Raw genomic sequence first — 131033 nt, 5'->3', positions numbered from 1 at the left:
TGTAATTAAGATTATGCGTCGGTACGCTATTTTTGGTAATATTTTACATGTATGACGCACGAGGAAGTGAAGTTTATTTTTCTTCAGTGAACAGAAATGATCGAAATTTTTAGATCACAACAATTTTAATTGCTGCACATGGCATAGCTGGCTTGGGTGAATATAGCAGTTTCAGTTTCTGCACATCGAATCCTCTTCACTGTGAGAAAATATCGTTGTTTTATTTCTATCATACACTCCTTTAATTGACATTAAAACCCAACTAACTGCACATGCATCAACAAAAGGAATTTTGAAATGGTTTAGAAATTTCCACATGTTCGTTGCACAATTAAAAATCACTTTGTGTTTATGACGGTTTTACAGTGTATTTTCCACCGTCAACTGATTGTCAACCTGGACGGTCAGAACCTGTAATATTCAAGCCACACAACGGAACATAGCAATAATGGTAGCGACAAATGCAATACGTAATACAGCCGAAAAAATACAACATGCAAAAACTCCAAATTTTATTCAAACTTTGTTAGTAACTATATATAACCTACAAAACAGCTTTTTTAAAAGCTTGAAAAAAATTAACTTATCCAACAAAAAAAGTACTAAATTAAATGACGACTGTCAGCAATAATTTTTGCTGACGTCAGGATGTTTAGTTAAAATTTGATTGTTTGATAATCTAGTATTTGACATAAATGTTTGGCGATATTTACTTAAAAATATCTAAACCAAGTATTATTTTGTACTTTGGATTTCATTTTTACTATTTCGCCATTGTCCATTAACTTATTGAGGCACCAATCGCACAAAAATACTGGGAAAGATTGATACGCTTATTTCAGTCAGTTGTATGTAGCTTCTTTTTTTAATCATTTCTTTGTTGGAAAGATACTTTTTTACAGTTTTGTATCAGCATGAATAATTTCACAGGTTCCCAACCCACAAACTCTTCAAAAAACGAAGGAAAAATTGAAAAATTCTTAGGGCTTAAGTGGGCGTAACTTCACCAAAACATTAGGGCTTGGGGAAAATATGGGTGTTTTCAGCAAGAGAAGTGAATTGTTTGAACAATTTACAACATACAAACCTTAAATATAGAACTTTAATAAAGGAAATAACAAATTGAATTATTTAGAGCTTTAAAAAATTTTGCATAGCATATCATTAGCTTGAAATTTTTCTAAACTTTTTTTGGTCTTTATGAATTTAAGATGATAAAAAATGAGCACCCAAAAGTTTCAGAGTCATTGTGTTAACCGTTCTAACCTTTAGGGAAAGTATGCCTCACGCATTTTCCCTCTCCACCCCGGAATGGTCAACAAAACCCGTTTTTTACACAAGACAGTCAAAATGCTGTTGGTTTTTACACAATTATTAGGAAACCTTTTGGGAAATAGTTTTCAGTTAACCAATACTTTATCTCTTACCACAATTGTTACCCTCGGTTATGCCTCTTTTGACCTCGGTAAAATGTCCCAGTAGAAATAGACAAAACAGTTTATATTACATATTATACATAATTGTAAAAATTGACTTTAGGATCATTAAAAACAATATTTCTTGATACCTTTTTGCAGCTGTTGCAAACATGTTGCTTTTTTTTCTAGGTAAAACAAAGCTATGCAAAGTTTGTATATAAGTTGTCTATGTCTGCAAAGGTAGTCAGCGCTAAAAAAATTTTTAATTACTGCACCGATCAAAGACAACACCCCATTTTCGAAATTCCACAGGCAGCTTTAGAAATTCTTCCCAAGAACAGTGATATCCCACATATGCAATAAAACCCAATTGGGTTTTTAGGAGGATTGACTTATATTAGAAAAGTAAATTTTTAGGAGTAGTTCAATATATTGAACCAGCTTCTGTTGCATCTCTTACTTATATCAACACTTTCTTATTTGACAAAAGAACGATATGGGTCAAATACACAAAACCTATGATCACACGCAACTTTGTTCAGTCAGGATTGAAATTAGGATTATGGCGGCAAATTTAGTCACGTGAGTATCGCCTGTTTAGGACAATTGATGCCTTATTTTGCAATTATCCTGACCTAACTGCTTCTAGTCGAACCTTTCTTTTCTAGTGTTAAGACTACAAGTTGTACGTCTAAATTCTTTGTATCAGCTAATTAAGCTGAAAATTAAACCTATGTGCAGCCATGTTAAAAATATCTCACGGTATATTTAGACCTTTTCCGTATGTCTGTAACTGTGGAATTCATTCTTTATAAGAGTGGTGTTATTTCGTTCCAGCATGAATATTCTTAACATTTGGGCAAAAATCATCCTGATGTCTTCATAGTATATTCGTAGCACAGTTATGATTAAAAGATTTGAGAAATGCAAAACACCCTAGGTCCTCTTGTTTAAGCAGTTTCATTTAACCGGCACAACTAGATTTTGCGGGAAAAATACTAAAACTGAAACTTGAAAAAGACATATTGCATCAATGAAAGAAAACAAGCTCATTTGAGTTAACAAAGGATAGGATGCTAGCTAAATTGAATGAGCATATTGAAAAAGTTGGTTGTTTAAGACGGTTTTATGACGTCAGCATTGCAAATCCAAAAAAAAATTGGGAAATTTAGTTTATTCGTTGCCTGTAATGTGTAGAGGTTGAAACGCTGATCAAAATAATGTATAGGATCATACTTTTCTACAAACGACTAAGGACATATAAGGGTTTAAAAATTTTGCTGACGTCAATGGCCCGTTAAAACGCGAAATAAAAATTCAGAAATTTATATCCCTGTTACCTTCATTGCATAGACCTTGAAACAATGATCAAGAAAATGTATAGGATCATGTATCCTTTACAAGGGGTTGCAGAGATAATACTGTTTGAAGATTTTTTGATGACGTTATCAACCCGTTCATTCCGAAACGAATTTAGGGACCCAGGTTTAGGAAACTTACCCAAATTGGTCTCAGGTGGTCCCTAGTTACCCACGCGGTGAAAAATGATTGACGTCACTACCTCGTTTCCAAGGTATTTAGCCTCAAAATTTTAGGTGCGCTGTAATGGCTTCAGTAATTTAATATGGGATATTGACGTTAAAGTAGTGTTATTAAAGTCGCGCCGAACGTCAGAAAACTTAACATATTAGACATGCATTTTCGGCAACATCAAAGGAAAATAAACACATTCACATTGACTGTTACAAACAGACACAGTCTCTGTATTACTATAAGAGATATATGAATCTACCTATTTTGGAAACATTTTGCGTTTCGAAAATAATTTAGATGGAATCAAAAGAGCACAGGGTTTTTTTGGAAGTAAATGAACATTCTATTTGCCTAAGCTTGTCCTTCCATATTATACAGGCATTTTGGGCCAACCAGAATCCTTGTAGTGGCAACGAGCAAAAATCATTTGCTATTTTTCAATAAAAATTTGTCATATTATTGTGACTAGCTATATTATATCACTCGCTATTCTAGAAAGAAAAATGAAATAGAACATGCACACTCGTTTAATTTTCGATGTTTGTTGGAATTGTTGTTGGTTGTGCACCAAAGTATGTAGCTATTTTCAAAGCTTTGAGGGCACATAAAATAAATTTGCATTTCCAGCTCTCAAAGAAGGACTAGACGCTTCAACCCCGTACTAAACTTGGTGATTGTTTGCAAAACAATTTTAAAAATTAAGGCCAGTGTGAAATAATGAAGTTGATATAGCGGGGGTACTAGACCTTTATTAAACTAACCATAAGTCTTGAATATGCTGGTTTTAAAACTGAGTTTTTCAGGAGACCTACAGGATAAAATTTAGAGGTAGAAAGAATCAAATAATATTATTAAGTGGAAATAGAATAGAAGAGCAATTATTTGGCAACCGTACGAGCAGAAACTTATGTCCGAAATTTATTATATGTTCGAACGCTTGTCGCTGTTGCGTAACAAAGATGAACATTAAGCACAAAAAACGAATGTTCTAATTTTCACCACAACTTTGAATGATTTAATTAAACAAATTTTTTTCAATGAATTATAGGTAATTAATTTTTAAGAATGTGAAAAAATGTTCCTCTCTCTAATATTTTAATTGGGAAGTAGAAAAGTTTAATTATTTTTGTGGTAACATTTCTAGTATAAATAGATACCTTTTTTATTCTATTTCTACTGTAACTTCAAATACAACATGGACGTCACAAAATTCCTTTCCGTGGTTTTCCTTTTTGCTGCTACCGTAAATTCTAGAGAATATTTCGAAGATGACGATACTTACGACAGCTACAACGACGAAAACTATCCTGAAGATTTTGGTGACAATATAGATTTAGATGCTGCTGCTCCTCCTCCAGATAACTTTGGCATGTGCAATAGAGTAAATCTTCCATGTGATCACTGCAGTTCCTGTCGTACAGGTGGATGGTGCATCAAAAATCCAGGAAACAAACCAAAATGTCTATGTAACTATGGTTGGACTGGACCAAAAGCTGAATGGGTACCAAACACTAACGATCCGGCCTGGGGAATCAATCGTATCAGAGCTGAGAATTGTTTGAAACCATGTCACTACACACATCATGTCAGGTAAGGTTAAGTGTTCTTAGATTTTGTTTAAATAAGACACAACATCAGTAAGTAAGACACAATGAAATAATTTTTTTGTTGCTTATTAGGTTAACAATCATATTTTCCTATCTTTTAGAAATAAAACTTGTGTTGCAAGAACAGGAAACATAGGCACCCAATGCCACCCGCACTGTGGTAAATACCAAGGGAAGTGCAATACAGCAACAGGTCGGTGTGAGTGCTGTCGTGGATGGACTGGACCTCATGGTGTTTACGATTACACACAGGGAAGATATCTTGCTGATTTCTGCAATAAGGAGTGTCCTTTCTTAGGAGTTAGAATTCCGTAAGTTCTATTCATTTTGGAAATTCAGGTTATTTTTAATTAAGCTTACTTTGAAGTTCAGACGAAATGCTATTTTCTTCACAGAAATCCAACTTGCAAGAAAAATCCTAATGATAATGTACCGGCATGCAATCCCAAATGCGTTAAAACTGATGGCAAATGTTTGAAAAACGGTCGATGTCTGTGTTGCCTGGGATGGACTGGTCCCCATGCGCAGTTTATTCACTCAGGACACTATAAAGGAAAGATTGTTGCAGATTATTGTAATGTGTATTGTCCATACACTTTGCACAGACAGTAAGTTGTTTCACCTTCATTCAAAAAAATGAAACTGCTTTGTTACAGAGCGTGCATTCAAGCGTGTATCAATAGTTAACAAGTTCTTTTATTCCACCATTTGTTCTTGTAAACACTGAATCAATACCGTTATGTTGTTTCTGTTTTAGTAACAGCTTGTGCGTTGTACCCGATTACATCCACAGAAAAACAACTGGAAGTGGTGTTAAAATAACAAAGTAACGAGAAAAAAAGAAAAGAATGTATTTTAAATATTTTAATATTGTATTAAAGACAGTTTTAGTGATAAATATCTATCTATCGATATTATTCTGTTGTTTGTACTTTTCTTTCACGTGTCCATTTTTTTAAATTGTGGTTAATGTCTTTTACAATCAGTTTTGTAGTGTATAAATGAACCGACGACATTTGAAACAGTTTAATATTTTTTCTAGCGTGCCTTGCTAATATCATTTTAGACATGCTAACTGTCCACATTATTTTCACTGCTATATAACGTCGTAACATTCATTACTGACTTGCAAGGTACAAAATCTTGAGACAATGCTAATTTCTCAACTATTTTAAAAAGTCAGCAGGAAGCATCAGCGAATTCTCAACAGCCAGTAGGCTGTGAAAGTACTGTTTTCTTAGATGCGTAGGTTAGGTAAGCAGCGTTTAAACTTCGTTAGTTGCATTTCTATCAAGCCTCCTTTAAAAAAATATTCTACGCACGCCAAGACTATTCCAAGGGTTGGTTTTAACCAAAAAAACTAATATTTTACGGAGATTACAGCGTAATACTTCACATTTGATATTGACGTTAACAAGCACGTGATCTATCATTACTTTCCGAGTGTCAGCAAAAACGTCAGCGAAAGTACATAACAAATAACAACAATTTATTATATAATTAACATCATTTAAAAATTGTTACTAATGGAATTTAAATTATGTTCTGTGAAAAGGAAAAAAACTATGTCGCTACTAATTGATATAACAGAATTTTATGTATGTTGTGAAACGAAAATGCTGCTCTGTTTTATCCTAGTTATTCGGATATTAATCTTGACTTTAAACTGCGAAGTACATTTTACTCAACATGTATACAATGTTTATGAAAGCTTGTTTTATTATTTTATATTACACTCGCTGTCTGTCTGTGAACCAAACATGCTACAATCCTGGTCAAAATACATTGGCAGTAAGCTACAAAAAGTGCAGTATAATCCTTTCCTACCCCCTCTCCCCCATTATCAATGTTTGGAAACGTGTTAGCACAGTTTTTGAACATTGATACTGGGGGAAATGGGGCTTTGTACTTATCTTGCTCTTGCTACACTTGTAAAAAGCGTTTACTGCCATTATTTTTGACCGGGATTGTAGATGCAAGTAACGTCGAACCAATTCCCGTGTGTTTTTTCACAGACTCGCGATACGTCTCTACATAAACTTTACATTTGATATTACCACAATATTTAGAAAACGTTCATACTTAGTATTTAAAAAATCAAACCCCAAGTCAACGACACAATACAATTCAACATTTGCTAACATCGGCAAATGCCCCATTGTGGAAAAAACGATTGACAAATTAAAGAACAAAGAATTGTTGCCTTCATTGAAGTAAAAGTTTAAATTTCAAGCGGCACAAAAAGAATCATGGATCCAACTGGCTAGCCTAAAATAGTCTGCACTCATTCAGCGCCTAAGTGTCATTATTAGGGTTACCATATCTTTCGATTTTTCTTGGAACTTCAACTAGTCCATACTTACAGCAGTGTTGCAGAAAAGTATGCTGATACAACAAACGTCTATTCAACAACGCTCTGCACTAAAATTAAACCGCTCGATCAAAACAACATACAAAAGTGTCTGTCTCCTTGCTCATCCGTGGTTTGTATTATCAAAATTGTCCTTGCTCATTATTTTTTTGTTTGCTCATAAATGTAATTTAGGCTTAAAAATAGTCCCTGTGTGTTTTCGGCTTAAAAAACAGCAAATTGAGATTAAAGCATATAAAAAGTATAATATGTTTCTCAACCTAAGAATTAGTTAGCTAAATACAAGTATTATGCGAGACACACAAAATGCGGTATATAAAGAACGGAGCGGATCCGTAGATTTGTCCGCGAGCGAATCCGAACATTTTTCCGCGGGCCAACGACTAGTGCATATAAAATATCCATATTGTCAGAATAACAATAAACATGATTTTCAAAAAAATAAGATTAATATCACAGGTACTTATAACTGCTAACTTTAATAATGTAAAATTAAAAATTGAATTAATAAATTGGCAGAGCTCCTATTATATAGAGTTTTAAATGTGTAAAACAGGGTTCTGAGTCTGTAAATTTTCAAGGTGCTCTTTTTAAAAAAATGTGTAATGTGGCGAATATAAAACAAGAAAACTCACACGTCCAATTATACGAAGGTAAACAGGAAGTTTTTTTTCAAAGTTCATTTTTCTATATACAAAGGTTAATTTAAACTGTACCACAGAGATAATTAATGATTCTTTTTCAATTATTTTATCATTAGTATATCCGATAGGAAATTATGATGTCAAAAAGTGGAAAAATCACACTCACCTGAATCTTAACATATCGCTGGCTAGTCCGTATTTATGACGTCAAAGAATGTTCGGGAATAGTTATAGTCACTTAAAATCTTTATATCAATTTTGCAGATTGACAATATACTTAAAAATAAAAATTCTCAAAAAAAATGGACAAGGAAGTTTGCAGACGATATTTCTTTGGGAATTTATGAAAAGCATTATTTAGTGCGACATATTTATTGTCATTAAGACTCTCGAGTCGTAACTTAAACCACAAACTTCAAACTAAACAGCCATTAATTAACTTATAGCAGTTTCTGTCGAAATGCTAACGACTTTTGCTTACTTGTTGTAAAAAATGTTCCTCTTTATAAAATTATTCGGGTGAAAGAGCACGAAAAAGTAATTACTGTGGTGACAACTTTTTGCATAAATAGAGGTTTCAACAAACTAAAGCTACATAATTTCTGAAGCACAATGGAAGTCACTAAAGTCTTTTTTATGCTCTGTTTTCTCGCTCTTGCAGTAAATTGTAGAGAATTCTTCGAGGATGACGACTACAAAGAAGAAGAATACGACAACGACAAAAATCCGGATTTTAGTGACGAAGATTTTACTGAAGATTTAGATGAAGATGACGAGGATGCTGCTGCTCCTCCTCCAGATAACTTTGGCATGTGCAATAGAGTAAATCTTCCATGTGATCACTGTAGTTCTTGTCGTACAGGTGGATGGTGCATCAAAAATCCAGGAAACAAACCAAAATGTCTATGTAACTATGGTTGGACTGGACCAAAAGCTGAATGGGTACCAAACACTAACGATCCAGCCTGGGGAATCAATCGAATCAGAGCTGAGAATTGTTTGAAACCATGTCACTACACACATCATGTCAGGTAAGATTAAGCGTTCTTAAGACAAGACACAACACGAAATAATTTCTTTGTTGCCTATTAGGTTAATATTCAGATTTTCCTATCTTTTAGAAATAAAACTTGCGTTGCAAAAACAGGAAACTTAGACATCCAATGCCACCCGGACTGTGGTAAATACCAAGGGAAGTGCAATAAAGCAACAGGTCGGTGTGAGTGCTGTCGTGGATGGACTGGACCTCATGGTGTTTATGATCACACACATGGAAGATATGTTGCTGATTTCTGCAATAAAGAATGTCCTTTCTTAGGAGTTGGAATTCCGTAAGTTGTTATGTTGTGAATCTTTGAAATATAATGACAAAAAGGAATCTTTCGTGGATTGCTAAACTTACTTTCGGTAGAACTGATGTTTCATGACTTTATTTATAGAAATCCAACTTGCAAAAAAAATCATAATGATCATGTGCCTACATGCAATCCAAAATGCGTTAAAAGCGACGGAAAATGTTTAAAAGATGGTCGATGTTTATGTTGCCTGGGATGGACTGGTCCCCATGCCCAATTCGTCCATTCTGGACATAGTAAAGGAAAGATCGTTGCAGATTATTGTGATGTATACTGTCCGTATACCCTGCACAGACAGTAAGTATAAATAAAACACCATTTAATTAAATTTTCTCCTGTTAAATCCTTCTGAGACAACATATATTTTTAATATATTTTTTTCTTTGTTTCAGTAACAAGTTGTGCGTAGTACCTGATTACATCACCAGACGAAGAGCTGCTGGTCATATGATCTACGTGTAAACAACCAAATCCAAAAACGAAAAAAATAAAGAAGTGGAATTAGCAAAAGGAGACAATAAAATTTGACAACATGTCAATGGAGCTGGTTAGCTTCGTGCAATAAGTTTTTAAATCATATTTTAAATATATCATAGAATCTAAAGACATTTTTAGTACTTTTTTATGCAAATAATTTGATGTATGATACATATCGTTGGTTAAAAAATGTCAATCTTAAACTAAAGTTGTTGTATTTCGTACCACTGTATGTCACACTCAACCCTAACGTTCTGACAATACTTCATAAATAAATAAATCCTCCGGGTATATCTTCGGGCCATATCAATACCTGCTTGCAAAAACCAATATACATACACTGATACAGTGCTATATAACTAATAACGATTTATCGAAAAAATTAGTTTTTTTTGGTACAGAATTGATTTTTTAATACATTTCATTATTTTTCTCCGTTCTCCTGCGGGATTCAGTGCAAGAATTTTTATTTTGATAAAACTGTCTTAAAATGGTATAGCTTTTGTTTATGAAACATGTGTAAAAAAATATCTCCGGATTACAGGACTTTGGGATTTTTATCGTTTTTAAGTTATCAAGACAGCGGTGCGAATCGTCGCACAAGACAGTGGAAAATTTCTACTTCAAAAACAGAGCAATCCTTCGGAAATAATTGTCAATTGTTAATCGCAAATTGCATTCTGCGCAACGTAATTATTACCACTAATTGGTTAGTTAATTAAAGTTAATTTAAAATTGACTTTTAATCCAAAATGATTTCTATTTTAAACACGAAACTTAATTTTAAGAAATATACGGTTTACTTTTTGAAATGTTAACACACAAAAACATAGAATAATTTTAAGACAATAAATGTTGAAGATGTATAATATGCATCAGACGCTCTAAGGTATTAGATACACGCCATTAGGAACAGTAAGATCAATTCCGCTGTTTCGCTGGGAGTACTTAGATCATCAATAACGCCTTTAATAGGAGTAGACTATCTGTGCTCAAAATATGTTATAAATCACTATCCAATATTTGAATTGTATAATGAATACATTTCAAATGGCTTGATATTATGTTAGAACCTGAATCAAAACTATGCAAAAGCTAATCAAGAAATATGACAGAAATTTTGCAATTTGATGATTATTATGCTACAAATGAATTTCCCGATTGAAATATTCACTAAAAGAGTCGTTTGCCTGTGCAAAAATCGTGTATATTCCTCGTGCTGCTGTTTCGTACATCCTTGTTCGACTGTTCACGTGAAGTGATTAAATAACTCTGCAGGAGTTTCGAAGTAAAGCTTCCTCTGCTTAATGTATTACTCTTCAGAGCCCAGAATAAAACTGAGTTGAAATAAAATGGTTAATTTGTAAATTTAAAGTTTGATGAATTTTAATGTTTTCATCTTTTCATTAAATTTCTCTTTTAAACGTGTTCTGACCACAAAATTAAATGTTACACATTTTCACAGAAAGAAAGACAATAGACGCTTTGGAAGTTAAATTCGTTTGAAGTTAATTAGTCACACCTTCAATGTCAAAATACGGATACAAATGCAATAACAAATAATAAGACAAAAACATTTAGCCTAATCTAGGTTTCAAGGAAGTTCAATTTCCCAAATTTACGAAAATAAAACTCAAAACTTCCATTTCTATCTGCGAACATTACATAGTTCGCTCATTTGAACCAACAATCCACAAGAGTTAACTTGTGCTATACCTCACCATCGTTAACAAACCACAAAAAAAATTTCACTTAGTTTTCAAAATATTTTTTTGGTTTAGTTGACTGCTAATCTTTGAGGCTGGCCTATTCTAAATGTTTGACCATTTTGAATGTTATAAACTTAGTTCTTATAAAAAGTTATTTTTACAGATTACCTTTATAACTTACGTGACTAATTTTTTTTACATGACTGAAAAGATATTGAATTACAATATTGATGAGTGACTTTCACTTGATTAACGCTGATGAATCTTTTATTAAAATAGGCTCTAGTATGCACTGAAGGTCTCGTAGTGTTTTGAGAAAATTCACTTCCCATCCGATTTGAGTGGACAAACTTTTCAATGATTAATTTTTAGTTTACCTGAACGAAACATTTGCGTCGATAAAAAGCGTACGAAATTTGTTAAAATTATCGAGACAGGTGTCGCTCTGATAAAACAAACAAACAAAAATACCATTGGGAGAAGATTGTAGTAAAAAAATAAAGGCAAAAAAGTTATATTAATGAATTCAAAATTCCAAAAGAGGACTAGTTTTGATGAGCAAGCATTTTTATTAATGGCAAACTTGAGTAATCAACCACTCAACAATTAATAAAATTCGCCGACATAGCACAATATATTATGCAATCAACTTTAAATCTGCTTTTGAAAAAGCAGTGCGAAACTAAGTTATGAAACTCGAATATTTGAGATTCTCTACATTCATGCGTAACATATAGTAATGCAGACAAAAAACGGATAAAGAAAAGTTTTATTTAGCTCTTAAAGCATCTATTATGGCCGCCGTATCACACAATTTGTCACGACATGATAACAACGAACGGACATTGAAAATTAACACTTGAAATTGATGTCAAACAAATTGAACAGTTCAAAGAAAAAGTTGTTAGACAAATTTGCAAAACAAATACCCAGAGTCGTATCATGTTTTCTGACAAGGAAAGTACTACAAGGCCAGTAAATTAACCGAAACTAGAAAACAATGTGTTTAAAAAATACTAGTGAAGCATCTTCAGAAACGCATGACTTATAAATGTCATCTCAAGCCAGTTAGGACACATAAATGCGTATTATTTGCAACGTGTTGTGCCAATTTTCTAATACAATTACCTTCACTTTCAGTGAGTTGTAGAACAATTAAGATTGTAGAAGAGGTCCTTTTATTGTAAACTTTATAACAATTAGCAATAATTTGTTTTCTATATCCATTAAGTATGCCGAAACAAGAAAAAAGTCCTATTGGAAAACGGAAATGTGTACATGCAGTTTCCTGTCAAGCTTCACATTAGGGCCTAAAAGAACATGTTAATATAGCAAAATAACCATTTTTTCAATTACTATGCCTGTCGGCGTGGAATATTAATCCATGAGGTTGGTGACACCGTTCACATATCGATAGACCACATGGCGAAATTCTAGGTCAAACTATTAAAGGTGATGGATATTGGAATAATTTTTCCTTTTCATATACTTTTGTAATAACAATATTAAACGTCATGGCCTTTTGAACCTACAGTATTGAACGTTTTTATTTCATAATACATGGAATGATATTTCGACTAATAGACAATTATTAATTGCTTTCTAAACTTGTTTATAACATAGGAAGTGTTACGCAAAAAAATAAAATGAATGAAAAATATGTGTCCTTTTTCGTAATGAGATCCCTTTTTTAATTGACTTATTGACAAATGGGCTATTATCAAATTCCTGTTCAAATGCATAAATAACGCGCACTGATCAGAGTTCATACATCATTCATTTCACGACATTATGGATATCACAAAAGTGCTTACTTTGGTTTTCGTGCTAGCAGTTGTAGTGAACTGTAGACGACACTTCAGAGAGAATTATGAAAGAGAAGATGAAATGCAAGATTTTGATGAAGAGGACGAACTTCCTGAAGACTACGAAGAAGATGAACTAGAAAATGAAGTTGAGGATCCATCGCATCAAGCAGGAAGTTCGAACCCGAACCTGGAAATGTGTGACAATGTAAACTTACCATGTCAGCATTGTGATTCCTGTTTTCCTGGTGGATGGTGCATCAAACATCCGGGTAACCAACCTAAATGTTTGTGTAACTATGGTTGGACAGGACCAAGAGCCAAGTGGGTTCCCAACACGAATGATCCAGCTTGGGGAAGAAATCGAATCAGAGCTGAGAATTGTTTGAAACCATGTCACTACACACATCATGTCAGGTAAGAAAGTTAGAATCATTCTTTTGATCCTCTTGATCTTGAAATATCAAAATCAAACAGTACTACTAATTGCAGTAATTCTTACTGACGACCTGAAATAACCAAAATGTACTTTTTTTAGAAATAAGACATGTGTTGCTCCTACCGGAGATAACCAAGGTGGTTGCGACCCTAAATGTGGTAAATATCAAGGACAGTGTGTCAATGGTAAATGTCAATGTTGTCGAGGTTGGTCAGGACCTAACGGAGTTTATGACACTGCTACAGGCAAATATAGTGCAGATTATTGCAACAAAGAATGTCCATTTTTAGGTGCTGGAATACCGTAAGTTATCAGTCTCATACAAACTTCTATGCTTTACCATTCATGCCAAGTATATACTCCCTCCTAATATTTTAGTAACCCAACATGCAAGAAAGCGAATGATGATGTACCTGCATGCAATCCAAAATGCGTTAAAAGTGACGGTAAATGTTTGACAAACGGTCGGTGTCTATGTTGTTTGGGTTGGACTGGACCTCACGCTGAATATGTACTTTCTGGACACTATAAAGGAAAGATTGTTGCAGATTATTGCGATGTATACTGTCCATACACTTCACATACCCAGTAAGTTTGCTTGATTATACGGCACATATTTATTTATTTAGCGTCCCTTCTCTCACTACACAATTTTTGTCTTAAGAACTCAGTTCATAGAAACGTCTATGCTCACAATTGGTGAATTTTTTTGCACATTCTTATAGAATAGTTAGAAAAGCAAATAAAGCATTAAGTATTCAAATTAAGACAAAATAGATAAAACTGACTGTGTTTTGTCCTGTAAATTCTACATCTTTGATTAAAATAATTGAAATATTGCTTTTATATAAAAAAAAACGTCAATAAATGTGTAATTGTAAACATTTTGTACTTCTTTCAGCCACAAATTATGTGTCAATCCAGACTACGTTGTCAGAAGAAGAGAAGCTGGTCACAGAATCTACGTTTAAAGAAGATGACGACCTCGAAGATAATTATTGATATTTCAAGTTGTAATTTTGTGTATTTGCATTGAATCAATGTATGCTGACATATTAAAATTATTAAATGTCTGTTATTTTTTTGCGTTTTTCTTCTTCTTTTTTTTCGTGCTGTGTTACACGTTTTTGCTTCTTGTTTTTTTCATATTTTTTTTATTTTGTCTTGTCTTAATTGTGCTTCTATACAATACACTATTCTTATAAAACAGCGTGTACTTCATCCTAGATGGACTTTTTCTTTGAGTAGCATAAAATGACATAGCTGGTAAAACATAAAATTTTAAATAAATATTACTTTCAAGTCGATTTTAGAATTAACCCCGAAATTCAGGACTTTAAAGGGGCATTGTGACACTCGTCTTAGAAGTCTTTGGTATAAGTATGTCTAAATTTCACTGGATGTGATTTGTTGCTGTCTTTAATGTTTTTAATTTCGTTCTTCCGAAAAGTCAGGAAAGCTGATGAAGATTTAATGATATGTTATGAGGTGTGTTAAAATTCTGTTCAAAAATAGTCTGAACTAACGTTTTGTTTTCTAATTCATACATGAGGCTTCTGGCTATTGGGTTATGATGATTTACTCCTAATGAAAAACTTATCAGCTGGTCTTTAGCTCATCGTCATCTTATCGTCAGCTCTTCGCCAGCTCATCTTCGGCTCATTGACAGCTCAACGTTAGCCTGAAAATCGCTAGCCTGAAAATGAAATTCAAAAATTCAGAAAATACCAAAAAATGCCTAATGAAACGCACTTAGTGAGAAAAAAACACCCATAGTAAAAGATGGACTAACATATTTAGCTAATAGACCGAACAGACTTAAAGGAACTTTAGTATATACATTCTTAATGTGTTCTCAAAGTTTTTGGAATTAGGTTTTTATAAAAAAATGTGTAATAAAAGTGAAATGGCAATGCATAAGTAAAGCAGGAAAACACAACGTGTTTTGGCTTGATCTTCTATAGGAAATTGAATTTCTAGAAAGACAAAAAACAAAATCTAAACTGCCTTATTTTATGTAACTTTGAAGAAGGCCAGTTTATTCTCATTCTTTTTTAATGAGAAACGTTATACTCAACTCAGCATCCAACATCATTTTAATGAGATTTAGAAATCTAACCACTTTAAATCCTCCAAAATTTCTTAATAACAAACCTCAATTGTGGAAAACATGCCGCTTATGATAAACAGGCGCGTATTTTGAATTTTTCTGGTAAAAATGGGCGCTTATTCGGACAAGGCGCTAATAAAAACATCGAGCTCGGTTATTTACGGTTACTATTACACAAAGGATGTGTGAATAAAAATAGAAATCCCAATTCATACATAATTAGATTCGGAGATCGAGTTTAAAGTTTTCCTTTTTGCAACAATTTTGTATTTCTAAATCAGGATGCACTGTAGACAGTCATTAAAGTACTCAAATAATGTAAATTTCCATTTCTCTTTCCGAAGGATAGTTTCTCATTCTCAAATGTGTTTCTAGATTCTATATTTGACACAGGACTATCCTGTCTAAATTTTTAAGCTCGAGTTAGACAATTGCTTATATTTGGAGATATCATTGTTGCTTGGAAAGGAATAGGGAACAATCGTAAAATATGAAACAAACGTTGTCACATTAGTAGCTAGATCTTAAAATAGCAGCTACTTAGCAGCAAAAAAATGGAGAAAAGAATGACTTTCAAATCTCTTTTATTGAGTTCGCTACATCATACACCTAACGGCTAGATTTCGGGAAGTCAAAGTTTTCTTCTTCAGTTTAAATAATCTTAATACTTTTTCGATTCACTTTTAAGCAAAAATTGTACCAGAATACAAGAAATCTATAAAATACAAGAATATAAGGTTGTAATGCAGTGACATACTATTTAACAAATGTCTACAAACAGTTACCATTTGTCATTTGTTGTCCATGTTATCATCTGTCTGTTACCATTATATACCTGATAAACCTACAGTTTAGTCATCCAGAAAGTCAAATTTGACGACAAAGTTTTGATAGATACATCTGGTATCATCACCCAGTTTAAATAACCTGACATTTATCTGCCCGCAACTTATTCTGTAATTTACCAGAAGGAAAATGCATTACAGTTCCCGTGATGTCTGCATGATAGAACTAATAACTTATAAACAAAGAGTTTTGAGAACATTCAAAGAAGAGAATAAAAATGATCGATTAACTAATATGTCACTGCAACTATATATTGGGAAGCAACAACAAAGCTTTATTGGATTTATCTGTAAAACATTGCAATGAAGGTCCATCATATGAATAACGCACCAAAAATCAAACGAAAGCGACGATGTAATAAAAAGCAAAACAAATATGGATACTGTTGAAACCAAAAAAGAAAAAAACTGTTAACAAGCCTTGAGCACACAACAAACTTGTGTGTGGTTTTTCTGTGTGCATTTTCACTTTATTGGGCACGGAAGCATACACTATTGGTCATAAATCTAGTACTCACTTGCAAAATTAACTTCGAAGAAGCAAAACATCTTGCTTTATTGTGTAAGTTAACTTAAAACAAATGCTATTTTTTGTTTTCGTCATCCTTTTATTTAACTTTTTCTACAATATCTATAAATCACAAATATCATCAGAATTTGAAAATATTACTCTACTTATTTTTAACTAGCGCTAAATATATAGAAAAGTTCTGATATCCAGCGCTAGTTTCAACTAGGTCTAACCAGCGTTAAAGCAAGAGGAGAAGAAATGTCCACACTAGACAAAAAAAAACGTTATTTTGCGCCTAGTGTGAACCATGGTTCTATTTGAGTCGAAAAAAAAACAGTAATTTTACTTCTAGAGGAAATTTACCCTGTTCTGCGCATGCGCATTAAATGAATTGTTTTATCGTCGTAGCTACTACATACATGTACTACATGTTATGTAGTAGCAAGTATAACATGTATTTTTTAACATCAGATTTCACTACTTTGGTAATTTTCGTACAGCAATGTGTTGTGAAATAAGATAACAAGACCAAAATAATTTCCATACCAAGGAACTTTCGCCGTTGAAAAGATGAAGTTTATGAGGGCAGTTACGAAAACGTTCGGAAAATAAATATTTGAACGTCTCGCTGAGGATGTTTTAAATGGCAAATAACAACAATCCATGCTTTTAATTTATATTACCTTCCAGTAAAAGCATGTGCTAATTTTTTGATACAAATGACGATGCTTCTTAATTTTCGTATAACAACCTCATTTGCTTTAAGTAAGCGAGTAAGTAACGGGACGCTTTAACGTCCTTATGGATTCCATCCTAACAGTTGGCACTTCCTCCCCTTCGACGTAACTTTGTTAGCATTGTTAGTATAGTAATGCCCTCACTTTCCTTCCTGCCACACAACCCGAATTAGCTGCCACCGCTACACTTAAAGTGCGCCGGAGTGAGGTCTCGAACCTGAAACATGATTACAAGCCGAATGCGCTACCACTACACCTTCTCCGTCTTCTCATTCTATTGCTGTAAAGTAAAGCTTTCTTGTAGCATACATCATTTTAGAGAGAAAAGACTCTATAACGGAAACTTTTCTTAAGAACGGATGAAATGACAGTCAAACTCTTATAGCAAAACCTTTAAGAAGCGGACAGTTTATAGCAAACTCCTCCCTTTAGCAGGCGTAGTTTCGACACCAAAGAAAGAGTCGTATATATTATTCGTGTGTAAGAAGTTTGTCTATATTGTACATGACAATGTTTCACATTTTCATTTAATTTTTCTTTGGTTCTTTAAGTTTATCTTAGCTTATCTTAGTTTATCTTTATGAAACCCAGAGTGCTTTGTTGAGTCTGCATTTTGAATGAATTATTTACAATATTATACGACTTCAGGCTCTTTCGCCTTCTAAACCTAGATTCTTGACACTCTTTGCTGACAATTTTACTATACATTAAAAAACCCCAGAAGCAATATAAGGAAATTTAAAAAGAACTTCTGTATATCGGCTGCATTTCTGAAAGAACACTGTTTTGTAGCCCTGTTGTTTAATACTTCCATCCTATGAACGAACCTATTGTATAAATCTTTGCTTATATTTGCACAAATACCACACTAAATTTTTGCATGCCAAAAAATTTTACCAAGTTTTACTTAATCCAATGTTTGGCTAGATGCTTGAAACAAAATATATTGTTTTAAAAAAGTTGTTTTAAAGCTCTTAGCTTTTGTAACGGTTGAAACATTTCAGCTAATGAAGTGCGCGATGTTGTTTCACCTATCAAAGGTGCCATACAACAAGCCTGTCAGCTTGGTGAAGTTGGGTAAACAACCAAATGTCACCACCGGTGTTTCCTGTTACAAACTGTCTTATAACCAGCTGTCATTGTTTCACGGTTCATTGGAGCGAACGAATGTTTTGTTGTATCGTTTGAAAGTCCTCCAACAATACCTTCAACGCACATGAAAAATGTAAGTATACTGACGAAGCCAAAAATTTTCTTTTTAGTATAATTCCTATAAATTTTAATTATTTAGGTATCTGAATCAGCGTAAACAGACCAACAAGCGAGTTTTATGTTATTGCATGGTCCATCATACTTCAATTATATGTTTATGTTGCACTAGAGTTATGTTAATTTTCTTTTTAGTGCGTGTGGGAAACATGCGTGCGTGTGTACTATTTATTTTTGTGCTATCATTCCAACAAATTGTTGCTCGTCATAAGAAGCATCACAAAGCACATCATGAAGTAGGCGAGAAAAAAGAAAACGTTCCAACATTTCAGACATGTCGAGATGCAGGCTTTGAGTGTGTCGCATGCACTGACTGTTTTCCTGGAGGCTGGTGCGTAAAAGATCCTGGAGATGAGCCTAAATGCATGTGTAATTATGGATGGACTGGTGCACGTGGTAAATATATACCAAACACCAAGAATAAAAGATGGGGAAAAAATAGAATCAGAGCAGATGATTGCAACAGACCGTGTGCATATACACACCAGAGCAGGTGATTTTTTCTTTGCTTTTTTCCTTTGCTGATAGAAAGAAAAGAAGTGTAGATTTTAGGAATTTAAGTCTTCGACACTTTAATACTCTGGTAATATTTGAGTAATATGGTAGCTTTTCAAAAATGGTTTGCAATAAAGGTTGCCTGCAATGTCAATAACATTACTTTGTCAATAACATTATGCTTATGCTAGTCAAGGCAACAAGCTTTAATATTTTAATAATTTTCAACTCAGCTGAACTTAGTATAACATATATGCACCCTTGCATTGCATTTTCTTTTTGTCTTTAAAGGTCAGATGAATGTATTGATAAAACAGCACTGACGACAACAACAGAAACTCCGACGACGACGACGACGACGACGACGACAACAACGTCGACAACAAAATCAACAAAGAAGTCGACAAAAAAACCAGCAACAAAATCAACAACGACACGAAAAACAACATCGGCAACAACTCGAAGCACAACAACCACGACAACACCGTTGCCAAAGACGACAACACCAACTGCTACAACACAAGCCACAACAACAATGTCACGGTCCTCGCCGGTAACGCCAACGCCAGTAGGTTGTGATTCAAGATGTGATAATACAACGGGTGTGTGCGTAAACGGTACTTGTAAGTGCTGTCGCGGGTGGTCTGGACCTAACGCCGAGTATCATGAGGCTTGTGACACTTATTACGCTGATTATTGTGATCAAGAATGTCCTTACTTGGGAAAAGGAATCGAGTAAGTAATAAAAATATTTCAGTATGCTCTTGACAGCTTCTAAAAACTAGTCCGATTTATTCTGACTTTTAATAACTCGAATTTTCTTATACTACTTATAATTCAAATTTTCTGACAAGGAGAATGCTTTTTACCTGTTTTTTTGTTGTTTTTTTGCGTTCTTTTTATTACGTTCGATATATTGTGGTATTTTGCGCCAGGGAATCCACTAAATAATTTAAATTTCACAAGAAAACGTGTTCTTACAATCTTTCATCCTAGGAATCCTGACTGCGCTAGAAATGCAACAGAAATACCAAAATGCAATCCTCTGTGCATGGAGAATGATGGAAAATGCATCGAAGAGACTGGCAGATGTCTTTGTTGTGAAGGATGGACAGGTCCTCATGCAATGTATGGAGATGGAGAGTATGAAGGACGAATACTTGCAGATTATTGTAATGTGTATTGTCAGTACACAAAATCAAGAAGGTAAGACTTCGTAATACAGTAATGTGTTGAAACTGTACACATGTAACTATTATTCCCCCTATGGCAACCAGTAATGCAATTGTGTTTGTTTTTTCTCTGGAAGAAATTTAAACCTACTCACATTGTATGCAGCAAAAATTTTCTTTTTAGAAATCAAAGATGCATTCGAGCAGACTATATCGAAAGGCTGCAAATCGCAGGCCACATTGCAGGAAGAAACAGTACACAATAAGTTCTACGTATTGTATTTATTAACGATGTCTTAAATTTTTGGTTAGAATATATATATATATATACATATAAACTTAACTGTTATCCTTCATATTTCGTCTTATTGGTTTGAAGACCTATTTCCTGCTTACTGATATTCTGAAAAAAATCAGATTTTATAATAGAATATCATAATTAATTTTTTTACTTAGATTGATGCAGTAAGCAACTTTAAGGAAATGGTTTGTTACAAAATAGGGAAAAAAAGCATTGCTGAAAACTTGAAATAAAGAGTTGATAAATGCGTTTATATATACATGCGTTAATAATATATTTTTATTACGGGCTGAGTGCTCCAATAGCAAGAACTTGTTTTAGTAATATCGAACTGTTTCTTAGTAGATCAGATGAATTATGTGTTGACCTGGCGAAAAATTAGGAGGGCGAGGGAGTTAGGAGAATTAGTGGAAAAATTAGTGGTTAATTTTTAAACGTTCAGAAAAAACAAACAAAAAAAACAAGATCAAGTTTGGTTTGGCTTTTTTTCTTCTTGTTTCCAAGGAAGCATAACACAAAGATTTGTTTTGTCATTGTTTATCAAAGGTTCTTCAGCTTCATAAAAGATGTATTACTACTTCGAGTGGGATTCGAACCCACGCATAGACTTGTTAACTGTCCTGCTCTACCATCTGAGCTATCGATGAAGAAATACGTCATAAGGCATCAACTGAAGTGTATCGAATTTGAAATATTAATTCTAACTGCAAATCGATAACAGATTGAAATCGAACTCAACCACAAATTTAACAGTTTTCATTGTATTCCATCTTCGAGAAAATTTCGAATAAACAAACCAAACTTTTCTAGGTATGTTTTTCTTCCGTCCAAGTTTCCACCAGATGTTCTGTCTACTATCACCAATCATGAACCAATCAAATGTATGAGTTTGTGTATGCAGTGTACCCGGGGTTGAAAAATAAATAAATAAATATACGATTTTGTTTTTTATGTGATGAATTCGATGAGTTGCATTCAGCTAAAATAAAAAACAATTTAAACTTTAAAAAGCAACTCCAAGAAATGAAATAAATCAATAAAATAAAAGTCTGTTACCCACCAGCTCATCAAATTCAGCCCTCCATCCACCAATCTTTCAATTTGAAGCTTATTCATGTCACATGCAAAGATCTTTTCTAACTCCTCGTCAACTTCATCATCAAACGAAACAACATCATCATCTTTGTAATAACCTTGAAGCTCATTTGCAAGTTTAGGCTGCAATCCAAAGACAACACTGTCGTCTCTCCACCACGGTGTGCATGAAACAGACACGAACGGAATATCAGCTTTGCCAATAGTCAGTGGAATTTCATTGCACCAGCGTAGAAAGTCCAAACATTCTCCAGGATCTTCATCTTCATCGTCACTCAGCTCGAAATCGGGCTCCTTCGCAATTTTTTGCATGGTAACTTCAAGGCTCTCCTTCTCTGTGCTTCCGCGTTGTTTAACTTCCTCTGAGTCAACAAATTCCTCCACCACAGAGGGAAATCCATCGTCAGAAAGCAACACATCCTGTTGATCTTCTCCGATTTCTCCATCAACTTCGTATCCAGTCTCGCGAGTTCTTTTCTTCAATCGCATGAAGACACCAAAAATCTTGAAGCAGCCTTTCTTTTTTTGGTTAAGTGTGATGTAATTCCCATGGCTTCTTTCAGCTTGAATAACGGGCGAAAATTCTTCAGCCTTCTTTCTTTTCTTTGATGTTCGGCGAAAGAACTTCAAGATGGATGAAAATTTTCTCTTTTCTTTCAGTTTAACTGGGGTCTCAACATCGTTGTCAACAATTTTCTTTCTTAATCTCAAAGATTTAAAGATGCTTCTTTTTGCCAATGCACACTTTTCAGAGGAAACTAAAAATTGAAACCAAAGTGTCAAAAAGATTGTCTTCAGATGTTTTAAAGTCGCACAAACAAGAAAGTTAGTCACGTACCATTTTTGTTGGTGAAAAACTCATTATTCAGAATTACACAATAAAAGATAGTATTTAATTATTACCATTTGTCAGATACTGTTGACTGCGTTGACACAAACCAACACTTTCGTTCTCAATTTCCATCTTCTCCTTTAGTTCAGTAAAATGCAACATGACTTCTGTTTGCAGAAAGCAAAATGAAACATTTCACTTAAGTAATATGACGTCAAATTACCTTTTGCTCTCATGACGTCACTTAATTAATTGAATTTATTTTCGTATGTATGGCCAAGGCCGGTCACGTGGTTTTTAAGTGTTTAAAGGGCGTACAAGGGATGGAAGAGCTCACATGTCAATTAGTTCTTGAACCGTACACGTTAAAACTGTTTGATTACCTATAAGATTTATTTTTATTATCAGTTTTATTTTGAATAGTTTATAATGTTGTTGTTAATAACAGTGTAATTTTTTAATGATACCCTTAACCTTGGAGGGTTAGTGGTTGTAGCACTGGGGTCTAAGGATATGTTTCCCCATAGAATGGGGTTTTTCGCGTCCGGTTTAGCAACGATTTCGGAAACGTTTCGAATGTAAATTAGTGGTTGTAATTTAGTTCGTAGGAGGTATAGATGTATTATATTGTGTTATGACTACCGATAGCACACGGTTCCTAACTAAGATGACACTACACATAACTACTACTACTAGTCGAAGTTCTTTGAGTCTTCCCTGTCACAAAAATAAGAAAATAAATAAGGTTATTTTCGGTTGAGCGCAGCGAATTAGAAAATAATAGCATTTCATGGTAATCTTTTAAAACCCGTTGGAGTTACTTTTATTCTCTTTTTAGAAGAACTAATAATTCTAGCATACCCTCTTGATAATCATTTGACATTTTAAATCTTTTTGTAAAATATTTTCGAAATTTAACACAGCGTCTGCGGTTATGCACTTTGCTATTTTTACAGTCGCTTTCTTGTAACCATGCTATGCCGTTTTTGAGGGATGAGGGGAGAGTTGATTATCTCCATATTAATGATAGCCGTATTCTTTTTGTCTGTCTACAGGGTAAAACGTTGTAATACGGAAGCACGAAATGCGACATATGAAGGACGACGACCCTGTAGATTTTCCACGGGTAGTTATTGTAAGAACCCTCGCTGAAAAATTATAAGTTAGCCTTATATAATAAGGCTAGTTTTATTTTTCAAAAAGTAAAAAATGCGTTAGGGTTTTAGGGAGGGTGGGTGTCTATTCAGATAAGGTCTAATGGGAGTTTTGTTAAAAAGTGTTTAACATGTGCCTAGTGTGTTAAAATGATATGGGAAAATAAAATTTTTGTTGCTTGATTTTTACGAATATCCCTTGTTTGTCCTTACGAATTTACTTTTACATAAACTGTTCATAATGGCGTTGATAATTCATAGTTATACTGTACTTATATTTTTCTCTTGCTGCTGTTTTGTGCGATAATGATTAAAGCAGTGAAAATATAAGCCGTTACCTTTACTTTCAATCTTTAAGCGGGCACAGCGATTCTTTATTTGCGATAAAAATATTGACAAAGATTACGACATGCCTCTTTATAGCTGCAGGTAATCCTTGCGCTGAACTATAGTGTGAGGGAGTTCAAGAAAATAGTTAGCACTCTGCCTCCATTGCTCAATAATAAAACTTTTTTCCGACGATCTAAGCAATATGAAGTGGACATATCGTTATTGAACACAATACCATATATTTGGTTGTCGTAACAAAAATCAAGTAGTAAAAATCATCTAAGATCACCAAAGAAAAAACTTCTAATAAAATAGAAAGAAGGAATATTTTGCACAGATCTGCGATCAGGGACACTAAACACTAGCCTGGGTGACTAAGCCTTCTTTGAGGATATCAAATTCAGTTTCTCTCAAACGAAAGCTTAGACGCAAATAAATGTAAGAGTATCCCTGAAATTATAATCCACGTCATAGCAAATCCCTAATGACAATAAACCAATGAGCACAAGTGCGGCATGGTCACATCTTACCCTTTTGAATAATAAAAAAATCAATTGTATTTATTCGGGTGAGTGAGCCCATTCGCCCTCAAAACAAAGGATCCCCAATATTGACCACGTTAGCAAAGAACAATATAGAATGAACCAATCAAGGCTATGTGTCTTATCGTTGACCAGGCAACTTTAATTCTTATTGGAACTTCTTTGACTGCTCCCAACCCTTAGTGAGTTGTTCCAGAGATATTCAACCTTTTACAAGATGACAATCTATCTGTACAGAACCTCTTAAATAAACACAGTAAAGAAATACTCTTTTAATGGATAAGGAGAAACTTAGAACTTTGAAACGAAAGTATATGTTGATGATCACTTTAATCACACTGGTGACAATGCAAAAAAAAATATTAAACAGCTTAATGAAAGTGACTTTATTAAATTTTGCACCAAAACAGGATAAAACCTACGTGTTTGTTTGATGCCACAGCAATATCCATTCTTACAGAACATACATCTTCTTCGTCATTGCTGTCTTAAGAAACTAGTAGAAAACTTTTAATACAGAAATAATTTTATCCTTTTTTTTAGGGGTCCTTTACATGAAGTCTGGGTGTATTCTCATGCTGGTATGACTGTAGTACTGCCTACATGTGTTTATACCGACGGTTGAGTTCATCTGCTTCATTAATACGGAAAGTTTGTTTGGGACTGAGAAAAGCGAACCAGGCCGAAATTCGCCGTTCCAAAGAAGATTTTTATCGGCTATTTAAACATTTCGTAATTGCGCTATTAAGACAAATAGATGGATGTGCATATTTTACTTGGCTAGCCTCACAAATATCGAGGGATATAACCTTTTTATTATTTCCAGGAGGGGCCATGGCTCAGATGGGGATTCCTAGAGTACGCAGACCCAATTAGGGTCCGCGCTCTACCAGACAACTCCCTGCAACATCCAACGGTTTACACAGTATGCCATCTCCCCAATTTCCCCTCACATGGCTTCGGTTAACCCGGGGATATAATAACATTTACTCGCCCAAATTAAATCGCCGGCAAAGGGGATTCGAATCCCGATCTTCTGCACAAAATAACCACTAAACTACGTCGTGTGACGTCAATTTTATTAAAGTTAGTGAAGCCATTACAGTGCACTTTATCCTCAGATTCGTAAAAAATGTTGATTTATAATATTTGAAAAGAATATTATCACACAGTGATGTGTTCGTATGCCATTCGTTAAGTTTTGATGAGAAGAGTATTATTAAGTTTCCCAACACATTTTGTTGCTAAAGAAGAAATTCATAGCACTTTTTCATATAAATTCTGAGTATAAGATATATTCAAGAATCAAATCACGTCAACTCGCTTGTTTTATTTTGTTTAATTTTGTTTTGGATTTTGAAGCTGAACATGAAAAAGAGATTAAAACAAGATAGTAGGCTGTTAAATGAGAAAGCTATTTCATTTGATTCTAGAGTCTTTAAGTCAGAGACTCGAAAGTCAGATACAAAACAAGGATCAATCTCAGAAACTCATTTAATTGCCACTAATTGTAGGAGTAAGAAAGTACTCCTGTTTGTGAGACACTCTTAGCTACTGAGGCTTCTGAAACCCTACAATTAAGTACTTTTAATAAGGAATAGGTGTCTTAATTACAATAATTTAATGGTTGTTTTTCTCGCACAAAATACTTTCTTCCATTTCCGCACTTTCCGTGAAGTTGACTATTCGTTTTTACGTTGTGTTTCCGCCAATACTATAAAATAGATATTTATGTTTATATAAAGATATTAAAAAAGCACGGCGATAGATCAAAAAAAATCTTTTACGCGCTTCAGTGAGAGCTTGGAATTGTTTGGACGCCATTTAGTCATAAAGTTGTTTGGTATTATACTCATTTATTAGAACATATTTTTGACAACCAACTGTAGTTTGATTCAGTGAAGCGTGTAGCAGATAGTTTCGAATGATTGCCAACAATCGCATTTTAGCTTAACAGTCAAAGTTCGACATAAAGGCAAGGAAGGTAGGTTTGCAGTCGCTGTATGATAAATTTTCAAGAAAGAAATATTCTAGACTATGATTAAATTTACAGCTTAATATACTTTGCAGTGGTAGACAGGGAATGATAATACTGCGATTTGATTGGTCATTCTACTACCCTTTTGTTCAAATAAAAACATTTTCTGTTCGTAGGGAAAGTTCAAATGTTTTTAAAATTTACTTGTTGTTCCATCAACTTTCACAAATTAATCCTTTCCATCAATCTGTATATAGTTAGACTTAGATGGTAGTTATGTGAACTTGTTTTACTATTTTTCTTATTACTTTCAACGAAAGGAGTTCTTCGAATTTACATATTTTCAAAAATATCGTTTTTGAATTTCTACTTATTTTAGTTTCATTGAGTTGCGAATAAAGATGCAGATATTTTTGTTGTGTGGCGTACTATTGATTCAATATGCAGCAGGCAAACATTACCATAAAGACTTCCACAAACAATCAAAGCTAAGAAGAAATGGAGTAAAAAAGGATGAAGTTGGGCCGCTTTATTCCACAATGAACATGTGCAAGAATGCTGGTTTGGAATGCTATAGCTGTAAAGAATGTTTTTCCGGTGGCTTTTGCATCAAGAACGCCGGTGATGCACCTAAATGTATGTGTATGTATGGATACACCGGAGATAATGGGATATACATTCAAGATACGAATGATGAAATGGGCAAGAACAGAATTCGAGCAGATATTTGTAATAAGAGATGTCACTACACCAGTAAAGTCAGGTCAGTTGGTTAAAGTATATACCAAAATATTTCTTTGTAGAGCATGGACTTTTAAGAATTGTGTTTAAAAGTTGGGAGAATATTGACTACGTTTTTAAAATAACTTTTTAAGTCGCGATAGTGAACTAGTCATGCGTTTAAGTAATGTAATTGAGTGCATGGTAATCCATTTTGTAGACTGTTACTAACTACCCATTAAATCAATCCTTACCTTCTGCTAAATCCGTACATGTTTTTCTCCATAGAAATTTGACCTGTGCAAGAGAGTTGACTCCGGATGACGTCACAAACATGTTGGCAGAAACACCAACAACAACAACAACAACAACAACAACAGCCACCTGCGATCCAAAATGCGACAACTCAACAGGAGTGTGTGTGAACGGTACTTGTAAGTGTTGTCGCGGGTGGTCAGGACCTAACGCTATATATCATCAATCATGCGACACCTTTTATGCTGATTATTGTGATCAAGAATGTCCTTACTTAGGAAAAGGAGTTGAGTAAGTTTGTTTTGGAAGATATTGAAACTAGTTTGAACAAGTTTGTTATATGATATAATATACTGTCTTTTATGGAACACAGCGCTTGCTAAAAGGTGGTAGAAAGATAAAATGAAAAGGTTCTTGCAAATACACAGAAGAAGAGTGTTTAGGAGGCTTCAATAAGTTGCTTGGATGTAAAAGTGCATGTTTATAGTGAAACCGATTTAGTAGTAAAAGCCCCTCCTCCCAATTTTTAGTAATAACTTCTAAAACATACCGTTATGGAGGTTTAAATTTGGCGAATTTTCTTTATTCCTTATTAGCTTCAGGATAGTCAAAAACATTGTTTGGTATAACGCCAATTCTGTTGCTATAATGACTCATCAACAGATGGTCAGGAAAATTCTGCGCATCTATTTCTATCCACTACTGCTTCAAAAGCCTTGTAAATTGGCTCTAAAATATTTTTCCTCCAAACCCAAAAAAAAAAACAATTTTGAAACAAAAACTATTTACTATAAACAACTATAAACCAAAATTATTTCTAATCTTTCCTTGGTACCGCCGTTAATTATTTTTTTGCCTTCTCTTGAAGAGTTTAAAGTGTGTACAATGGTGCAATTAGTTCAGTTGTTACATAGTTCTGTAGCCGCTCGGCTTTTTTGTTATAATAAAGAAAATGTAAAATAATTGACTTGTGTGCAATTTATTTCACCATTTTTTAGTGTGTTTATCCCCCGTGTTGAGAAGTACTTTCTTTTGACCTCTACTTCCTCAAAGTGAGAGGTATCAATTTTTACGCCCTCGTAATAAACGAAATCTTTTTCAGAAATGTTGACTGTAAACAGAATGTGACGGAAATTCCAAACTGCAATCCACTGTGTCTGCAAAATGATGGCACTTGCATCGAAGAGACTGGACGATGTTTATGTTGCGAAGGGTGGACTGGACCTCGTGCTGAATATGGAGAAGGGAAACATGAAGGAAGAATACTTGCAGATTTTTGCAATGTTTATTGTCCGTACACAAAAACCAGGCGGTAAGATCTCCCTAGTCAAAACAAGTACATTAGTTTAAACTATAGCATTTACTCTACACAGGAGTTTCCTACCATGGTTGCTGTATAGCTGCAAGCTTGGACTTGGACTTGCAAAATAAATATAGACATATATATTCTTCATGTCTATGCCTAAAATAAATTTTTGCATTTGGAGATCAAATTGAGTTTATTCCAAATTTAACAGATTGTGATTGTTGTACCTAAATAGGTAAACACAACTTTTCATTTTTCTTACCTCCTGCTGTTTCAATACTGTATACGTTATTCAAAATTAAGAGAGAGATTCAAGTTAAGATCTACCACATAATCACCCACATACAGACCAAACATCAACAGAATCGCTTGTGATTAATTACTTAAAAAAAACTTCTTTTTAGTGAAAAAGAGCCTTAAACATTTTATCTAAAACACACATGCTTTTTAATAGAAATGAATGGTGCGTAAAACCTGATTACGTCGAACGTTTGCAGTTGGCCGACCATGTTGTTGGTGGCACACAAGAATAAATGCACAGCATCTAGAGACCATTTCTGCAGCAAAAAAAATTCACTGTTGCTTCAGCACCAAAAGAATAAAGACACGACTATTGTAAATGAATTAAGAAATATATATCTCGTTAAAACCAAACAACATTGATTTTTCCTTATAATCACCAATAAACAAAGCCACAGTGACCGTCTAATGTTGTCAGTATCTCAATATAATATGTCCTCCTCGTGGAAAGCTTTTTCGAAGTCATACCTTAATTTTGTCCGTATGATTCCACACTTAAGAATTTATTCCACATTTTTCAAGTTTGATCAGAGCGTACTGTAAATGTTTAATTGCATTAACTCAAATCGTATAATTTCTGGCCAATTTTTAAACGATAAAAAATTAATTTATTAAAATAAAAATCAGAAATAAATAGTAGATATCTAAATAAAACTATAATATGTGGCAAGCGCTATTATCAAAAAAGTGTGACATACTTTTGAAACTGCTGTAGCTAACGCTAAACTCCCTGACTATAATATTTCAAAAATAGGAATGAATTTAACTCTGGGATTTTATTCGTAATACTGTAATAATAGTATTGGTAATAATGTCAGGCCTTGTAAGAAAAAAATGGTCAATCTAAGCTGGGAAAAATATATCCAAGACAGCAGTAACTAATTTTATCGCCTTACAAAACAGTAAAAGCCTATAAGTGCAAATATGTTCTGGATGTTCATGTCATAGTTTCTCATGGTTACTTAAAAATAGTCAAGGAGATAACGTCCTCAGGATTTTGGGAAGAACTTGCAGGTTTTGCTGGGGTTTTTAGTCTCTTACTCATGTGAAAACAATAACAAGAATCTATAGTTGATATAACGCTGAAATCCTTTGCACAAACACTTCTCCTTTTCTTCACACGTTTATGTAGATATGATGTGCAGTTTGCTCTAATTAATACACCACGAGTTTAGTAAGCCTGTCGTTAAAATGCGCATTATGAAATATGAGGTTTACCTAGAAATCTTTTCACGTGACTAAACAACCAAACATTCTAAAGTGTGGATAGAGTGACGTATATCACGAATAATGACTTTGGCACACTCTCCTGTTATTGTCCTATACCTTAATCACCAAACTCGGGCCCAGGATCTTTTAGATTAGACTGCACTGTGATGATTGCAACTTTGTCTCATAAAGGCTTCGGTACAAGATTATGATTCGACTGATTGATTTTAAAACGCAGTACCACAAACATGGTAGGCGTGGTTTTTTCAAACAATTATGTTAAAGCATATCCATGGTAAAATTCGTTGTCGACCTAAAAACGAAATTGTTACTTTTGAAAGTTTATTTGACTACCTCCGTTAGTATACAGAAAATGGTAAATATTATTCAAAGAAAATACGAAATGCAATAGAATTATTAAAATCACTGCTTAACATATTCTCACTGTTGCAATTTATCGTTAGTAATGTAGAGATATTAAAATTTTTTAAAATCAAAGACAAAGTGGATCAATTCATATTCGTGCTCTTGTTAGGAAACGTTTGCGAAGGATATTTCCGTTTCCTTTCATTGCGTAACAAAACAGTTATAACGCAGAGAATAGATTAATTAATTAATCCGGTGGTAATCTGTTTCTAATTCGGAAAATAACTTGACCGTATGCCTTCCTGGTGGAAATCGTGACGGTATGAAGAGCTGGAAAATGGAGCAAGATATGTATGGTAAAAGGGAATCAAGTGAGTTGATACTATGATCTAAGACACAATGCCTATTTTTCTGTTTTATCTTCATAAACAGATAATTGAATAACTTGAAAATGGTGTCGAAATATTGCTTTTATTTTCGCGCCCCCACAGCAAACTCAATGCGTTATACATCTTCCTTAGACACAAAAAAACAACATCCCTTAGGGATGTCCTCTGTGAAGTGGTTAATAAGATTATTTATGTACACGTAACGTTTGAGTGGAGTAAAAGGTATTCCGATCAAGTACTGAGAGCGTAAGTAGCAGGATTTTATTCTTCTTTTACAATACTTGTTTGATACAGAATAGTATACCTTAAATACAGGTAAAATGTACTCAGATAGTCAGTTGAATTTTAACTTAAATTTGTTAATGAGGGATCTTGACGTACTGTATAATACCTCAAGAACTCTCGACATATGTCGTTTAAGTTTGAAGAGTTGAGATAAATAATTCTCCTAATAAAACAATTAAATTTTGAGTAATATATTGCTGGATTATGTTAATGAATAACAGACCGTAAAATCAGGAACAATTTCCCACAGTTTTCTTTACAGTGTTTTTGGCAAATACTTTTCGGATTACAATGAAATTGACAGAATAGCAAAGTATGAACATCTGGAGTAGGTTTCTGTCACATCATGATAGCATCCTCCTTCGTTAGTAACTGAGGCTGTTTTATAATGGCGCCCTTAGCAACGAGGAGACACAGGATTGTTATATATACTTAAATGCTAACCTCAAGCTCCAACCATATCCAATGTTTAAATAAAAACAAACAATTAAATATGTGGGAGAGTGTAACTAAATTTGTTCTACTGCCATGGTGTTCACACTTTCTCATGCTTAGCACTAATTGTTTTGCAATTAAAATGAAACAAAAGGCAATCTAAGACACCCAACATATTTTTGTTCAATGATATAAAGAAAATTCTGGCCTCAGTGCTAGGCTAAGATGATGGCTTAATCATAAGGAGAATAAACGGTCCGGTTTTTTTGTGGAACACTCGGGCGGGATTTCACTTTCTTTAAAAGTTTTTTTTTGTAACTTAGTATCCTGCATGTAGATATATACCGTCTGTATAATATCATTGGTTCATTTTCAGATCCACGCCGTCGGGTTTTAAAAAAAATGATTTACACAGTCCTATGCAACTGGTAACTTCTTTTACATGCTCTTTCTTCGTATGTTTCTTTTGTTCCATTTTGTTGCAGACGTGAAACTTTTGTTATAATCAAGTTTGCATGAAGACTTTTAGTATGGGAAAACATTTCTGATTTTATAATTATTGTTGATTGTCTAGGTTGTGTTGTTACTCACCCAATTTAGACTGTTACTTACAAACTGATTTGTTTTGTAAAGGATGTGAGCCTTGTGTTGACTTTTAAAAAAGTGTACATGGTAAGCAGGCAAGCTGACATAAAATCTTATTTAGTTTTAGCAGGGATATTTCTTGTGCGTGCCTAAATCTTTCAATCTGCTACATGGGGATTTTAATGGATTTAAAAAAAATAGGTTTTTAGAGAAATCGATTTTTTGCTTGCCACCAAAAACATACCAAAAAAAGCGTTGCAGCTGAAAATACTAAATATTAAAATATTTTAAACCAACTTTACCTGCTACATGCAATAGAACGACAAAGAAAAAGGAAGCTCTAAAAACTTGGCAGTACAGTACATCTTGTCACAAATGTGTGACACGAAAGTGGTGTATTATGTTGCTACCTCAGAAAATAAATTTTTGCTGGAAATGAAAATCACTCAAATATTTTTCCTTTATTGCAAAAACCTGCAAAAATTTCTCCCGTTTAAACTAGCGAAGCAACAGACCACTGCAATTCAGTTATTAATAAAATTCAGTAAGAAAAGAAAGTTTCGCTGAAAGTGTGACTGGCAGTAGTAGAAGAGATGAGCAGGGTTGGATATAATTAATTCCTCTTACGTTAATTCGGATACCGGAAATTAATAGAGCAAAAATAGCAAGCAAGGAAAACTTTGAAAGGATTTTCATAAGAAAATCTTAATATTCGCCAATGCTGGATCAAGCTCGTTTCCATCACCTTTTGAGACAATAGGCACTAGAGATGAGGTTAAGGCTGAATGTACTTCTTACTCTAGAGAAATTACGCATGCCAAAAAAAGTTTTTACCATTTTGTCACGGTTATTAACTTTTATTTATTTAATTACGGACAATCAACATTACCTTTTATATTTCTTTGCTAATCGCGTCTGTTTAAAGACGTTTAAAAACATTTTTTTTGATGGGAAGAAAAATAAATTTTAAGGAGTTTCTGTTAAGACAACTTTTCATTTACGGGGCAACAAAACAGTTGTTGATTTTTTTCACTTTAGTGGCTTACCCAAACGTCAGGCTACTGGCAGTGAAATTTTAAGGCGATTGTACATGCACTAAGTAGGGGAAAAGCATGCAAAGTGAGGCAACGTAACAATTATTAATTATTCTTCTGCTATTCTCAAACGGCAAAAGGTACTGTCACCCGTCGCGACGCCGGACTTACTTTCACCAATGGCTATAAAAGATGTTAGGAAGAAGTAAAAATTTTGGACGTGACTTGATTTTTCTTTATAGTTTCTCGATTTTTAAAAAATACTTTCATATGTCCGATAAAACATTAATTTATTCAATCTTCGTACGATAAATTTTATTACCACATCACTGTCCATCATTAAGCATGAAAGGGGTGAAATAACGAGCCGCATGGCGTATTTTAATAACAAATCACTCAAGCAATTAACACGTGTTGTTGTTAAACGCTTTCATGCCACTGTATTTTCCATTTCTTATCTAATTAATCGTCGCTAGCTTTTTATTTGTATTGTTCATTTCCGGAACACGACAGAATACCGTACATTAAAAGCCAATCAAATCTTTTTGTTTATAAACATTCAACTAATCAGACCTTTTTCTCGGTTTTGTTGCGCGCGAAACAGTTAGAAAGGTTAACTCCACTGTGAAACAGTGACAAAGGTTTTGATCACATGATATGGCGTTGTATCAGCCTGTATGAACAAGAAAAAATGCAAATGCAAATCATAAGTATTCTAACTTTGATCCTTCATCCAGAAATTTTCTTAGTCCTTTAAAAAACTAAATTAGGCAAACTTCATAGCTACAACCTTCCACAAAATTGCGTGAGAAAAGTAGATTTTCAATGCGAATATGTTCTCAGTACGGAAGTCTTTTTTCCCCTTCTTTACCTTTTTTCTGTTCCAGATAGTAGAGGAGTTGAATATATATACTACTGAGAATGCATAGTCCTATTTAGTGTATGGTGTGGCCAGCATGGCTTTTCATGCTGTAACTAGAAAGTATTATGTCTTCCACAAGAACTCTTAAACATTCAAAATTAAGAGGGTTTTTTTTAAAAAAACCCTAGCAAATTGATTTTCCATCGTGTTGATTACCGTGGCTTAATTAACTACTTCAGTTTTCTTTTTATTTGGCAATTTTTTTTACACTAAAGGCGTACCTAAATTTTCCGAAATATATGTGCGGATTGCCTCCCCAAATATTTAGTCCTGTTTATAATTTCTCCCCCTTTTAAAGTTACATTTCTTCCTTCGAGCTTGTGTCTAAAGAAAATGTTTCTTGACGAGTGCACCAATGAGTGCAGAGTATAAAAGCTACATTTGTATTACATTAAAACATATTTGTCAGGCTTTAACTATGCGGAGAATTTGTTTTTGTGACAACACGATAAGCCCAGAATGAATTACTGCACATCTGAAAAGATTAAAACTTAGATTAATTGTTAGGTCGCCAGTCATTAATATATATCCTTTGTGAACCCAATAAAATTTTGATCAAATTTAACGAACATAATTGTTCTTTATATGCATGCTTAATTGCCGTGTTTTGTTGTTCAAAAGATCGTTACCTAGATTGCTAATTGTGGAATACAGGGTATAAATATATCCCGATCAATTCAAATCTATTCATTCGTGACAATGCAAACAGCTTAGAGATATCGATGTTACATAATTCTTTGTCATACATAGAAAACAATATTACAAGGAAGTTAGTAAGATATTCACTACAATACCGACATTTTAAAATCATTTGATACAAAAGATGAAATAAATAGAGATCGTTCATTGCCACAACACTCTTACGCACGTGTATTTTCATTTTAGATCCAGTCGATATGAAGAGCCTTCTCATCGCAGTTTGTTTGCTATTTCTCAACCTTAACGTGGTGGTTGATGCTCAAAAGGTTGTGGTACTCGCAATATGTAAAGAATTAAACTTAAGTTGTTATCCTTGCCCAGACTGCTACCCAGGAGGTTGGTGTATAAAAGAACCAAAACTTGAACCCAAATGCTTCTGCGATTATGGATGGACGGGACCAAAAGCTGCTTACATTCCAAGTAACAGCAATTCAGTGACAGCACAGAACAGAATACGAGCAGATAATTGTCGGCAACCGTGCCATTATACGCATAGTTATAGGTGAGTATGTAAATCTTTTCCCGTGAAAATCCTGCTGTTTTGGCAAAAAAATAAAAAAAAAAAATAAAAAAAAAATAGTTACTTATTGTTATTAAGTACTTTATTTTACTTTAAACCTAGGAACGGATCATGCGTAGAAGAAAAGATTCAGCATGCAAACCAATGTGACATCCGTTGTAATCGCAAAACAGGCGTCTGTATCAACAAAAGATGTCGTTGCACTCGTGGTTGGATTGGACCAAACGCTGTGTATAATCGATCACTAGATACTTATGTGGCAGATTACTGTGATCAAGAATGTCCGTACATTGGATTTGGCAGAGAGTAAGTCAGTTTTTACGTCTAATCAAGCGAGGTAAATTTTACGTCTGAGCTAATGAGGCAAAATTTGTGCATTAAACTCGCGAGAGCAGGTTGCAATAACACGCTCTCAATACTTTTCCATTGTTTTATCTTCATTATGCATGTTTAGTGGCTAGCCGACAGATATTAATAAGCAATTTTCCGGCTAAAAGCCTATAAAAAATATCAGCACAATGGAGACAGTGAATGACATTGTTAATAAACCACAAAAATTTATTAACCACTAAATTTCTTGCTGACAACCACAAAATCTTTCTAGCAGTACAGAATGGCTGTAGGAAAAAACTTACAATTTTAACGTTACAATTTTAGAAATCCGGGCTGCACCAAAAAATTACGAGAAATACCAACATGCAGTTTACTGTGCGGTAGAAACGATGGAATATGTTTACAAAAAACCGGCCAGTGTTTATGTCCGTTGGCATGGACCGGACCAAGAGCAGAGTACGGAACCGGTGCTTATGAAGGAAGAATACTTGCTGATCATTGCAATGTATATTGTCCTTACACTGACACAAGGAGGTAATGAAGTTTGACTTTATTCATAATGTTTAGAGATGACAGGGTTCATATCGCAAAAGTCCATGATTGCCCCCATTTTCTTAAAAAAACAACAACAACACGATAAAAAGATATTATTATTTCGATTTTGGCAAAAGATAAGTGTTACATTAAGACAAAACTTGCATTCTCTAATTATCCAGGCGCTGCAGATTAATTTTTGTTCACAAAGTAGGAAACAGCGGTTGATTAAATTTATAATTTTGGAAAATTCAGGAACGACTTCTGCGTAAAACACGATTACATCGAAAGGTTGCAGTATGCAGGACATATAGCTGGCTAAACTGGTTGAACTATAAAGCGAATTACAACCATTACTCAAATATAACAAACTTATTATGCTGCTGACAAAACAGAATTGAGCTGGTATACAAAAAAACTCCGCTACTTATTACGCTGGACGTGGTAACACAAATCTCCAATAACAAAAAATTGACTCGAAAGACTTGGCTTGGATGGGAAATATATATATTTTAGCTTGTAAATATAATATAATCGAACTTGTTAAAAAGAAAACACGTATACTCTACACTCAATCTTTTAATTTCCCAAATATGACGCAATGAACTAAAAATAAACGATGATGTAATTGCATCAAATTAGCCCACTACGGAACTTATTATACCGTCAGTTCGTATTGAGATGATAATTCAACTCGCGCTTCCGTTTCAATCACTTTAAAATTCATCCAAATATCCTGTCATTAATTTTAATTGTCCTTGGAGATGTTGGTAGCCATAGAAACCGAGTTTTTCATTCATCATCTTGGTCTGTTTTCTGTCTCTTTTGATTATCGCGGTCTTCTGACTTTTTGCCTCCTCTAAATCTTTTCATTTTACGCGTCTGTGAAGTATCTAAATCTTGTTTTTGCATATGAAAACGACCAGTCTTGGTGCCAAAAATATTACGTTTCGCATTCTTAACCTTTCTCGGCTATAAACATGCAATATAATTGTAAAAAATTGATGGAGTATTATATATTTCAAGTTTTGAGAGCAGAAGAGAAATATCCGCTGCAGTGATATTGCATAGATATTTTCGATTTTATGCATACATATGCAGAGAGCGCAAACTGAAATGCGGATCATCTGTTATAATATAGAGAAAGACCGGTAGAGAAATTTTATTATGATTGACATAGTGTTCATAGATTAAATAACAGAAGAAACGCTGCGTACGAAGAAGGATGTCAAGTTGACACAGAATTGGAACACAGAGAACGCTCTTTACTCAACGAGTACAAAAAAAAGTTTGATGATATTTTATTGCCTGATCCAATGACAGTGAAAGATGGATGGGTTGTTGAAAAAGAGGGCATATGTACTTGGCCAAAATTGTATATAATGGACATATCTGTTAATTAATGGACATATGTGTTAATTATACATGTGTTAAAAGAATGTTTAGTGTGTATAATTGTACATAAAAGAAGACACAGTTTCTTATAAAGAAGCAATTTAAATGAGGTAATTTGAAAAAAGGCAAAAACTTAGTTCTTATCTGTATATACAAAACCTAAACAACCAGACCACAAATTTATCTGAAGGAATGAAATGACATATAAAATATTCCATGCTATAAAATGTTTAAATTTTCATAATAGGGTTTTTCAAGTTAGCCAATGCAGCACATATTATCAAAATATCGTGAAAGTGAGGCAACAATGTTAATGGTAATTCATTTGCTATTATTCGAAACGTCTTCACCCGCCTAATAACTTGTTCCACAAGGATTCAAACCTTAGCTACTTGACTTGTTTTCTTTATTTCTTGTGCGTTATCTGAGAAGTTTCACGTTTACCAGGTGGCACTGTTAAATAAATTGGATTAGAAGCACACTCTTTTGAAAGTCTTTATCAGTCATAATTCTTGATGGCTTTGTCTGATATTCTTCCTGTGTATGGCTCCGACATAAAAGTAATAAATGAATTTGGTGTAACTGAGATTAGGAATTTTACTGTGTTATGGTGTTTGTACTCTGACCATGTGGCTGATTGTAATTCCAGATCTTTTGGCGTTTCTAAGAAAATCTCAGAGCAATCAATTATGCCAACAACACCACGAAACTCATTAAATTTATCAGGAAGATTTTCTGTGATTCTTTCTTGTTCAGTCATAAAAACTATGGACTTTAAACACTGGGACATAGCCTTGATCCATGATCCAAATATTTTTGAACATAAACCAACTGACACACCAAACCTATCTGCCAAATCATTATATAGTAGTCCTAATCTAAGTCTTCTGACTTTTCTACAGGGTCCACGTTTTTTTTGGAGTTTAGCGTTTTTGTTGTTTTCCATTGGAATTCTTACGTATTGGGGTAGATATGGTTTTCTTTTTTTCCAAATGTGAAAACGGTAATGAACATATGGTTTTATTATATCATGCAGTTCATGAAATAATTGTAAAGAATTAATGTTAGCATTAGCATCAACACCACAATAGGAAAGGTCTTTCTCACAGTTATTAGTGACTGGATTAATACTGTGATTGCTTACATAAATATCCATTTCTTCGACTTCATGATTTTTAGAAGAACATGAAGGATTACGCATTTTTTATACTGAAGATCTTGGTGTTAACATTGATGATAAGGAACTCAACTTCCTTGTGGCACCATAACCAAGGTTTTGAGTAGGATAAGGGTCAGCTTTAGTTAGTTTTAAATCTTAAGTGTGCTGAACATATTCTTGAATTTTTTCCAGGTTCAAATAACTTAGTTTTTGAGCCTGGTTTTAAACGATTCACAAGGTTGATCCAGATCTTTCTGGAAGCTGGATCTTTCCTGATCGTTGGAAACGGCATCAATGAAAATAAGTTACACGAACATTCTTTTTTGTTGTCTGATGCACTTCACAAAAACTATCCTTTAACTTTTTTAACTTGTAGCTACCATTAGAGCAATTTCTCACTGCACAATGTAACCCCACTTTACCATTAACAGTGAAAACATACGCGAATGCCCTACTGTTTTGAAAATTTTGGTCGAAATTTTCGTGTTTTGTAAACATGAAAACACTAATGCGGGAGAGCGTATAATGGTGTATTGTCGATCATCCAAATTTCCCCAGAAAAAAAGGTACAAACGCAACAAGTTACTATGCAACGGTTTACTATTTTAGACAAAATGCTTATGAAAACATTTCCAATGCTACCCGCAATTGTAAGATTGTTCAGTTTGAAGAAAATGTTGATTTAATAAGTTTTTAATGAGGTATTATAGCACCCCCAAAACAAAGCCTTAAGTGTAAATATGCAAAAAAAGGATCGTTGTTGACATCATCGACACAAATAGAGATTGCATATTACACAGGCAAATTATACACTCAATGGTACATTGTCAAACAGAAATAACATATCCTCTTGTTACTTCCCATTGCCCATTTATACAACCAAGGGATGTGTTATTGTAAGACGAAATATATATGTCATGTCCTACTTATTTCCGCTCTTTTGTATGCCTTGGGTTGTCTTAGAGATTGTTTCTAGAGCAATTCAGTAGCAAGGCGTGTTCTTCAAAGAGTGAAGTTAAATGACGGTCCAATTTATTTTACTTCTACTCGTTGAATTATATTTAATCAAGAGACAGTCTGGATAAAGGTAGTGTTTAAAAACATAAAAACTTTCAAAACTGCACGAATATAAAAAAACTACGTTCATTATTTGTTTACTACTTGTTAGCCCGTGGAAGAATCGATGTAAATTAGCACACTGCGAAAAGCAGTTATAATCTTTGGCTCACAGACACAAGGTTGGTTATTATAATATAGATGTTGTTAACAACAAAATATTGTAACGTTATTAAGATCCCATATTTGTTTATATTCGTGGGCGGTTAAGTTGTCATTTGTATATCTTGAAATACAAAGTAAATATACCTTTAACGCCATACCGTGAAAGATCTAATAAACGCCCAGTCTCTATTGAAAGACCTCGGATAAGAAACACCCTTAAAAGTTATTGCACAACTTAATAAACGCCTGATATCAACCAAACGCCCTTCGCTAATAAACGCCCCTTGAAGATCTCTAAAATTAAACAAACATCCGGGACGTTAATTAGACCATTTATGGTAACTTTTTGCTCTGTACACATTTTCACTAAACTAAAGTTTCGGGCAATGACCTCTCATCATTTTTTATTGCGATAGAATTTTAAAAAATATCGTTGATAGTAAAAAGACACCTATTACGTAATTGTACAAGAACTGCGTTTGGGCAACAGAGAGAATCACTTAGGTATCAAATTACATTTTTTTTAATATAACTGTCTTATTTTTATTGAGAATATTAATTTGAAAATGTTTCAGATTTTCCAAAATGTCTCCTAAATGATTTGATCATCTGCTTCCTTTGTTTTCTCCGTTAAATGCGAAACAAGACACAACATATCGAAAGGCGATCTTTCCTGCCGAACGTGACCTCTCACTTCGCGTTTTCTTGCTACTAAAGAGTACTCACAAGAATCTTCACATCTTTATTTGAAATTGGAAAAAAGACGGTTTCTAAAATACTCTCCGAGACATACTATGCGATATATCAGGTTCTTTGTGACACGTACCATCTGCAACTGACTGTAGTAGCATTGCAAGTGATCTTAAAGAACTATGGTACTTATCGCATATCATTGATGCAATAGATGGAAAACACATTTGCATTGAATACCCAAGTAACCCTGGTACCATAACTACAAATGATTTGACGCTGTGCATACAACATGAACATTATAGTCACATAAACATACCTTCAGTAAAACCATAGTTTCTGTTTCTTATGACTATGGTAAACCCCATTACAAGTCAATAGTTTTCGAAGCATTTTTTAACTTTTTCCATAAAACCAATATCGGCTTTGTCATCGCTCTGGTGGAAACTAAGCTGAAATACATATTGCCTAGCTGATTCCCTCCCTGGCTAATAGTGCATCGTATTAATATGTAACCCAAACTATGAACTGTGTACCTTGCAGCATTTTCTGCACAAAAAACAAGAAAAATTAACTCCATTTCTTTTACAAAATTGAAACTTTCTCGGGACTTAACTAAGAAGATAAAATAGTTACTTTTGTGTAGCTATATAGCAGTACAATAATTGAAGGCTCTTGTTTTAGGATGCACATAAAATTTAACATTTCTTTCTATCGCACGTAGAAAAAAATCATGTGTAGAAAAATAAATTAGAATTCAAACCAATGTGACATCGGCTGTAATCGAAAAACAGGCGTCATTGCAGCTGGTTAAGCTATAAAGCCAATCAGAACCGTTACTCAAAGATAACGTTAAAGAAAAACTTGAGTTTGTGCTAAAAAATCGTGACAGAAGCTCTAAGACATGCAAAAAATTGGTTGGATAGACTTTTGGATAGGAAATTTATATATTTTAGCTTGAAAATACAATATAATCAAACTTGGTAAAAAGAAAACACGTATACTCTACACTCAATCTTTCAATTTCCCAAAAATGACGCAATGAAATAAAAACAGCCGATGATGTAATTACATCAAATTGACTCATCAAGAAAGATATATTTTATTGTCGGTTTGTTATTAAGATGGTTATTCCAATCGCGCTTCCGATTTAATCACTTAAGCGATCGTTTGATTATCCTGTAACTAGTTCTTAGTGTTCTTGGAGACGTTTGTAACCATAGAAACCGAGTTTTTCATTCAGCATCTTGGTCTGTTTTCTGTTTCTTTTGATTATCGCCTTCTTCTGACTTTTTACCTCTTTTAAGTCCTTTCATTTTTCGCGTCTGTAAAGTCTCTAAATCTTGTTTTTGCATGTGGATACGACCAGTCTTGGTGCCAAACACATCATGTTCCACATTTTTAACCTTTCTTGGCTATGAAAATGAATAACAACACGTTAGAATGTCATATACCACATGACAGATTAAAACAATCACAATGAGCACAGCAGTAAATTTTACAGATAATTTTAAATCTACATATATCCCATTTTACAGAACTAAAATACGAATAATCCTAGCAATATTCAAGAACACAATAAAAACTGATTGACGTGGTGTATTTTGAAACAAATCAATACCAAAAATTTTGACATTGGAAAGCAACAAGAGCATTTTTATTTTCAGAATGTATATAAAGGCACATGAAACCTGCATGTTTGAACAGCTATTGTTTTTGTTAAAAAATGCAGCCTAAATTGCAAGGATTGTTTGATAATTCTATTATAGGAAAAAAAGAAACATGAACTAATGTTCAAAATTTCGACTGTCTACGTAATAATAACCGTATTTCGTTTGTTCGAGCGAAGAGTAGTGCTACCGAACGCACGAAATATGTTAAAGATGCACGATATACACTCGGGATGTATGTACAAAAGAACAATTCTCATGGATTTTCCCAGACCAACAACAAGCAATTCTCAGTGCTTTAAATAAGGAAAAGCTCCTATGCAACAAGTGTAGAATTGGTTAATGAACGGAATAAACTAACTTGTTTTGCAGATTTTACAGGCGGAAATTAGTACGTGTTTTTATTTTTTTGAACAGTTCTGGTTAGTTGTTGACAGTTTGTTATCGAATTTTTAGATTTTTGTTATTTTCAGTTCACTCGATTTATATACCGCAGATAATAAAAGAAAATGAATGAAAATACAGAAGAAAAGAGATGATGCGTGAAAACATACGGTGAACACAACAGGAAGCGAACGAAATAATGTTAAGAGAAAAATATAAAAAATAGTTTCAGCTATCGAATTCACATTGTCGATGCAGATTGCAGTGTAATATACTATGAGTGATTTGAACTCGCGTGTATGGTTTGAAGAGACAACTACGAATTAATGAATTCTAAATGAGGAATTGCATACTATGAGTGAGTTGAACTCGCGTGTATGGTTTGAAGAGATAATTTCGAATTAATAAATTCTAAATGAGGCATTGCAGGAAATCAAAAATAATGCCTTGCTTTAAGTGATCATCCAAAAAAATTCGCTTGTTAACATCATTGACACAAATAGAGATTGCATATTACACAGGCCATTTACACACTCAATGGTATATTGTCCAGTAGAAACAACATATCCTCTTGTTACTTCCCATTACTCCTTAACATGTTTTTTTAAAAAAAGAGAAACAAATAAAAAATTGGTCCTGTTTTTAGCTTAAAAAGAACAGCAACAAAACTGAAGGTACAATTACACAAGGCCAAGTTCAGGTAGTTTAATGATGTTACTTTACTCTCATTGCGTTTAAGGAAAAATAAAAGACTTTCTTTTAATACCACACTAAAATGATTCAGCATGGCTGGGTGACATAGTACGCATATGCCTAACATTTCCCTATCTAAGCCTCAATATCCTTAAAAGCGTCACGCTTATAGAAAGAAAACATGCATATTACGTCGAACAATCACACAGCCAAGGTGTATTGTTGAATTATTACAAAGAAAAAACTAAATAACCCTTTGTCACGTCCTATTGATTTTCCCTCTTTGGTATGACATAAAATACTAACTGCCCACCTTTTGCTGGCGCTGAGCCTAATGAAATATCAATCATTCTTTCGAGGATTAACAAGCTATTAGGACGGAAAAAATAACAAACAAAAATCTAACCTTGAGGGCCTTGGGTTGTCTTAGAGATTGTTTGTAGAGCGATTCAGTAGCAAGGCGTGTTCTTCGCAGAGCGAAGTTAAATGACGGTCCAATTTCTTCCACTTCCACTCGCGGTGTTTTCAAGCCAGACTTTTTTAATAACACTCTGTGGAAAAAGAAAAATACGGTAGCATATGGGACCTTGCATCATTGTCCAAAACTGGCATTGTTATTATGTCTATTTTTAAAGCAACAAGATACCAAGCGGGAAGACATTGTCGCACTATTAAATTTCACAGACGAAAAATATGACGGAAATTTTCATGGAAGAAAAATGTTCAAATACAAGCCTTTTTTACTCAACCATAAAATATAAACCGTATGTTTGCCAAAAAAAACCCACAAAAACACGATGGGTAAAATTAAATCTCTTTATCTGCTTGGAAGTAAATATTGGAAAACTGTCACTTAGCTATCTTTGCGCGCGAATGTCGTTACAAATGAAGTACCAGCATCCTGTACAAAGCTCACCTGTAACTGCGCAGATAGATTTTATCCTCACATGCTGTGAATTGTAAAATGTGTTCAAGACCTTGTAAACGGATATTTTCAACTTTTTCACCGCGCCAAAAATCTAAGAGAAATTGACATCAAATAATTAGACCACATGAAAAATACATAACCTTCCAAGTAGCTAAAAACGGAGACATTTTTTGAAGAATTTGAAATTTGAATATTTATTAGTATACGAACTTCAGTAGTTTATACTGAGAAGTTCATAGTAGGAAGATAAATAAGAGCACGCTGTAGGTAATTGCTCGCTGCTACAGAAGCATTATTGAATTTTATTACATATATTAACTACATTAAAAAAATGTTAATGTGAATATTTAAAGTCAGCACAAAGACACCGACACTGTAGAATGTTTCACATTTGTAAACAAATGCTCTTCAGCTGTTCTGCAGACTTTCTCATTCACGTTGCCATTACTGCCGATGCGAATGCCGACGTGTGAACAAAAATTCTGAATATAAGTCAACCAATTTTTGTTGACGTGGCTTTTCTTTAAATTGAATGTAACCCAAAGATGCAAAAGTTTTGCCCTCAATTTCTCTTCTTACTATATGTGCTTCGTGTATGGGTGCAGTGTGTGATCACAAAACAAACTCTAAATTATCAAAGTGCGCAAAGGTTTTCCGACGTGAAGCAAGCAAATGACATGTCAAGTCGGCATTTTTTTCCCGACTTGAAATAAATTATATTAAAAATTCAAATGATAAAAATTGTTCTAGCACTATGGCGAAAATCTTTTTTTTGGAAATAATAAAGTTGGTCAAAAAAAACAAAAACAAAAAACAAAAACAACAACAACGAGACGTGAGGTTCATATTACATACTAGATAATTTAAATATATCATAATTTATTCAGAAGGATCATTAAAGGGGAACAGGGATGGGAATTTTGTTGTTGTTTTTTGGTTGAAATGAAAGAGTATGATGCGACGATAACAGAAAATGTATTTTTTATTTTCTCATTTTACTCCAAAGGCTGATTTTCATACAGCAGCATTTTTCGCCCAGTCGTAAAAAGCGGCGTGACTTTTGATCTACGCATGCGCATTGTCGGATTAATTCCGCTGACCTCGCGCTTTTATATGCGTTGGTGCGATTGGAAAAACAGTTGAACAAACTCTACTTTTTGCGAGCGACATTTTGCATGCTACATTTTGCGCTTCACCTTAACAGCCACTTATATTATGTAAGAACATTTTAAAAAAGATTTTTATTTAAAAATGGCTAGCAACAACAGGTACGGTCTCCTTTTGTTTTGAAATTCTAACCAAAATCGAATAAAAACAATATGTCAAATAAACAAAAATACGTATTAAAATAAGCCATTAATAAGTCGCATATACATTGTTACTTCTGGACGGAAAAAAATCTGTAAGTGATCTGAGTAAAAACGAAAACATACACGAACCAGAGGAAATGCAAACACATAAGAAAACATAACACCATTACAATAAAAACAATGTTCCCACAAATACCATAGAGTGTCCGAAAAATGCCTTGCCCTAAAAAATTAGTTTTGTTTTTTATTTTTAATTTTAAGCGAATAATTTTCGTCTTAACTTTTAGGAATTAAAACCCCTACCTACCTATGAACAAGGACTTGAGTCTTCTATATTCTATCTTATTCTCAAACTCTTCACCAGAAAACAGTAGGCATGGTTTGGTGCCAACGGTAACTTTATGAGCCTGTGTGAAATAAAGTATCGTAAAAATATACATATACCTAAAATCTGCACTGCATGTTGCGACCAGTCTGCTGAACTGATAAATAAATTTAAAATACCTTAAACTCAGATATCGGTTGGTATCTCTCTATACCAAGTTCAAACATATCCAGCATGTGGAAATCATAAAAACAACCTTCAAAAAAATAAAATAAAAACAACTTACATCTCTATAATAATTGCTGTCAATTTAAAATGGTTGTACCACAGCTTTATTTCGGACCCGATGCATAGAATACTCATTACTTCTTGCAAACAACCAAAAAAAAGATGCGCGAAATAACGATGCGGGAAAAGGTACGACAGACAAATCCTTATGGATGTTTCCACAGGATGGCGTCTTGTTGTTAGGAAACGTGCACATAATTTGGCTTAATCTGCTCAACTGTTCTTGAGGGTGATAATGAATGGCTAAGTTCCTCAGTAGGAATAATATACCGTCTCATCAATGCTAGTCCCCTAAAGGGGCTGCGAAACAGCTTTTGGTTTTCAACTTCAGTGACCTACACGAAAGTCGAGCTATTGGCGGTGGAAAAGTTTATGATCACCGAGAACAAAAACAACTTAAATTATTATAAATATCATATTGGGCATCCAAATAAAACTAAAAATGACAGAAAAGTTCCCTACATATCTTGGATATCCATCATTTTTTTCAATATAAGTATAGTTACTGTGCTTTCAACTCAAACTTTCAAATAAAATAAACTCCAAACCTTTTGAACTAGCTAGCTGTATCCTTAAAATTTTTGCATAGAAACACAGACGTTTATTGAACAGAAAGCCAGTCTAAGCAACAACAATGATTTTAAATTTTTTTTAGAGGTATTTATTACCTTCATGAAGCTACTAACATAGCATTTTTTAACAAATACAAAAAAGTTGTGTTGTTGTGTTGTCTTTGCTTTCTTGTCAAAATAAACTTTTGATTTACTGATTTTTAATATATTTTACAGACCAAACCTTATAAGTTAAAATATTCATTTTTTTAGGAAAATAAAAATAAACAAATTCATCATAAAAAAATATTATTCATAAACAAGTTGTCTAGATGTCTATGGTTCTAAACTGTGTATAATTTTTTGCACCATGATCTTTTTAGTGGTCCGTTTATTACACGCTATTCTTCGGAAATTGCAGGGATTGAGCTTATTAAATCCTTTGGTGGCCCCTGTAAGGGAGTATCGAAATTTCTGATCTTTATGAGTAAAATTTAGTGGCCCAAGCTTTTTAGGACACAACGAAGGGATACTTTTCCATGCAGGTTTTTTTCAACTTAGTTCTTTCTTACCAAACACTAGGTTATGTGGTCTCTTCTTGGAATGTGAACCAAATACCATGAGGGATGCATCGCTTCGCTGGGAGAAAAATTCCTAAAAATCACCAATTATATCTTTATTTTTTATAACAATGAACGGAGAAGAAAACAATAACTTCAAAAAACTTACCAAAGAACTCTGATCCTCAAATGGTCTTAAAATATTTTTTCTAAAACAAAACAGGAAAGTCATGTCCGAAGTAAATAAATAGACATTCTGTTAATAATATGCTTTACCTGTGAAACATTGTTGCATTTGGTTTTTTTAAGGCATGCTAAAATGAAAATAAAGTTGGTTGCATAAAACAATGAGTTTATACTCTTATATCACTAATTTATATCAATATTATTTACTGAAACTGATGGTCGGTTTTTTCAGTAATCACAGAAATTGAATGATAGTCCTGTCAAAAAAACATACTATATCTCTCATTGCTTGAGTCACCATTTCACTTGTTTTGCCACCCCGAATAAGCATCACTGTTTTGGTATTTTCTTCAAGTTTTGCATCTCTGTTTAATAAAAAACGCTTGCCTCTCTGTGTTTTTGGTTTTCTGAAATAAAACAACAGGCCGTTTTCACTCACATCAACAAAAAACATCCATATAGAAATTCTGTTAAATTCCGTTATACATTTTGGAAATTTAACTTCAGTAAAAAATCATCTCTTATAATTTCTAGGTACACTTAAAAAGCACAACAACAATTTTATACTTACGAAACTTGTGAAGCCATTTTATGCTTTACTTTATCTTTTATTGTTTAAAATAATCTATAGATGAATGCATTAACATAAAATCAAAGCAGGGAGAGTACCTAAAATACTCTAAGGTGACGAAAAAATAAAAAAACGGAGAAAAAGAACAAGATTTGTTTTTGGGTGTCAGTGAGTCAAGCAGCAATCAAATAATAACTCCACTTGCTAACTGCTGCACAAAAAAATTTTATTAGAAATTCGCAAACAGGAAATTTTTTGACACAAGATTTATATAACAAACAAGTGTGGCAGTGCCTCTAAAAAGAGTATTTTGAGAAACTAGTCGGTGGCCATTGCGTGTCTCACTACTTGCAGTATCATTTTGCATGACAACATATTATACAGGTATTATGATATATATAGACAGTTGGAAGTGGGTATGATTTAAAACATAGAAATTAGGACATAATTAGCAGTGTGTTCTATTTCAGAATGCTTCATTACAATCAAGAATGCTGATCAAAATTCTGGCCCCCCTTTCCCCCTCTTGGTTTTGCGTTTAGTAACTCTTTTTGAGGTTGCAAATACCTTCTTATACTCTCTGACTTTAAGTTAAATCCTATTAGACACCCTTGGCCAAATTTGAAGTTCCCATCTTGTTCAGAAAACAAAATATTGACCATTTCTTAAAACTAACCATCGAATTTATAGAGAAATCCTTTTAAAATGAGATTTATAATTGAATGAAGATATGAACTTGAAATTTGGAACACGTCTTAGTTTTATTTAATGGATTACTTCTACAAAGTTTCAACTCTCGATTTCCCCAATTTTGACCTATTTTTCCGATTTTGTCCTAGAAATAACTTAATGCCAACTTCGCGGGTAATTTTCAGTATCTAGCAGCTGAAGTATTTAAGAAACTGGAAGATAGGTTGGAGACATTATAGCATTTACTTTTTAAAAAAATAAATACAGAACGTTCAAAACGGCTATGATGATCCTATAAATGGGACGCATAATAGTTCACAATTAAGTTCATCATCATCATCATCATCATCATTCTCGGCTTAACGTCCGTTTTCCATGCTAGCAAGGGTTGGACGGGGTATATTAATGACACGCTTCCAATCTGATCTAGACTGTGTTAGATCTAAACTTAACTTACTCTGTATCAAGTCTGTCCTTATAACCTCCTGCCAAGTCTTTCTCAGTCTGCCTCTGGGCTTTGCCCCAGAAACTATCAAGTCTCTACACTTTCTTACCCAATTATCCCCCTCCATTCTTTTTCAAGTACCCCAGCCAATTCAATCTTCTTATCTAGATAACATCTTTAATTCTACGGATACTTAACCTGCTTCTTAGCTCACCTGAACTCTTTCTGTCTCTCAGACTGACATTACACATCCACCCAACCATTCTCATATCATTCCTTTCTAAACGGTCAAGATCTTCCTGCTTCACTGGCCATGTCTCACTACCATGACCCCTGAAAAACATTATACCTCCTGTTTACAGACAAGTTGGGTAAGTAATTTAAGCATTGTCTGAATGGTTAACAAACAAATGTTTGTAGGGATCTGGCTGGTTTAACAGTTAAGGGTATTTGGAACATGTTATAACTGTGGGCTGATCACTCCACCCCCTTCCATCCACAACATTTAATAGGCTTTTCCAAACGTAATCAAACTTGGCTAACCAGTCGTAAATGGAAGAAAATGACAACAATAAGAAATTGTCCTATCAGCACTTTTTCTGCAACGCCAGATTGAAATGTGCCCAAGATACTTAAAATATTTCCAATTTCTACAAAATTAGCATTACAAAATGCTATAAATAAGAAAATTTCATTTTTCTCGATTTTTGGGCAAATCTGAAGCAATCGCGAAATTGGATTAACCATGTGTCCAAACTTTACAGAATGATTTCTCTTGATGAAATAAAGTTGTGTTGTTAGTTTCGAGTTCTACGCATAATCCTAACGAAAGTTTTTTTATTCCCCGATTATCAGGGAACTAAACAATCAAGATAAGGTAGAAATATGGAAACAGTTTCCGTGTTGAGAAACAGTTTCCATATTAAGAAACTCTTTTTGTGTAAAAGCTTAAAATGTTTAGTTTTTGAAAATAGAAAATAAATTCGCCTTTCACACTTTGAATTGTTGACCAATAAACTGTCCAACTGATAAACTTAAAAACATTATATAAACTAGGGTGCATTTTTAGGCAGTTGGTAAGTATTACAGGTCGAGTAAAATTACCCGACCGAGTTATAATCTGAAATTATCTAATTAAGAAGACATGCCTTAATCAGGTGAGTACTTTTTCTGCTTTGCTTGTGGGAAAACCTTTGCCGATTAGCCGCAAATGCCTGCATATATAAGGGCGAGTTCGGGCAACTTTTCAAATTAAATTTGCGGTTGTCTTTCGAAACCCCCCACATTTTCTTGATCACGCCCGAAACATTCCCGAAATGAATTCTTTGTAACATACCATGCAGACAACAGTTGGAAGGCGTTTGAAGATAAAGGAGTTAATAAAGTTTATATATATAAGTTATTTATCAAGTAAATTTTGTTAAAACCATCAAAAACAGTTCTTTTAAGAACTTCGCTACCACATAGTAAATTTATTTTAATTGTTATAGTTTTTTGAATTATTTGTGGTGAGTTTTTGAGTGCTTTTGTTTGGGTCATGCAGGTTTTTTCGGGCGCCCACACTTTTTACAGTGTATGCAGCTTATCCGCGCCTTGGTGTTTAATCTTCATGCTTTCTCTTTTCACACTGCTCTCCTTCTGCAAACATGGGTGCATGTTTTTGCATATGAACTGAATTTCCAACTGGATAATGTCATTTATAATGTAGTAAGTTTAAGTAAGACTGAAGTAACATGTGCCATGACTTACCTGATAGGTAATCTTACCAAATCACACTTGCCTGTGATTTAGTTTAAGTGCCAGACTGTTAGGGGTTCTCTCACTATTGGCTTGTTATTGAATTTATCCCTGTTAAAGTTATTTTACTTGTACAAAACTACTTCTTTTTTTACCAGTTTTTGAAGTTGGAAACAATCTGATTATACAAAAAAGATTTCTGAATTCTGAGAGCTTTTTCATATGTACGTGGTGGGAACTGTTTCCATATCCTTCTTATTCGTTTAGTATTTACTTATTCAACTTTTAAAATCAATAGATAGCTAGCTGTACATTAACATGTATATTTTCGATCAGTTTAAGTTAACGTTTATGAAACACAGAAGATTAAAAAGGTTTAGGAAAAACAAATCACACAACCGCCACTCCACCAGCACATGGCTTGGTTGTGTTGTTCCGTGCAGGGCTGGTCAATTTCATGATTGAACGAAGTTGGACAACTTTGTACAAAATTGATCACATAAGCAAACGGGAAATAGAAAAAGACAGAGCAACCTTGTTCCCAGCGCTTGGCGGAAGGCGAGTCATAAAACATCCTCCAAAACGACCACCGACCTGATTTAACGCCGATCAAAATGATTGCCAGAATGTGGCACCCGATCCCCCCTGATACTTTATAGAAGGCAGTATCCAAAAACGACGGTGCTTCTTAGAATTATACATTTGAACATTTCTTTTGCCGTTCGTGTAGAATGCAGCGCCCAGAGTTACTTAGGACGACGCTTTCTACAAAGCGCGTTCTACAATGCGTCGGCGCACATAAATGATGTTTGTATCTTAAATTAGAGATGTTGATTTTGTTTCTAAATAGAATTTATAAAAATATTTTACACAAGCTTAACAAAAGACCAGGAACTGTTCTAAATACAGTGGAATCTCTCTATCTCGACTGCTCTGTGTGGTCCGCGAGGTATTTTCCTTTCTTTATCTCGAACAAATTTTTTGGTCCCTTGCGAGTTCGAGATAGAGAGATTCCACTGTATGCTTTAAACACATTAAAAAATTGATGCGAAACTTTCTACCATTAGGCAATTAGAAAAAAATTAAGAAAGAATTTCCGTTGTTTCTTGACCCAACAGGAAGGGTCCATGCCCAGAAATCGTATGGACGTTTACCACTAGATTCAAAAAAATCATCGAAATCTTCACAAAAGTCCATGTTAACATGTGCACGCAGTCGCACTACAGAACATAAAGCTCATCTAGCAACACTAAAAACGAAACATGGATAAATCAGAGCGAAAAAGAGGATCGTAGTGATTTTAGCTATCCCTCACAACATATGTCATATTCATCGGTGGCCGGTATATACTGTATATTATGGAGATTTATAGTCATAAAAAATAGTAACAAGATAAATAAATTACACATCTGGACATCCAAAAGAACTAAGTTTTATAATTTTTTTTAGTTGCGTATATCCAGGAATTGCTGCAAAAGAACAAAACAACTGCTGCATAAAAAAAGATGTTGTGATCAGTTCAGGATTGGCAATGCCTACAGAAAAGAACAAAGGCTAAATTTGAGAGCATGAGATGTTGAGGCATTTCGAAAATTTTGCACCTTTCTAATTAAGTGTCATGGTGGTTTAAACATGCACATCAAGAGTGAATTGAATTCATCTAAAGAGTTGAGACAATTGCAGTTAAAGATACAACAGCCACTGCAACACAGATACAACCGTCAAGTTCTAAACGTCAAATGAAAGGACTTTCATAAACAGAATTTTAAGTGATATTGTTAAACTACATTCTCACAAAGAATGAAAGTATCGGGGATGTTGTCAAGAATTTTGGTGAAAACAATAGCCGCTGAAAGTCGCCAGAACTCTCAATTGATATCTAGTTTTACTGTGAAATCACTAACAAAGAAATACAATATGAAATTGCCATGCTGCTACAGGATGATCAAGGGAAGTAGCAAAACATGCCAAAAGCGCTTTATTTTCGTGAAAACATTATGAGATACAACCTATATCTTTCAAAAAAACGCTCGCACAAATACACTTTAATGTTGTCAGTTAAAAAATATACTGCTGCAAATGCACCAGTGCACCACCTCTGAATTCGTCCCTGTGGTATCAGAAATATAATCAACTGTATTTAGCGACTGAAAAGTGAAAATCTTGCAATTTGCTTATGGAGGTACCCAAGTTTATCGAGCAAAAATTCAAGATTGAACTGCTGAACATCAAGCTGGTAAAATATTAAATAACTGAATTCTGAAGTTGTTTAATAATAAGAAAATCAGAGTCCTATAAAAAAATCTTTTATCTTTTGAAACTTGGTTTTAAATACGGTTAACTCCCGGTAAGTCGAACAAACTTTTAACTCAAACTTTTTTTACCTCGAACCATTTTCTAGGGTCCTTTGGCTTCTCCGTAATACTTTTTCCTAAAAATGTTCGGTTAACTCAAACCTCGGATAACTCGAACCCTTTCTCTCTCCCTAAGGCAAATTTCTTTGGATAACTTCAGCTTTCAGAAAAACAGAAAACAAAAAAGACTTGATTTGAAGATAAAAACAGTTTAAATTAATATATTTTGGTCCTTCGAACATATATTAAGCGCTAAACACTTCTTTAAAAGTTTCCTATATTTTTTTGTTTCAGTTTTTTGCAATGCAATGACTTCTTTTGAAAAACACGTGAAGTCTACCAAAAATGGCGAAGTATTTAACAAAGAAGAGTTGTCTACAAGATGAACTTCTAATAATTTTGATCACGACTTTGGAACTCATGACTTTGAAACTCAAAGACATATGGTAGCAAAAGAAAGAAGCAGTTGGACGTTTTCATGGAGCTTACAAATCCTAACGGTAAGTTTGTCGTATGTGTTAAAGGTATCGGAAAAGTTATTGGAGATTTGAAAAAAGATATTATTATTATTATTATTATTATTATTATTATTATTATCATTATCATTATCATTATCATTATCATTATCATTATCATTATCATTATCATTATCATTATCATTATCATTATCATTATCATTATCATTATCATTATCATTATCATTATCATTATCATTATCATTATCATTATCATTATCATTATCATTATCATTATCATTATCATTATCATTATCATTATCATTATCATTATCATTATCATTATCATTATCATTATCATTATCATTATCATTATCATTACCATTATCATTATCATTATCATTATCATTATCATTATCATTATCATTATCATTATCATTATCATTATCATTATCATTATCATTATCATTATCATTATCATTATCATTATCATTATCATTATTATTATTATTATTATTATTATTATTATTATAATAATAATCTCAAGAGGAAGCAATAAAGGCCCGCTTCTGTCGGTAAAATCATGTTTGGCTTCTGAGTACATCGCCGAGACCAGTAATAGCCAGTAATGGGTTCTACGCCTGTGTATGCCTGATCAGGTGTACCCGGCGGGTACACCTGATGTGTTGCGTCACTCCAAAAATTTTCCAGGTCCTAGGATGCTCCAGCCTAACGTACAAGCAAGCGTGCTTGGATTTGCTAAACTGAGCTTTGATCCCCTCCCAGTAACTAATAAGATTCGTCTCTTCGTTAATCAAATTCATGTCGCTGCGTTTGTGCGGGTACCAAACAAAAATTTGTTTTTTCTGCCGACGGAGGTTCTTCGGTAACGCTGTATACGATTGAGTCAGTAACTACACCAAATGTCTTCGGTGTCTCCCTGAAATTCCAAGAGAGGCTGACGACGTTTATCGAGGCTTTCGTCCGCGATCATATTGTCGACAATGAAGAGTGTCTCCTCCCCTGCCAGCAAGCCTGACAATTTTCTACCCAATCCAGGAGTAAATCTCCAGGATTTATGAGGAACACATAGTCATCGGTCCACAGCTAGGCTCTTTCGAGATAAGTCTTGTTCCAGCGGATGGTGGGGCAGAATATGATAATGTTGCAGAAATGGTGTTTATATTCATTCTCGGGCAAGTCTAAGACTCGTTGAGTTTTCCCACATGAGGTAGGTCATGTGAAGATTGCTGTATGTGGTTCTAGCACCACATCGATAGTCATGTTTGTTGTATGCAAACATGATCCTTTAACCAGGCATGGCATGCCGGGTGGTTTTGCTAGGACTATCTATTTCGGCTTAGGTACGATAGATGCAGGAATCCAGCCATTGCTCACAGCCATCTTACGGCTTCCCCGTCCTGCTATGAAGTAGGCCACCATCTTTATCACGTCGCCGGTATCCAGCTTCGTGGAAGGGCTCATTATACCGAGGAACCTCTTGCCAACCATGGCGTAAGCGAATGTAAAGCCTAGGTCCACGACACTCTCGTACACCATGTCTATAATCTCCTTCTGAGGGGTCACATTAGAAATCATGTTCATTATTAGGGTTTATCACATGTGAAGAAAGTCAATTTAAGGCTGGGCTGTGGGTTTTTGCTGCTGCTCCTGCGGAGCCGTTGGTGCACGTAGGATGCTTACGTAAAATATAGAACCCAACTCCCACGCAAGCAAGTATGACAAGGCCTCCAGCAATGTATACACTGCCTGACTGTATAGAAGTGCCTCCAGAAGAGGTTTTGACTGTAGATTCTACAGCACCCTCTTGTTGCTTTAGATCTTCCTTCCTCTTCTTCATCAGTGCCGCCAACCTGTGACCCTGTGCGACTCTTCCTGGATGTTTTGCTGGCTTTGTTATGACTCTTTCTTCTTGTGTCTGTTGTTCACTCATTCCTTTAAGTCGCGAGACTTGAAGAAATCACTTCACATTAACTGACTCTTAGGGACATCTACCTGTATATACGTTCGTGTTCCTATATTACCCATTTTTTTCTTCCTGTTCATCATCTTTCTCCGAACCCTCCTTGGACACCTTGAGCTGTGTGTGATTAATGGTATGCGCAGCAATCAGCAGAGGTGTCAGTAGCTTGCCAAACGCCGAGTACACAAGGTTGCAAAGTTCCGCCATCGACTCTCAGATGATTGGGTCACCTTCGATATCTTGTCTCAGACCCTTGGCACTATCCAACTGAACCATACCCCCCACGTCCTTGGTATGCAGACTTATAGCCTGCGATGATAGAGCCTTAGCGGTCTTCTCACCCTTCTCCTTGAGCTCACGTTGAACGTACTCAACATGTATCTTGTCGATTACCTCGTCTGAGGCCTTGTCAAGGAAGACTTCTGTACACTTCTTCGGCAGCAAGTGCTGTTTACCCTTACGTGCATCTTTCAAAACCTGGCGCTTGTCGATAGGTTTTTCATGTTGCTCAAATGCTTCTGCTGGTGTATCAACTTCATCGAATATCTCTGCAATATCTCGAACCATGTTTATTACACGTCGGTAGCGAAATAAGCAAGCAAGGATCAAGACGTACGGTAGTAGCACGGTGATTAGTAACACAACATCCATTTGTCTTGTGTACTCCATCAAACACACAAAACTGCATTCTAACTAGGCTTTATATCGATTGCCCTTCTTTTGGTTGTCTTCGATCCACATCGGCTGTATGTTTTTGTAGTGGAGCCTCGCGAGTTGCAATTCTTCGCTGGGGTATTCTCCGTTCTCTCTATACTTGTGTGGTACATTGTCATCAAATTGCCACTGCCCCCTGTTGTTCCATCTCATCCCGTCTCTGAATGATCTTAGATGTGACCAATAAATTGTGCAGATACCGCACCCTCTGTATCATAGTTTAAAGCATCGCGAAGTCTGGCTAGAAAGAGGTGATGCATATAAGCGGGAATTCACATTCTTTGCAATGCCGTCTCCGCCTTTTATGGAGGCATTTTATACTTTCCTGTGTCGCCTTCTGACCATCTAAGCATTTAATGCACCATTTTGTCAGTTGTCCGTTTTTGTCGATCTGAAATTGTCTAGTGGTAAAAAGTGATTACATTTGAACAGCTCTTGGCCTCCTCCATTTTTGTTGTTTTGTAAAATTACCTTTACAAAACTTTGGGACAGTTTTTGGAAGTCTCAAGGGGGTTGGTGAACAAAACCTCTAGCAAACGTCTTAATCCCATCTTCCGCGATGATCCGCTTGTCGTCGTCTCTGTTCAGTGCTATTTTGCTTTTGTTGACCGTATAGATCTCGTGCTTCTTATGTTCAAATAGGACCTGCTCTCTATACATCGTTTTGCCACCAAACAAGCACTCCTTGTAGTCCTCGAAGCTAAGAGGTGCGTGGTGTCAGAGGGTATAACCCTCTGACACCACGCACCTCTTTATGCCTTTGCAGCGCTTGCCTTCACTCTCATCCAATATACGATAGGCATACATTTTAGCGCGTAGGGCGACAAACTCCGTCATAATCTTCCCACTCAGCTCGTCTTTCATTAAACAAATCACCTTCTTATTCTTGCACAGAGGTAGGGGTCTGTTGTCATCTTTAGAGTATCCACTGGTGTCGAATCTGGCTTCCACGTCTCCCGCGATATCCTTATAGAAGTCTTGGGTCTCAAGCTCATACACGAAGGAGTCAGTATCCGTATACCACAGCTGGGCTCTCTCTCCTTACTTCGACTTCATGTAGTCGTGGTGGAACTCATATATCACGAGCTTGCTCATGTCTATTATGGCTTGCCCAAGATACACAGGCTTGTTCATGGTGATCTTGAGTTTCCCAATCTCCACGCCGATCAAGTTCTCGCTGAACCGTACACTATCTTTGAAATTGAGTTTTTGGACATACTTCTTGTACTGCTGCTCATCGGTAATCAGCTTTATGTCTCGGTGATTCCGTAAATTCTCCATGGTTTTACAGAACACACTGTTGTTCATCAACTTGAAAAAGTCCTGCTCGGATTTAATCTTCGCTTTGGTACGGAGCTGGGTATTCTTGTCTATATACGGCTTCAACCACGCCTCTTGTTCAAACTTGATCGCGCGGTGTACTTTCGTCAACACCAAACCATGCTTCAGCGCCTGGTTCCAGGTTCTGATGTGCATCACATACCTTTGCTTGTTATATAGGTTAGGTACTAACTTCCGCACCTTCCCAATCGTCATAGTCTCTGGTAGGAAGGGCAAGTCGTTATGGGTCTTGTGCAAAGTCTGCGGATACTCAACGTCAACTTCGAGGATGTACCCCTTGTTGTCTTTCTCCACCAATTTCTCGATGAACTCGGGTGTAAACTTCTCGGGGTCCTTGATCCATCTAAAGCCGTTTGTTGGAAGCTTTTGAACCATCGCCCATCCGTAAAAGTTGTTCGCATCTAGATACTGAATGAAAGTGCTGGCTTCGTCAGGCTTATAGTCCGGCATGTATGAGTTGTTGGCTTTGGCGTAGCGCTTTACCGCTTGTATGATCCCCCCTCGTAGGCCCTTTTCGAACATCAAGAGCATGTTGATGTCTGTGAGGAGCTCTAGCGCAACTTTGGTTTCTTTGAGGGCAGCCCTCCAGGCTAAACCGGGGGTGGTGTAGAAGTGCGGAAGATCTATTCCATAGTGCTCTTGGCAGGTATGGCGGAAAGTCTCGAACACATCAGGTAGCAGCAGGACATCGGTGTTCAAGTACACGTCGTGGTAATTACCAAGAGCCACACCTCCAATTGCATTCCATACCTTTTGTGCATGCTCATAATCCTCATCGCTAATGCCCTTCATATTCAACTTACTGTAGAAAGCCTCCTTGGGTGGTAACTCCCACTCCTGAATCTTTCCCAGCTATCAACGTACTCATACGGGTACACACCCTTCCGCCTCATAAGCTTGAATAACTCATCATTGTCTTCAACCCTGCGTCTGAGATGTTTGCATTGCTTATCTGTTAAACTACATGCTAAGGCATCCAGGCTATATCCCATGAAGCGGTAGCTGTCGATAAAACGGAGATTCACCATTTTCTCCACAGTCTTTCCATTCTTATCAGTCAGACCTGCCAGCATGACCGGGATTGATACACTGAGAGAGATGTACTTCTCTTTGTTCTCAGCAATAACCCTGATATTATCCTTGTTGAATTTACGCCCGAGTTCTCTGATGAACAAGTGCGCGTTGTATCCGCTTAAATTGTGAAAGGCTATCGGCACAAAGCTTGGGCTCCTGTACTTCAAGTTGCAGAGATCGTGTGCAGCACCTCGATACAATCCCGTATAGTGGCAGTGGTCCCTGACTTTGCGGTTCTCGGGGTCACCAAATGGTTTCAAGCATATGTGACAGCTTTCTGCCGCTTTATGCTCTCTCTTCAACACATCCGTCAACTCTCTCATGAGCTGCTGTGGATAGAGCGAGTACAGCCGCTTTACCTCCTTCTCCAATGTGTCCACAAACTCCCCACACAGTCCTTCCCGCGGTAAAGCCTCAGTGGATCGGGTACATCCTCGTATGCAAGCGTACTATATAAGCACAAGCCACGTGGTACGTGATGTGCAAGCTTCTCTGTGTGGACCCCCACCCTTCCTATCAATCTTCAGCCGGTTCATTTTGTCTTTGTACCGTTGATCCACGGGCTTCAAGATACTCTCAAAATCTGCATACAGCATAAAGGGTACCTTGAACTGGCACTGACCGTCCTGGAATTTTAACCATTTTTCCTTCTCGGTAGGCATCTTGATGTTGACCTGGCCGTGGCTTGAACAGTATTCGACTTTTTAAACCAGACTCTGTGCGAAAACCATTCAAGCAATTCACGCGGAAGTGGTAGCTCCCATTATGTTTCGTATTCAACCACCCTAGCAGTCTGGATAGGGATTTCACCGCTGTGTAGTGCCTGCTCTCACCATCGGTAATCATCAGCAAGTTAGCCTGCTTATCACGCTTGGTATTATGCTCGGACCTGCGACCGATATAGATAGTCTTCTCCGAAACGAAGAGCACGTTAACCGCAACCCCGGGGTTCTGCTCTTAGAGTTTACCGATCTTGTTGAGGGCCACTGGAAACTCGAGTCCCTCCCAGTTATACTAGTCCACAAAGGGTCGCAGCTTGCTGATGCGTTGCGGATTATTTGCAATCTCCTCGAGATGCATCGCTGCGATCAGGGCCCACTTGAAACACTCTTCGTCCTCATTCCTGGGGTTAATCACAGCCTTTTTCTGTAAACTCCAGGCAGGTAAGTCTATGTACGAAGAACCGCGCGTCAGCTGGAGCTTGTGAAAGTCGATGTCAAGGTGCATGATAGGATCGATGCTAAAGCCAGACTTAGGTGGCGATGTGTGCAAAGATAGCCTGTAGCAGTTCTTCGATGTCGCTGCCTTGAAACACTTCTACCATTTTGCTGTTGAATGCTTTCTCCACCATTACAACATGAGTAGCTCTGGTATCATCCCCGCCGTCTAACGCTAAAACCACCTCTTCTTGCTTCTTCCACATTACCCATAGATGCAGCTGAATTTTAGCGGCATTTAACGTACCTACCTGCTCTTCAAAAAGCTTCTCTACTTGTGCTCTCACAAGCTCGATGTAACTGTCAATATCCGTCTTGCCACGCCCGTCCAATTGAAAGATTGGACGGGCGTGGCAACGTATAAGCTCCATTCATTGCCTCGTTGTGTTCAACGGGCTCAGTGCTTTCGGTAGACTCCTCACTGCCATGCCCTTCCTGGGCCTCTTGTTCAACCTCACCCGTCAGGGTCCTTCTAACACCATTATATAGCGAGAGGATGCGATTCTTCGCTGATGAATATATACTTTGCACGGGCTTTTTAATGCTCTCTGGTACATCGTCCACAAGCCAATTAGACCACTCTCTTCACTTACCCTTCACTACTGAACGACTCCTCGCCATCTCTTGACGTTCAAATACATTCATAGCTTCGGGTGTGGGGGGTCGAGGCTCGATCTTTCTACTAATAGGACGAGTCTTTACCATCTCCTGACGCTCAAATATATCCAAGGCATCTGGTGTAAATTCTTCAGGGCCTGGAGCAGGAACGGGTGTTGGTTGTATATAATAAAGCAATAAGGTCTACCTTTCTAAGTCTTGAGTACCCACGAAGGCCACGTTGTTTAGCAATAGCTTTCAATTCAGGAACAGTATGATTATTCAACTTTTATTATATATTTTTTGAGCTCAATCGGCGTTCTAGCACGGTCGTAGTTTGAGTAGGGACTTTCCCCTACTCAATTGCGCATGCTCGAAATGTCAGTATTATTTCCGGTAGTCGCTATTGCGCATGCGTAGGATTTATCGGTATTTCCGGAATTATCGGATTTGTCGGAAGGGGTGATTTTGGGATTTTGGGAATTTCCCTTTTTGCAATGATGTCGTGTGCGTGTGCTTAAACGCACCATTTATATCTCTCTAAACGTCAGGTTAAGCCACAAGTTACTGTGTTACCTGGCGTTGAATGCTCAGTGGAACGCCTAATAACAGCCACAAACTGTGTCACACATTAAGATGGAGCGCTTTTGTACAGGTATGCAGGATTTCATATATCAAGTGAAGCGCACACGCCAATATAATGTAGCGGGTGTAATATGTTTTTCATAAAATAACTTTCCCTCCACGATAGCTAAAATAAAAACAGAGGGCACAAACCGTTGTTACCCTGTTAAGCAAAAACAATCGGTCAATAATATTTTATTATGCGGAATAAGTTTCCGTGAAAGTTCTAAATTGGTCGTGACACGGGGCTGAGCGATTAGTACAGGTAAATCATTTTGCGCATGTGTATATGCGTAATATATAGCTACCCTTTTTAAAAAGACTGGATCAGGACTTAGCCCATCGTTAACGCCAGGTATATACAGAACAGGTATATACACCATGTCGCACATCCGTATAGGAGTAATACCCTTTTTAAAAAGCAGTCCGTTTTTAACAACGGGCTAAGCGCTTAGTACAGTTAAACATAGTTGAACAGACGTATAGGCGTAACTTTGTCGCAACTTCGGTTTAAATAAAAACGGCCCATCGTTTCCCCGTCCAGTTAAAAATATCACTAAACCATATTTATTTTGCCGAGTAGTTTTCCATAACAGTAATAAAAGGTGTAGCTAACTAACTGCACTTAGCATAAGAATTAATGATTAAGAATTTTGTTGCAGTCAAACTGCATTTGGCCTACTTTCACTTCATTGCCAGAACTAAACATTTATCTTCTTTAAAGAGCTAGCTAGATAGTCACAACCCAGTATTAAAAAAAATACTGTTGGCTATGATAAAACTGTCTTATACTAAAGTGAATAGAAACTTTAAAATAATAGGGATAAGTCAGGCTAGCTATAGCTAGCTAGCTTTTTAGGTTGCTCGCTCGAAATCTACGTTCAGAGCCAAAATCCAAAAATCGCTGAGTTCAAGATTTGTCTGTGAACAAAAAGCGTTACAATTTATTTATCTTAACATGTAAAACCATATAAAAAACAAAAATAAAAAGCTTTTAGAAGACAAAACAGACTTACCAACGCCAATGCCAAAGCTTTCAAAATGGCCGTAGCTCGGATTGTTTCATATTCCTTCGTCCGTAAAAATCGGATTTTGTTGGGTTTTACCGCGCACAACCATTTTAAACACACAGAACGCCGGGTTAAGCCACAAGAAACTGTGTGACCCGGATTTGAAGCTAAATAAAGCCATAAACTGTGCCTCATATCCAGGTGGAGCGCTTTATTTCACCTACATTAGTAACGAAAATTTTCGGAAAAACTTGCGGATTTTTTTTTTAAGGGTAAATAATTTCGAAACAGTTGTTAATAGCTGACGTCATCTCCTGGGGTAATTAGGGACAACCTGGGACCAAAAAGCGATCCACTTTCCAAAGCTGGGTCAATCCACCCGTTTCGGAATTAAAAAGACCTTTAAATCCCAATATTTCTTCAACAGTTCATCAAAAGCACATGATACTATATTTTTTCTTAATCTGCGTTCAAGCTCCACAAAAAAAGCAACGGGTAAACACGTTTCTTAAAAGAAAAATTTGTTTATGTGCCGCTAATGTTATCAAAATTATGTCCTTCTGTTTTTCATTGTATTATTACCTATATATTAATGATGTTCTAAATCAGAGTATAAGGAACTTGCTTCCTACAAAATTTCATAGGATTTGAACCCTTTTTGAAACACTTATGGAGAATTAATGGTACTAGGCCCATCAAAAATTTGATTATTTTTACGAAACAGAAGAAACTAGGTTGGTCAACTAAAAGTGTCATAACCTTTTTTGCCAAAATGCGATTTTGGTGGAGTTACAGTTTGTGAAAGTAGACAAAAATGTGCTTCTAATGGTACTAAATTTATCTTTACCCAAGTTTCGTCCAGATCGAAACCTATATTGATAAATATAAGCAGTATGCCACGCTAAAAAGTTGGAAAGTTTAACAGTAATATTTTTGTAACCAAATACATCGGACAGAAACCTCTTAAGGTGTATCGTGATTTAGTAACTGGAGCTCAACCGGAAACATCAATACGCTTATCTTCGTTTAAATTAATAAATCCTAAAAAGATCACATCCTCGCTTCCAGGGATTTTTAGCCTTTGTGTTATGATAGTCCCTGGAAATGTCAGTGAGAAAATCATCAACCTTTAAAATACTTAACAAGCTTCATTTTAAACTTGAGTGATATTTTTTTCAGCTGATGTTAACTCCTTTAAAAAAGAACAGAATAACTGAGACAAGCATAGCGTATGATCCGCCAACTCCGTGAAAAAAACACATTTAAAGGGGAAGTTCGTTCAAAAATTATATTTTCATAATCAATAGTCATAAAAGAAAAAAAAAGAATACGATAATTCTTTTTAAATGAAACCCTTATTTTTTTGAAATAAACTGTGTTAACCACGCGTAAAAACACCTCCGTAGACTGACCCCTTTACGTTTTTACGAAGGCTGGGTCGAGTTTGAATTATGACGTTTTATAGTTCAAAAAGCGAAGTTCGGTGTTGGGGATTAGGTGTAATCACACGAAGAAGCGTTTTGTTTATGCATTTTATTATTTCAATATGCCAAACTGTGCTGCCATCGGCTGTACAAATCGAAGTAGCAATAATAAAAAGACAGAAAAGGGTAAGGGAAGCGAGGAAAATAAGGACGTAGATAACGAAAAGCTTACGACAAAAGACGAAGATAACAACGAAAGAAAAATCCGGGTAGTATTTTATCACATTCCTAGTGCGAAAAAAGATAAAGAGCTTCGGAATAAATGGCTACACAATATAAAAAGAAGTTGGTACCTTGCCGAAAGACTCTGGGTTTTATATTTGTTCTCATCATTTTGAACCAGAGTGCTTCGAAAGAGATTTACAAGTAAGTCTTTTCGTTACCTATGTTTCACCAAACAGCCAAACATTTGTCTTTCTCGTATTTAGAAAAATTCAACACAGTTTCATTTATTACGGCCATTTCCAAAACAAAACCATGTCAAAAAAAATCATTACATTTTCTTTCCCCCAGTGCTGAATGTTTTTTTAACATCGAAAAATCCTTCAAGAACATGTGCTTTCGTAAGACGGGGGTAATGGAAATCTATTATTTTTAAATTTCTAGGCTGAACTAATGGGTTCTCCACCGCGGAAGAAATTAAAAGGTGGTGCTGTTCCGACCTTGTTTAATTTTACAAAACAGCCTGAGAAACGTAAAAGAACAGAAAAAGGAATCGAAGACCGTCAGAAACGACAGGTAAAATAAGTGTCTATATGTTTTTGCAATACAGAGGGTTTGTTTTAAAATGAAATTTTGTTTGGTTATCTTCTAGCTAATTGATTCTATGCTGGAAACAGAAGCAGGTGATACTACACAACCTGAAAATAAACAAGAAATGGGAACCCAGACTGAAACAAATGGCGTTGATAAAGATGTCAATGCTGTCAAGTGCACTAAGACACGCGGCGTTCAATGTCAATCATCACTGTATGTGAGTCATGAAAAGGTTGGAATCCAAGTTGCTCCAATAAAAGTGAAGATTCCAAAACCAAAAAAAAAGAAGGAAAAATGTTGTAATACCGATTTTTCTTTCTCGCCCGATGTAGAAGTATCGATGTCTGTCATAGAAGAATTTTCACAATACGAGGAAGAAGCAATTAGTAATAATGAGAAAAGTCAAGACGAATCATTCAATTTGGAAAATCTGTCAGATAGTGAGAATGATAACGACTCCGATGCGGACATCCCCGACCTAAACGGCACGTGTTTTATCGTTTTTTGGTCTTGTCTTCTACCTCTGCTACGATTTTGTTTCACCTGTTTTAAGCCAGCTGAAGTGAATAAAATTGCAGTTAAAGGGACTCAACTAATCGTACATTTGTTGTGCAGTGACCTCATGCTCACCAATGGTCATCGCAACCACTGGTGAGTAAGCGACCGTGGGGAAATTTATTGCTTTCCTCAGCCATTTTAATTTTCGGTAACACATACCAACGCGTTAAAGAAATGATGCAAATCGCAAAAATACATTTTTTGTCCAAAACCACTTTTTACGAAATACAAAAAAAGTACATATTCCAAGCGATTCACAAAATATATTCCACTCATCGAGAATTGTGTGATTCACCAGGTTACAGTGCAAAGTACGGAACTTACACGTTACTTAATTCAAAATCAAATGAAATAGTTGACTTTCATGTAGTTCATGTCGGCCAAGTTGGGAATTCGTCGCGTATGGAAAAACAAGGATTGATTGTTGTTCTTAATCGTTTGTTAGAAAATCAACTGTCAATTGAAGGCATTGCAACTGACAGGCACGTTCAAATCCGGATGTACATGCGAGAAGAACGGAAGGATATTAAGCACCATTTTGACGTATGGCATATGGGGAAAAACATTAAAAGAAAGTTGGTCAAATGTGCCAAGAAAACAACTGCAAAAGATTTACTTCCTTGGGTAAAAGCTGTCATAAATCATTTCTGGTGGTGTTGCGCCTCTTGTAATGGTAACGTGGTAGAGTTACGAGAGAAATGACTGAGTATGTTGTGTCATGTAAAGAACAAACACAAATGGGAAAGCAACAAAATATATCACAAATGTGAACACTCTAAACTCTCTAAATTAGAACAGCGATCAAAAAAATGGTTGATGGAAGGAACGCCTGCTTACAAAGCCCTTGAATCTGTAGTTCGGGCTAAGTCTTTGTTGCGTGATTTGAAGTACTTCGTCGAGTTCAAACACACAGGAAATTTGGAAGTTTACCACTCACTCTACAACAAATATTGCCCAAAGAGGTTACACTTTAGCTTTGCAGGAATGATTGCTAGGTCACAACTCGCCGTTCTTGACTTTAATGCTGGAGCTGGCTCCTCCCACGCACAAACATCGTCTTGGAGAGCATCGCTATAAGCAACAATACTCGAGGATTACAGACTCCTGGGTTGTCAAAAAAGTTTACACGGAAAAGCAAAGGTCGTACGTAGAGGATATTGTAAGTGAAGTGAAGTATTTGGTTACAACTAAAGAAGGGTACGCAGCTCCCAAAGTCGCCGATGTTCCAAATTATATAGCGCCAAGAGAGAAACCAGATAAAAAAGAAGCCATTGAAAAAATGAAAACAAGGTTTACATTGTAATAATTTTTTTTTATTAGTATTCAATCCCCTCTTTAGCTCTAAGGTTGAAGTTGGTTCTTTTCTTCAGAATCGGAATCCGTGTTTTCATACAGTCGTTTGTCGTCGGATTTGCTCTCCGTGAATGGGATATAAATACCATTTTCAGATGGATATTTATTACGAATTGCCCATAAAGCACACGACGGTATAATTTTTCGCACACCTTTTCCCAATCTGTTATGTATCCACCACGTGTACTGTTTATAACCGGCAAAACGTAGTGAACTAAAAAGAAATTGTGATATAACACAAGTTTGTTCCCAAGTCCTTTCTTGCCCTTAACCCTTAAAATAAGATGCAATAAAAAACGTACCAATTATCCGTGTGCATTGCATCGCCCCTTAAATTATTTAGAGCAGACAGTGCAGTGGTTAGTACTGGTTTGCATAGACAAACCATCCCAAAAGTTTCGGCTTCAGTTATACATTGTTTTCCTAAAAAGAAAATCTTAAAAAATGACCCCCGTCTCAAGTTTTGATTTTTGAGCGCACGTTCTCATTTGATTTGTAAAGCTGAATAAAATAAAACAACCAACGTTGTATTTTTTTTGTGAGATTGTTTTGGCAGTAGCGAATGATAACGAATAAAATATATGCGAAGGAGAGTTAAATGTTTTTTATCAACGCGAAGACCAATATTTAAAGGGAATATGTAGAGTTTTGTTATGGTTTTAAACACGAAAAAGAAAATTATGCTTGGCTAAATTTTTTGTTTATTTTACCTTCAAAATGATTGTCAGGAATTTCATTTGTATCCCTGCAACACAAGCTTTCACTGTACGACTCCATCGCTCTACAGTGACCACCGCATTGGCACCAGTTATTATTGCCGATCCTTGAAACTTCATCTTCTTCCTCATCACTCTCGGAACTACACGTTCCTAATTTATTCAGTTCTTCCAAAGAAAATTCTGGTTCAAAATTGAAGGGTCTGAGAGTGGATAAATCAGGTATGTCATCGTTTTCATCTTCGTTAGAATTTGAATCGCTTCGAATTTGATCCATTGCTTACAAAACTAACACTGTATTTTCAAAGAAGTAATTTGTTACAGATTTGAAAAGAAATATAGCAGGAAAGAAGTAGATTCTTCTAGCAAATTGTGTAGCCTGTGTTGTGACTCTTTCACGCGATGCAATGTTTTGAACTATAAAACGTCATACTTGAGTTAGAACCCAGCTTTTTTTTCTGACGCGCTTTTTCAAAAACGGAGCATTTTCAAGAAGTTTGTGTCAACATTAGAGACATTTCCGAAACTCCAAGTTTAATGAAGTAAAGTTTTTTTGTTTTTATAAGTATAAATACATGGAATTATAAAATAAAATAAATTTATTTTTTTTGACCGAACTTCCCCTTTAACGTTTTTATATCCACATCGTCACCATATCGGTTATTTCAAACTTGAGGATTACGTAAGGGCGCGTAGCGTCCGCAAGGTAAGTCCGATTTCTTGAATGAAATCGAAGCACGAGCTAATACTGGATATCCCCCATCTCGCAAAAAATCTAGAGGTCATAGCCGAAACACATCCGCTTTAACATGTTCCCGCGAAGGCGTTCCGAATGATTTTAAAATATAACGTTTCGTAGCATAACCGTGAACATGTTGACAAATCCTGGGGAAAATGCTAACACACGGGACGCCTTGGTAGGGAAAATATAATGACAAAAGACATGTAGAGCCAAAAGTTTTATTTTAAAAGAATACATATTAGTGGCCACGATAGCCGTAATTGCCACGATATCCTCCTCGACTGTATCCTAAACGAAAGAAAAATATGTGAAAATACGGGATGGGAGGGAGAGCAGTATTAGCTCGTGCTTCGATTTCATTCATGAAATCGGGATTACCTTGCGGGCGCTACGCGCCCTTACGTAATCCTCAATTTCATTTCATGAAATCTCCGCCGAGCTAATACTGGATATCCCCCATCTCGCAATAAATCTAGAGGTCATAGCCTCAACCACCTCTCTTCAAAGCCCACCAGAGAGCAGTGCTTTCTGAAACGTAAGACTCGGGTCCTCTACCTGCTTATGATAGAACCTTTGGAATGTGGATTCGCAAGACCAATGTGCCTGCTTGAGAATATCGGATAGAGAGATGCCGATTGCTTTTGCTTTTGAAGTCGCTGCGAATCTTGTGGAATGAGCCTTAAATTTGTCCACATCAATGTTCCCGAGCTAAAGCATTTGTCTTAGCCATCCGGAGACTGTTGAAGTGGAGACCCGTTTATGTGGCTTTATATAGCTTACAAGAAGTTGAGAATCGGTGACTTTCCACTTTTCTCTTCTACTTAAGTAGTCCTCCAGGGTGACACATACACACAGTTTTTCATCGTTCCTAAACCTGTAGAATTTCAGTGGCGGCCTTTTCTTCCCTGGGTGGCAAACCTTAGTTAGTTGCTTGAATTGGAACATATAAAAGTCTTCATATTTTATGAGAGTATCAGTGCTCAAAAAAGTTATTTTAGAAACCCTACTAGCAGCTGTTAAAGACAGTAGCATTGCCACTTTTAAACTTAACTGCTTGTCTGATAAACAGACGTTGTCTGGCATATTCCTTAAATATTTAGGAATCTGTTCAATATCCCAAATGAAAACAGATTTTGGGTGCGGAGGTCTTTTATTAAAGACACCTGCCATGAGAGATGACACTCTAGGGTGTTCACCGATGGGTTTCCCATCAATAGGTTCATGAAAGGCTGATATTGCAGACCTATGTGACCCTATGGTGCTATACTGTAACCCTTCCTCAAAAAGATGTGCCAAAAAATCCAATATATATTCTATAGGACATCTAGTGGGACAAACTTGTTTTTCACCACACCAGCTATGCCATTTTCGCCAAGACGAGTTGTAATGGCTGACAGTTCCTGGCCTTCTGGCAGCCGTGATAAGAGTAGCAGCCCTTCCTGATATTTTTTCTGCCTCCAAACTTTTCCTGAAATGTTCCATGCCAGCAATTTGAGGTTGTTGTTTACTAATAGTGGATGGCACTCTCCCCTCGGGTTCTTTAACAGATCTATTCTCCCTGGAAGGATCAGAGAGTGCCTTACTGACATTTCTAGGACTGTTGGAAACCATGCTTGTGTTTGCCAAGCTGGAGTTATTAGGATCATGTCTACCTGTTCTACTTGAACTTTTTTGAGAACCCTGCCTATCAGAGCAAAAGGGGGGGGAAAGCGTATGCGTAATGGTGTTTCCACTTGATCTGAAAAGCATCCCTCCCCTTGCTGAATGGGTCTAGTTTCCAGGACATGTAGCTCTGAAGTTGATGCGACACCCTTGAGGCGAATAAATCTATGTCCGGTGTTCCCCATATCTGGCATACCTTTTGGAATACTGTTGGTAGCCGTTTCCCTGGCAAAATGCTCCCCACCCCATCTTGGAGGCATCTGAGCTTATTTTCTGAATTACTAGTGGGGTTGGTGTTAATAGGGATTTGCCATTGTACAATTCTAGATTGTTCAGCCACCAATGAAGCTCCCCCTTGGCTAGATCTGACAAAGTTATCTGAGCATCGAAGTTGTGTTTTGTTATCAACCCTTTTATCTGTTGTTGTTGAAGGAACCTGTATTGTAAGGGGGCTGGAAATACTGCTACTGCTGATGAGGAAAGTTTTCCTATGAGTTTGGACAGTTCTCTTATTGTGACCCACTCCTGCTTTAACAATTTCTGCCATTGTACTTTCAATGTTGTAACTTTTGCCATTGGCAGTTTTACTGTCATTGTCAGAGAATTTATTGTCACCCCCAAAAAATCGAGGCATTGGGTTGGTTCGAAAACTGACTTGTTGCTGTTGATTAGAAACCCTAAATTCTGAAAGAGAAATATCAGAGTATCCCTGGCCATCAACAACTCTTCCTTTGCACTGGCCATAATAATCATATCGTCCAAATAAACTATTTTTTTTACTCTCAGTTTTCTTAGGAGGGAGATTGGGATCTTTAGGAGTTTTGTGAAAATCCATGGGGCTTTTGAGAGCCCAAAACATAGGCACAGAAACTCGTAGAGCTGTCCTTCCCAAAGAAACCGAACAAACTTCCTCGAATTTTTTGACAATGGGACTGCAAAATAAGCGTCTTTTAAGTCCAGTTTGCACATAAAATCCACTGGACATAGCATTTCTTTAAGAGATGTAATCCCTCCATTTTGAAATGAACATAAGGAATGTTTTGGTTCAGTTTCTTTAAGTTTATTACTGGCCGATGACCACCGTCTTTTTTGTCCACAAGAAAAATTGTACTGATAAATCCCCCCGTACATGAGTTGCCCTTTTGATGGCACCTTTTCTCAGCATACTTTGGACCTCCTTGTCCACCAGGGATTTCTCCTCTTGACTGATATGAATAGGGGGTGGAACAATTCTCTGTTTTGGTGGGGAAAGAAAGGGTATCTCGTATCCCTGTACGATCTTTAACATTGTCTGATCGTTTGTCAGCTTTTTCCAATTCTCCACAAAGTATTGAGTCCTTCCTGCAGGAGGCAGGTGGGGAATAGGTATTGGAAATAACCTTTTTATCAAAGGATGTACATTTGGGAAGTCCCTTATGTCCAAAGTCTCTGATAAGCTGAGAAAAGGCACCTCTAATATTGAATTGAAACATACCTCTGCTTCCTCTGTTGCCTCCCCGGTTAGATCCACGGTTGTTGTAGTTTTTACCAGCTGCGGTGAAGAAACCTTGCCCCCTACCTCTGGTCTGAAATAGAGGGCCTCTTGAAAAGGGTCGGCTGGCAGAATGTGATCCTCAGTTCAGTTTTCTCAGAGGGCACAAAACTTGATGACATTTCCTTTAACATACTCTCTACTTTCTTTTTATCTGGTATGAAAGACATCAGCACATTGAACCTTCTCAAATAGGAGCAAGAATTGTATGCCTGTCCTAGAAGTAGGATAGTTTGATCAAATAATTGAGACATCATGTTAATACTTTCAAGTTGATTTTGGTCGACGTCTGGCGAGCTTGATAAGGAAGTCTTCTCTCCCTCCATGAGTGACCAAAGGCGACACAGTGGCCCCATAGTAAAGCTTATTCGCTGTTGAATGTTTGTGACCAAGCGTTATCTTCTTATCTTGCTCGAGAAGAAGTTCTTTTAAGTGCACATCAAGCAACTTTTCGTTCTGAACATTTCCCGGTACTGAGTTGTCAAATAAAATCCCTTCCTCGAGGGCTACATTTGGTTGAAAAATATTCATGTATTTATTTGCATAGTCAGCTAAGTCTTGCTGAATTTGCCAACTATTTTGTGGCACAACATCTAACTCAAATCTTGCCTTTTTGGAGGGTGGCTCACAGTTCTCCTCTGTGTCTGTTCACAGTTCGTTTACTGTCTCCTCTTGTGGGAGCTCGTTTGTAGGCACACTCTGTTGGGTGGCTTGTGTATTGACCGTATCGACTTGTGCATGCGATTCAGTCTCCGCCATTCTATGAGAAAGACGAGAAAACATGGCTTATTTAGTGTCTGCTCTTGTGGGAGCTCGTTTGATACACACTGTTTAGTGGTTTGTTTGTCTTGGTAGTATCACCAACTTTAGAAAGAAATTCATAAACACAAAAATAAACTCTTATCAAAACACTATCACACTGAAGGAGAAACACTTATTAACATTGTTTGTACTATTGTTTTAATAAATCGTTGGGTTATAAACCCAGATTCTTATTTTTAAAATACTCACTTGTTTGTTTGCACGTCTTGACCTTTTTAGCGAGATCGGAATAAGAGGTGGTTAAGGCTATGACCTCTAGATTTATTGCGAGATGGGGGATATCCAGTATTAGCTCGGCGGAGATTTCATGAAATGAAATTTTATTATCGTAGCGCTATTTGTCGCGGACCGTTCGGGGGTATGACAAGAAAAAAAATTCATTTATTTGTGGACAAATAAGCCGGATCCGACATGTACTATCATCCGATAATGCCGTGATGGATCCTTCAACTCCGTGAAATTTGAAAAACACGTTTGCTTTCTGATGACTAGCAAAAATATTTTAAAAATTAAAATATTCATTAGAAAACATTCTCAAATCATTGGACCCTCAGAAAAGTTATATATAACATGACCATAATTATAATCAATTAACTGAGATAACAATATATATCAAAAATGACGACCGTCGCGCTTGACTTGAAAGTCACAAAAAGGTGTAGCCAGCTGAACTTACCGCCAAATTTTTGTCATGCGGGAATTCCGACACCCCTAAAATGATTAAGTGGTAGTATCAAACCCCCTGAATCGAATTCATTCATTAAAAATGGTAGACAGAGCTGTGGTAAGTTGTTGTAGGCTTCGAAAGCAGTTTCACGGAGTTATCGGATTCACGGAGTTGGCGGATCATACGCTAGAGCTATTAGGCACCTTAAGAAATAAGGACGGGAAGTTTTGAGGACGGGACAAAATGAAGAAAGACTGGATCGAGTACACTACGATGGCCCTGAAGGGTCATACACTTCTCACCAAATTTTTTTACTTCCCGATTTTTTTTTTACTTCCCGCTACTTTTTTTTTACTTCCCGCTACTTTTTTTTCACTTCCCGCTTTTTTTTTCACTTCCCGCTTTTTTTTCACTTCCCGCTTTTTTTTCACTTCCCGCTTTTTTTTTTCACTTCCCGCTTTTTTTTTTCACTTCCCGCTTTTTTTTTCACTTCTTGCTTTTTTTTACTTACATAAAAATTCACTCCAAGCACTTTTTTTATTGTCTCATGACAACATTCAAACATGGCGACGGTTCCAGATGAGATAAAAACAGTAGTGGTAAAGTATTTCAACGAAGGGCTGACATACACTGAAATTATTGAATTTCTCAGGATACAACATAACTATGAAGTAAGCTTGTCGACTGTTAAAAGATGGTTACGTTATTTTGGATTACGCAAAAGACCTCTATCAAATAACAGAAGTCCTCGTATGACGGTTAGGGAAGCTGTTAGAGATGAACTGAGCGGAAGTGGTGCAGGAGTGGGGTATCGTAGAATTCATAGAATTTTGATTTCAAAAGGCATTGCATGTAGAAGGGAAGATGTGAGAAAGTTTATGAAGCTACTCGACCCAACAGGTGTTGACTTACGACGACGAAAAAGACTTCACCGCCGCAAATACAGATCTCCCGGTCCAAATTTTGCGTGGCACATTGACGGTCATGATAAGCTTAAACCCTATGGATTCAGTATTCATGGATGCATAGACGGCTTTTCTAGGAAGCTTATTTGGCTGGAAGTTGGAGCAAGCAATAAACTTCCAGAGGTGGTTGCAGGATTTTATCTCGAAGCTGTCTCTAAATTAAAGGGAGTGCCACTGACGATAAAAGCAGATGACGGTACCGAGCACTCACTAATCGAGCCTATGCATGCAAAAATGAATTTGAAACTTCCTTCCAAAAAGTTGAATACACATCGCGTGCTACTCCTGATCCGATACCCGCTTCTTTGTTCCCACGTGAGTCAATCCACACATAACTGATTCTTCTACTGGGCTAAAAAGAAATTGTCACATTATTATACCACAAAAGGGAAAATTTTTGTGCAAATAAAATTTTGTAGATTGCACACATTTCATACACACTCAACAAAAACACCCAACTTGCCCAACCAAGAGAATATTTCTTGTTAAGGGATATACACTTATTCATTTTATTAAAACACAGTCTTCATATGACTGTTCATGACTATATACTTCTTATTTGTCATCACTGCAATATAGAACAAAAAAAGGATGAGATATATAATTTAAAATAATTACTTGAGCTTCCATGAAGAGCTTCATCATATCATCTCTCAAGTTCATACGATGAACTTCTGCATGGGCACATAACAAAAGGGATTGTTGATTGGCTGACTGTTGCATAAAATGATCAAGGCGTTGCTGCCGTAATTCTTCAACAGTTGGATTTACAATTGAAATGTCATTTGGTGAAGTTGATTCAGATTCACTAACATGATTTGCAGAAAATTCTGGAATAGGAGTGAGAGTTGATATGTCATTCGATTCATCAACACCACTTGTCCCAGGCATCATTAGACTGAAAGTATCCACTTCAGTTTCCTTGTCTGCATTCAAACTTTCAAAGAACTCTGTATTTTGCAGACAAATAAGACATTCCTGTCCCACATATGTGCAATGACAAATGTGACAAATTTTTCTTCTAATCGATGGTCTCAAACTGGATAATAAATTATCGACATTAGCATCATCAATTGGAGTGGCAGATGAAGTATCCACAGGTGTTAGAAGTACTGCTGGAAGGTCGTCTTCATCTTCATCACCTAGTCCTTCATTATATTTAGACCTAAGCATAAATATTGTTTTTGATAAACAAACACCTTTTCTTTGTATGTAGTCCCACAAATTTTCGGTTTCTTCAACACTTCGACCACTAATTGTAGATAGCTCAACATCACAATTAATGAAATGTTCAAAAAAAAAATTGCAGTGATTATTGTCAAAATACAAAGATGTGGCTTGACGTCTTATCTCCCTGAAAGTGATCGGGGTGGGATGCTCCACATCTATAAACCGTGGTCCACCACCATCCTTCATCTTAACCAGTTTGTAGTCGCACGATTCAAAATCATATCTTTCATACTTTAGCTGCAATTTTTTTACTTTCTTTGACTGGGGTTTTGATTTTTTTGGTGTGGATCTTATTTTTGACAACAAATTACTCAACCTGTGCTCTACTTTCTTTTTTTTCTTTTTTTTTTCATCGCCAACAGGATGGTTGCTATCATCTGTTGAGGAACTTCCCTGGTTGTTGCTGGTCTCATTCAAAACAGCTTTTACTTCAGTTCAAATGGTTTTACGCAAAACGTTATCCATCGATAAAATATTATCTATTCAATATTAGCTAAAATATAAAAGCAAAGCATAAGCTAGCTAGCCACAGTGCTCATGGCCATGCATTGATCATAGCAGAACAGGAAGAGAGTAAAGATAGCTATAATATTAAATGAATCTCTCCCCCCCCCTACCCAGTGTGTCAGCTTTTATCCCTAGAATAAACAACACAATTTAGAGCTCGTATTTAACTAGATCAAGAATAAACTAAACTACGACGCCAAACTTAAATTATAACATTATCTAGATCTAGGATAAACCAAACTTAAATGATAATACTGAAATAAAACCATCTAAGATCTGCCAAATTTAGTTGGCCACCACCTAGTTGTTGATAATATGGAGCGCGAAAGAGTAGAAAAAGATGCGAGAATGATCAAAGCGTGCGGAAGTAAAAAAAAGCGGGAAGTGAAAAAAAAAGCGGGAAGTGAAAAAAAAAGCGGGAAGTAAAAAAAAAAGTAGCGGGAAGTGAAAAAAAAAAGTAGCGGGAAGTAAAAAAAAAGTAGCGGGAAGTAAAAAAAAAAGCGGGAAGTGAAAAAAAAGCGGGAAGTGAAAAAAAGAAGCGGGAAGTGAAAAAAAAAGTAGCGGGAAGTAAAAAAAAAAAGTAGCGGGAAGTAAAAAAAAAGCGGGAAGTAAAAAAAAAGCGGGAAGTGAAAAAAAAGTAGCGGGAAGTAAAAAAAAAAGTAGCGGGAAGTAAAAAAAAAGCGGGAAGTGAAAAAAAAAGCGGGAAGTGAAAAAAAAGTAGCGGGAAGTAAAAAAATTTGGTGAGAAGTGTATGACCCTTCAGGGCCATCGTAGTCCACTAATCTAGTACGTGAATAATCACCTTAAGAAAAACAATGTCAGACGGGGTGAAACAAGACAGCAAACATGGTGTATTTCCGAGACGTTCGAGAAAGTTTGCTTTTCGCTTATGACGAAAACCTCATAAACGACGAAGAATTTCTGTTGTTGTTTGATTTGAATAGTAGTAAGAATTTGGATTATCCTTACTGGAAGTATCAGCCTTTTGATTTGAATTTATTGAGTAACGACGAGTGTCGAACATATTTCCGATTTTACAGAAACGATGTCTATTTATTGAACGAAAATTTACATATACCTGAAGAAATAACGTGTTACAATGGGTCAGTGTTCAGTGTTTTAGAAGCATTTTGTGCGCTTCTCAAACGATTTGCTTACCCATGTAGGTATGCAGATATGGTTCCCATCTTTGGTCGACCTGTACCAGAGCTATCACTCATGAGTAATTATATGGTGGATTTTTTATACAACACATATGGAACGCTTCTACATACATTTAATCAACCCTGGTTGGCACCACAGCAACTGGAAATTTTTGCAGCTGCTATTTCGAATAAAGGAGCACCATTGGATCACTGTTTGGGATTCATCGACGGAACCGTCAGACCTGTGTGTCGCCCAGGTAGAAATCAACGTGTTTTGTATAATGGCCACAAAAGAGTACATGCTATCAAGTTTCAGTCCATAGTTGCACCGATGGGATGATAGCAAACTTATATGGTCCAGTTGAAGGAAGAAGGCATGAAAGTGGAATGCTAGCAATGTCTGGACTCCTGCAACAACTTCAGTTACACTCACGATCGCCCAATGGTAATTCACTTTGTGTATATGGGGATCCTGCATATCCATTGCGAGTACAGCTGCAAGGTCCATTTAAAGGTAACTTGAACCAACACCAAAAAGATTACAACAAAGCAATGAGCCAAGTTCGCACCTCCGTTGAATGGGTATTTGGAGATATTTCAAAATATTTTGCTTTTATTGACTTCAAAAAAAATTTGAAGATACAACTCAGCGCTGTTGGGAAAATGTATATCTCTTGTGCATTGCTAGCAAATGCTCACACCTGCTTGTATAAATCTATGACCTCAACGTATTTTGGAATAGAGCCACCACATTTGGAGGATTATTTTTTGTGAACAACAGTTGTTTTGAATAAATACAGTTGTCTGGACATTTTTGTGATATCTTTGTAAAAACATACTCAACAAAATATATATACATAAACAAAATAAATTCTGAGAAAATTATTTCCATCAATGTTGTTTCTTGGATTTCTATTGAAAATAATAAAAAAAAACAGTTTTTCTTAGAAATATATGCTGAATATTCTCTGCTGAGTTTAAAAAGGTTTGTTAGGAGCAATCAAATCAATAAAACTTTAAGTGTTAAACAAAACTTAAGAACCAATATCAACAATCCCCTGCTTCAAAAATCACTACTTTCTTTGCATTATATTCGCCATAAACATTAACATCTGCTGTGTCTGTTGTCGCTGTGACTCCATCTGTTCTCTAATAACTTGGATCATCTCCCGTTGTTGATTTTCAGATGTTTGCTGTGCTGCTTGCATTTCATATTTTTGTTTTTTCAATTCCAACTCATCTTTTCTCAAACTCTGTTCTCTCCTTTTTCCCTCAAGTATTGTATGGTATCAGTTCCAGAACTTCTAGTTTTTTTTGCTTTTTTCTCAGTATCTTCACCTCCAGCCTCTGTGGTTAGGTCCTTTCTTTTTTTACTTTCACTGAACGTTTCTAAAGCTTTCATTCTCATGTCGGATGCTGCATTAGCTTCTTTTTCATTTTTCTCTGATTGCTGGCTATCTTGTTCAGCATGTACCTTTTCATACTCCTTAATTTTCTCTGAAATATCTTCCATCGCATCCATAATTTCATCAAACTCAGGAGCAATACCACTAGCTTTCAATTCTTCTCGAGTTTTATTTTCGTAACGTGTTTTTAAAATTCCACATCTTTCACGAACAGATCTTTGATCCGCTTTAAATTGTTCCGAATCCAGCTGATTTAAGTTTTCAGCAATAACTTTCCAAGCATTCCCTCTCTCTTTTGTTCGTGCTTTATATTTGTAGGGTTCAAAAAGAAGCACTTCTCTTAATAACAGTTCGTCTTTACGATCGTTCCAAACCATATGTGACCTTGAAAATTTTAAAAAAATAGTAGAAAAAGTAGCTTTCACTTTCATACACACAATTTTGTTTTTTCACAGATTAGCTATACACTTATATTGCATTTATGTAACAAATTTGGAGAAAAGTATATCCATAATGATGATTTTTACCTTTTTTTGACACTCTTTGCAATTTCTTTATCCATTTTTATCAAGTAAAGCGAAAAAGAAAAACTTTGTTGTCACCTTTATTTCACGACGTGAAACCATGTGTCTTCACGTTGTGAACTTTCGCTAGACGGCTGAATAGGTGGAATCACCTTTGTTCTAAACATGCGCAGTGTTTAAAAATTACGTAATTTTAGGAAATTCCCGTCCTTAAAACTTCCCGTCCTTATTTCTTAAGGTCACTATTATATCCTGGGTAATAGATTGTAGTTTGTTAATTGTAATAAGAGACCCGAAAAGCTTGTTGTAACGCGTTCACAAGATTATGGGAAGAGTTTGGAAGTTTGAAAAAAAATTGCTTGTGCATCATGACAAGAACTAGAATCGGTAAGAAAATTATAATTTTTTGAGAAAAGTTTTAAATCTCTCCTAAATTATTTCCACGCTGCTTATAAAAAGCCTTTTTTTTGCCTTGTTTAATCTATCCATTGTTGTACCAGATTTTTTAAATTTCGATTCAAAATCCTATTTTGTGAACAAATACCGTAATTTTGTAATTTAGTGCGGCCTCTAACTAGCGCGGAGAGCTGTTTTATGCGAATTTTGAATAATTTTTGTCCTCTAAATAATAGTGCAGGTAAAGTATAGGGCTGCGGCTATGGTCAAAATTTTTTCTAATTATATTAAGGATTGACTACAACCTAAATTTATAATGTAAAAGAATCGTCTTCAACAACTTAATATCATCAACAACATTCAGCATCATCTTTAATATGCTTGGAAGCATTTTCCATGCATCTTTTATAAAAGGATCCATTTCGAACTTCATCTTTGTCTGTAGACGTATTACCACAGATCAAAGATACCTTTTTACCATCTTGGTGTCGAGTGAAATGGTGTTGCACGCTTATTTTTTAATTTTTTTCCGTCTAATTTAGTGCGGTAATGATCAAATTTTCCTCTAAATTGTTGTGCATGCTTGATTCGAAGATCAATAATCAATCAATTCTTTAGTAGCTTTTTCAAGATAACGCAATATATTAAACCATAGAATAATATTATAAAAATCATCATTTTGGAGTTGACAAATTCTCATCGAAAAAGGAAGACCAGCGACTGGAGATACCTGGTAGATAGAAATTCAGAAATTGGGTCAAAATGTCAAAGAAATAAATTTTTAAGGGAATTCTGTTGCTAAAATTTAAAATTTTAAAAATGAGGGAAGTTTTCTTCTGTTTAAAGTTGAAAGTTCTGTTGAAAGTAAAAAATAAATTTTGCACCGTACTTTCCTTATTAAAAATCTTGAAAACAATATTGATTACTTACCGCAACCTTGTCCCCAGGTCTTGTTAGGTGTCTCTTATATTAGGACAGATGCTAAAAAACGGCTCCTGTTTACATAAAACCCTTATTTTTAATAAAAATACTGACACCAGCCACAATTCAGGATCAGCATTATTGTATCCAGCCAATCAGAACGAAGTAATTATGTCAACCACAACAAAAAAACTTCTTGCTGTGATTCAAATGTTACCTGTCGCACAGATTTGTGGTGAAGCGACAGCCAATAGACACAATTTTTTTGATTTAATGTTGTTGTTTTAACATAGAAACGACGCCCATAAGAGAACACGAGTTTAGCAATGGTGGACATGTGTGATATTTTACTTTCAAACAATAAAATAATATGGATAGGCATACTTTTCTGAGCTAAATAACTTTAAAAGTGACATGTATTTTTTACAACTTTCCAGGCTTTTTTATATTTGTGTTAACTCTACAACAACTTTTGTTTTACAGGTTATTACATTTTCGCTTTTACATTTCGCTGTTCTCTTCTGGGCCTCGTTTTCATGAAGTAAAAGTATCAGTTTTACTGTTACTGTTGTAATTAATTTATAAAAAATTTGGTACCTGCGTTTTTATGTATAATTTTGCTAGTAAGAACTCAGCCAGCATGAAATTTCATGTCTGTGTTATTTGAAACTTCTGTATCCGGTTACACGTTTTTTACGCTCATGAAATCTCATGTCAGAGTAAAAATAACAAAATAACATTGTACATAATTCTTCATTGTATCACGTCGGCAAATCATTCTTAAAGTTGAATATTCTTACAGGTTCTGTCGTATACATAAATAGTACTGCGCTGCCCCATTATTGTAACTTTGGTTTGGATGTTTAGACCAGAAATACAATAATTAGGCGGTTTAACCAGCCTCGTCCCCAAGGCCCTTCTTTCTACACTTATGATGTTCTGACGGGACGGCTCTGTAGCTAGTAGCTCTGGTCTAGGCTGATGAAAATACCCTTATTTTGGATTATTCCCAACCATAAAGTGGGGAGGTAGTCAAACAGTAAAGGGTGTTTGGAGAAGTTTCGTACGGTTGTTCTTTCAGCACTTTTACACTCATTGTCTTAAAATAAACCGTTATAAACATATTTTTAGAAGTTAAGTTTGTGTCATCATATGCTTAGCAGCAAGAGCTTAGTTTAGCTAGCTGCAAGTTTTTTGCTTTTAGACCCATAGCTACTCCCTCTTAATGCTGGCTAAGTATTAGTTTACCAGCTGATGTTATAGCTAACTGTTATTTTACTAATTTATAAGTATAGTATTAGGTTTCTTTGCTAGTCCTTGTCAGGAGTTATGTTTTCTTATTGATTTTGTTTGAGCTGTTAGACTCCTGAGCAGAAATTATCAAAGATGTAGCTAGCCACAAATTCTGAAGTGTAAACTAACGTTTCAAGGACAAGTTCGCGACACTTGCTATACCCGATATATGTAAGCCTCTCTAATTTCAAAGGAATACCTTGTCAATTGTTCCAAGGAAAGAACACAGAAGCTGCAGAAACCTTCGAAATTTTTACCCAACTAGAAGATGGCCTAATTTATAAATTGAACGCTCAACCTAACGGACATGTGTCGAACGCTCTACTGACTGAAGTGCCGAACCCCAAACCATCTCGTATATAGATGACCAATTAAGACACTTCTTTCAAAAGAACTTCATATAAAAATATTTAACATGACTGTCATACATAAGCTTCACATCTGAAATAAGCCTACACTACACTGAAAAGTTTAGAAAATCTTTTAAAATAATTTCAAACCGTTTAACCTCAATTGGAGTTTTGGTGTCGGCGGTAAAAAACATAATTTTTCTTCAAGTCTGACCACTCTGGTAAATATTGAAATAATGACTTGGTATGGTAGGTTTTTAGACGGGTTTAATGAAATATGCCCAAAAATAATTTGACCTGTAGTCGTAGTTCCTGAGTTTCTGAATCCGATAAGCCATTGTTGACAGCATATTAATTTTAACAAAGTTACATGCAGACAACATAAAAGGCAATTTTCATGCTCAAAATAGGCGAGATAGGTCTTATTATAGGTCAGATTTTGGGCGAAGTGCTTTATCCATTCCAGAGAAATTGGACTTACATTTATTATGCCAGTAGAAATAGGGTTAAATATACCCGTAGGGACTTATTCAGCCATTTACAGTAAACGAAAGAACTCATAGCTTTAAATTTTGCAGCTTAATTTTTTTGAGTAAACGGACATAAATTAACAATTAAAGTTTGTACCGACTAAACTTTAATAAATGATCGTCTTTATAGTTTTGCAAGACAAACCTTTAAAAAAACACTAGGATTGATTTTTTTTGTGGGGGATCGTATGCAATGTCAAAACTAATTTTAGTACCGTTTGATTTTAAATCTTAAAAATTTATGTATTTCAAATCTCTACGATAGTGATGAACCGTATATTTACGTCAACGTGCTTATTTTATACCTTTTTAACACTACAAACAGACTGGTTGACAAACAGTTTTTGAAAAAAAACTATAAAAATAACATTTTCTGTAATTTTCAAAGTTGGCTAGCCTCAGCCAGTTACATCCATTCATTATTATAGCTAATATTTTCTGATAGAATTTTTTTCTATAAATAGATAAAAGTTTGTTTTTTTCTTTTGTGCACTTTTTTCACTCTCCGCACTAAACGCTTTATCACCTTGTTTTGCATATCATCAGCCTGGACCAGGGCTATTACGGAGCCGTCCCGCTAAGATATTATAGAAATGTATGTCCGCTTTCACTTTTTGCTGTTGTTGGTTCCTACATAAATTCTGAATCTGGAAACAAAAGTAACACAGAATTATTTTTTCTTCTAATTCCAATAAACTGAATTTAAAGTACCATATAACAACAATCTCGTCCCAAGAGCTCTTCTACTTCGTAATAGCTCTGTCACGTTGGCGAAAATCACCCTTACTTTAAATTATTTTCAATCCTGAAATGACAAGCGAAAAATAAAAGAGGAGTTGGTAATGTAGTGGCAGAACCGAAATGAAAGATGTTTGGGCCTTTTTGTATAGTAGCTATTCTTTCAGCATTTTTGCACTGATTGCTTTAAAATAAACCATTATAAGAATTTTTTAGGAAAGTAACATTAAATCATTGCAAGGCTTGTACAAACTTTTTATGTTTAAAACATTAATTTTCGCTACAGGCTGTATGGATAGTTACGAGGAGGTTTTCCTTTTCCGACAACCGTAGCTACTTTCTCGTGAGTTTATAAAGTTTATTGCATATGTACTACCTGGCCAAGTATCAATTATATGTCATATCTTACTGCTATTAGCTGTAGCTATATAGTGCTATAGTTTTAGCTAGCTTTCTTACTCATGAGTTATGTTTCCTAATTGATTTTGTTTGAGCTTAGACTTTTGGGCATAAATTATTGAAGATGTTCAATCGTGAAAAAAATTTGAGACGAAGGCAGATTTTTCCTCATTATCTAAATACGAACTTAACTGTCAAACAGTCAATGCTCTGCAGCCGGGAGGCTGCAAAATCGCTACTTTTGCACACACGTAGGTCAGGAAGACAGCGTTGAAAAGTTGCAAGTCATATTCTTTAATACACCCGCACATCGAAATAATTCGCATCGGGGACCACGAAGGCCCCAAAATTCGTGAATAATGATCTTGCTGACATCAGCAACAATTAGCACTTTTTAAGAATTTAATCTTTGCCAAACAACCTAGGATCCGAAGTGCTAAGTCCATTTTATTGACGCAATTACTTGTAGTTGCGAACTTTGAAACAAGCTGTTGTTTCAAAATGTAGTTTTAAATTAAAAAATTTCAAATTTCAAATTACAATCACAAAATCTACAAGCCATAAAAAGATATAAAAGAAACGTTGAAAATAATTGCTCCTAGATATAGCTAGCATAACGGACAAGAATAGACAATGGGTAACTAGACAACGGTTTTATGCTTTATGTAAGTATATGCTAAGCCATAAATGACCCGAATAAACTCTTCCTTTCAAATAAACCCCATGTGAAATTATATTTCACATCTCAAATAAATAAGCCTTTACTCACAAAAACCCAATTTCTTTGTAATTTGTATTGTTACAATTAGGATGCCAGTCCAGGAAAATTCCAAACCGATTAGCCACCGCAGCATTTTAGTGTCGGCGGCATAAAAAATATACTTCTCATAAAAGTTCAAAGTCCTATAACTCTGAAAATTATGTGTCTTTAGGACGATTTAATGAAAAAGGGCCAAAACAATATGACCTTTAATTATAGTTTCTGAGTTCTTAAATGTAGGCTTTTCAAAGACGCCGATAAGCCATTTTTGATAGCATGTCAATTTCACAAAGATGTGTAGAAAATATGAAAAGCATTTCTCATGGTTGAAATAATTTAGATAGGTCTAAAGCGTGTTCTAGGTTTGGGGTCAAATGGTTTTTCCAGTCCAGAGATTTTGGACTTACATCATGCCAGTAAACAGTAACCGAAAGAGCTCATGTTGTAGGTTTAGATTTTGCAGCCTAATTTTTTGGATTAACTTTCATGAATAAACAATTTAAAGTGTTTTTAGTGAATAAACTTTCATGAATGGTTGTTTCTGAAAGTTTTGCGAAGGTTTACGTTTTGTAATGAAGGACCTTATACAATATACCATAGAATTGATTACTTGATTACTTGATTACAGAAAAATAATAAAAAAAAAATTTTTGTGTGTTCCTATCAATCACAAATATTTTAAAATGTTTTGAAATATCTGTGTAATGTGAAAGTAGTTACATAAATAACTGGAGGTGAAGTAGTAATAGCTAGCAATAGCCTAGCTAGCTTACCTTTAAAGAGTAGTTTACAATCTTGTGTATGCTCAAAAATCTTTGTTTTATTTGCGAAAAAACGTAGCAAAGTTTTTTCCAAACAAAGCACACACAAAAAATATTGCCATAAGTATATTGTAGAATTCTTTGAGAGTTTCTGCTTTCGTCATATCACCTAAACTTCTATCCAATGAACTGGCTATCCAATCAAAATCCGCATGCCACGAGCATGTATCAGCCAGCCGGAGCCGTCTCGTCAGAACATCATAGATGTAGAAGAACCCTGGGGAAGATATACCAAGTTTTATATCATTTTATCTTTTACATGAGTTATTACACTTTTGATTTTTACGAAAAATTGATTTGAAATATGCCAACATGGCTATGAATTGTAAAAAAATATTATTTTCTGTAGAGTGGAACAAAAATGTTATAAGCCGGCACAAGGAAAATGGTTTGCGGATCAATTTGTTGTTGGATGAAGGAAGTCTTGTACTTGTTGAATTATTAATCCAGGATCTAACTCAGCTTGCCGATCAGAATAGTCTTTATCAGTTTTTCAGAAAACCGGAAGTTAAAAGTAAGATTTTCGCATTAAAACATAAGAATGTGCTAAAAGCATATCAGGTGGACATTCTTTTACCAAAGTCAAAAGTAGTTGACCTTTCAAATGTTGACATTAGCTTTGCTTTTGTAATATTTCGACACATCTGCAAGATTTCAATACCATCAAATGGCTGGAATAAACTTCCTGATTTACAAGATGTTTCAAAATCAGCAAATATTCTTCGTTTGAAAATTTTAAAAGACAACAGGGCACATAATAGCTTGGATATGGATAGCACGAACTTCCAGTCTACGTGGGAATTTATCAAGAAAACATTGGTTGCATTAGGAGCACGTTTTGAAAGAATAGACGCAATAATGAATGAAAACATTGACGTCAATATAGACAAAAAGCTAACTCAGGTAAAGAAATGTACCATGTCATCGCCTTTTTGCTGTGTTTATGTTTATTTCTTTATAATTTACATACTTCGTGGACTGTACAAGACATTGATAAAGTGGTAATTTACAACGAACTTTCTCATATAGAACAAAACTTGGAAGGCCTGAAACAATTTTACATTGAAAAAACTTTAAAGAGTGTTGTGGAGTCAGAAAAGTTGTTAAATCACACAAGACAAACATGGGAACCCCAAAGAATTGATAATAAGCAGAAAATCATTCGTACCAAAATAAAGAGGTTAGAAGAGGAGGCTCTTCGCACTCGTCAAAAACTAGAAAGAAATGTCAATCGGTACTTACAATCTATGATGAAATTTGCAAACGAACGAATGTGATCCATATCCCTCAGTCCATGGCCAAGCAGTGTTGCAACGCTATACTCGCAGGGATTCATGAGCGCCGAATGAACAATAACGTATTTCCCTGTTGTAAAAAAATCAATCTCAGATCCAAATTGCTTCACCAATTCTCTCTTCAATGACACAGTGTGCATGAAAGCAGGCTCTAAGTTATTTTCTTCGCATATAACCTTTATGTCTGATAATAACTGGTGGAGAAGATATGCCTCCTTCTTCCCAATTACTTTCCATCCAACTATTCTGAAGAACTCTTCGATTATGAATTGCTTTTCTTTGTCTTTCGAAGATTCTTGTTCTTCTTCAATACCCGAAGGCTGGTTTATTGCATACTTAAGGTAACAGTTTTTATGATAATAAATATCAATGGCATAAAGATCAAAAGACTGTCCACCTTGCAATACCTGCAGTCTTTTTGCGGCCTCGTGAAATCGGTAAGTCGGTTTAGAAATAAACAGCTCAGTCCTTGCATGAATCCTTTGACGAGAGCTTTCCTGTTCGCATCTACCAAGTCCAGCTTGATTATATGATCCACCGTCCGTTTCCCTTCTTTCATTACAAATAAAACAAATTTGTTTTCTTTTTTTGGCTTCTCTTTGTGATCTTCTAGTCTGAACATCACTTGTTAGATCCTCTGATTCTTGTTCGAGAACACTTGTCTTAATTTCTCCGTATCTTTTCCTGTAGTTTTCCACTTTCGTTCCAAATGTAATACTACAATTTTTATGAGCTTTACCAAATGCTTCAATAACATCACCAATTCGCGAGTGAACATAACGAAAAGAGAAATACTTGTCATTTCGATCGATATCAATACAGTTCCATTCTTCTGCAATCCTCTTCAAGTTCTCCCATCCTTGCTGTGAAAAACTTTTTTGGGAATCTTTTTGCGAAAAAGAACCATCACATAATAAACATTTTTCACTTGTTTGTTCAAGACTGAGAAATGAAGACGATAGGGCCATATTCTTTCATATTTTTTGAATGTGGTGAAACAATCGAACTCGACCAGCACATAAGCGATCAAAAAGAGTAATGCACGAAATTGTAGAGAAATGTAAATGATATTCCCATAACTAACAAGCAAGTTCATTCATTCTTTCAAACTTCATTTTCTCACCTAACATAACTTCGCTTTGTCGTCACAACACCGGAATGATCTTCAGGTGCCCCGACTCACATTCATATCAACTCTCAATGGGGCTTTTCCTGTTATTCTATAATATCCATTATGTTTTACGAGTAAAGATATGAATAGCGGTTGTTTTTAGAATCACGTTTTCGAGAATTTCTATTTGAATAGCGCAATTCGAGTAACAACTTTCAAAAAGTAATTTCGTGGTCGCTGCGGAGGAGGAAAATTTCAAATATGTAGCAGACTAATAAAACTGTATATCATTCAAAAGGTCTTATTTAGCCGATGCCAAATATGCCATTTTTAAGTTTATATTTTATACCGTTCACGAGTTATCGCAGGATTTGTGCACAATTTTTGCCGCATTTGACGCCATCAGTCACGTGACGCCGGAAGTTTTCCCGGAAAGGTATTCGGTGGTTTTTTGAAGCTTCCTACCTAATCTATCAGATTCCACAATAAAAAGTTAAATTAGGCATTTTGTTAGATTGCTAGACTATATGCCCTGTCTACAAGTGAATAAATCTAAAGAATAACGAATGGGTATAGAATATCTGCTTATTAATCGTAACCAGTCTCATAGGAGTAGGTTACCTCTCGATCTTCTGGCACAGAGTAACTAAAGCGTACCGCAAATAAGCTTATTAATAACATGTTGTTAAATTTAGAAAGAAATGCTGCCAGTATTGGTAAAAAGGACGCTAGGTGCAGACTACAACTGCTACTCGATAAAAGTGAACATATTTTTAAAGAAGTTTTTCAACAAGAAATAACAGCAGAAGCGAATGGAGAAGATATTTATCAATTTTTACAAACTCCGCGATTAAAAAATATATTATTAAACTTACGCAAAAAAAAGATTTTAAATGCACGACAATGGAAGAAATTGCATCCAAAATCATGCATTATTGATATCACATCTTTCGATATAACTTTAATGTTTTTATTGATGCAGAGTATCTGTCATTTGCCACCACCAAAGTTGGGCTGGCATGCTTCTCCAGATCCTCGCGACAGATCATTGTCTGCTAATCTTCTGCGAGTGAAGATCTTTCGAAACAAATGTTCGCACGGTCTTTTAGAATTATCAAATGATAAATATGATGAATTTTGGAATGAAATGACGCAAACTCTGTCAGAATTAGGTGTTTCGAAAGATGAGATTGACAGTTTAAAGAAGGTTGCTCTTGGAAAGAAGCTCTACTGGTTATTGTGGCGGGGTAAAATTGTGATGGCCATTGGTGTGTTATGTTGCTTTTTTGCAGTATATTCTGTTTACAAATTTAGAAAAAGCGGGAACACAAACGTTCATGTCCACGTTACTATTCCCAATTTGACAAGGCTAGAAGAAATAAAAAGTGAACTGAGAGAACTTGAAAAGAAAACAAATAAATCAAGTTTAAAAGCTCGTAAAAATTTGCAACATTCAAAAAAATTTTTGAAGAATGCCTCTAAAATAAACAAAGCAAACGAAAAATCTGCTAAAAAAAGGCTGGAAAAGATAAAAAAGATATATGAAGAAACAGGTGCGATAGGCAAAAATGTGGAAAAGGTAATTGAAAAATGGCGCCGAATGTTTTCAGATGATTATGCATTTTCTGTGACTGGTGATGCACCTTTAAAAAGATATAAAGAATTCGCAAAATTACTGGAGGCCGGATTACTAAAGATGGATAAACCTCAAACTATAGAATACTTGTTAGAAATTGATTACCAACTAGTCATGGCACAAGTTGAAATGACTTATCACTACGTAATGAGTCGATATTTCTTTCTCGGTAATCGAAAGGTTAAGTGCAAATGTTTCACAGGTAGATTTAAAGTCGTAAAGAGGTAAAGTATTTTTTTTATTTATCTTTCATAAAGAGTTTGTAAATTGAACAAAAAGTAGTGACTAGAACCCAAAAAAAGGGCGTATTATTGGTCCAAAAGATGCTAGCCAGGTCGTTTTTAAATTTTCGCTATGGAAATGGTTAAAAAACTTTTCACATTCTTTAAGAAGAACCAGGAAACCAGCCTGCGGTTTTTTTCATGTTTACCTTGTTTTTATATTTAAAGATATTGTATTTATCTCAGTTATTTTACAGTAAGTAACTAACCACAACAGTTAATTCTTTGGAACTCTTTGTTTTAAATGGTGCATTATCCGACACGTTTTTGGGGGAAAGAATGTCATAAGAAAATAAAAACGTCCTTCTTATCTGGTTCTTATTCTAGTTTCGGCTAAAAGCTCGCACAAAATCCTGATCTTCCGGAATTTAAGATTCCTGTCTCGGAAGCAGTTACAAAAATTGACGGTTAATCTATTTTTGATCTTTTTGTATATACCATCACAATTTTTAGTCATGTAAATTTTAGAAAATCATTTTTATTATGTTGGCAATAACTCACGTATATAGCAGGCCAGCTAACTAAAACTCATTCCAGTAGATAGCCATAGACAGACAACTGCCTGACTACAGCTAGCTATTTTGTACCAAGTTTTTCATTTAGTTCGGTGTAAGTACCTTTTATGCTAGCCACCGTTATTACATTTTTTATGTGGTTACAGTATAGTAGCTTCTTTTTACTGATGTATGTTGCAAATCCAAATACATGCGAAAACTAGATTTTGATTTCATGATCGAAGATAATAAAGCTTGTGATGGACTGGCCTACGGCTTACTACATGCGTTATTTTACTGGTCGAATTGCGCCGAAGGTTTGGGAAATATATACAACAACCACATCACAATGAAATTATTCTTGCTTAGATTTGTAGAAATTTTTAAAACTTTAGCCTATAAAAAAATTCAAGGGATGGCTATTGTCAGATTTTTTCCCATGATATATATTTCTTTGTCATCCTTTTTTCCTTGCCGCAAAAAGGCAATTAAGCCACCAGTTTGAACAAAATACGCATATTATGATTGAGCTTGCAGATCAGTGACTAAACAGGAGAGTTCTACAAAAATCTAGAAAGTAGCCATCCGCAAAAATTTGTTCCCGCAAAATTTTTCAATAATTGTCTGATCCGCGAAGTTTATATAAGAAAACTTTTGAAATATTTCCATGATCGAAATCTCCACTTTCACAAACGTGCGTACTTTCCCTTACTTTCCTTGTCACCTCCTTGTTTTCCTAAGTAAAGAAACGATTAAAAATTATGAGATATAATCCATTCTATCTTTCAAAATGAACTACCTCTAGTCAACGATTACAAAAGTTTCTACTTTTTCGCCTGGCTTGCCTTTCCCGGCTGGTTGATTTTGATCTCGTGTGGTGGCATTTAAAAACATTGTTCTAATGTCACGATCGCCCTTCTAGATTCATTGTTTTTGGAGATTTCTTAGCAAAAAATTTGGCTGTTTGTCACTAGAGCTAATATTGCCAGTTTCAAAATATAGTTAAAAATGGCTCATCCGCGAAAATAAGTCCCGCAAAATGCTAGATTTTCGCGGGTGAGCTTAATCGCGAAATTTAATCCCCGCGAAAATTTATTACAATAAAGTAGCTAGCAATAGCAGCATGTCTTATCTTATCCAGCTAAATTGCTAAAATCAGGTTTTTTCAAAGCTCTAAAAAGAAACTTTATTTTCATCCAAAATATCAACATTGGAAGTCTGCCAAAATAACATCTTTCATAAAAATATTTACTGTTTGGCTCACCGTTTCCCATAGTAAGGAATGCTGTGTTCTTTCAATGTAACAAAACCCGCCATCTTTATAGTAGATCGTTGCATATATTATGACGCACGAATAAATTATCTATGTCAGATGTAAAGCAATCGCATTAACGAACTCACCAGCCTGTACTAAGGGATTTTTTTGCCGCCGACCTTGATTTCAAAAAGGCAAAAGCCCCTGGGGACGAGGTTGACAGGGATCATGTTACTACAGATAATGATAGAAACACTATTCTATCATTATCAGTGCATTTTGACAAGAAGAAATAAAAAAAAATATTGATTAAAAATAAAATACACATTTTAATGATGTAATGACTAACTTTAACTTTTTGTTGGAAATTATTATTGTATATATTACATCTAGCTAGCTAGTGATGTGGGGTATATATAATAGCATGTTACACTGTATTGCTGGTAAAAAGAGGAATTTAGGCAAGGTCCACTCCCCAATTTTGTGATAGCTATAGTAATTTTAGTAAATGACATAAGAAGAGTTTTTACACATATTTTCACAATTTCTGCAAATTGGTAACCAGAAAATTTAAGAAATATATGGTTAGTTTTGACGAAAAAAGTTAAAAATCTGGAAATTTGTTTAAAAAGATATCTTCCATTTATTTGTTTATTTTAACCACAATATATTTGTTTATTTTAGTCACAATATATTGTTTTGTTTTATTTTTCACAGCGGTTGAAACTTTGTATTTTACAGATTAAAATGATTTCAATGCAAATAAGGCGTAGCAAATGTAAGGTTAAGTTGGTTTTTAACTTCATTGTTTGATGTTCGTATTTTTAGTATCTAGGCACTTGCTTACCTTTACACCGAATTACCGTACGAATAAGGATAAAAAAATCAAAACGCGATATATATGAGTGACCCAGTGACCCCTAATACAGATACAGCCAGCTTTGACAATTTTTTATTTGGTGTATAAAAAATGTAGGTAGCCTAGGCCTGGTTAGTTAGATAAAGTTTCTAGCAAGCACCAAATAAAAACTTACGGAATTGTTCTTTAATACTATAGGTATTTGTTTAATAAGCTACAATAATTCTGGTTTGCAAGAAAATACATAGCTAAATCTTATTACATGCTAGCAATACTTTATGATGAAAATTTACTCCAAAATGTTTGTTGTGTGATCTCCCAACCCGTCAATATAGCTAGCTAGCTAGCTAGCTAAAGACTTATAACTGGTTTTTACTACCATTTTGATCAGCACTGTGGTATACCAAAGACAATAGTATAAACTTGCGAGTAATTAGCTACCAAAAATAAGGTTTCTTTCTCTTTTGACTGTAAACTTTTCAACATGAGTGTACCCACAGCTTAAAGGAATTAATAACCAAGTTTAGGTCTTGAGCCTTGATAATGTACACTCGTTTACTGTAGCTATATTGCAGGCACGTCACAAAAAGAAAGCGGTGTAGTAGACATTGCCATGTTGTAGGTCAGGAATTCAAGTTTTTTAACCCTGCAGATGGGCATACACCAGTGTGTGTTACGTGACAATGGAAATTATTTCCACATCAACATCTATATTTTTATTGAGGCATTTTAAATTCTGACAAGCGGTTCTCGTGCAATCGTCAACACGTATGTTACGTAAATCTTCAAATATATATATATACATATTTATAATATATTCACCCATAATTTACGAATGAAAAAATAATTTCCGTTTCCGTAACTTTACCTGAACTGTACTGTACACCGGTGCCGGATTCTTGCTAATTTATTGTTATTCTTTTAAAATTTCTATTCGGTTTGGAATAACAGCTTTTTTATCTTACTGTCATAAAAACTTCTTCCAAAAAATGTGTGAATGTCTTAGCTGGACAGTGTCACAAATACGGGGATTTTTACCACAAAATAAAGCAATGTTGCATGATTGTTTTTGCTTAACATGGTAAAAACAGGTCACAAAGTGTTTTTAGTTTTAAATTTTTTAAAAACTTTTTCACAAAATAAAATTGCTGAGTGATTGTTTTAGCTGCACAAGGTAACAGCAGACTGTTTTCTGTGTATTTATTTAAACTGAAGTAAGGATGTGGGACATTGTTTACCTGTACTAAGCTTTCACCCTGTAGTAAAATTCATTTAAAAACATTTACAAGGAACAATTTCCGAAACTGACTGTTCTTGCTATGACAGGTGAACAACTTAACTTGTAACCTTATTTCAGCTGAACATTATGACTACATGGAGCCTAAATACGGTAGCAAGCTGCAACTCTGTTACATGGATACGGACTCGTTCGTATACCACATCAGAACGGAGGACTTCTACAGGGATATCGCGCAGGATGTTTACACAGGTTTCGATACGAGTGCCTACAATGCGGATGATAGAAAGCCCCTCCCGATAGGCAAAAACAGAAAGGTCGTGGGCCTCATGAAGGATGGATTAGGCGGCAAAATTATGACGGAGTTCATCACCCTGAGAGCCAAACTATATGCATATGCATGGTGTAAAAAGGTGTGTTACCGAAAAATCCATCACCTTCGACAATTACAAGCAGTGTCTGGAAGAAAAGGACAATGATATCTACAAGAGCCAGGTGCTTATTCAAAACAAGGGACATAAGGTCTATACGCAAGAGGTGAATAAGCTGGCACTCAATTGTGCAACTAAATCAAATTGCGACGCTTGCTAGAGGCTATAGGGAAATAAAATGGAGGCATGTCTGTATATAATTATACTCCTACCCTATGCCATGATTGCCTACATTTTTTTCAATATCGACGTATAATAAAAGAAATGTCCGACATTGCACAAGCATTCCACAATGTCTCAGCAGAATATGAACATGTGGAACCCCCGCCCAATAAGCGTCAGGTCCTGAAAAAGGCCCTTTCTTCCCAAAAAATGCACAGAAGGGTCTATTCACAGAGCCCCTGACGAGGCCATCGACAAGATCCATACCGAGTACCTTCAACGCGAGCTTCGGGAAAAGGGGGAGAAAACAGCTAGAGCACTGTCTACTCACGTGGTCAATCTGTATGGCAACATGATTGGTAACTTTGTGGATATTGACAGTGTCGAGGAACTGAGAAAGGATATCGAAGAAAACCCTATAATCTGAGACTCTATGACAGATCTCGGGATCCTAGTGTACTGCACCATCGGCATATGTCTTGCACCGCTCCTGGTCGACTTACAAAAGAACTCTTGTAACAACAAAGTGAGACAAGCAAAACAGAAATACCGCAAGGGTCTTCTACACGAGAATTGTAAAAACCCGGCTAAATTTTGGAAATGCATCAAAGAAATATTTCCAACAAAAGAACATCCTCCAGCTTCTGCAACTACGAGCATCGATCACGAAAAGAACCTGAATACTGCGAACGTATTGTGTAAGTTTTTTACAAACATTGCACAATCAATTAAATCCAAAGCTTTCAAGCTAAGAAATTTCGTCTGGGAGATTATTATTAACTCACTTCATCAAGGTGCACTTTATATTGACTTATGAAAGGCTTTTGACACTTTAAACCATTTAATTCTCCTGGAAAAGTTGAAAAGTGTTGGAATCAGAGGTTCTGCTAGAAATTGGTTCGCTGACTACCTTTTCAATAGGAGCAATACTGTATTGTTGAGAAGTGTAAATCAGAAAATAAGAAGATCACCTGTGGAGTGCCCCAAGGCTCGATCTTGGGACCACTTCTTTTCTTGATTTATTTCAATAACTTTGAGAAATGCTTAAAATACACGCATTCTTTGAACTTTGCTGATGACACCGTGGTTTATGTCGAGGGGAAGAACATGGAATCAATCGAGTACCAGCTAAATGAGGACTTGAAGTTGATTTCAACATATTTCCAAATCAACCAGCTAGTTATCAACTTGAATAAGGCAAAGCCGAAACTATGCTTTTTGGTACCTCGAAAAAACTATCATCCTGTGGTAAAAATATGTCCTTGTTGTTTGATGACACTGTGATACAGGCTACTGAAACATACAAATACTTGGGAACTACGTTGGATAGTTCACTTTCACTCTCTACTAATTTTGATAAAATCTACAAGCGTTCAGTATCCAACTTACGTATGTTGTCTTCTCTCCAGAGTTATCTCGACAATTCATCAAAGAGAAAGACTTACAATGGAATGATTCTTCCTTGCATAACATACAACTGTACGGTAAACTTAAATTTAAGCCAAACGCTAAGAAATAAGCTTAAATCCATTGATAATCTAGCTGAAACGGTCACTGGAACAAGCCAACCACCTGTTCAAAACGTATTAAAGAAACAATCAATTCTACTTGTGCGAAAATGTTTAGAAAGGAAAACGTGTGCAAACTTTATTGATTACTTCGAAGTACAGTCTCATGATAGGGGGACAAGAAATGATGGTTATAAATTACAAATTCCATTCACAAAACTCAAATATGCAAAATCTGGTTTCTTTTCAATGGGTGTTACACTATACAACGAGCTACCATTAAATATTCGTAAAAATGAAAATTTTAATTTGTTTAGGAAAAATGTTTTGAAGATTTTTAACCTTTGATTTGATTTGATTTATATCCGATAGTCCCATACTCGATTTGATAGCACAGAGTGTTATGTTTGATTTAACGTGCCTATTTTTCCTGCGGAGACTTTACTTCAGTTGTGATATTTTATTTGTAGCCTGTTAGTTTCATAAACAGACATTTGCTGTTTATTCTATCATCTCACACACAATCTGGCAGTTTTAGCTAATTTTAAGACTTTTTAACTAGTTTTATTTTTATTGCTTATATAATATATATTTTACTATATTTTGATTTTTATTTTTAAAGACAGGACGTTTGTTAATAGCAATATTGTACATATTGAAAATCTATATCCTGTATAAAAATTGTTTATAATAATAATAATATTAATTCGACACGATCGTACGGTTCGTATTGGTCCCCGTTATTGTCAGATCAAATATGAGCTTGAGACTACCAGGGATAATGACATCATTTTGGGGAATATTGGGAATGTCAACGTACAGATCTTCCTTCTGGTCGATGGTTGATGGGGTATTGTAAATTTGAACCCTTTGCCTTCTACCCTTCATTCCAAGAAGCTGTTTGCTTTCTGCGTAAGGGTCCATCAGAATACCATATGCGCTCATAGTTATTTATTATATGGGATGGATAATGGTTGTAAATAAAAGATGGCCGATAAACCGGGATATGATTTCACGGACGAGAAAGACTTGGTAGGCATGATGAGGATGATAAGGAGGATACGCACCAGTCAACGCAACTCCCCGGAACATCCGGGACTTCAAAGCCGGGGCAGCAGCAGGGAGGTGCTCGCAGGCACCTGGAGTTGAGTACGGAATCGATCGAGACCCTACTTTTTAAATCGAAGGTTGATAATCTATATACGTCCCTTTGGGACGGGCTGGGCTTATGCCCAATGCGATACATTACGACAGGTTTAAATTAAGAGAGGATGGTCAGCTTGTAATAAAAAAGGTTTGACAGGGAAAAGATCCCTAGCGGAAGTAGTACTCACGTTGCAAGATGGTAATTTTCCAACTATTAAACAGCTCCAGAGTAGGCTAAGTAGTACGCGCATGAAAGCGATGGGATTTGACAATTATCAGACACCCAACAAGGGTAGTAGGACAGAGGCATAGAATCTTAGCCGGGATGTTAATGTACTTGTGAATAGGGATGAGGATGATGAGAGGACCCCTTTGATAAGGCCTGAGGTGATTGAAATGGAAACAATTGAGGGTATTCAAAAGTTTGCGCAAGACGTAGCGGGCTATATAGATACTTCATTTGCGGGCATCGACGATTCCCTCGAGGTCCCTGATATGCGGAAGATGAAACTAGAAATCAAAAACCTGCAGGGGGATATAAATGGGGTGAAGAATGAGGTTATGAAATATGATACTAATATAAGTACAAAAGAGAGTAAACTGAAAGAACTTAAGAAACTGAATGCCGGCGTGCAAAGGATTCAGTATATTGCTGAGCTTGAGAAGGACATTGCAAAATTAAAGGAGGATAGGAAGGTTGTACTTGGTAGGCATGGTCTGCTTTCCTCCGAGAATTTTAAACATCTGAGGAATAGTAAGTCCAAGTTAATGAAGATTGCGGGGGATGACATGCCCTTGCTGGAGAAGCTTAAAACCCTTTTTCGGGAGCAGGGTCTTACCTTGGCCAGCATCGTCTCTGCTGTGGGTCTACTGATTTCCACCATTGTCCTTGCCGTTTCAGGAGGAAGTGGTACAGCAGCAGGTGCTGCAGGGGGAACCGCAGGTGGCGGTGAAAAAGGGTTTGTGCAGAAGCAACTGGAGAGGCTCGGAAATTTCCTGAAATATATGGCAGCTAAAGCAGGCGCTGCATTGCTGGGTATTATCGGTACAGTAGTATACTTCCTTCTGAGGGTAGCGTCGACCATTGTTACATATGCGGCTAAACATCTGTACATGGCAGCTGTTGCCGCTGTCGGGTTTGTAGTACTATATGTGAAATAAGCCCTTATTTTTTTCGTAACCATATATAGGCAAGGATGAGGCCGACCCCTATAGTGATTAATGAGACCTTGGTATCCTCGTGTTGGTTTGGTTGGAGTTGCTCGTGTATGGGAGACGATGTTGTGGGCCCGGGTGGTATGGATTGTATAGCCTGTATGGTATGCTCGGGATTTATAGGAGGCATAGGATGCTTTGGAGGTATAGATGGTGCGTCATGCTTTGGGGTATATATGGGCTGAGAGGTGTGGCATGCCGCACAATGGGCTTGTTATTCAAGTCAAACCTGATGCCAATCATCGCACTTGCAGAGGCTATGAGAATGCTGTTGTTATATCCCACAATCCTCCTCATACGCAGATTCATATCAGAGGGTAACATGTACACGTGATGCATGGCAGCGAAGTTCACAGGGGTCCTGGCATACTGCAATACCTCCTGGAACTCCGTAATGCCATGACTTACATTCTCTTGACGCTAAATCATGGCCTCAAATTTCTGTACTAGAATTTGCCTTGCTGTGTAGTTGTCAGCATAGGAGCCAATCAGTGATGCTTTGACACCTGCCTGGTACCCCAGCAATAGAACCACGTAAACCCGAATACTCTCGCTTTGCTTGGTCAGGCCCTCCGATGTTAAGCCTTGGCTTGTGGACATAATAAACTTGGCCCAGTCGACATCGACCCACGGCCACCATCTACCATTTGTCAATGATGACATGACGGCCTTGAATTTATACAAGGCATTAGGATCTGCACCATAATCGCGACATACCTGTTCGTATCCGGATGTACAGATATCAACTCTACGACCTTTGACCATATTTGACGATATTTAGCAACCAATCGGGATACTCCTCGAAATCTAGGTTCATTGCCGGTGACGCATTTGCGTTATACTTAGTCACCCCATTCGGGGACCAGATTTTAGGTGTCCCTAAGAGCTACCACGAGATCTTGTGTATGATACCCTACTATATATCGTTTGTCCTTACCTGCATTGGCAGGCATGGGATCCGATACTGTCAGGTATTCTACATTGACATCATCGGATATCCGTGAAGGTAGCAGAAAAGTTGTAAAATAAATTAGATTTAACAAGCTCGTTCTCAAATTTCAGCATCTTATTTATTGTATATTTCGAACGACTGCAGAGAATTGCATGTCATTGTACATACATAACCACCCCCATTATATGTGATATGCTCATTATAACAGTACCAGCATAGCATTTTACCGCTTACAACAAACCTACGTCCGCAGGTACATTTGTCATATGCATCGAGTACCCTTTCACAGTCGTTATAATGTTCATTCATTTATTAGCAGGTCAAGGTGAGCCTCCAAATACTTAATCCTCCGTTCATTGGACCCCTCCTTCTCCTCTTGTACGCATGGCAGGGTTATAAGTGGTAGGGATAGACCAATGGCGGTCAGGAAGGTCATAAAAATCATACTTTTCAAACTATATTGACAGTTAATGCACATTATATTTATAGTTAAACATATTGGAGTACCTCGGGATCTTTTTCAACAGCCTTATTGCACATCTCCTGCGTCTTTAAACGATCCGATTTATATTGGAGCATGCGTGGGTTCTTCTCAACGACCCCATTACACATCTCCTGCGTTTTGAACCGATCGGGGACATGTATGACCGCCCAGTGATTTTTTTCAACAACTTTGTTACACATATCTCTCGTCCTGAGTCGGTCCAGTATGCATTAGCAGCCATGGATCCTTTTCAACAGCTTTATTGCACATGTCTTGTGTCTTGAAACTCATCTTTATTAATAGTATTATCTTGCAACAATTGCTGCAAGATAATACTATACTAATTCCATGACCCTATCCGGATGCCAGGCTAATGGAAGAAAATCCTCCTTAATTCTAGCCTTTTCAGCTTTCCTTCGATGGTGGGCAGAGAGTAGTTCGGGCTTAATGTTCGTCTGGCATTCCTTTTCAAAGGCGCTGTTATACATGTCCTGTGCCTTGAGTCTATCAAGGACAAAATAGAGTATGTCGGGAGCCCCTTCAACAACCTTGTTACACATGTCTTGCGTTTTGAATCGATCCGGCATCTAGACTATTGCGCAGGGATTCCTTTCGGATAACTTATTATAATATTCCTGTCTCTCAATTTCAATCTTAAGGCCCTGTTTTTTTATCTTCCATTGCTATGTTACACAATTTTTAACAAATTCGGAAGATTTCATAGCGGTCAAAACTAACGCTGTTATTTCCCTCAGGGGAATTTCCCCTGACTCATTTTTGTATGATAGGGAATTTCCCCAACCTCGTTCCCAGGGCTTTTTGTCTCTCATCGGCGCTGCGCTTATTGATAGGTCTGACGAAAAAGTCTCGCCGTCCGATATTCAAAAAGAGACAACTTGTCCTGGGATCGAGGTTGGGAATTTCCCCTGTATGTGCGTAGAACATTATAAGAATTGCGCTAGAATCTTGATGACGTCATAGCAGTGGATAATAGGTCCTTGAATTATGTGGATTGATATTGACTAGATCTTGGATGGGTGCGGTGACTATTAGGGGTTTGTTGTGACTTGCCGTGACGTCACTGTTGTACGCGCACGCGACTGCGTTAGAACATACATTTCCCTATCTCTAAAATTAACTTTTAAATTTCTGCCCTTGAAGTAACGTAATTTAGACAATGATCAGCGCCAGAGAAAATGACACGGTAACATCGAATCTCACACTCTCATGAAACTAGATGTAACACAATTGGTTTGCTTATTGAACCAACAGTTAACACATCGACGTTTGGATCTTTTTCATTCTATAGAATCTCCACATTACAGTGGAACAATCTGCAAAGAAATTATCCTGATACTAACCTCACAAACTGTAAATTAAGCACAGTCAAATCCCTAGCTGCAAGTTTCTACATGAGTCAATACATCAACTAGCTTTCCTCTTCATTATTTTGTCTCTTTACTTTTTTCTATTTGACTATATGGTACTGAATTTTCATTTATACTAATTATAATCAATAATGCTTTTTCATTTTAATCTTTGTAAACTTACAGTATTTACTGACATATGAAAATATTTCACATTTTTCTTGGTGGCTTTCTCCTTTGTTTAGCCTTGGCTATCGGGAAAGTCTCCTTCCTAATTGCTAATTTATTCTTTTAGTAATGTAAATTGTCATTTCTTAGGTAAATAAATGTTTACTTACTTACTTACTTACTAACATACAACTGGCCTGATTGGCTGCCAGAAATCTAGTGTTAGTATTTTGAAGGTAAATTTAGTGTATTCTGTTGCACATGTTCAAAGTCTAATAAAAGTTTTTTGCTGTCAGCGAAGTTTTTTCTGATTTTTGTTTATATTTCTTAAGATTTGCACCAAACTGGCAACGCTCTTTTTTTGGTAAAAGGCCATGGTATGGTAATTAATCTTAGTATGTTTACACGTTTTAGATGCTATAAACACTTTATCTGTGCGAAGCAAAAAAATGACACCCTACGAGGTAATATTTGGTCGGAAAGCTGCTAGACTTTAAATGGTTTTTATTCCCGCCCAAACTCGGTCAAAAATCGTCAATATTAAAATGCCCTACCTTGGGTAGTTGCTATTCCTGCCTAAAGCTAGTCAAAAATCGTCAATAATAAAATGCCCTACTTTGGGTGGTTTTTTTCCTGCCCAAAGTCGGGTACTTTGGGTATCTATGTATGCTCTATTTTGGGCATACTTTTTCTGAAATAGTTGTAGATTAATTGTTTAAATTTTGGTTAAATAATGTGTTTATAAGAGCGAATTTTCGTTAAATTAAGTTCAGGCATAAAAATAGTAAAGCTTAAAGTAGTTTAATAAAGTTATTTTAAGACGCAAGAATGCAATTTCAACTGATAAAAGAATCTGTTTTACTTTGCATAGTTTTGCCCTATTTGGGTTTTTTGAAAATACCCTACTTTGGGCAGCAGCCCTACTTTGGGAAGAACACTGAAGCCTCAACTGCTGAAAGTATAAAGGGTCAATATCCAAATTATTGATCTGTCTCAACGAGACACACAACATGGCAGGCACCTCATGTCTATCAACAGAGTGTAACATTCTCTAATTTGTCCCCATTTGTCCATCCGTTTAACAAATCTAACTCTTTTGGAGACGTAATCTTAAGGAATCGTCGTCTAAGAAAGAGGCATCATCAAAGGATATATGTTCCCTCCGTAAACCATTAGACTTTTTTGCTAGGTCAGGTCAGAGGGGCACTTATGGATGTGCTTATTTTCATATTTTTCACATGGCTAGCTAGCTAACTAGACTCACAAATATCGAGGGATATACCCTCTGTCTCTTATTTTCAGAGGTGGTCATAGCTTTTAGATAAGGAGTCAAACTAATGCTCATTTTGAGCTATACCAGACCCAATTGAGTAAAAGTGGCTTATCAGACAATTCCTGTAGCTAGCTGACATCTAGTGTGCCTTGTCCCTGTTCTACACACGGATTATGAACGCTGCCTGAATTATGTACGTCAGCTTCCCCTTTTTATAAAACGGCAGAAAATACATAATCGGGCCAACAATACACTGATAAAAAAACTTACACTATTTCGAGCTGCAAAAGTGTGGAATAATCTTCCAGACCAAGTGACCTGTGATGGAAGTCTGCTTTCGTTTAAGACTTCCATCTCTAATGTATTTGGCAAATTCTAATGGAGATCACTTTTTAACTTTTTAATTTTTGTTTTTTATTCTTTTTCTTTTCAATTTTCACAGATTATAAATGTTACTATGTTTGATTGAGCTGAGGCAGTCTAAGGTTTATCATTTTTTGTTCTAGTGGCCCCCAGTGGAAACAATCCACTAACTATAGGTTTTTGTGATTTTCTGGGCTAGCCACTTTAAATATTTATTATTATTATTATTATTATTATTATTATTATTATTATTATTATTATTATTATTATTATTATTATTATTATTATTATTATTATTATTATTATTATTATTATTATTATTATTATTATTATTACAATCAGGACAGGCCAGCTTAGGGGCCGTCTACAAACAGTTTTTGTCCCTGTTAACGGCAAATTGGCCATTAGGGAGAAGGGGGTAATGCATTGTCCGTTAAAAATATAAAAATGGAGACGAATTTCATTTTCTCACCTTTTTTATATCTTTTAGGGAAAATGATAAAAATTCAACAAATTAGAAAATGTTTCCACAGTAAAATCCGCCATAATTTAGAATTGGTTGTTAAAAAAATGGATCTCGTGTTCGTATAAGTCTCCACAAAGATTGTTTCGTTAAACTCTATTTAACGGCAAATTTGCCGTTATGGAGACAGGCTTGCCATTACGGGGCAGGGGAAGGGGGGCCGAGTCTAGCGGCCAATTTGCCGTTAACGGAGACGAAAACTGCTTGTCGACAGCCCCTTATGTACGACATTTAAAAAATATTATTTGGCACTTATCAAACAAACAAAACCAGGACAGGCCGGCTTATGTAAGACATTTTTTATATTATTTGGCACTTATAGAACGAACATAATCAGGGCAGGCTGGTTTATGCACGACAGTCCAGCACTTCGGACAAGCAAATAGCCCTGGTGGCAAAGTTGTTGTTGTTTTCAAATGAAACAAAATTTTGTGGAAACTAAATTTGGGAATTCGCAATTTTAATAACTTTTCACCAAACTTAATTCCCGTAAAACGAATCATCACCAGAATTCAATTCTCGCGAAAAATAAAAATGAGCCCACCCATCTGCAAAATCTAGTTCCGTAAAATTTAGTTACTACTTTAACACGTTCGCTGCCACAGCTTTTTTTGTGGCGTGCCGAAAACTGGCAGCGCGATAAAAAAAGCGACATGATTACTGCCACGTGTTTTTGGCGGGTCGTCCAAATATTGCAATGCTAATAACTTGTTATAAGCTTGGTAACATTTAGGATCTTAAAAAAGCATGTTATACATTTATATATAAGCTAATTCTTGTTTAGAGAAAATTCACTGATCAAACACCTGAAATTTCAAACTTCAGTTAAATAATGGCAAATGAAAAAAAAAGTGATGGCACATTGGGACCAAGAGAGATTGATGTTTTAAAGACTCTGATGAAATTTACTTTGGCTATGTTATTAGTTCCTATTTTCTCTTATTTCGTTTTAAAGTCGTATGTAATAGAAGGAATACTGGGTTTCGAAAATGGTGCTATTGGATCAGCTATTGTTACTGTTGTTATTGTTCACATTATTATTGGTTTGTATATATGGACTGCTATAGTGGAAGAACGAAATGATCCAAGTAAAGTTGCTATGAAAACAGATTAGCTCAATGAAATAATTGTTTTTTTATTAGAACTTCTTACATTTTAACTTATACACGAACAATCAATGTATTATGCCATTTTCAAAGAGGTGAAAAATAGATTGTTTTCATTTGTCTTCAATTCTACATGCACTGCTGCAGCTAAGTTTTTACATTTGTTTTTACATAAATTAGTCTTCAGCAAAAAAATTAAAACATTGACATCTATATATGCAAGGTAATGGCGTTGTTTTAGTATTTATTTTCTTTTGAATTGTTTGTATAATACAGCCAAACCTGTTTATGATGGTGAAAGAAGAAAAAAGGTTAAATCTTGCATCGTTGGCTGTGTTGAGCAATACACTTCAAAAAATTCTAGTGCAATTAACTATAAATCATTAACAAGTAGAACAACTGTTTCAACATTTAAGTTAGGCTTTATCGAAAGTTTAAAGTTGATTACAAAAAATTAAATATGATGTTCTAATGCCTTTATAACAACATCATAATAAAGGTATTTTGTGGCATAAATTTAAACTTTGTTCCTATCTTTTATTCCTGCATTTGTAGTGTTTTCTTTATGTATCCCTATAACGTTTTTATATACTAGTAAATCTGTAAAAAATTCATGTTTACCTTACTGCTTTCTTACCATAGGAACAAGTAGCAAGGGAATGCATAGTACTCGTTTAAATGATATAATTTGTGGCGAATGTTAAAGAATGAATCAAAACACAGCAAAAGTGACTTTTGGTCAAGTTATTTTAGGCCCACCTGGATCAGGAAAAACCACATACTGCTGTGCTATTAAGGAATTCTTGACGGCCATGGGAAGAAAAGTTGTTATTGTTAATCTGGACCCAGCCAATGACAATTTACCGTTTCCTCCAGACTATGATATTTCTACGTTAATTACGTTATCTGATACAATGGATATGTTGAAATTAGGACCCAATGGAGGGTTGATATACTGTATGGAATTTTTAGAGAAAAATTTTGATATAATGGAGAAAAAACTACTGGAGTTTCAGGAAGGCGGTTATTATGTTGTGTTTGATTGTCCTGGTCAAGTTGAACTTTATACACACCATAACTCGGTCTCAAACATTTTCAAAAGATTGGAAAAAATAAATTTCAGGGTAAAATTTTATTTTGTAAATTTACGGTTTAGGGAAAAAGAATATCACATGTGACAGAGGTCTTAATGTATTTATTACACTAAACATTTCCTGTTTCAGTTAGTTGCTGTCCATTTGGTAGATTCGCATTATTGCAATGATGCATCCAAATTTATCTCTGTTTTGCTGACGTCATTGTCCACCATGTTGCAGATAGCTTTGCCACAGGTTAATGTCTTGTCCAAAATTGATTTAATCGAGAAGTATGGAAAATTAGGTGAGAACTTTTTTGTATGGTGTACTACTCCCTCAGTCTACATGATCGTCTCTATATTTTCCTTCAAGACAAAAAAAAAATGTTAATTTTCGCAATTTTTTATCCAGACTGTTATTTCGCAGTTTTTATTTTCAAAAATATAAAATAAAATCCAAAATTTAAAACTACACCCTTTGATCCCTTAAAATCCCATTTCAGTTTCTGTTTAATTTTATATACTTCATCCATTCCAAAATAAACGTCTTTAAACAGGCAATACAAATAATGGAAATGGCTGTTTGACTGCCAAAACCATTCTATTGAAATCTTCGATTCCTTCACTTTAGTTTGATTCTCAATCTGTATCTGAATGAAGGTTAGCATTTTTGAGGTCTAAGTTTATAGTACAGACGAAAAGAATTAAATTTACACACGATTGCCTAAGACAATTGATTTTTTCCGATATTTACGGAAATCGCAACATATTCGGTACATACAAAAGAATTCCATGGTTTTAAATGTAAATAAAATTCTCTTTACATAATGGTTGGTGTTTTCATTTGCGAAGATTTAAACAATAGAATATTTTGTTCATTCAACCTTTTAGCATTCAACTTGGACTATTTTACTGACGTTTTGGACTTGTCGTATCTTTTGGATGAGATGAAGGATGATCCTTTTCTAAAGCAATTTTCCAAACTAAACGCCACATTGGTTGATATCATTAAAGATTACAGCTTAGTCTCTTTTTCAACACTTCACATCGAGGTAAGTTGCATTGATCGGGTATCATAAGTATAATCGAAGCTTTTAAATAAAAATTACTTTTACGTTCGCTAAGCAGTTTATTATCAACCAACAGTTCAGGTCTAGACAACGTCGGAGAAAATTTTATGTAAAAAAAAATGTGGAAATCGTATAGTATTACATGAAGTTAAAAAATAATTTCTATTTAATTCATTTTTCACGTTCCAAAGAATGGCGATGTATGTACGGTTTCTTTAAAATGAGAAATTTTTTTTGTCTTTCAGAACAAAGAGAGTATCTTAAAATTGATGAAAGTTGTCGACAAAGCTAATGGATATATTTATGGTGGATTGTCAGAAGATGGAAGCAATGTAATGGAACTGATGTCAACAGCAGTTGGAGCTGATTTTACCTTTGACACGTATCTATTTCATTTAATATAAGATTACATTAGACCTTCGTCAACATCCTTTAGAAAAATCTTAAAATTAAATACCCCCGGAAAACTTAGAAGGGTTTTCATTTCTAAATTTCGTTTATGGAAAAAATTACGGTTTCTTTTTTTAGGTCTAATTAAAGAGGGTTGATATGTCTGGTAAAAAACTTCCTTTTTTACCAGAGTTTAAAAAAATTGCCGGTTAAAAACTTTACTCGCTTTCTCCGACGAAGTTTTCCTGATAAACTAATTTTGAAGATAACATTGTTCTGGGCTTTAAGCCGCACGGACTTGTTGACAGCCTGATATTTGCCAAGCTTATTAATTTATTTTTTTTCTTTAACAAGACCTTAGACAATCTGTACAAGAAAAGTATATGTCTTCTACTTCGATGGAGGAAGGATGACACTATACACGACCAAGCAACAGTTGCAATCATGGATGGTGATGCTGAAATAGTAACCAATTTTTAATAGTAACCAATGTTTAACATTTCATTCTCAACATTTGAGAATAGCGTTTGGTCAGCAGTTATAAACTCTAAACAAGAACATTACGAAATGATACAGAAAAGTATTGTAAAAAAATTGAGTATGAGATGGAACACTTTTTCATCCAACCTACTGCGCTGAACTAGCAGTTGCATTGGCGCCATCAGAAGAAAGAAGTGGTTTTAATGCCAAACAAGAGGAAAAAAATTGTATTTTAAAAATTAACAAAAGAACACCTTGTTTTCTTGTGTATTTGTTGTGCACGTTTTTAGCTCTTGAACAGAACCGAATCTGAAGTTAACATAAGTTACCATGATCTTTCTTTCCCTTTTGACGCAAAAATCCGACAAATTGCCTCATGTTTTGCATTGTGCCATCTCCCCAATTTCTCTCACATGATTTGAGTTAATGTGGCGCTATGATAACATTTACTCGCCCAATTTAAATCGCCGCCAAGGGAAATCGCACCCCAGTCTCCTACACAAAGTGCAAGAGTTATAACCACTAACCTGCGCACCACACCATGTTAGACAATGAACAAAATCATTTCCATAACCTTTAAAAGTAGGATTTTTTTTGGATGGTATAGCCAGTTCGCGATATCGTTATGGCAGTCCCAGTTCATGAATTTTTTAACCTTATTATGTTAACAAAGCAGTAACCGACAGAAGTGTTATCCACCGCGTTTTATAAAAACTAGCTGTTAATTATGGAATCCACGCCAAGTGTTAAAGTCTTTAAACAAAATGTTTAATTCTAATATCAGCACTCGTCTTCTTGCGGTTTTATTCTATTTCCATTCCCGTGACATAAAATTGCAGCGTAGCCATTTTGAAATCAAAGATTAAATCCTAGTGAGATTACTATCTTAAACGTAAATGTTATAAACTTGAAAGGCGGTTGCACCTGTGAAAATTCACGGGTTTGCCCGTTTTTTTATTCCTCCTAACTTAGTCCCCTTGCTTTTTTGTGCATCTACAACACGATTATAAAATTGCCAGATAGACAACGGGTAATAGATATCATGCGTCACAATAACGATATCGTCATATCCGACACGGTTATTCTTGGAGCTGTATGCAAGTCACCTGACTTACTGGTTGACTATATCGAGGATGAATGTCTTTAAAAAGGAATTCCATTTGGATAAAAGATTACAAGAGAGTGGTAATATGCGCATTGCCAGACTGTATTCAATCAAACCATTCTCGACACCAGAGATCTTTGAGGAGGCTTATGTAAAGAAGCTATGGGGACGTGAATGCAATCTAACGTCAATAATTTGTTGACGTCACAAAGTTATTTGACGTCATATATACTTAACTAACATTTTGCTTTCTGCAAATAGAAATCATGTTGCACTTCGCAGAACTGAAGGCGAAAATGGAAATTGAGAAGGAAACTGTTGGTTTGTCTCAACGCAGTCAACAGTATCTGGCAAATGGTAATTATTAAATACTATCTTTTATTGTGTAATTCTGATTAATGTTGAGTTTTTCACCAACAAAAATGCTACTGTAACTAACTTTCTTGTTTGTGCGACTTTAAAACATCTGAAGACAATATTTTTGACACTTTGGTTTCAATTTTTAGTTTCCTCTGAAAAGTGTGCATTGGCAAAAAGAAGCATCTTTAAATCTTTGAGATTAAGAAAGAAAATTGTCGATAACGATGTTGAAACCCCAGTTGAACTGAAAGAAAAGAGAAAATTTTCATCCATCTTGAAGTTCTTTCGCCGAACATCAAAAAAAAGAAGAAAGGCTGAAGAATTTTCACCCGTTGTACAAGCTGAAAAAAGCCATGGAAATTACATCACACTTAACCAAAAAAGGCTGCTTCAAGATTTTTGGTGTCTTCATGCGATTAAAGAAAAGAACTCGCGAGACTGGATACGAAGTTGAAGGCGAAAACAAAGAAGAACAACAGGATGCTTCGCTTTTTGATGATGGATTTCCCTCCGTGGTGGAGGAATTTGATGACTCAGAAGAAGTTAAACAGTGCGAAAGGACAGAGAAGGAGAGCGTTAAAGTTACCATGGAAAAGATTGCAAAAGAACCAGATGATGATTTCGAGCTGAGTGACGATGAAGATGAAGATCCTGGAGAATGTTTGGACTTTCTACGCTGGTGCAATGAAATTCCACTGACTATTGGCAAAGCTGATATACCGTTCGTGTCTGTTTCATGCACACCGTGGTGGAGAGACGACAGTGTTGTCTTTGGATTGCAGCCTAAACTTGCAAATGAGCTTCAAGGTTATTACAAAGATGATGATGTTGTTTCGTTTGATGATGAAGTTGACGAGGAGTTAGAAAAGATCTTTGCATGTGACATGAATAAGCTTCAAATTGAAAGATTGGTGGATGGAGGGCTGAATTTGATGAGCTGGTGGGTAACAGACTTTTATTTTATTGATTTATTTCATTTTTTGGAGTTGCTTTTTAAAGTTTAAATCTTTTTTTATTTTAGCTGAATGCAACTCATCGAATTCATCACATAAAAAACAAAATCGTATATTTATTTATTTATTTTTCAACCCTGGGTACACAGCATACACAAACTCATACATTTGATTGGTTCATGATTGGGTGATAGTAGACAAATATCTGGTGGAAAGTTGGACGGAAGGAAAACGTACCGAGAAAAGTTTGGTTTGTTTGTTTGAAAGTTTCTCGAAGATGCAATACAATGAAAACTGTTGAATCAGTCGTTGAGTTCGATTTCAATCTGTTATCGATTTGCAGTTAGATTTGATATTTCAAATTCGATACACTTCAGTTGATGCCCTATGACGTATTTCTTCATCGATAGCTCAGATGGTAGAGCAGGACAGTTAACAAGTCTATGCGTGGGTTCGAATCCCACTCGAAGTAGTAATACTTTTTTTATGAAGCTGAAGAACTTTTGATAAACAATGACAAAACAAATTTTTGTGTTATGTTTCCTTGGAAACAAGAAAAAGAAAACCAAACAAAAATGTCTCCTTATTTATTTATTATGGTTTGAGCAACTGATTTTTAGCTGGGTGGCTCACCCTCGTGCCAAGGGTTCCTTTGGTTCTTGAACCGCTATAAAATTCATCGAAAAAGCAAGATGTTCTGAGAGTAGGGTTGAGGGTGGCTACAAACTGTTGTTAAAACGAGGTTGCGTTTTGTCTGATTTAAAACGGAATAGTCATGAATTTTCAAAACACAAAGAAGATTGACACATCGCGTTAAATGTTTGGAAACATTAACAGTAAGATGGGATTAAAATTTGTACTGGGAGGTGGGATTTCCGCTGTTCGTCAAATAACCATAGAACTCCGAAAAAATGTTTTAATTTTGCCCCGTAAAGGAAGAAAACAAGGGAAAGAAGGTTCACAAATTGTTTCTCAGATGTTCTTATTTTCATAATTTAGATGTCCAAAGAAAGGAGGAGTGCATTATCTTCTAGTTTGGACACATATTCACTTAACTAATGCACAGCAAATATTAGCAAGGTTATGATAGCCTAATTGTTGGGAGTGGTGGGCTCGACAACATCAAATTTCGGTACATTTTGCTACCCGACTAAATTTGTAATCATGTTCTCATATTAAATAAAATTTGGAAAACCCGCCCACTGCCTCTTATTAGAACCACCCACCCTCCCCAATCAAATTAACCAAATTAAAAAAATTTTTGGTTAAACTGGAAAATGAGAAATGAAGTCTTCAAAAACATCACAGGGAAATACAAGAAATAAATAAACATTCTGACAGAGGTCAAAAAAAATTTAAATGAGAAACTTTCAAATTAGAAACCCTCATCCTCCTCAATGAGACCCTTCCCACCGACAATTAGGTTACCAAAGACAACTTCATAGCACATGGTGCACGGTAAATAATTTGTTTGAAATAGACAAGCAACGATACTGTGAAATACAAAAATATGTTTATTTCTAAAAATATAAATACTAAAAACACACTTGGTAAAAAATGGTAAAATGAGTTTAAAAAATAAATAATTTAAAATATGTAAAATTAAAAAAGTTCTGATCACGTGTATTAGTAAAAATAAGATTTAAAAATAAACTAGAACGATGACCTCGCCCCTTGTATCTGACCCTCTTAATCTCACGGAATATTAGTGTGAGATATATAGAAGTTATTTGCATACTCATTAGATATGTTCTTCCGTCAAATTAAAATGAACCTCCTTAAGATGCTTTATACTTAAAGTTTTGTCTAGAACTTGGCTAGAAGTTCTATAATTTCACCTTCATTTAAAAACAAATGCATTTTCATTGATTACATTACATAATACATCAATTAAGCACCGCCCTACCCCTGTCCCTTCACAAATTAATAAATTTTTCCCAAAATATACTTCCCAGGGTTCTCTCGACTTTTTCTAGATTTGAACAAAGAAAATAGGCAGCATTTTCTCAAATCAGTCACAATTTTGATTTCAGGTGCTGGAGTATTGATGTAACATGCCAATTACCTATTATACATTGCGCATTTTTATTATCAAATGAGCTGATTCAATACATTAAGCCTAAAGTCCAATTCAATCTTTTAGCACGTCGATTCAGGGCGCACGCAACAAAATGATCAATATTTAGGAGCGCTTTTGCGCCCGCTGGTTGGTCAAATCGAAATAAATTTGAATTGACTTAGGTTTATGCATTTCGACCAATGAATTTGCTTGAATCGCCGCCATTTTAAATTTGAGTGTGCATTTCTGTTTCCATTGAACATTTTGCCGCTTGAACGCACGACGACGTCTTGCTTTGCGATGGATTTGGAAATTCCTAATTTGTCCATAGGAAACAAGAAAATTTAATCATTGCATAAGAAAAAATAATTTAAAATAAAACAAACTGAAAGTCTTATAAAAATATCACAAGACTTAGGCAGGTTAGTCATTTTCAAATCGCCTGACTTCCTTGAATTAAATTGCCTATTAAAACAACAATATCGTCTAAGCCCTATTCAATTTTATATAACAAAATTCTCTGACTTAAATTTTCCATTTTTCGGTCTGCTATGCGTCTTGCGAAAATTTAATCCTCCAGTTCTCTCGTTTTCACCAATCGAATACACAACGGAAAGCAAGGTTGACTTTCGCCGATAATGTTGATAGCTGCTACCTGAAACTGCACTAGGTTTTTATCCACAAGTGAAGAATGAGACGAGGGTACTACATAATTCTTTTGGCTTACTTTCTGTATTTGCAAAAATGTGTCGTTTTCTCCTGAAACCAGAATATGAAAATATGACTATAATAGAAAAATATCGAAGTCTCTGTTTTATTTTAATGAAATAAAAAGTCAAACAATAAAAGTTTGAATTCCACGTAGGAAGCCTAATTTTCGAAAATCACGCAGCTACAGATTTTCATTTGGATTATTTGTGTAAAGTTCTGATTCAAAAATCGACTGAAAAATTTATTAACATATAAACGAGCGAAATAAACATTAACATAGAAACGATATTTTCCTGGACAAGCAGAAATCATAAAGATTGTGTCCTCACCCACACTGGCGTACACAGCATATAAAGTTGGCAAGTAAGTGTATTTTAAATTCTTCGGTAAATCCCACGATAATAAAACATCACTATCTTCGTTGAGGGTGCATTTAAAATTGGATGGCGGTGGTGGAACTGCAAAAAAAAAACCATTTCTTAATAACATTTTTATCCATATCAATTATTTTGGCAAGAAGTGCATTTTCTCTTTGCATTGCCTTTCTTGAGTATAATAAATGACATTCCTACCACAATGTTTCCTTCCAGAAAATTTTAATTTTTTAAGTCTCTTAGTGACCTGATTTTAGGAGTACTGAGGATTTATTAAGCAGTCAATAGTTGAAGAGGGTGTTAATAATATAGTGGTGTTGTAATAGAATAGATAGGGTTAGTTTTGTTAATTTTTTCTATTTAAATTATGCTACTCAGGAGGTTTGGTTATTAAAACATGCATACTTGTGTTTCTTATGATGTTTAAAATATTTATTGAAATATACATTTTCTTTCACTTCCCAATTCTACTAAACATTTCTTCCCGATCTGAATAATTAGGGTTAGGTTGAAGTGAAGGTTTTTATCAGGGTTTCCTTACTATGCGGGTGTTAAATTGAAATAGGTGGTAAAATATCTGAAATATGATGCCCCCTCCCTCCCTCCCACAATTATGTTGCTGAAAGTACATAATCCTGAAAAGCACCATAACATCTTTGATTAGAAAAGACAGAGACAAGACTTTTTTGAAATGTATGAATGTTTTGCTCGTTTAACCAAACAAAGCAGACACACATGCTTACCTCTTACCAGGTACGCGCATAATTTGATCGATGTTAACATGCTTTCGTGATTGGGAAACTGTACAAACATATCTGAATTTTCCACAGGACAGCACTTCTCCATGATTTTGCACACCTGCAAGATTTCACCTTCCAACTTCTTTTTGTGAGCAAACATTTCAAAATACTCCAATTCGCATGCTTCTCCACACTTTTCACTAATAATCATACCAGCATTGGCTACTTCAATCATGTGACTAAAAACAATTCCGAAATTATTTATATAATAGCCACATAACAATTTTTCTTGCGCAAAAATTTAGAGTTTACCTTCAAAATACTAATTTTCAAGAGTATCTAATTTGCGAGTAAAAAATCGTGAAATTGGTAAAACTAACGTCTAAGTTTGTCCTGTGTCCCTGTGAGTCGTCCTATGCAAGGAAATTTGCAGGGATTTTTTTGTCAACATTTATAGTAACGAAACCCTCGATGTAAAGAGTGATTCCCAACAACAAATAAAACTGAGATCTTTCCTTCTTTTCTTTGGCATCTATTTTTCCAAACCGACGATAACTTTAGGACAAATTTTCACAATTTGCCGAGAATTCGTTAAATTTGCGAAACCTACATTACACTTTTGTAATAATTTAACCCAAATCTTCTAACAAGACAGCTGACTAAGACTCATACTTTGGAGACTCCCGGTCAATTAGAAGGTTTCTTTGTACCTGCACTGTTTACGAAGTCTGTCCAACTTAAAATCATGAATTGTTGTAACTTCTTTCATCAATTCTTTTTCAGCATCATCGACAACAGCTCGAAGTTCTCGAAAACATCTTCTTATATTTTCGTTACTCGTAACTGTATTCTTCTTCAAAGCTTCCATTATCTTCTGAACATCCTGTCTGATTTTACTATAATTTTCAATATACTCATCCAACTATACAAAAACAGAAGAAAAGAATAACATATTAATAAAAGACAAAAAAAGGAAGATAAAAAATGACTATTTCCATACCACTAATTTCTGTGATAATTTTCGCTCAGAGGAGCTTCGAAAATACATATTACACGAAACAGACATCGAACATTAGGGTGAGCAAGAATTTAAGGCGAGCAAAATCAAAACATTTTTTTTAATCAAAACTTGATAATACAGGTGATTATTTGCAAGTTTGTGTATTTTAAGGGAAGAACTTTGACCAAAAAGAAAATTCAGCGGATCTGGAAGTTTTTGACAAAAATCCGCCACATTTTTGTGGTAGAGCGGTCTTGGGTTGGGTCATGCCAAGATTATAAAAGCGTCAATCGATCCTTTCTGCTTAACATTCAGCATGAGAATAGGATTGATGTTTCAGGCAGATGTCTAGTTGAGCGGTTTTTGTTCTTGCACGCTTTTCATAGCCTAAACGCTAGTTTTAAATGCACTAGGACCCCCTTCGCAGGACGCTTACTTATAACAATACCATTAGGAAATGAATGTGCTGCTTATCCCGGCTGTTAATTAATATAAAAAACTAATACTGTTGCCCGAATGATAAAAGAAATTCCGTTGTTTCGTTATCCACCAAATTAGATTCTCACCAAACTTACTTAACACTAATAATTTCTTCCATTAAGTTAGAAGTTGCGCATAAATAAACAACACTAAAAACTGAAGAGGCGCGAAAATTATTTAGGTTAGGATATGTTTGTTATGTTTGTCTTTCAGCGTTACTTAATGATGCGTCATGAAGCAAAATATTTATTATTTCATAAAATTAGCGTTTGTTCTGATGATTAATATTCTTTTAATTACTTAAAATATTATCTTTCTAAGGCTTCGAACCAGTACAATTTAGAAGCAACAGCATACCTCTTGTTGCATATCAAGTATGTGAGCTCTTTCGATTTCCTCATTCGTTTGAATAAAGTTACAGTCGTGGAATTTATGTGTCATAGTTGATTTACATCGACTGCAACATCGAACTTGTTCTACCTGACAAAACAACATCAATTCCTGTCCGTGTTGTTCACACACTAAAATTATATAGAATGGACAAAAATTAATACTTAACCTGATGACATTCAGTCGTCGTAAGTAAATGTTTTTTGTTACTTTTGCTTATTTCTTACAGAACTGAAATTGACAATTTTTCTAATTCAGTTGCTATAAACATGGGGGCATAAAAGAAAAGAGGATTTTATACTTCTATGCTATAAAGGTATTGCTTATAAAAAATGTGACCTTAAAGATAATATGTGGTGGTATATAGCCATGTAGGTTTCAGTATGCTGGTGTCAGCAGCAGGGATGACTCTACTAAGCAATGTTCATAGTCAAGCAATCTGATAGCGAGGATTAAAATTTGGAAATAACGGCATAATATATAAGCAAACGATAAGCAGAAAGAAGGTGAAAAAAGCTTAGAATAAAGAATATAATATATGAAAAATTAACTTTAACAAATAATTAATCCTAAAGTTCAGCTGGCTATACATACACATGTGCACACGTAGTAAATTACTTTACGAAGTCACCTGGTAAATACAAGGTTTTTTAGAAAGGTTAGCTTTTTTTCCTTGTAAACAAAGCTAGACTGTGGCATGGTATCCCACTTGTGCCTACTATTTTGTTCCGTTTAAAGGGGGAATTCCAGAGAAATTCCCCTGTGGTGGTTGTTGTAGTAACATGAATTGTCTTGTGAAGAAATTTGTAAACATTTCAAACTGTTCATTGATATAAACAGCTGAGTTTTTGAGGTTTTGAAAAAATTTGCGTAATTAATTCCATGCAGAATTCCATGGTGAATAGAAAAGGTACTGGAAACAAGGTTGTAAAATCATTAAAGAGGAGACAGAGCAAGCTTTATGACTTTCTCTTATCATGTCACTCTATCAAACGCCGACTCTAAAAAATTGATGGGGGCCATATCAACATCTGTCCTGCTGAGCACAAAATAGCCCAAATGTTAACGATTGTGATGAGGGCGACTCTTCCGAATACGAATTTGAAAAAATTAGTCCACTCAAAATATATCGTAAGTTGTCAGCAGTGCAATTAGATTTACGCTAAATATGGTGTATATGGCGTCCGCCAAAATTAATACACGCTAATTTGCAAAATTCAATTCACACAAAAACCTCAGGGTCCACTTGGCAAAATTAATCCGTGCAATTGTTTTTTTATTGTTTGGTTTTATATAAAACACCAGTTATCAAATCGCTAATTCCGCCCACAGAAGTCTATGCTTATTCCACCCACAAAAGTCCACCCTAACACCGCCTGTCCAAGGTACAATAAAGCACAAACAAATGTAGAAAAGTAAAAAGGTAGGAAAAAAACCTACCCGAGTTCATTGAAAGCTGTCTTCTCAACTGTCGCTTCTCGTCAAAAGGGGACCCACTTTTCATGGAGCTGCTTTCTTTTCTTGAAGTACTTCTTATTAACTTCATGTCATCGAACGAATTTGCCAAACGAATAACGTGATCTTGATTTTCCACTTTCAAATGCATTTTGTCGCTACAAGAACCACAGTAAACATCTCGGCAATCACTGCAATGCAGCGTTGCAGATTTTGGTGGATACGTCAACTTTTTACAGTGTTTACACTGTTCATAAGTTTTCGAGCCTTCAATTATTCCAAGAACATTATAATCTTTTGGCAGATAATCCACACCTTGCGAGGGTATGGTCGTAATTGTCAAACATGATGGACATTCAATAGCCAAACCTTGCAGTTGCTTTAATTTCTCAATGCATTCTAAACACATAAAGCACATGTTGATTTTTAAGGAATCTAAATAACCCCCCTGGAAATAATACAGGGAAACAATATTGTTTTTAAAACATTGAAATGATCTGAAATAAATTTTTTGCTTAAACTAGCAAGACAATTACCTACCTTGTATTTGACCATAGGTCACTAACAATGTCTGACATAATAAATTGTTATTCAAATATAAAAATCTGTTAAAATTTTCATAAGAAAATTCAAAAAGGCTTTAATTTTTAATAAATCTAGACCTAGACCATTCAGTTGTCGAATAGACAAAATATCAAAAACAATTTGATAGGATTTTTTAATGTAATAAGCATGATTTTTTTTGGTTAGATAGATAGATGTGCATATTTTACATGGCTAGCCTCATAAATAACGAGGGATATACCCTGTCTATTATTTCCAGGAAGGGCCATAGCTTAGATGGAGTCCTAGAGTATTTAATGCTCATTTTGAGCTATGCAGACCAAATCAGGACCCGCGCTCTACTAGACAACTCTCGGCAACATCCGACGGCCCACACAGTGTGCCATCTCCCCAATTTCTTTTACATGGCTTGGGTTAACGCGAGGCTATGGTAACATTTACTCGCCCATGTTGAATCGCCGTCAAGAGGAATCGAAACCCAGTCTCCCGCACAGAGCAGGAGAGTTATAACCACTAATCTAATTATTAAAAGCAAGTTAGTGAAAATAAGTTATTATCTGTCATTGTAGAGAAGAAAAATAAAAAAGAGAGGATTTTTTTGAATTTTTTTTATAATTTTTTTAGTTTTTTTGTTTTTGATCATGTTAAGTGCAGTTCCCAGTGCGTTGCTAGCTGCTGGGATAACCTTAAAAATATTTTAACACTTCACAGGGATAATCTTTAGAACATGTATAAAGAAAATATTATTAAAAATATATGTACATAGAGGTCCCAAGGGGCATTCAGCACTCTGGTAACATGTAGTTTGATCACCTATGGCCTAGCTGGTGTAGTGGGTTCAATACAATCAACTACGAAGCAAAAGGGTAACGGTTAATATTCATGTAAATATATATTGAAAATGTCAAACTGGATAGGTAAAAACATAATCTACATCACTACATATACCTTGATGAACCCTTAGAACAGCACCTCGTTTTTTCTAATACACGATGCCATGCATTAATTAACATATCGCACCCAATCAGTCATTGTCAATGGAATGGAATCATGTCCTGTTGCTATTATTTCAGACGTACCCCAAGGTAGTATGCTTGGACCAACATCATCCTCCTTGGAGATATAGACTCAAATGTCAGTGACAGTATTGTACCATTTGCTGATGACACAGGGTTACCGAGAGCATCGACTCTCTCAGGGACATGGGCAAGTTGCAAAAGTGACCTTCAGAAAATTTATGAATGGGCAGAAGATGCAAACATAAAATTTAATGATCTAAAGTTTGAGGTCATGCGTTATGGCACGAACGACACCCTGAAAAATTGCACATTATATCTTTCCCCCTCTGGATCCATCATCACAGACCATAAGGAACTGAAAGATCTTGGTGTCATATTATCCACCAACTGCTCCTTTCATTCCCACATATTGAAAGTAGTAAATGACAGTAAAAGCATGATGTCTAGGATTTTAAGAACTTTTTACACCAGAACGAAGGATCACCTTATGACCATGTGGAAATCTCTGGTTCTTACATCTATTAAATTTCTATTCCAGATACCAGATGAACAACAACTGGTAAGATACACCACGTTAAGACAGGCTGATTCAAATTCGATTATTATATATATATTATTATACATATGTACACATTCGTGTAAACTAGATGTTCAATCCAATGGAGGACTGGCACACAACTGCTAATCCTGAAGACTTTCACAAAAACTAAAGGTAAAGATAACTTCATAAGCCTACAATAAGGTCAAAAACTGATCACCATTTTTTTAAAAAAATTTTCCAACTTGCTTTTGTGCAAGGGGTAAGCTTTAATTTTTTATACATGATTTTTGAAATTGGATTAATTTTCTATTGCAGTAGAGCAAGTTATCATTGCTTTCTAGCACGAATTCTGACTTAGAGGCATTCAGTACTTGTTGTTTCGCAGCAAATAATATATACAAAACGTTCTAAAAAGAAAAGGGAATTATCAAACATAAAGAATTCATTAAAGAAATTCATCACCTACAGTACCGCTTGAATGTTACTTTACATATAAACAAGTTTTATATACATTTAACAATTTCATGCTTATATACATCAAGAACCATCACACATATTTTGTTTCCACATGAACTTAATTCTTTTCAATTTTATTATTGTACATGAACCATCGCAATAAGATATGACAAAGTCAGTGAAAAATGCAAGCTATGTTTAAAAACGGTAACAGTCACTATATATTTTTAAATGAATGGACATCAACTGCTTACAGTGGGCATTTTTTCATCATTATAGCATGAAATACAGTGATTTTACACTTCGTAGGATTGTTTTATTGTCATTAAATATAGGGATTTATAGGCTCCATGGGACACTTTCTCATTATTGTAAAATGAATGTTTGTTATATACAGGTTGATCTCTTAGACATAGCCTCGTTATATACACATTTTAGGTATAGTGTTTTCTTTCATGATCCTACAATGTTACAATAAGAAAAATATAACAATATTTTGAGCTTATTAAAATTTGTGTGTGAGACATAAACTCTTGTTTTGGAACTTGGTATAATTTTGCAACCAAACAAGACCTGAGATTTGTAAAATACAATGCTGACACATAGGCATAAGCAAAAACATCCTCAAGAAAGTCTGCAAAACTCTTAAAGAGCCTTTACATATTAAGATTTTTTGTAGCCTTTCCATATCCAGAATAGAGGTTCAAAGTCCAACTTTCCCAACCGTAATAAAAAATTAAAGGTGGTTATCCTAATTCTGAAATTGTATATTCAAAACAATCCACTTTCTTTAACACAGGTACCGCATATCATTCGTGTTAATTGAATGCCTAAATTACATGCTTTAATTTTTCTCACCAACTTTCTCTGTTCACTGGCACCACTGCATAGTTTATGATATTCTTAGCATTACGTTTAGGATCTACCATTTCACCAATTTCACTGGTACCGAGAAACTTGTGTACTTTACAAAGCAGAAAGCACAAACATTTCTTTCCCCAAAGATCCTGTTTCTTAATTCACTTTACAAAGTTTTCTTAATATTCACTAAACTTTTGAGCAACAGAAAAAATACATGGTAACGTTTGAAGCAGCTGCACTAACTACATCCACGACAAGTTGACGGCAATTGTAAACCATTTTAATAATAAAATAGGCTTTAAAGATAATGCCAGATTTCACATTGAAATAAACACATCACAGGGTTAAGATGTTAACCACAAAACTATTTTGTTTCTGTTCTGCCCAGGTTATGAACGCTGCCCGGATTATGCACAGCTGCTTACCCCATTTATGAACAGGGCAGAAAATACATAATAAGGGCAACATAATCAGGACAGGCCAGCTTATGTACGACAGTTAAAAATGTTATTCACTTAGAACGAACATAATTGGGGCAGGCCGGCTTATGTACAACACTTTTATATTATTTGTCACTTATAGAACAAACATAATCAGGGTTGACTGGCTTTTATATCATTCGTTATTACTTCTGGCAAGCAAATAGCCTTTGTGGTAAAGCTGTTGTTGTTCTCAAATGAAACTAAATTTCGTGAAAACTAAATTTTGGGATTCGCAAGTTTAATAACTTTTAACCAAACTTAATTCCTGCAAAACAGATAATTTAGGTCATCCCCAGAATTTAATTCCCACAAAAAATAAAAATGAGTCAACCACCCATCCCCAAATTCAAAGTATAATATGTTGAAATGTAGCTGTGTAGAGGAGTTTATATTTAGAATTATGTCGAGATTTTTTTTCGCTATGCTTAGTTTTAAATGGTTTTTATCCTGTAGAGAAAAAAAAGCACGAAATCCATCATTCTGAAACAATAATTTATCAATGTTTCATTCACAAAACTTCGAAGAAAATGCCAATGGCAGCCTGCCTGGCCAGCCATTATATCAGCGTTTATAACCCTGTCACCACGACATAATAATCGGGGCAAAAAAAATAAAATCAGGCCATGCGTACATAATCCAGCTGTCCTGTTCAGGCCACCCTCAAAAATATAATTGGTTAGCGTCACCCAACCGTCTCACTATGAAAGGCGAAAGTCGAGTCGGGGAGTCGATAAATTTGTCAAAAAAAACCAAACAATCCGCAAACAATCTTGGACACACAACAAAATCCACCATTTACCTTTTGCATTGGCATCTTTGCACGTTATTGAGCAAAGTGGTTTCTTTGCTTTGTCTCTTTCCCACTTTGTTTCCATGGCTCTTGTTTATACAGCGTAAAATGAATAATTATTTGATGTTGACCATGTTTCGAAAAAATTTTATTTATTTTAAAAGATGTGCAGTCGAAAGACATAAGAGAAAAGAATAACTATTTTTGTTTGCGTGTTTCATGGTTCATAATAATGGTTGAAAAAACAGAATGGTTTAATGTTAACTTGGTCAAAGATGAATACTCGGTATTGTTGTTTACTTTCATCACAACTCGCATAGATACAATGGGATTTTTCTGTTTTACACGTTTTTTATAAGAAACCCAAGCATTTGGTTGAGCCTGGATTTCATATTTTAGCCAGAAAAGTTGCATGTTTATACGATTCTAAGTTTTCTTATATCTATAATGTTTGGTTTCTTATAAAAAATGTGTATATTTACAAATTTGTGTTTACAAAAACTCCCTTGCCAAAACTTTCTTTAAGTGCTCGTTAAGCAGTACGTTAAAAGACATGTGGGTAGCGACTGAAAAGGAGCTTCAAGTTGAAAACCAGTACAAGCTAATTAAAATATTTATAAGACACAAACAATAAAGATACTGTATTAGCGCCAGTACGAATGCCACTCCAAGTGGTTAGTGGTAAGGCAGTCCACCTTGTTGTAGTAAAAACCGTGACAATAAAAGAAGTCAGAAACGAGTGCAATGCATTTGGTGTCTTGATGAATAGCACCAATAAGCGAAAACTTGTAGAAAAAAAGTTGCTAAGAACAAAAAGGAAAAACTTTGGAATGACATTGCCGGCTTATTGCATGGTCATTCACTTCCAAAAGCGAGCGTTATCAATGTTGAGCATTTAATCGACAGTGTAACTAATGCTCTCTGGACCATAGATTGCAATCATGATCACATAAATAAAAAATTTGTGGAGAAGCAATGCAAGGGATTGCCCAGCTACTTTAAGGGGCTATACTGCAAGCAATACAAAGATTGGAGGTCACAGAAGAAGGCAAAACCAAATCTGTCTTCTGAGCAAAAAGGGTGATATGGATCTCATTTACATCTTGTCTCTTTTCTGTAGGTCTATTGTTCCGTGATCTGAAACCTTTTTGCTCTTGATTTTTATGAGGACATTTGTTAGCAAAATGTCTTGTTGATTCACATTCATGGCACCTCATGAGTTTCCCATCCTTATCAACAGGATTCGTTCTTGAAAGTGTATTCCTTGACAAGCTGTCCTTGGTATCAGCATGAAGATTTCCATAAAAGCATTTCTGTTTCACAGGAAGAGCTCCCAAATGTGCAGCGTCTTCTGCCGTGTTCAGTTCTCCAAATATCTTCATGATTGTGTCCTTCATATTCTTATACTTGAGTTCTGCACAAGTTGTACAAGCCAGTTTTTCATTTTCTTCAGACATATTCGCAGCTGTGAGAAGAATATATGCCCTGACAGCTTCAGGCAATGCCATATCATATTTGGATATCTTATTGTAGAGCTTCTCAAACTGCACAATAAAATCAGGAAATTTGTCTCCACTATTCCTGTTATAGTCATAAAACTCTTTAAAAGCAATAAATTCTCTTGTGCTGTCATCTTTCAAATATATTGAATCTAGCTTAGATATAATCTTGCCCAAACCATCATCTGATCCAACTTCTGCAGGTGTCAGGTCGCGTACTGCCTCCCGTGTCCGACCAGTCAGTGACAGGTATACAGCTGGACCTTGCTTTTTCTTTGGTAGTTCTGTAAACATCTGCCAGATCTCCAAATCGTTTTTCCAACTTCTATAGTCATCATCCTCTTTAAACGCTGGTGGAGCCTTCAATGTTGTTGTTGCCATTGTTCACAAACCACTTCACCAATTGGTTTGCACACATACGTGTCAACAAATAACCAACAAAAGGAAAAGTTATCTCTCTTACCTCAAGGAGCACATCCGGGTTTTGTGCCTTCAATTGCTTTCTTTCAACTCAAATGTCACTCGCACAATGATCATAAATACCAGGCCAGTTGATCTGTACCTTTTAACTCTGCTACCATTGTTAAATGATTCTTACCTTGATGAGGTAACTTGAAGGCTTCACCAGTCTCTAATACTATTGTATTAGTTACTGAAAGATAACAACAGAATTAACACAATGGCCAGTGTTATAATGATGTGCAGTATGTAACTGGAGATAAAGTCTTTTATAAAGAAAAGACAGAGAAAAATGGCATGGACCAGGCACTGTAATTGGACAAGAAAATAAACAAGTACTTGTCAAGCATGGTGGAAGTTATGTGAGAGTCCACATTTGTCGGTTGCAAAAGGTAAATCAAGTAGTACATTCACAGAAACCATCACAAGACTCTGAAGAGAGCCCAGAAGTAACAACTATGCAGTTGGAAAACTGTGTTTCACCGGAAGACGAAATTTTTGACATAGTTGATCTTGAAAGTAATACTACGGAAGTACCAGTAACAGAAGCATCAGTAACTGAGGATGCAGCCATTGATAATTCACAAACCAATGGGACAACAATAGAGGAAAGATCTAATGAAACATCAAAAAGTGAAACCGCAGTCAATGAAAAAAAAGGCAATACCTCTATATTTCAAGGAATACCAAAGTTAAAAACCAGAATCACCTATAAGCTAACTCCAGACAGTGAGTGGATTAAAGGATTAGTTCACAGCAGAGCAGGTAAAGTGAGTAGAAAAGGAAAAGAAGGCAGACAATATGGCAACTGTTTAAATGTGCAAAATGAAGACACAGGTGAAATTAATTGGTTAGATTTCAAAAGATGTGTGAGTGAATGGCAACCAGTTGTTGAAGCTAATGACACTGAAGAAGCATTATTGGCAATAAAACCAACTATTGAAGACGAGGTCTTGAATGCGAAATTTAAAGAATTAACCAACTGGACAACAATGTTTTCTCCACTGTTGAAGACAGAAGTCAATCTACAATATCCACAAGATGGGTAATCACAACAAAAATATAGAAAAATATAGAGAATATAAAATATAAAGCTCGTTTGGTCATAAGAGGTTTTGAAGAAGAGGAGGTTCAAAATCTGACGTTTTCAAAAGAAAGTTTGCGAATTGTACTCACAATGTTAGCAACTAACGAATTAGAATGCCACACCTTAGATGTCAAAACAGCATTTCTTTAAGGTAACCCGATTGATAGAGAAGTAATTATAAAGCCCCCAAAGGAAGCAAACGTAATAGGGGTTCTTTGGAAATTAAATAAAGTAATGTATGGCCTTGCTGATGCTTCAAGAGCTTGGTATTTACGAGTAAAGGAACAGTTAATTGGATTTGGGAATGAAAATTTCTTTATTTGATGAGGCTTTATTTTATTGGGTTCAAGATGACTGTTGTCAAGGATTGATCGTAATACATGTTGATGATTTTCTTTGGGGAGGATTAGAAGATTTTCAAGTAAAAGTCATTGCATCCATTAGAAAAATATTTCGGATTGGGTCAGAGAATTGCAGTAATTTTAAATATGTTGGAGTCAACATACAACAATTCAATAGTTCTTATGAGTATGACCAAAGCAAATATGTGGCAAGCATGGAACAGGTTGAGATTCAAAGCACCAAAAACAAACATCAAGAACTCTCACATGAAGAGCAATCTAAGTTTCGATGTATTTGTGGTCAATTAAATTGGGTATCTTCTCAATCAAGGCCAGATATTTCTTTTGATGTTTGTCAGTTAAGCACAAAGTTAAACCGTGCAAATGTTGGTGATGTTATGAGAGCTAATAAATTGGTAAAGAAGTTGAAATTGGATCCTGGTATTTGCCTAAAATTTTGGAAGTTGAAACCTCCATTACAATTAATCTTGTACGCTGATGCCTCATTTGGAAATCTACATGACGGAAGCTCTCAAAGTGGAATTTTTGTTTTTCTTAAAGGTTTTGAGAACACCATGACACCTATCACATGACAGTCAAAAAAGATTAAGAGAGTTGTGCGTAGCACACTTGCAGCAGAAACCTTAGCACTTGTTAATGGTATTGATGCATGTACCTGGGTGAAAAATTTAATAATGGAAATTGTGAAGACAGATCTAGAAGGTATCTTGTGCTACACAGATAACAAATCTTTGTATGATGCTGCATATTCAACAAAAGCTTTAGAAGATAAGCGATTAAGAGTTGACATGGCTTCTCTCAGACAGAGCATCAATCAAAAGGAAGTTATATTGAAGTGGATTCCCACCAAACATCAGTTAGCAGATGTGTTAACAGAGCAAGGAGCAATTAGCACACTTCTACTAAATGTGCTACAAAATGGTCATGATGAGTATTAGTGACCAATCAAATGTTGTGTTTTCAAAATGTTTTATTATAAAGTTTTTTTTGAGTTTTATTTTTCAGAATTCATTGCTGAAACACCACTTAGCACTTGGCATCACACAACTAGGGACCCAAGAAAGAATAGTCTTCGGTAACTGTTTGATCAAGACTTGTATAGTAGAGGGCATTGGTGAAAAGCCAATTTCACCCCAGGACCACTATACTAAGCGAGTAGGAGTCGCTATAAATTCCTCCCATAGCAGCATAAACTGAACAACGTGCAGAAAATAAAATAGAGGGAGATTGTTAATCTTCCATTCTAGGCGATTACTAATAAGAATCAATTGGTGGTGGGGTTTACTTGTGTTAAACCAATCTTGCTGGTAAAATCATTGTGTTTATAATAGTGGTATATATTGCGTTGTGAGTAAATCAATTGGGTTTATTTGGTGTTCTGTGAAGATAACCTACAGGTTAGTCATACACATATTGCGAGTTTAACACAAACAGCACATCTGCCCGTAGCAGTCTCTGTTCCAAGTCTTATAGGTGAGCTTTACGGTTCATTTTAGCTTCATTAGGCATGCCTGATTTTTTTTCTTTTGTTGTTTAAAAAACACCATTCGTGGGCAACAACGATTTTGCAGTTTTGTTTGTTGTTTAATAGCCAGCTGATATGTACATATACTTATTAAAATAACTTTCTTCATAAAGGTCAAATTGCGATTAAAAGAAAAGGGAATGGATGTCCTAATGCCTTCAGGGACAACAGTGCGTTACCAATTTTGCCCACCTTGCAGTAATTGTCAAACAACAAAGTCATATACTAGTCATTTCGATATTATGGCTAAGGTGCAACAGAGACAAATAAGCAAAGATCATGAAGATTCACATTACATGAATGCGTATTTTCAGTAAGTTTACTTACTTATGACTAAACAACAAACTGTGCACGGGTCAACGTTTGATATTTACATTTACAGAAGTTCTCATTTATTTCTTAAATCACTTCTTATTTTAGGAATTTGAGAGAATGGGTTGTGGCAAATAAAGAGCATTGTAGCATGGTCTTCATGGATGATAAAGCTAAATTCCCAGTGGGTGAGCCTGGGTGTCCAGAAGCTGCCACTAGTCACAACAGAAAAGCGTTAACAAATAAAGATGTTGTACTGACTGCTTCAGATTACGATTATCACGTGGCAAACATCACCCCATCTGTTGATCTCATCTCTGACATTCCAGATTCTGCAAATGAGTCCTTTTATTCAGGACAAATTTATGTTAGTTTAAAAGATGCAGTTTTTTAGCCGTCAAGTCCAATGCGGCATGTGATTGAATTGTACCATGTACTAAAGAAACATGATATAATACCACCCTACTTGTGCCTGTTTACTGATGGTGGTGCAGACCACTGCATCAAATTTTTGTAAGTGCAATGTACACTACTTACATTTCGGTTGGGAAATTCGACATTCTAAACGTTGGCCGTTGCGCACCGCATCAATCATACATAAATCCAGCAGAGAGATGCATGTCCCTACTCAACATTGGCTTGCAGGGACTTGCACTAGAAAGAGATTATGCAGGCGTTTTCGAACCAGTTATCGTGTCTTGTGGGTTGATGAAGGCTTCGCGCACAAAAGCTTGTGAGCAACAGGGGCTGGAAGACTCATTCCAGTCTTCATTTTCAAGCACGAAGCTTTCTGAAAAGTCATTTAACTGATCGATAGTATATGCTGCAGTATCGCAAATGCGAAGATTCTACTTGCTGCAATCGCACAAACAGGGAGTTGTCACCTCCTGTTCCTGCTCCTATATTGGGGATTGACAAAAACCACTACATGAAGTTTGTAAATGCATACGAGAAAGTTAGAACAACGGAAAAAGATTGTCCCTCGCTTAACAGCAAAGAAATCAATCAGAAGACTTCTTCCAGTCACAAGTATTTGAACAGTCGAGTTGTAACCACCATGAAATGCGCAGTATGTGGTAAGGAAAGGTGTATCTTTTCCTTGGATAGAAAGCGACAAAATGAAGATGAAAGAAGATTGGAAGATATGATATTTTCGTGTGGGATGCACTTAGAGTGTGGAATATATTACACTGCTACTCATATTAAGTGTTCATCCTTAATTGAATCAGCGTACTATGGATCCAGATCTCTGACAAGCCTTTTTGTGTGCACCGTGGTGTCAAAGAAATTGACCAGGTCTCTTTTCGAAGAAAAACAGAGATGTATGCAACTGTTTATCCTGTGTGCATTGAACTGAACTTGAAAGAAGTTTGCAGTGGCATCAAATAAAAAGCACCAGCTAAAAATCACGAAGTTGTTAATGTGGAAAATAACATACCAGAGATTTCAACAAAAGCAGAAACCATCGTCACTCTTCCACTATAAAAAAAAATTGATGCAATGAAGAAACAAGAAAATCGACATCAAAAGACAGCGATGGTGTTAGAAGCTGTGACAGGGAACAAGCAAGTGGAAAGGAAAACTCTGCAAAGAAAAAGGAGGTTGACGTAAAGGGTGGCGCAAAAAATGCAGATGATGAAAGTTGTAGCATTTGCAATAGTGAGGATCCACCCGGGTGTAGACAAATTGTGAAGTGGGTTGATTGCGATATATGTTAACTCTGAGCACATTTGGTTTGCGCAGATAATGGTGAGTGGAGAAATGTACGACGAAATAGCTGGTTGTGTAAAGAACATGTTTAACAACTATTCATAAGATTGATATTTGTTTGTATTCTCTTATTCTTACCATATGGACGTTTCGGTTTTGTTGTCGCAATCCGTGTGTGTTTGATATTAGATAATTCTCCAATCAAAGCATTGCTCTCCTTTTCAGCGGTCCTTTGAATTACGGTTGTTACGTCCGAATATTATTTCGAAAGGGAACTGCGCTGCGCTACTCAGTGCTATATTTTCCTGCTTTGCATTTGGCCGTCATAAAAAATATGTTGACCGATCGACTCACTTTTGGTAATAAAAATCCGAGTCGGTAAGTGGGAAAAAAACCAGGGAAAAATTTTGTAAGATATTTTTCAAAAAGAATTTTTTTCACCAGAACTAATTTATGCAAAATTGACAAAAACTACTGACAGACAGACAAAATCGGAGTAAATAATACGCCTGACCGCCCGACCGACTGATATTTGCGGGGTCTTTATAGGACGCGAACACAACATATTTTTTATGGTGGCCTTTATACGGCAATAATAATAATAATAATAATAATAAATATTTAAAGTGGCTAGCCCAGAAAATCACATAAACCTATAGTTAGTGGATTGTTTCCACTGGGGGCCACTAGAACAAAAAAGAAACAAAAAATGATAAACCTTAGACTGCCTCAGCTCAATCAAACATAGTAACATTTATAATCTGTGAAAATTTAAAAGAAAAAGAATAAAAAACAAAAATTAAAAAGTTAAAAAGTGATCTCCATTAGAATTTGCCAAATACATTCGAGATGGAAGTCTTAAACGAAAGCAGACTTCCATCACAGGTCACTTGGTCTGGAAGATTATTCCACACTTTTGCAGCTCTAAATGGGAAGGCTTTTTTGCCAAATTCCGTGTTGACCAAGGGAAGTGTGAACCTGTTTTTTGAAGCTCCTCTTGTTTGATGATTATGACAGTTTTTTGTCAAAAGGAATTTTGAGCGCATGTAATCAGGAGCAATGTGATTCATGGCTTTGAAAACTAATATGGCATCGTTTTTGATGAGTAAATTATTCATTGAATATTCCCTCTCTTTCCCAAGAAAGGTACGGACACATTTTAATCGTTTTTCTAGTTTTCCCAATCTACCTTGGGTGGCACAAGCCCATGCCGAGGAGCAGTAGTGGAAATATGGCATGACAAGTGCATTAATTAAAAGGTTTTTTGTGTGAGGTGTTAAACAGGATGCAATGGTTCTAATTTTAGAATATTTAATTAGTATTTTTCTATTTATGTCATTAATGTGCTTTTCCCATTGCATTTTTTGATCAAATGTTACCCCAAGAAAACAATGGGAACGACGTTGATTGACAAAAATGGAACTTGAAACAGAGGCTAAAAATGCAGCTGGCCTACATTTAAAACAAATAACAAAATATAGCTGCGAAATATAGCTAGTATTTTTGTAATTTTTAGGGAAAAATTTTTATCCGACCTACCAAATCACTTTTGTAATTAGAAATGACGCTAACCAAACATATTTTAGACAATGGCGTTATATAAACAGGCCGTTTTCACAATCTTGGCAGAACATCTCAACTGATTCCATTTTAGTTTTTTGAGGGATAGCATACAACGTTATGTAGCCAGAGTGGAAATGCCAAATCGTCGCTAGATAATCGCGTAATACGGTATACGCTACATTTCACAAATCTTTTCAAAAATGAAATTTTTAGGCTGAAACAGGCCGCTAACTAGCTATATCGCTTCTCCTTTTGCAACACACTCACACGACAGGACAAGACTTTTTTCCTCTTTCTTTCTCACCAAAGATGTACATAAATTTAAATAATACGAAATAAACCATACATTAGAAAAAATATATATATAGAGAGAGAGAGATGTACCTGTGCAAAATATATGATTACATTGTAACTTTCTTGGAGCTTTTTCCGGCTGTTTTAGCGAATATTTATCGTAGCAAAGCTTACACGCTGTTGACATTCTAGCTGCCATATTTGTTTGGAATATCGAACGAGGCGTGGACAAACCTTGATTATTTTACAAAACGAATGCAATACTTAGATTATTATGGTACGTACAGCCATGTATGAATAAAAATCAGAATGAAAATTGCAGAACATAGTCGTGATTTGTTTTGTTTTTCCAGATCGATTATGCGCCTAATAAAATATTAACAGTTTGCGAGGTTGTAAATTTTCACTCCAAATGTTTACATTTGTCTTGTTTTGGATGGAAACATGAAAACAGACAAAATCCAACTAGGGATGGCTAAAAACTATGCTATAGACTATATGGGTAGCTATTTGTTGTTTTTAGACTTAATGGCTACTACAATCATGTTCAAAAACCTATTAGAAGAATGAATGCTAAATTTCTAAGATAACCCAAGCAATGATTTACAGTGTTTCCTATTTCTACCCACTTAGCTAGAACTTGTCAAAATTCACTTGTCAACCATAGTCTCCTCTTCATCCCAGACTGGAGGCAGAATTTGAGAATTTAAATGTTTCATACCAAATCTTTTTGTCATGCACTGACGACTGTTCTATATTTTTAGATCTATCTAACTTTTTATTAGGTTATATATTTAAGTTGTTAGTCTGTGGAAAAGTCCACGGGTTTGACCGTCCTTTAAATTTGTCCATCGCAACAAAAAGTGGACAAAAATATATAGCATTTGATGTTTGTTTTTCAGTAGCACGTCTTTCTAACACAGTGGGGTGT

At 35.5% G+C, this 131033-nt stretch overlaps 10 protein-coding genes and 1 pseudogene across 11 annotated transcripts; 6 read left to right on the top strand and 5 right to left on the bottom strand.

Moving 5' to 3' along the window:
* Window positions 1–4146: 4146 nt before the first annotated feature.
* LOC130645897 (uncharacterized) lies at window positions 4147–14436 on the top strand. Its single transcript, XM_057452021.1, has 21 exons — window positions 4147–4541; window positions 4660–4869; window positions 4954–5166; window positions 5316–5384; window positions 5738–5803; window positions 6114–6416; window positions 6574–6771; window positions 7838–7933; window positions 8182–8604; window positions 8695–8904; window positions 9013–9225; window positions 9321–9386; window positions 9950–10094; window positions 11278–11348; window positions 11487–11603; window positions 12318–12436; window positions 12552–12566; window positions 12877–13336; window positions 13458–13661; window positions 13737–13946; window positions 14260–14436. The coding sequence occupies exons 1-21, from the start codon at window positions 4147–4149 to the stop codon at window positions 14327–14329; spliced, it is 3873 nt and encodes a 1290-aa protein (XP_057308004.1). The 3' UTR covers window positions 14330–14436.
* A 6608-nt stretch (window positions 14437–21044) lies between these two features.
* On the bottom strand, window positions 21045–22416 carry LOC130646319 (uncharacterized). The gene is made up of 2 exons (XM_057452490.1): window positions 21859–22416; window positions 21045–21777 (listed from the first exon to the last, which is right to left on the bottom strand). The coding sequence occupies exons 1-2, from the start codon at window positions 22380–22382 to the stop codon at window positions 21774–21776; spliced, it is 528 nt and encodes a 175-aa protein (XP_057308473.1). The 5' UTR covers window positions 22383–22416; the 3' UTR covers window positions 21045–21773.
* Window positions 22417–42087: 19671 nt separating this feature from the next.
* LOC130644244 (ribosome production factor 2 homolog) lies at window positions 42088–48606 on the bottom strand. Its single transcript, XM_057449774.1, has 10 exons — window positions 48553–48606; window positions 48256–48388; window positions 48072–48109; window positions 47965–48004; window positions 47808–47889; window positions 46576–46652; window positions 46379–46478; window positions 44750–44852; window positions 44240–44384; window positions 42088–42501 (listed from the first exon to the last, which is right to left on the bottom strand). The coding sequence occupies exons 1-10, from the start codon at window positions 48567–48569 to the stop codon at window positions 42322–42324; spliced, it is 915 nt and encodes a 304-aa protein (XP_057305757.1). The 5' UTR covers window positions 48570–48606; the 3' UTR covers window positions 42088–42321.
* Window positions 48607–56917: 8311 nt separating this feature from the next.
* Window positions 56918–59064, bottom strand: LOC130645896 (uncharacterized). The gene is made up of 6 exons (XM_057452020.1): window positions 58015–59064; window positions 57680–57897; window positions 57470–57631; window positions 57253–57332; window positions 57132–57172; window positions 56918–57025 (listed from the first exon to the last, which is right to left on the bottom strand). Exons 1-6 carry the CDS (start codon window positions 59062–59064, stop codon window positions 56918–56920), a joined length of 1659 nt encoding a protein of 552 aa, XP_057308003.1.
* Window positions 59065–65766: 6702 nt separating this feature from the next.
* Window positions 65767–66294, top strand: LOC130645895 (uncharacterized). Its single transcript, XM_057452018.1, has one exon. The coding sequence runs from the start codon at window positions 65767–65769 to the stop codon at window positions 66292–66294; it is 528 nt and encodes a 175-aa protein (XP_057308001.1).
* Window positions 66295–66926: 632 nt separating this feature from the next.
* LOC130644242 (uncharacterized) lies at window positions 66927–68457 on the bottom strand. Its single transcript, XM_057449773.1, has 3 exons — window positions 67656–68457; window positions 67248–67368; window positions 66927–67159 (listed from the first exon to the last, which is right to left on the bottom strand). The coding sequence occupies exons 1-3, from the start codon at window positions 67936–67938 to the stop codon at window positions 66934–66936; spliced, it is 630 nt and encodes a 209-aa protein (XP_057305756.1). The 5' UTR covers window positions 67939–68457; the 3' UTR covers window positions 66927–66933.
* An 8474-nt stretch (window positions 68458–76931) lies between these two features.
* Window positions 76932–77733, top strand: LOC130646277 (uncharacterized; annotated as a pseudogene).
* Window positions 77734–103590: 25857 nt separating this feature from the next.
* LOC130644241 (uncharacterized) lies at window positions 103591–104047 on the top strand. Its single transcript, XM_057449772.1, has one exon. It carries the CDS (start codon window positions 103663–103665, stop codon window positions 103942–103944), a length of 282 nt encoding a protein of 93 aa, XP_057305755.1. The 5' UTR covers window positions 103591–103662; the 3' UTR covers window positions 103945–104047.
* Window positions 104048–104404: 357 nt separating this feature from the next.
* LOC130644240 (GPN-loop GTPase 2-like) lies at window positions 104405–107275 on the top strand. Its single transcript, XM_057449771.1, has 5 exons — window positions 104405–105060; window positions 105160–105316; window positions 105903–106063; window positions 106327–106463; window positions 106833–107275. The coding sequence occupies exons 1-5, from the start codon at window positions 104644–104646 to the stop codon at window positions 106882–106884; spliced, it is 924 nt and encodes a 307-aa protein (XP_057305754.1). The 5' UTR covers window positions 104405–104643; the 3' UTR covers window positions 106885–107275.
* An 809-nt stretch (window positions 107276–108084) lies between these two features.
* On the top strand, window positions 108085–110446 carry LOC130645894 (uncharacterized). The gene is made up of 5 exons (XM_057452017.1): window positions 108085–108226; window positions 108318–108413; window positions 108563–108575; window positions 108697–109356; window positions 109438–110446. Exons 1-5 carry the CDS (start codon window positions 108085–108087, stop codon window positions 109439–109441), a joined length of 915 nt encoding a protein of 304 aa, XP_057308000.1. The 3' UTR covers window positions 109442–110446.
* A 377-nt stretch (window positions 110447–110823) lies between these two features.
* On the bottom strand, window positions 110824–130338 carry LOC130644239 (tripartite motif-containing protein 12A-like). Of its 2 annotated transcripts, none has more exons than XM_057449769.1 (7): window positions 130193–130338; window positions 116564–116977; window positions 115091–115254; window positions 113964–114175; window positions 113257–113492; window positions 112469–112597; window positions 110824–112187 (listed from the first exon to the last, which is right to left on the bottom strand). In XM_057449769.1, the coding sequence occupies exons 1-7, from the start codon at window positions 130299–130301 to the stop codon at window positions 111997–111999; spliced, it is 1455 nt and encodes a 484-aa protein (XP_057305752.1). In that variant the 5' UTR covers window positions 130302–130338; the 3' UTR covers window positions 110824–111996. The 2 variants fall into 2 exon arrangements, with proteins under 2 accessions (XP_057305752.1, XP_057305753.1); XM_057449770.1 differs by having other exon boundaries at window positions 112046–112187; window positions 113264–113492.
* Between the last annotated feature and the right edge of the window lie 695 nt (window positions 130339–131033).

Source organism: Hydractinia symbiolongicarpus, chromosome 5 (genome assembly GCF_029227915.1).
Source record: "Hydractinia symbiolongicarpus strain clone_291-10 chromosome 5, HSymV2.1, whole genome shotgun sequence".
NCBI lineage: Eukaryota > Metazoa > Cnidaria > Hydrozoa > Anthoathecata > Hydractiniidae > Hydractinia > Hydractinia symbiolongicarpus.
The sequence above is the reverse complement of the archived record's forward strand: the minus strand, read 5'-3'. Positions and strand labels throughout refer to the sequence as shown.

Coding starts and splice junctions, on each gene's coding strand:
- LOC130645896 (XM_057452020.1), bottom strand. CDS start 59,064: ATGAAGGGCATTAGCGATGAGGATTATGAGCATGCACAAAAGGTATGG. Junction 57,898..58,014: donor TAATAGACATGAGCAAGCTC/GTGATATATGAG, acceptor GACTTCTATAAG/GATATCGCGGGAGACGTGGA. Junction 57,333..57,469: donor GCGGAAGATGGGATTAAGAC/GTTTGCTAGAGG, acceptor TTTTACCACTAG/ACAATTTCAGATCGACAAAA.
- LOC130646319 (XM_057452490.1), bottom strand. CDS start 22,382: ATGCGATTGAAGAAAAGAACTCGCGAGACTGGATACGAAGTTGATGGA.
- LOC130644241 (XM_057449772.1), top strand. CDS start 103,663: ATGGCAAATGAAAAAAAAAGTGATGGCACATTGGGACCAAGAGAGATT.
- LOC130644239 (XM_057449769.1), bottom strand. CDS start 130,301: ATGGCAGCTAGAATGTCAACAGCGTGTAAGCTTTGCTACGATAAATAT. Junction 116,978..130,192: donor TAATCATATATTTTGCACAG/GTACATCTCTCT, acceptor TTATGTGTTTAG/AATGCATTGAGAAATTAAAG. Junction 113,493..113,963: donor AGACTTCGTAAACAGTGCAG/GTACAAAGAAAC, acceptor AATTGTTTTTAG/TCACATGATTGAAGTAGCCA.
- LOC130645897 (XM_057452021.1), top strand. CDS start 4,147: ATGGACGTCACAAAATTCCTTTCCGTGGTTTTCCTTTTTGCTGCTACC. Junction 4,542..4,659: donor CACTACACACATCATGTCAG/GTAAGGTTAAGT, acceptor CCTATCTTTTAG/AAATAAAACTTGTGTTGCAA. Junction 6,417..6,573: donor CATTATCAATGTTTGGAAAC/GTGTTAGCACAG, acceptor GTTTTTTCACAG/ACTCGCGATACGTCTCTACA.
- LOC130644244 (XM_057449774.1), bottom strand. Junction 47,890..47,964: donor TTGAGGATCAGAGTTCTTTG/GTAAGTTTTTTG, acceptor GGTGATTTTTAG/GAATTTTTCTCCCAGCGAAG. Junction 46,479..46,575: donor AACCGATATCTGAGTTTAAG/GTATTTTAAATT, acceptor TATTTCACACAG/GCTCATAAAGTTACCGTTGG.
- LOC130645894 (XM_057452017.1), top strand. CDS start 108,085: ATGAATGTCTTTAAAAAGGAATTCCATTTGGATAAAAGATTACAAGAG. Junction 108,227..108,317: donor TGTAAAGAAGCTATGGGGAC/GTGAATGCAATC, acceptor TTCTGCAAATAG/AAATCATGTTGCACTTCGCA.
- LOC130644242 (XM_057449773.1), bottom strand. CDS start 67,938: ATGGATCAAATTCGAAGCGATTCAAATTCTAACGAAGATGAAAACGAT. Junction 67,369..67,655: donor TCCTGACAATCATTTTGAAG/GTAAAATAAACA, acceptor TTTTCTTTTTAG/GAAAACAATGTATAACTGAA. Junction 67,160..67,247: donor GCAATGCACACGGATAATTG/GTACGTTTTTTA, acceptor ATTTCTTTTTAG/TTCACTACGTTTTGCCGGTT.
- LOC130644240 (XM_057449771.1), top strand. CDS start 104,644: ATGAATCAAAACACAGCAAAAGTGACTTTTGGTCAAGTTATTTTAGGC. Junction 105,317..105,902: donor CGAGAAGTATGGAAAATTAG/GTGAGAACTTTT, acceptor TCAACCTTTTAG/CATTCAACTTGGACTATTTT. Junction 106,464..106,832: donor GCTGATTTTACCTTTGACAC/GTATCTATTTCA, acceptor ACAAGACCTTAG/ACAATCTGTACAAGAAAAGT.
- LOC130645895 (XM_057452018.1), top strand. CDS start 65,767: ATGATGCAAATCGCAAAAATACATTTTTTGTCCAAAACCACTTTTTAC.